This window comes from Myotis myotis, unplaced genomic scaffold (genome assembly GCF_014108235.1).
Source record: "Myotis myotis isolate mMyoMyo1 unplaced genomic scaffold, mMyoMyo1.p scaffold_m19_p_13, whole genome shotgun sequence".
In the NCBI taxonomy this organism is placed as follows: Eukaryota; Metazoa; Chordata; class Mammalia; order Chiroptera; family Vespertilionidae; genus Myotis; species Myotis myotis.
The window spans coordinates 48,003,270-48,147,448 of NW_023416317.1; the positions used below are offsets into that span (position 1 = coordinate 48,003,270).

Consider the following 144,179-nt stretch of genomic DNA (forward strand, 5'->3'; position numbering starts at 1 on the left):
TTGAAAAATTCCTTGTTGTAAGGCCATGTTGTAAGCCATCAAGCCTGGAATTGCCCATACACCATGGGGATTTCACTCCCTCGCATTAGATCAGGCTTCACATCTGTACACATTCATTCAAGTCCTATACTTTTCCTTATCACAGTTCATGGGAAATGCGTGAGTGTGTGTGTGTGTGTGTGTGTGTGTGTGTGTGTGCGCGCGCGCGCGCACACACATTAATTAATTCCTGTCTCTCTCACTGGGCTCTAAGTTCCAGGAGAACAGACTTAATCTATGTTTTCTCTCTGTTGTTCGTTTCTAGCACAATGCCTGGTACAGAAGAGATGCTTGAGAAAGTTGTGTTGACACTGCTGCTCTGTCATTGTGTGCTCTGTTTGCTGCTGTTGTGACGTTAGCTGTCAGAAATTGTCTCTATGGAACAATCAGGAATTGTGTTTTGAGGAGAATAAAGCCATGGTTATTGGGTTAGCCATCCTGGCCTGATCAAATGAGAGGCGATGGGATACTGTGATATCTAGAGCTCTCTGAGTGCCAAATGTCCAGTGAGAGGCTGTCACTCAGAACAGGTGTTTTCAATGGATGGAAAAAGCAATAAGTTCTTTCCAAAGGGCATGAGCTAAAGCGAACACACAGAACCAGATACATAATTCACAGGGTCCAAGGCAAAATATAAATGCAGCGCCCCTTGTTCAAAACTTATTAAAAATTTCAGGAAGCAACAGAAGAGCACTGAACCAAGTGCAGGAGTCTGGGTCACGTCACAGGCTGCAAGCATGAGGCTGGCCTTGCACACATTCACAGCTAGTAGAGCAAATCTAAACTTAAGTTTACTATTTTCTATTAGGAAATTAAGGATGGACTTTTGCATATTTTTAAGTGTTTTAAAAATCTAGATGTATTTCCTTTCCCTATGTAGAGACTGTATCTTCAAAAAATACTGGATCCACCCTAACTGGTTTGGCTCAGTGGATAGAGCATCGGCCTGCAGACTGAAGGGTCCCACGTTCAATTCCAGACACAGGGCATGTACCTTGGCTGTGGGCTACATCCCCAGTAGGGGTCCTGCAGGAGGCAGTTGATGGATGTTTTAACTCTGTCTCTCTCCCTTCCTCTCTGTAAAATCAATAAAAATATATATTTAAAAAAAAAAATCCTGGATCCTTCTGCCACTTTATCCAATGGGGCCAAGTCTATGTTTCCGTAATGTCTGTTCAGGCAGAATGGGCTGCCTATCTGTGAACGGCCCTGAACTCATTTCTATAGGGCAACACCCAGTTGCTCTACAGCGATGAAGGTCTGGCCGAGATTGGAAGCTCCACAGTCCAAAGAGCATGGATTTTGAAGCCAAAATGGGTTCTAATTCTAGCCCCACTACTTATCGTCCAGTCACTTAAAGCAAAGACCTGAGCCTCCCTAAAACCTCAGTCGTGTCATTTATAAAATGGAAGTAGTAGTACCCACCTAGCCCAAGAGTGTGGCTCTGGGCATCCAGGGAGACGAAAAGCCTAACGGGCTTTAGCTCCGGAAAGCACAACCAAGTGAGGACACAGGCGCATTTCATTCTCTCTCTGCTTTAGTCCCACGCTGAATGGCGGGAAGCCTGGTGCTCTCAAGCCAGGGAACCCCAGCTTTGGTCCCTGATCTCCGTCACCGAACCCTATAAATAACTTGGCTAAGTCACTGCCTCCCTTTGAGTGGCTGCTTCTCAGTGTGAGGAAGGAGGGAGTTGTTGCAGGTGGTTCCTCCTGGCTGAGTCACTCTCGGGTTTTCTATTCATTCCTGGGTTTGGTCGGAATTTCCCCGACCCCCACCCCCACCCCCACTCCCCGCCCCGCGAAACAATCACCCCGATCCTGCGGGTGCGCGCCCAGCCCCCAGCATTGGCTCTCACCCGCACGCCCCTGCCTGCCCTCGCTCCCGGCCCTGGCCCCGCAGCCCCGCCCGGAGCCGTCTCCCGCCTCCCGCTTCTCCGGGGTGATCATCCTGAATCGGAGCCCGCTCGCCCCGCTGCCTGGGGCTGTCACCACCCTTGGGTCGCCAGCGAGGTGGCTGCGGGGCGGGGCGGGGCGGGGCGCGCTCTCCTCTCCCCACGGGAGCGCGGGGGACGTGGGCAGGGCGGGGGTGAGGCCGGTGGAGGGCGCATCGGAGCCTCGGCGAGGATGGGAGTCCCTGGAACCCCGAGCTGAGCCGCCCAGCGCGCGGCGGGGAGGGCGCACCGGAGGAAGGCGAGCCCCGCTGTTCCTCCGGGAGCCCCGCACCGTGCCCGCGCCGCCGCGATGATCCCCCCGAGCGGCGCCCGCCAGGACGGCGTGGACAGGCTGCCCGAGGAGGCAGCGAGCGCCGAGCAGCCGCCCTCTCCGGCATCCACCGGCAGCCAGGAATCCAAGGTACCGCGCGCATTGCCCCAAGAGAAGCAAACTCTCCATTTGTGCCCCTCTCTGGCCACCTTGGTTTCCTCTGAACTGGCGCTGGCGCGGGGGGTGGGCTGAGACGGCCCCCTAAGTCCACCAGGTTTCAAGGACTGGTCCTCCCTTGAGACCTGAGTGTCCGGCTTGCCTCGCTGCTCCGGGTGCTGGACCACGTTCCTGTGGACCCAGCCTCCTCGCCCTCACACCCCGCGGGCTCCGCTGGGCTTCTGCCCCTGGAGCTCACGCAGTTCACCTGGACTCCGGGGTCAGCGATAGATCGCGCTCGTGGGTGCTCATGGCTTAATTGTTCTTTGCCTGTTTGTGCTCAAACGCCTGTGGGTATTAGGCGGCTTCTGGGGGCGGACAGCCCAGGGCTATTCCTCCAGAAAAGCCAGGAGGGCGTTTGCGGGCCAGCAAAGGCTTGTCTGAATCCCGAGGGTCTCCCAGACCCTCCGCTTACCAGAGCTCAGCCCGCACTTCGGATGCCGCGGGTTTCAGGAAAACTGGGCGGTGGGAAAGCTGTGGTGGCGGGAACGGGGATGCTCCTCTGGTGGAAGTTAACACTCGCGGAACTTTCATTTGCTTCTCTGAGTTACGCGAACACATACACAGAACCGACCCGCGGCACCTCTCCTGTCGCTGCTGCTCCGAAACTCTCGTGGGTGCCAGGCACCTGTTTGGCAACCTTGGAAGAGGATCCAGGGAAATGCCGCCGCTGGCAGGGAGATGCCGTTTGGAGTGAAAACTGTAAGATGGACTTGGTAGTTGGATGGGTTTTTCAGAAGTGCAAGGTTCCTGGCTCTTTATACAGGTCTCCCAGTGAGTTCCCCCAGCATATTGGGGGGTGGGGGGAGTCGTTGTGTAAGAGTGAAGGAAAGAGGGGTGCCAGTTTGGAGGGCAGGTCTGAGGGGGCAAAGGAACCCCCCCTTCTCTGCCTTCCCACACACCCCTGGAAGCCACTGACACATGGAAGGAGCAAAATCACAGCTAAGTGGCTTTCAGTTTAAGCGTCACTGGGCGCAGTACCTATCCCAGTCCCCGAAGTTAGGAGGTAATTAATCCAAGACCGAGAGCTCTGCATGCTTCTTATTTTTATGTAAATTTTTCTGCTAGATGTCTGACCAGGGGCATGTGTGTCAACTTTTCTAAAACACTTGGAAATAAGGGCAAAGCCTCACTTTGCAGAGTCATCGGGAGGAACAGGTGAGATGAGCTGAAGGCCACCCTGGTATACTCCCACCTGAGAAAAGGAGATGGCATCCATCTGGCCCCAGACGATCCCCTCCAGGGCAGCCTCACAACCCACACATATGTACCGCTCTTCTCCACCCAGAAGTGTCTGGGTGTCTCATTGTCCGTCCTTGACCATGAGTCACCTAAGTGATAGGGTTAGTGGCCATTTCAAAGGTGATCTAGAATACTGAAAATGAATGTGGCTATACTCAAGAGCGAAGCTGGCATTTATTGAATTTTAGGGACAGGAAAGGAGAGAAACATCAATGGGAGAGAGAAACATCAATCCGTTGCTTCCTGTAGGCACCCCAACTGGGGATCGAACCCACACCCTAGGTAGGTATGTGCCCTGACTGGGAATCGAGTCCGCAACCTTTTGGTGCACGGGATCACGCTCCAACCCACTGAGCCACCCGGCCAGGATGGCATTAAACTCTTTGAATTGGGCCTGTTGCTCTGCAGTAGGTGAGTTCTGGAAAGTGCTTAGCATTTAGATACACAGCAGCCGGGTTCAAGCACACCACATGGGTTTGCTATTTATAGATATCCTAATGTAAATTCTTTGGCAACACAAAAACTACCTATGTAATAGCCATAATTAACCACCAATTTATCTGGCTTATGGTTTCAGATTTGTACACGTCCGTGTTTCTCAAACACGCCTGAAGCCTGTTTACACATTCCTAAATTTGCTGTCATGGCTTAGGTGCTCTTAATCAGTGGAGATGGGCTATGCATTAGGGGGTGGGTGGGGGAGGGACATGAACCCCAGGAAATGGAACACAAAACAATGCAACCCGAATGAATTCTCCTTGGCACAGCCTTTGTGATATTCTCTGAGGGTCCCATGGTGTGGAGGAATGTGTGGTGAGGAGACAGGATGGCGAGAAACGGGGGCAGAGGCAGCCTCCGTTCATTCTACACCAGGAACGCCACAGCTGAAGGCTCACTGGCATTTGCAAGAATCTTCCTACAGATGAGAGCCTGGGGAGGAAAATGTGAGCACGACAGTAGCAATCATTCCATCTTACTCCTCTGAAGTGCTTTGTTTGTCTGAGCACCGAGTGGGACAAGCCTGGGCATTAAGCTTTCTCAAGAAACATTTTTAAAATAACTTTTTAAGGAAACCTTTCTCTCTGATGATAACAGTAACAAACACTTCTTGTAGAAATTTGCAACGTCCAAGCAAAAATAAAGAAAAGAATAAGATCACCTACTGGCCAAAACCCACCGGCAGCTACTGATAATGTTTGACCTATATCGTATGTCCTTTTTCATCTCTTTTATATTTGCACAATTGAGAGGACAAGGGTGCGCATCTATTCAATGCTTGCTACGTGTCCGGCACAACCTGACTGTTCAGGATTACCCTCTGAGGGCACTTGCACTGGTATTTCCATTTTATGGATAGGCAAGTGGAGGCTCAGAAAGATGACTTACCCTCAAGGACTCGTAGTTGAGTGACACAGCAAGGACAGGGACTCAGGTGGCATTGGTCGGGAGTGTGAGTTCTCGGCCACAGCACAACATCTCCCATTTCATCTAACATCCTAACCCAGTATTTTACATGCCACTAAAAGTCATTTACAGCAGTTATTTTGGCCTTCTTGTCTCAAGGAATATTTGAAAATAAATTGAGCCACAGTATCACATGAGATGATTACAAACCAATTCTTGTCCAGGTTCTAGATTTTGGTTTTGCTGCCCTTTCCCTGAAAGTATATTTGTGGAAGTAATTAAATGGAATATCACAGAATCATCTGGAAAATGAGGCCCACGACAAACCCCTTAGTCCAGAGGGTTCAATAGAAGAGGAATGATGATGATTCAATGCCCTGAGCACATAAAAATGTTTCCAGAAGCGCATTTCTTGGCAGATGCTTTGCGATGCTAAATCATGGGATTTCAGAATTGGAAACACTAAAGATCATCTATTCCAGGTAATTTTTAAATGATGGATAATTTTATTATGTAAATTTATTTTATGGTGGAGAATTTCAACATACACAAAAGTAGAGAGAACAGTATGAAGAAACATCATGTACCTAATCACCTGGCTTCATCAATTATCAATTTATCATCTTGTTTCATCTATTAACCCTTCCCACACACACACACTGGATAATTCTAAGCAAATTCCAGACATCAACTTATTTCATCTATAACTATTTCAGGTCACATCTCTAAAAGGCAATGCCTCCTTTTGTAAACCCATTATCACATGTTCCAGGTGTTCAAGGGTCAATATATTCTTTGGAGGTTCACGAATGATCTTTTGAAGATCCATAAACAACCAGAACATTCAAAATTGTGCAAGTACATGGACATGTGCATCATCCGGGGAACGGACTATTTAGCTTATACCAGATCAGTAACGTGTCTATACCTTCAACATTTATTTAAATATCCCCCTTTATTTTGTCTCTTGAGTCAATCCAGGCCCAGAGGGAGGTGGTGGTTTACCTAAGATCACACAGCTAGTTACTGGCAATACCCGTGTCTAAAAACCCTGTCTTGAACTTTGGATATCCCAATGCAGTTTCTTCAGAGCGAATTCCTGTAAGCACAAGTGGCAATGTAGTTCATATGGTTTTCTTTTTCATCAAAGTAGTTGAGTTGAAAAAGTTTGAAAGCCATGAACCTCTCCCATCTATCTTCCCACTAACTATTCCAGAAAAACCACAACCTAATTTATTTTCTAAGTGCTCGACAGAGAACATGGAACACTAAGGAAAAATTCACATTTCAGCGTCCCTTATTTCCATGAATGTCTTTTCTCCTACCAAGTTATTGACAGAATTCTAACAACATAGCTCTCTAATCCATTTAGAATTGGTTTCTTGGCATGGTGTTAGGTAGGGGTCAAGATTCATTATTGCACTGCACCACCAACTTTGCCATAAATCAAGTGACCGCATATCCAGTTTATGTGGAGGTTTCTGTAATGCCCCATTGGTCTGTTTGTCTATCCTTGTACCAAGGCAGCCCTGTCTTGATGTAAAGGCTTTATGGAAAAGTTTTGTTATCTGGCAGATTAAGTCTTCCAACTTTGCTTTGCTTTTTCAAAAATGGTTTTGGTTTCTTTGGGCCTTTGGCATTTCTATGTGCATTTTAGAATCAGCTAATCAATTTCCACAAAAACACCTGCTAGGATTTTGATTGGTATTGTAATAAATCTAGAAATCCATTTGGAGTGAAAGGACATGTTTATACTAGAAGTTCTTCCAATAATATATTCCACACTAGTATGTTTTCTTCTGCCATTAGCTGAGAACAGAATTTCATTATTTTTGCATTTGGGGTCTCATTAACTGAGAACATAATTGCATTACTTTTGCACATGGGGGCTTCCCAGGTCAAAATTTGAGCCTCAGGTCTGTGATTATGAATTCCCAGGGAAATTATTCATTCATTCATTCATTCATTTTCTAGCTATGCTTAAATTTCTTTATCATCTACCTGAGTCAGTGAGAAGTTTGATTTTAGTTCATTCCTTTCTCTTTTTCAGATCTCCAATTCATGTAGGCATCCAATTCCAACCCCCTACATTTATTTCTATTTAAGGTGAAATATGCATCAAATAAAGCATAGTGTCTTAACCATTTCTTCAGTGGACAGTTCTGTGGCATGAAATACATTCACATTGTGTGCAATCGTCACCACCGTCTGTCTCCAGAACTTCTTGCCAAACTGAAACTCTGTACCCATTAAATATTAATTCTCCATCCTCTCAATCAAGCCCCTGGGCCACCACTGTTCTATTGTCTGGCTCTATGAATTTGACCACTCTACATTCTTCATGTGAGAGAAGTCATGTAATATTTGTTCCTTTGTGACTGGCTTATTTCACTTAACATACATCTTCAAGGTCCATCTATGTTGTGTTATGTGTCAGAATTTCCTTCTTTCTTAAGGCTGAATAATATTCAATTGTGTGTCTATACCACAATTGTTTACCCATTTTTGTTTATCCACTCGTCTGTCACTAGACACTTGGGTTGCTTTCCATTTTTGGCTATTGAATAATGCTGCTATGAACTTGGGTGCACAGATATCTGTTCAAGTCCTGCTTGAATATATAGCAGGAAATGGGATGGCTGGATTACATGGTAATTCTGTTTTTAAATTTTTGAGGAATCATTATACTGTTTGTCACAATGGCAGCCCCATTTTAGATTCCTACCAGCATTGCAAAGGGTTCCAATTTCTCCACATCCTCACCAATACTTATTTTTTTTCTATTTTTTAGATCTTAATGGGTGTGAAATGATATCTCATTTTGATTTTGACTTGAATTTCCCTAATATTAGGGAAGCTGAGCATCCTTGCATGTGCTTATTGGCCATTTTGTGTATCTTCTTTGGAGAAATATCCATTCAAGGCCTTCGCCCATTTTTAAATTGGGTTGTTTGTTTTCTTGCGGAGTCAGTAAATTTGAAGGACAAAGATGCATTTAATTTTCTTATTGTTTGAATTGCATTTATTCACTAGAGAAGATTGTTTTACATATTTTTCAAATTATTTGTCTTTTTTCTTTTGTGAATTCTTTATTCATGTCCTTGTACATTTTAATAAAGTATTCATCCGTTTCCTATTGATTTTTTAGAATTCTTTATAAATATTAAAACCATGCTCTTCCATATATGTTGCTAACATTTTTCCAACTTATAATTTGTTTTCAATTTTATTACATTTTCAACATAGAAGATTTCTTTTTTTATGTCGTTAAATGTCACAAATTCATCTACGGTTCCTTCTTTCCATTTATATTTAGAAAAGTCTTCCCCACCCTGGGAGCAGATTAAATATTAACCCATATGTTTTTCAAGATCCTTAACATATACATTTTTTTTACTTTTATCACTTTACTCCATCTGGAATTTATGTTGATATGGGGTACAGAAGAAACACAATTTTTCCCCAAATGATTAATAAGTATTTCTATAACCATTTGTTGAATAATGTATTCTTTTTTTGAAATGTTACATTTACTATATAATAAATGACAATATGTATTGGGTTCTCTTTTAGAGTCATCTGTTATATTCTAATGATTTTGCATTTATTACTATACTGTACTTTTGCATTACTATTTAAATGTTTTAATTATTATAGCTTTTTGTTGTTGCTGTTAATGCTCACCTAAGGATATTTTTTCTATTAATTTTCAGAGAGAGTAGAAGGGAGGGGGAGAGAGAGAGAGAGAGAGAGAGAGAAACATGGGTGTGAGAGAGACACACTGATTTGTTGGCACCTGTACACACCAGCCCACACAGGCCGGGGATCGAGCCTACAACCAAAGTACGTACCTTTGACCAGAATCGAACCTGTGACCCTTCAGTCTATGAGCCAATGGTCTACCCATTGAGCCAAACCGGCCAGGGCTAATTATTGTAGCTTTATAATAGACTGACAATTGATAATATAAGTACCCTCCTGGGAGTTTTATTATTTATTTATTTAGCTGCACTCGCCTTTTTGTTTTTCCTTCAAGTTATAAAAATTAGATTTTGAAAGTAATTGCATTATACTTTTAAGATCATTTTAGTGAAATCTTCACAAATAATGAGATTTCTCATCCAAGAGCATAGTATATATCTTTAGTGACTAAAATGTCTTTTATGCCATTCACATATGCTTGGTAATGTTCTTCAAATAATTCCTGCCTACTTCTCTGTTAGCTCTGGCCTGGGTATGTATACGCTGGGTTACCCTTAAGAACCATCTCTTATATTTTCTTAGCTGGTTATAGCTGACATAGGAAATTTGCTTTATATTAACCTTATAATCTAAGATACTTTAGATTATATTTCTTATTCATTAGTAAAGACATACAGTGTTGCTTACTGGCTCAGAGCATGGGCTCTGGTATCAGACACAGCCATCTTGAAGTCCCATTGCGCCACTTTGGGCTGCCATTTAACACGCTTCTCTGTCCTTGACTCTCCTGGGCATCACTGTTCTTTCTGCAAAGTGAGCATCAGAATGCCCTCTGAAGCGCTGTCACTTGGGTTAAGTTAATTAGTGTGTGCTAAGTGCTTACCATGGCACCTGGTACAGAGTAAGTAAATGCTAGCTATTATAGGAGATTGTCATAATATCTCCAATAATAATTTTGCTTTTCTCATTCTCTCCCTTTTTTGGGGGGAGTAGGTAGGACCAATGTTTTGCTGTAAGTATACATTGTCTATAAGTGTACATTGTGCATTTTTAGTGCTAAGGAGTGGTCTCAGCTCCATTATATTTCAAGCCACTCTGGAAACCACTGCAAATGTAGACATACAGCCTGAGAAATATAAGGTGGGTTTTTGCAAATTTAACTTCAAGACAAACTCATTTCCAACTAAATCATTCCTTAAGCCCCCCCTTCTACACCAAGTCCCAATTTCCCATTCATGTGGCAATTAAATTAAGACTGTCTTTCTTGTGTGCAAGAAGGGTAATGTTCCTTAGCTTACTAAGAATTTCCATCAGGAATGGAAGTGGAATTGTTTCAAATGACTTCTTGGCAAGTATCAAGGTAATCATGTGATTTGGGGAGCCTTTGGCCTCTTTATGTGATGGATTATATTAATAGATAGCCTAATATTAAACTCTTCTTACATTCCTGGAAAAGGTCCTACTTGGCCATGGGGATTTTCTTTTAATAAACTGCTGGGTTTTGATGGCCAATGCTTTATTATTTCTACATCTATGTACATAAGGGAGATTGTTCTCTGACTGTAACTTTGTGTCCTTGGTCAGATTTTATTTTTAAGAATATGCCAAGTTTTAAAAATGATTTGTGAAGATTCCATGGATGTTTTTGTTTTTTTCTGTGGAACAGTTTATAGAACCCATCTCCTCTTTGAATGTTTGTGGTGGGGAAAAACTGTCAATAATACATAAACCTAGCACCCATTTTTTTAAAAAGATTGGAAAACTTTTCACTTTTTTATTCTATTTTTTTTTTGTTTGCTCAAGTCAGGTTGGTTAGCTTCTATTTTGCTATAAAATTATCCATTTCATTTAAATCTTTCTAACCTCTCTGGATGAGTTATTGTAGGACAGCCAGAGATCTTCCTTCAACCTTGCCTCCTCATCACTCTCTTTGGCAGGATTGCTAGGTGCTCCTATCCTGCGAACACCCTTGTTTGTAGTTCTCTGTTTATATAACATGAGTTCCTTAAATCTGGATTGGGAGTCAGGAGAGTTAAACAGCAGTGCTCACATTTGCACTTTGAAGGGTGAGGATAAGAGGAACCATTAATGTTGTAATATTGAAGCAAAGGATGGATTGTCATAGAGAGAACCGAGAGCCAGGGAGGTGAGCAATTCAGTCTTAAGAAAATGACAGAGAGAAAATGGGAAGGAAGAGAAAAGAGCCCACAGGAAAGAACCTTCAAAGGCAAGTGAAATTGCCCCGTTCCTCCTCAGAGAGTCACTTCACAGAGATTGATTGGGGGTGGACGCTGGGTTCAACCAAGAGGGCCCTTATCTGGCTGGAGACTACAGATAAAGTCAGTGAGCAGAATAATTGACTAGCAAGATGAGAAAACCATGGAGACAGGAAAATCTCAAAGGGTGAGGTAAGGAAGTCAAGAGAGCATTTAAGAGAAAATAAGGAGCAGGATGGAATGAGGTAGAAACAAAGTCATCAAGAATTCAGGCTGTGAACACCGTGTTTTACTGAAGCTCTTCTCTGCAATGTTGTTTGGTCCATGTAGGTTGTCAGACAACCCTCAGTTGGAAGGATTGGGTGTGAGTCCCAGTAATCTACACAGTAATCATCTTATGTGGCAAGAAGATGGCAACAAAGACCAGACTTGTTCAACAAGAAAAGACTTTGATTTGGGGGTTCCATTGGCATAAGTCATCTCTCTACAAAATGTAAAACCAGGTGTGGTTCAACAAGTAAGACCTTGGATTGGAATAATTTCCTTCAGTCAGGGGGTCTTGCTGGTAAATAATAGTTAACCTATATAATAAAAGCCTAATACGCTAAGTGTCTGGTCGTCTAGTGGGCCATTCAGCCAATCAAAGCGTAATATGCTAATGATATGCTAAGACTGCTTAACCACTTGCTGTGATGTACACTGACCACCAGAAGGCAGACACTCCGACTGGTAGGTTAGCATGCTGCTGAGGTCCAGCTGATCAGGACTGAGCAAGACTGGCCGGACATGCCCTGGAGCCCTCCCGTGACCCTTCCCCAGCTGGCCAACCTCCCATGTCCCTTCCCAGCCTCAATTGTGCACCAGTGGGGTCCCTCGGCCTGGCCTGCGCCCTGTCACAATCCGGGCTGAGGGACACACACACACACACACACACACACACCATGAGTGCATGAATTTCATGCACTGGGCCTCTTGTTATTTCTATAATAGAAAAACCTCGCTGATCATCGTTTTGGCAGAGGTCTGTTTCCTTTTCCCCGGGTTAATCTTTTTTCTAAAAGTACAATGGAAGTGCTCACCCTGAAGTTTAATAAGCTTAATGAGATTTTTAAAACTGGTTTCTTTAACTATATCTTTTCAGCAGATATTGAACCAAAGTTTCATTAAGTGGGGTATATGTGACTTGGGTGTACATATGAAAAGTCAATTGCAAATTGGATCTCTGTTCGTGGAACAATATTTTCCTACCGAGTTTCATTAAGAAATTTGAGAAGTTCCTTGAAAAAATGACAAAAATCACATGGCACAAATGCAATGAGTCTTTTAAATGAGATTCATGGTTGGAAATTGCTAAAATAATTTTCTGATAACACATTATTACTACTTTGCAAAGTTAGCTGCTACTTTTCCTCCTGAAACATTTTCTTGGAGTTCCATATTTTGGGGGAAATGAGTTCTTTCCATCGCAAAGAAGTCCAGGGAAACCTCATCAGGCAAGGGTGCTCAAGAGAGGAGGCATCCTGGAGAGGCAAGCCTTCCTGATAAGAGAGAACATGTCATTTTATGTTCCAAGCATTTCCCTGTTGGGAATTCTGCTTGCAAATTGTTCTATAATCTGGTTTCTATTTCCCTACTGTGAAAGGCAGAATATGTCGCATGGAATTTCATTCCTATACAACAGAACTGCAAATGCTTTGTAAATTTCAAAGCCATTATATTGTTTCTGTAATTTCCTTTTCCCGATTACTCAGAATCGCCCTTTTAAACACCAGTTATTGAACTTTCGCATGTTGTAGTTTTTTCCCTTGTACTAATGACTCCATACTGCAGTGTGATTCCAACATTTTTCTAACTCTCCCTGCACAAAGGCCATCTCTCTCTGCAGGATTCTTTGAGGCTTCTAATTTGCCCCTTGTGATTTGCTTTTGTATTGGAAAATAAATCACCAACTAGTTGGAATTTCATGGTCCTTAAAGCAAAATAGAAATTGAACCTAATATCAGGCAATTAAATAGAGGATTTGGGGGATGGGGGGTATTATGTTATTGTTTTTTAACTTTTACTTAATGATTCATCTGGTAGTGATTTCTCAGAATTTTTGCTTCCATTTCCTAGTTCTTGGCTGCATTTTCTAGAAGTCAGTTGCTGAGTTGCCCTGATAGGTTTGATATTCTTCCATTCTTATTCAAAAGGCAATGTGATTAAGCTGAAGTTGCTGGTTTCATTTGTTTCATTAATACATTTTTACCGATGCTTAATATGTTGATCAGTTTGCTAGTGATCATCCCCAGTAAACACGGCCTTCCAAATAACATTGTAAAAGATAAATTCCTAGGTGTGAGGTTTCATTATTAGCAGTTTCTATGGAGTGAATTTTTCTCTAACTGCTATATTGGACTTTATCTCTTCTACTCAGTAGAAAGCCTGTAAGTGAAATGATCAAAATAAGTATCTCATGAATAAGTTGCACAAAGCAAAAAAAAAAGGGGGGGTGGCAAAAGGGAAAAAATCCACCTTACAAAATTAAAGTGTGCAGTTGCCCTCGCTAGGTGGTTCAGTTGGTGGGAGCATCATCCCATATACAATAAGTTGTGGGTTCGATCCCTGGTAGGGGTGCATATGGGAGGCAACCGATTGATGTTTCTCACATCAATATTCCTCTCTCTCTAAAAATCACTAAAAACATACTCCTCGGTGAGGATTGAACATGCAATTTATGGTTCTTCTGATGAATAGAAGAAAGAACATGAGTAAAAGCCAAGAGGCTTCATGTCGAACCACACCTCAGGCCACTGCAGCCCCTCAAACAAGCTGCTTCTTAATCATGGTGAGTGGTCTTTCTTCCAGAAGGAATAGCATCCATCTGGTTCTGATGATCCCAGTGCTCTAGAATGTTAAGGGCTTTATGAATTTGTCTCAGAAAGCAATTTACATTGTTTCATCTGTGATCTGTTTGTTTGTTCTTGTGATTAGAATTATTTTGGCAATGTTCCTATCATAGACTACCCATAAGGTGACCTTTGCAGATAGCAGCAAGTCAAAAAAACTGATCCTCTGATTTGTAATAAATCATGGGGTTGAAGATGGGAGGTATTTTAAACTTGTCTGTCAGGATCCAAGAGCAAAATGCCAAGCCATCTAGCTTCATGGCAGGACCCATTCTGGTTCTTCATTGAAACTTCATTCAGAAGTTTGTCTACAGCCTGGTCAGGCAGCTGCGCAGAGAGCCTGAAGCTAGCCCCCACGGCACCTGTACCTGGTTCCTGGGCTCTGGACAGCAGCCGAGAGACAGACAGAGGCCCATGGAGAGAGCATAAGCTTTGACCTCATTTCCAATAGTGGGATTAAAATGCCACCTGTCAGTTTAAGCTTCATAATATTCTAGTACCATCTATGAAAATATATTAGGAAAGAGGGAGAGAGGGAGGAAGGGTCACTTTAGGTCACTAAACTTGTACATAGCCCCTTTTTCATTCATACTTTCTTCTCAGGGTATAGTAAGCATTAAATGAGAAAGTATATATGGATTACCATCACAGTATCTGGTATTAACTACATGTTCACTTTCATGAGAGCCAGGGAATCTATTCTAAAAGTTATATGACATTTTAAGGCTGAAAAAAGCTGAAATCCTATTTCCCTATTTGAGTAGAATAGATGTCAGTATGCTTGCTTTATTTAAAAAAGAAAACACACACACACACTAAAAAAATAAAAATAAAAACCCCTTAGATCCTGCCAGAAATACAATGCCTTTTCTAATGCATAAATGTGACAGACAGTCCTGATGGTTCTCAGAGGTATCATGCTTTATGTATCTGGCCCAGATTCTAATTAATTGGAGCAAGCCAGATCCCATAAATGAAAAGTGCTGTAATTTGGAGGTGACAACTAATATGTCATTGCTATTCGGAATTCCATTTCATTATCAGGTACAGCAGTGCTGTGGGCCAGCCTCAGAAGACCATCTCTAGGACAAGATTTCCAAAGGAGACAGTCCCTGCACAATTGATGGGGCATTTACTGCCTTTCTATGAGCATCCTTATTAATGCCACTGTATTTAGTTAAGGTAACACTAGCTGCATGAACCGCCAAAGCTTAATGGTTTGACACAGAGAATACGTATATTTCTCACTCATCCAATAGTCTACAGTCGGTGTATTAGTTTCTATTGCTGCATAACAAAATGCCGCAAATTTACCACCTTAGAACTACACATACTTATTATCTCACAGTTTCTGTGGGTCGGAAATCTAGGAACAAGCCAGAGGGCCCATTTGGCTAGACAATTACCAGAATGAAATTGAGGTGTCAGCCAGCCCTGCTATCTCATCTGAGGCTTGGGGTCCTCTTCCAAGGTCACAGGCTGTTGGAAAAATTCAGTTCTTTGCAGTTATATAGCTGAGGTCTCCATTTTCTTGCTAACTGCAGGCCAGGAATGCTCTCAGTAACTAGAGGCCACCTCAGGTCCTTGCCACGTGGCCACCCTCCTCTCATGACACGAGAACATATTTCTTAAAGGCCAACAGGATGGTCTCACTCCACTCTGCTAGGATGGTGTTTAATATAACATAGTAATCACCAGAGTGATCTTCCCACACCTTTCTCAAGTCAAGGGAGTGACTATCCCATCATATTCATAGGCCCTGCCCACACTCCAGGGGCCCGAATTACATACTCTTGCTCCCTAAGTCCTTCTTATCTTTTTCTTTCACTTTGCCTCCCTTTCTACCTCCTCCAATTCCTCCTCCTACGCCTACCACTATTCCAGTCATTCTCCACCAGGGTCTCTGTATATTTAGGAGACTCTGTTGGTTGCCAATCTCAGAGCCATGTACTCCTTTCTTCTGTCTTATAAAATGCCAACACTGCTCTGGGGTTCCCACCTTTCTCTATATAGCCAAGTTCTTTAGGAAACATTGTTCTCAACGTCAGTAACAAAGAGGTAAAATCCTCGTGGTGGTTTCATTTACCTCACCAGTGATTGGTTGAGGAAGAACATGTGTTACAATTTTGGCCAATGAGAGAAGGAAATTCTGATGAGAAGTCTGGGAAAGGGTCTCCACGCTGATGAGAACAAACTAAGGGAAGGTGCCATCACTGAATATTTGCAAACAGGTAGCCTTTTCGGAGCATGAAGGAAGCCAGCTTCAAGGCTGGAATGAGGAAGGCAAAGTAAATTGATGAAAAGAACTTGAGTTCTTCATGATGTCATTCTGCTACTGACTTATCCATCTCCAGTGTCTGCCTACATTACACCTCGTGTTATCTGAGGTAATATCCTGATTGCTTAAGCCAGGTTGACTCTGAGTGTTTTAATACTTGCCATTGTAGGTACTAAATGATTGTGTGTGTGTGTGTGTGTGTGTGTGTGTGTGTGTGTGTGTGTCAGTGCAAAATATTATAGTTTCCTTTCTTCCTTTCTTCACATACTACGGTTGGAAATAATAAAAATGATAATGATGATGACTACTACAAAGATAAAAACAGCAGTAATGTAGAGAGGAGCTACCTCTGTCCAGGGAATGATATCAAAGTCACCAGCATGAAATTTGCAAAATCCATTGCCCCTGATTTTACTGAGTGATGTCTAGGATATAAATATAGATTTGACATATTTCCAGTAGCCTTCCAGATTTTGGGTTCCCCAGTGGAAGATCCAGAGTAAGTGTGCCAGGACAGCTTTAGAGGAGCTGTTAATGATTTGGTATTAAGATCTCTTTTTTTATTACTTTGTTTGAGCCAAACTGGCAACAGAGGCTTTAGAGCAAGATCTCAGAGGCTCCTCTTAAAATCTTGATTGATTGCCTCTTTCCAATCCCAATCAGGGGAGCAGGGTGGCTCAACTCCAAATTTAATTGGTTTATGGATATTAAGGTTGTAAAGAGATAAATAGAATTCATGCTTAGGCTCCATTAGCATTGTGCCAACAGTGTTCATTTTTCCAATATACAGTGTTCAAGTGTTGTTGTATTTTTTTATTTACAGTGGGGCCTTGACTTACGAGTTTAATTCGTTCCAAGACCGAGCTCGTTAAGGAGCTCATTATCTCAAATTACTCTGTCAACTCAAAGCAAAAAATCGGCTGAGAGACAGCTGGTATCTCAAAAAACTCGTTAGTCGGGACACTCGTAAGTCAAGGCCCCACTGTATTGCCAAAAACATGCATTGCAGCAGTATAGATGATGTGAACTGAGTAGGCCTTGCCCCAGAAAGCCAAGTGAACTCTTGCGGGGTGTGTCCACCAAAAGTTTAGTTGGCTTACTAGTATAGTGCTAAGAGTAATCTAGCTCCTCTACACAGTGACTTTGACTTTGAAGGTATCCTGTACCCACTCAATTCATTCATGTGCATCTGGAGGAAGACAGAGCAGGCAAGTCACGCATTAAATTATCCAGGTAGAGTACTCCAGGTTAAAGGCTCCCCAAAGCCAAACAGATGAATATTCAACTGATAGAAGAAATCTGCCACATTTCTACTTTACATAAATCCAATAAACAGATGAGGCAAAACTAGGGCTTTTTGCAAAATGGGAGAGGAGATTTGTTCATTTTCACCAAGTCACATTGCTTGGGATAGATTAGCAGTAAATCTCTAAGAAGAATGGAATTTTTCTTCCCAAGGTGTGTGGAACTGAGAATTAAAGCTAAAGATCATCGTGGTGGTCTATTTTTAGAGAAGAATTATTTACTGAGAGTATTTGTCATTCATTCAGGAGGACAGCCAGCCGTGAGCCATGGCAGGCATCCGTAGGAACAGCCAGCTCTTGGAAGAAAAAGAAAAATAATCTTTCCATTCTTGAAAAGCATGACAAGAACATGTCATCAAGTCAAAGGCAGACAAGACAGGCAGTGAGGGAATGAGAAAATTTAAGGCATGTTTCTAGAGCATATGTGTGCATGTACCGCAGATGTGGATTTACTACTGTGTGTTTATCAGTGCCTGGCTGTAAAGATATGGGGTCAGTGGGTCGTGTGTCTATAGTGTAGGCTTCTGAGAATTTAAGAAATAACAGCTAATGTATATTGGGTTGCAACTATGTCCCAGACTCTGTGTTAAGTGCTTTATGGAGATTGTTTGAATGATCTCTGCAGCCTGTGTTTTCCATTCATGAAGAGGTTAATACAGCTACTAGGAATCCAAACCAGGATTCAAACCCAGGCAGCGTGACCATGTGGGCCATCAGTTCCCCAGAGCCCTCTGTCACTGGTTACATTACCATGCTGTAAAACAACCATGTTTATATATTTTTGTTTGTTTTGGAGAAAATCTTCAAGGGGAGCAGTTCTATTATCTGCATTAAAATAGAACTGGTACGTATCTAAGGCTGAGATAATTAGCCAACCAAATAAACATACCCATCTTCTTGGTAACATCGTGATGGGTTCAGCAGCAAACTGAGATTGAAAAGCTAGACACTCGGGCTGTTTGTAATTCCTGATTGGCCTTTGTCTTCATCTTCAAACGTATCTCATAACTCATACGGTTCACTCTGGTGCCTTGCCATCTGGCCTCTGGCTTATAAAAACCGGTTGGTGTGGTGTTTAGGACGGTAAATTTAGAGGATTTAAAGTGTCTTTACACCACATCGTCACATGGATACCTAAAGTCATCACAAGATTAACCCATCGAAAACAATTGACTGATATTTGTCCCCTCTTTCCATCAAACACGCTTCTTCCCACAGTCCATCGTCTCAGTGAGTGGCCGCTTCTCCAGTGGCAACTGCTCAGACCAAAAGCCTTGGACGCATCCTTGGTTACTCACTTCTCACACCCTACATCCAACCCACTACGAAATCTTGTTGACTGTACTTCAAAATATGTCCAAAACACACTATTTTTTACCATTTGCATTGCCATGGCCCTGCTCAAGCCGCCATCTACCTATAGAATGGTGGTCCTTTCTCCACACATAAGCCAGTGCAATCCTTTATTAATATACAGCTCACTCAAAGTCTGACAATGACTTCACATCACACGGAGAATGAATCCAAAATCCTTACCAAGGCCTCTGAGGTCCTACAGGATCTAGCCTCTGCATCGTAACTATCTTTATCCTTTGCTTCCTCCTCTCTCAGTCTATTCAAGTCATCGAACAGCCAAGCTCCTTATCATTCCTCAAACACACAAAATACAGTCCCATCTCTGGTTGAGAGAATGACCAAGATCGAAGTGTGCTGGTAGGGAATGCTATAAAGTGGCTCTTATAGAAGTAGCCACGTAAGATAGGCAATATTTTTACAACAAAGTTGAACCCCATCATAGGAAGTGAGGCCATGGGAGTTAAGCCTAGGAAAGAGTGTTCCTCTAGGGTGTGATCTCTGAGGGGCAGTAGTGAGAGGTCCCTGAATCTCCAGTAGGCCAAGGGATGTGACAGCAAGCAGCACGCACATCCTGCGATGAGGCAACACGGGTGGGGCACAATCATAAATTTTGGAGACCTGGATTTTGATTCCTGACTTCACCACTTACTGTCAGCATGACAGTGGGCAAACACTTAACCTCTCTGAGTGTCAGTCTCTTCATATTTCACAATTTTGCAGTGATTTACTTTCCTGCAATAATATTTTGACACTTAAAAATCTGCATATAACCACTGGCATGCTGTACCAGTTAAAGATAATCAGCTGTATGAGTTAAAGATAATTTTGGCTAAAAGTAACCAAAAAACCTATCTAATAAAGACAGGATATGCAAATTAGCTGTCACTTCACAACAAAGATGGTGGCACCCACAGCCAATAAGAAGGGAATATGCAAATTGAGGCAACAAAGATGGCCGCAGATGGGCCAGGACACTTGCGTCATTGCCATGGTGACAACGCAGGCATTCCACCCCACCCCAGCCACTCCGGGCCTCTGAGTAGCACGTGAAGGCAGAAAGGCAGTTCCAGGCCAGAGCGGAGGCAGAAAGGCAGCTCTGGGCCAGAGCAAAGCGGTGCTGGCAGCCAGGGGAAGGAAGGTCTATTCTTGCACAAATTTTAGTGCATCAGGCCTCTAGTTTAACAATAATTTAAACAAGTATGGGTTTGTTAAACAAGCAAAGCCACATGAATCTTCCTTTTCCCTCCTTGGCCACCTTCCCCAGTTGGCTTATGTCCTCTTGTTTACTGTCTTGAGTTAGCAGGAGGGCTGCTGTAGCTTTAGACACCATGTCTAATGTCCAAGAAAAAAAGGAAAAGAGAAAGGCAGGCCACCTAAGTCTTCTCTCTTTAAGAAATCAAGTCTCTGGAGAAATCTACATTGCATGTCCATTTCACTGGCCAGAACTGTGTCATAGGGTCATTTCCAGCTGTAAGGAAAGCTAGACACAGTGCTATTCCAAACATAGTGGAGGTTTTGTAAGAAAAAGAGAAGTAAAGAAAAAGGAAGTTGGGGATACGGCTAACAGAGTCTGCCATGGGGAAAGAAAAACAGAACAATGTAAATAGTAATGTTTGTTCCTAGAAAAAAACCTTTGGCCATAGGATGTCATTATTTCAATATATAGATTTATTTGATTTCCTAGTATTATATTTAGAATGTTTTTCTCCATGTTCAAAAATGGAATAGGTTTGTAGAATGTGGATGTTTCTATACTTTGGGGCACCTTCTCATCATTGACTTTTAGCATTGGTGTTTATCTTAGATTGAACAACAGCATGCATTTGGAACACAGAATTTGGAAGTTCTATGCATAGTTACATCCATTTGTATCTATGCATAGAATTTATGTGTCCTTTACATTTTGGGGGAACTTGCCCATTGAACATTGGGTCCAGCCACCTTTTTGCAGATAATTATTTTAAAGGAATTTCTCATTTTTATAGTAATTGAGATAATCAGCTATTTTGACATTTCTAAATTAATCTTAGCAAAGTATATTTTCTTAGAAAGTCATCCTTTTAATACAAATTTTCAAGTATATGAGTAAAGGATCTCAAATCACTTGCATTTGTGATTATACCTCCTTTATCGTTCAAAATTTTGCATATTTTAGTGGAGATGTTTTTCATTTTTCTTGGTTAGACTTTTTTTCTATTTTTAATTTTTTTTTTCAAAAAACTAGTTCTTGGATTTATCTATGATTCTCTTTAATTTTTGTGTTTATTTATTCAGCACTGTCCCCTGGTTTACTTGTACTTGCTTTGTTCTATAATTTTTAGTTGTATTCATAGTTCATCAAATTTCATTCTGTCATTTATGATGAAAGCTTTTATGGCTTTGCAATCATTCCTGAATACAACCATGATTATATCTCTTCAATTTTTATGATTATTATTCCCATCCTTATTTTCTGAGCACTGTAAAACAGGAGTAGGTGTGCGTGTGCACTTGCAAGCTAATGAGAAGGGGGGGGGTTAATTTCCAATTAGTTAGGTGTTTTTATGTTATTTGCCTTTTGATTATTAAATTCTTATTTTACAGCTCTGTGCTCATTTTATGTAGCCTGTCTAATCATCTATTCTATGGAACTCATTGAGGATTCCTTTGTGGTTGCTTATCAGATAATTTTTGGTGGGTGTCTTACAGGCCCTTGAAAAGAATATGTATTTACTGAAGTGTAAAGAGCTTGGTACTCATGATTAGAAATACGTTATAAATTCAACTGTTCAGATATTTTATACTTTCTTTTACGATGTTAGATTTGTCATGGATTGAAGGAAACCAGTTAAAGTATTTCATTACTGATTCATTTCTTTCTTTTTCATTTTTACAGTTTAAAAGTTTCCTCTTACATATTCTTAATGTTCTGTTCTCTGGTGCATAACAGTTTAAACTTCATTATGATTGCACCATTCACCATTGACTAACTTCCCACTCCGCCCCACAAACTTCTTTTAACTTAAATTCTATGCTGTGCAATATTATCTCCTTTGCCAGCATTTGTCACTCTTTGCTCATTCTCTTATTTAATCTCCAGGAGTTATTTGGGTTTTAGTAGGGATCTTCTAATCTACATTTTCAATTTATTTAATGAGGAATATAACTGTTAATATTTACTGTCATATGTTTGATTTTTATCTCTGTCATTTTATTTTCTGCTTCTGGAGGCTTTCATGCTCTTATTCTTTTATTTTCTTTTTTAAAAAACTACTCTGGCCATAACCGGTTTGGCTCAGTGGATAGAGCATCGGCCTGCGGACTGAAAGGTCCCAGGTTCGATTCCGGTCAAGGGCATGTACCTTGGTTGCGGGCATATCTCCAGTGGGGAGTGTGCAGGAGGCAGCTGATCGATGTTTCTCTCTCATCGATGTTTCTAACTCTCTATCTCTATCTCTTCCTCTCTGTAAAAAATCAATAAAATATATTTTTAAAAAAAAACTACTCTGCTATATGAACTTTTCCCCCCAATAAATTGAAGACAATCCAATTTTTTAAATATGCTAATGTCTACTTTTAAAATTTGACTAACACATTGCAACTATGTGCTCCTAATTATTAATATTGGAAATGGAATAGCACATCCATCTCCTCCTATATCCTAAATGAGGGTAATAAAAATAGGGTCTATCTGATAGGGTGGATTGCAGCCTGAAAGAGATGATACATCTAAGGTTCTAAATTATATGTAACACATAGTAAGGACTCCAATGTCAGTTATAACTAATCCAGGTGCCATTGTTGTTGTTGTCCTTGTTACTTGTCCTCCATACGAAATGAGGAAACAAGCACAGCCTGACTTTCTCCTCCATCTCCCCCCACCCCACCCCCATCCTCACTCCCCCCTCCCCACCTGCCTCCACAGCTTGCGTTTCGTTACTACAAGTCATGGTATTTTTATTACTGTTAAGACGCTTCTAAATTATGTGTCATCTGTTTCATTAAGTATGTATAACAGGTGAATTTTCTTTGTGAACTGTTTATAGCAGTCATTTTTAATTCAACCATGTTTAAATTATTCCAAGCACAAGTCCTTTTAAGCTTCATGTTTTCCATAGTTTCCAATCTTTTGTTTTCTTTGCTCATGAATGGTAATTTGTCTGGGTTAAGAACACTTGGGTCATAGCTTCATCTTACATTGTTTCATATGCTAGAAGAGGAGTTTGAAGTGAGGCTCGGGTTTCTTTCTCCGTGGATGGCCCATCTTCCTGCCTGTGTGCTTGGATGCCCTGCTCCACGCTGACACGTGAGGGTTCTGACAGGACACTCTAACCCACTGGCAGGAAAAGAGATGCTTCTTTTCAGTGGGCTGACCGACACAACATGGTGCCCTCCTGTCAGATCTGATCTTCGTTCCTCATTTAACCCAGGAACTCTCTTATCTGAGTGTTTCTGCTCTAGTCAGTCATTCTGAAGTCTTCAGGACCCAATTTTTTCTTCATATCTTCTCTAATAGTATCTTCTCTAATGATTTTCATCTTATTTGGTATTCCATGAGAGCTTCTCAAACATGCCTCCGTATCATTGAATAACTTTTTCTACTTTTACATTTCCCTATTTTTTTAATTTACCTTTATTGTTAAAAGTGTTACAGATATCTCCTAATAACATAGTCAGTGAATAAAGTCAGTTGAATGACAAACTGAGAAAAATACCACACAAATGACAGAGTTTTTATAAATCTACACAACATTTACATATCAATAAAAAGATCTATAACTTACTAGAAAAAGTGATTAAGTTTTAAGCATTTAGTTTCTGCCCATGTCAGAAAACATAAGTACCAAGCTTCTGGATATTGGTCTCAGAGATGTTTTTGTGGATGTGACTTCAATGGCAAGATAAACAAAAATAAATAAACATAGGACTAATGGAAATAGATCATCACCATTGAGCAAACACCAGGTAATAAGTTTTTTAGGCAAGAATCATCAATGGATGTTGAAATTAGAAGGCAAATGTTTGATGACAAACAGGATATTTGCATAGTCTCAAAGTATTTCCCCTCCATGAAATTTGTTCATTACAAAGAGAATACTAGTCATTTTACAGTGGAACAACCTGGCAAATATTACCTCAACTCAGAGACCAAATGCAATATCACATGTAATGGGACATATTGACATTATTTTGCTGCACTGAGAAGAAGGCATCACTTTTGTCCTATTCTTACCAGAAATACATAACTTCAATCTAACAGTGAGGAAACGTCAGAAAAACCCAAATCAAAGGACATTCTACAAAACACTGGCTAGTAGATCTTCTGGTCAAGATGGCAGCATTGGTAAAGACGGTACTCAGAACCTCCCACAACCACATCAAAATTACAGCTAAGCTATAGAACAAGCATGTCAAACTCGCGGCCCACAGCGAATATTTTTTGTGGCCCAGCTAATATAACTGTATGTAAGAAATGTTTTAATAAAAATTTCGTAACTTAATTTTTACAATATCCTGTTATACATAATTATTAACAACGAACTACAACATTCGCTAATGACTGATTACTATAATCATGTTGCATTCATTTCTCTTACGCGCAGGCGCACCATTTCTCTCCACTAATACTAGCAGCCAATATTTTAGCAGCTGATGGCCACGTCATTAGTCTTGTACTGACTTGTTTGGTGTGCACAACAGGAAATATTTTGCTTCCAGAGAACAAGAAAAATAGGTTTATTTGTGTTACACTTATTAATTTGTGCAGTTATTCAGTGTCTGGTAAGTTAATATTCAAGAAAAAATAATGTTCTATTATTTTATGGTAATGATTACTCCTTTATTTTATCCCTTTGTGTTCAGCATGTCTCTATTAAAATAAACCTACGTTTCTATGAACATTGAAGCTTTTGTTTTTTTGCGGCCCACATAAACTTAAACCTTGTTTATTTGGCCCATGTTAGCCTTTGAGTTTGACATGCTTGCTATAGAACAACCATCATTTAGAACCACCTCGTTGAAAAGAAATCCTCCAACTAAGGATCTAAAGAAGCCACATAGAGACTGGAAGGAGGGGAAAGAGGCAGATGGAATAAATAGAAGAAAACGTAAGTTCCAAGCTTCTTGATAGTGGTCTCAGAGATGTTTTCCTGGATTTGACTTCAATTGCAAGATAAATAAATACAAAAGGACTAATGGAAATAGAACATCACCATTGGGCAATACAGGCTGGTCCCACACCCAGGTGTGGCAGATAAAAATCAGGAGAGATATCTCAGCTGTGGACGTTCCCCCCTGAAGGCAAGGGGTTCCACCTCCACACCAGGCCCCCAAGCCCAGGGTCCTAGGGCTGGGAAGAAAAAGTCCCCATAATTTATGACTGTGAAAAGCAGCGGGGGTTGAGGGTGGGAGGTGGGGGGGCGCGGCTGCTGGAGTCCCAGGCATTCCTCTTAATGGGCCTGTGCTCACTCCCAAACTTACCCAAACTCACTCCAAGCTCCAGCGATGGGGCAGCAGCTCACAAGGCACCAGGGACATCTGGGAAGGAGCTGAGGTGCCTAGCATCAGGCTGGAGGGGCAGCTTTCCCCCACAGTAGTGCTGGCAGTGGCTACAGTTCCTTTGCAGAGCTCTCCCCCAGCAAAGCCGGTGGGAGCCATATACTGAGACTCCAACTACATGGACAACACTGTTAGCCCCGCCCTAGTGTCTGAGACCCCGCCCCATTCAACTGGCCAGCCAAACCCAAGCAGTTTTCAGTGGCTTTTCCATAGAAACAGCCAATCTTGGCTCATGCTTTTGACTTTCCTAAAATCACTCAAAGGTTCACAAATCCCAAATAAGCTGCACCTGGCCTCAGCATGCCCCGTGCATCTTGCTAAGTGGCCCCAGCCAGGATTAAATGCTCCAATCAAAAGACATACGGTTGCTGAATAAATAACAAAACAAGACTTTTACATATGCTACTAGAGACTCACTTCAGATAGAAAGACACACAGAGAATGAAAATAAAGGGATGAAAAAAAGGTGTTTCATTAAAATGAAAACAAACAAACAAACAAACAAAAAAAAAAACCCACTTGATAGCAATACTTATACCAAACAAAATAAACTTTAAAACAAAGGCTAAACAACAACAGACAAAAAGAACCCAGCGATTCCATTTCTAGGCACTTATCTCAATGAACCCAAAACACTAAATCAAAGAGACATCCATATGTTCATTGCAGAATTATTTACAATAGTCAAGATATGGAAGCTACCTAAGTGCCCATCAGTAGATGAGAGGATAAAGTGGTGCATGTATACCATGGAATATGAGTCAGCCATGGAAAAGAATGAAATCCTGCCATCTGCAACACCATGGATAGACCTAGAGGGTATTGTGCTGAGTGAAATAAGTCAGACAGAGAATGACAAATGTCAGATGATTTCACTTACAAATGTGGAATCTAAAAAGCAAAATAAATGAACAAGCAGAACAGAAATAGACCCACAGATACAGAGAACATTTTGACAGTTGCCAGATGGGAGCGGGTTGGGGAGATGGGTAAAAAGGTGGAGGGATGGAGAGGTACAAACGAAGTTGCAGAATATTCATGGGGATGTAAAGAACAGCATAGGGAATACAGTCAATAATATTTTAATAACTGTGTATGGTGTCAGATGGACACTAGATTTATCAGGGGGATCAACTTTTTAAATTATATAAATGTCTAATCACTGGGTTGTACACTTGAAATATATAATATTGTACATCAACTGTAATTTTAAAAATTTTAAATATATTTTTAAAATAAAATAGCACTGGCTGGTGTGGTTCAGTCATTGAGCATCGTCCCACACACTGAGAGGTTACAGGTTCTATTCCCAGGCAGGGCACATGCCCGGGTGGCAGGCTCCAGCCCTAGCAGGGGGAGTGCAGGAGGCAGCCAATCGATGTTTCTCTCATTGATGTTTTTCTCTCTCCCCCTCCCTTCCTCTCTCTCTAATATCAATAAACAAAATATTTCTAAGTAAAAGAAAAATCTATGCAATAAAAAAGACTTGCTAGTAGTCTCCCAAAGGGTCCAAAAGGTTATGAAAGACAAAGAAAGACTGATATAGATTGAAGAGACTTAGAAAACATAACCAAATGCAATGTGGAATCCTGGACTGGATCCTGGACCAGAAAAAAAAAGGACATTATGAGACAACTGGCAAAATTCTTATAAGAACTGTACATTAGTTAATCATTTTATATCAATGTTTATTTCCCGGTTGCTACTGATTTACTATGGTTATGTAAGACTTAGCATTAGGGAAAAGCAGGTGAAAGGTATTTTACAAATTTTCTGAGTAAACTTATTTTAAAGTAAAAAGTTGGAAAAAAGAAATAAATTCTGCAATTCATCACTGGGTTGCTCTTTCATAGGAAAGCAATCCAGAGCCTATTAAACTGAAAGTTCAGAATAATTCTCCAGCACCTAAGAGCTAATGTTTAAAATCTGTAGTCTTTCATTTGGTATATTCTGACTCTGGGTTTGTTTTCTTATCTAGAAGAAGCAGAGTTTTGTTGTTCATTTGGCAAAGGAAACGGCCCTTATCTTACCTTAATGAGATAGATTGTTAAAACCAGAGCAAGGCCTGATGAGTCCCTAAACAGAGTCGGGGTACTACTTGCTGCTCTGATTCTCCAAGCAGCCTTTAAAGCTGCAAGCTGTCTAATGGAAACCCATTCACTAGATTCCTGTAAATGTAAGCATTCTGCAGGGCTTTAAAAATGAACAGTCAAGGATCATGCACAGTGTAGGAGACACACAAAGGATTCGGCATACAAGTTGACTTTATTAGCCACATTTTTTCAAGACATAAATATTATGAATTACTATCATACAAAATACCAGAATCAGGCTATGGGAAAGGACTGCAGATGTGAACTCAGAAGCTGGGGTTCAAGTTCTGCTCCTGCCCCTAATTATCATTCTTACATAGAGATAAGGAAACCAGTTTATTAAGGGCCTGAACTGGGTGTTGTGCCCTCAGCGATCAGCCTTATTTTTCTCCTCTCACACTCCTCTAACAGGGTTGGTTAGAATTTTGTTCATTGCCTCTTAGCATTTAGGCATATATCATAGCTGTTGATCATAAGAATCTCATTGTCACGTATTGAAAGTTTAGTCCAGCTTGGCTGGCCTGGCTCAGTGGTTGAGGGTCAACCTATGAACCAGGATATCATGGTTCGATTCCCAGTCAGGGACATGTCCGGGTTGTAGGCTTGATCCCCTGTGTGGGGAGTGCAAGAGGCAGCCGATCAATGATTCTCTCTCATCATTGATGTTTCTATCTCTCTCTCCCTCTCCCTTCTTCTCTGAAATCAATAAAAAGTTTAGTCCATCTGAAGCAAAATGTTAGTCTGACAATTGTTTTTTGTTGGTTTGTTTGTTTGGGGTTTCTTTTTTTTTTTTTTGCTGCTGTTCCCCTCATTCCCACCATCAAACCTCCTCCTTGCTTCGATCCACAAACACCCCAGCTCGGGCCAACCCTTGGGTTGAGAACCTGCAATGGGAAAGTGAGCAGTGGTCTGTGCTTACACTCTGCCTCCACCTTGCTTTTCCTCTCCACCAATCACACACGTCCCCCACTTCTGAATGAATAGGTAATTTGACAAACAAGAGCTCTAGGACTCAATCACGTCCCACCTTGGATAGGTGATGAGTAGAGCAGAAGCTTCCCAGTGCCCCCAGGGCTCACGTGACTGTGCTGAGAAGTGTGTGAGCCTGTGAAACACCTCAGCCCTCATGGAGCCTGCATTCTAGCTTGGGAGGCAGATAATCAACAAACAAGCAAATGAGTACAGATATAAAATACAAAGTCAGGAATAAATATCATATGCCTTCTGATATGACATACCGAGGTCAAAGCATCACTTTTGTGATATTTCTACCAAAAACATGTAACCTGAATCTAATTATGAAGAAACATCAGATGAACCCAGATTGGGGGACATGGTACAAGACAATTGTTCTGTACTCTTTAAAATAAAAAAATGTCACAAAAGAGGAAAAATAGCTGAGACACTAAATGAGACTTAAAAATACATGAAAATTAAAAGCAATGCATATTGTATATTAGAAGCAGACCTTTTAATGCTGCGAAGAATATTTTTTCAAAATATGTGTAATTTTCAAAATTTGAATGAGTTGCATATTAGATAGTAGTGTTGCAACACTAATTTGTTATATTGTATTTACATAACAAAATACTTTTGTTTTGGGGAGATACCCAGTGAAGTATTTAGAAATAAAGGGTCATAATGACTGCTACTTATGCCCAAATAGTTCAGCAATGATAACAATAGCAATGACAAGAACAATTGCAATAATACCTATATTTTAGAGAGAACAATAAAAAGCAAATTTTGAAAAATGTTAATAATTGGTAAATCTAGGTGAAAGGTATTATCAGCATTCCTGGAAATATTCTTGTCAATTTTCTGTGGGTTAAAAAGTTTTCAAAATAAAAAGTTTTTTTAAAAAAAATAGTAATTAGTGCTCTGAAGATGGTAGGGGAGATGGAGCATTGAGGTTAGGGCAAGTCCCTTGTGAAATGACCTTAGAGTAGAGGCTGATGGAAGTGAGAAGTTAGTAAACTTTGAAAAGAAAAGAGCATTTCAGGAAGACAGAACAACAGAAGCCAAGGCTCTGACACAGCAGTGTTTCTGCCGTGTTTGTGAAACAGCAAGGAGACTAGAGGGGCGGAAACAGAGTAAGTGATGTAGGGTGGTGGTAAGAACGGTCAGATCATGTAGGGCCTTATAGGCCATTGACAGGATGTTAGAGGTTATTCTAAGTGTAAAGAAAAACTATTGTAAGGTGTTTAGCAGAGCTGCAAACAGTCTGCTTCCATCTTAGATAATCACTTTTGTCTACTTTGCATGGAGTAGTCAACTCTGGGTTCACACAGAAGAGAAGGTCTCAAATCACCAGCAAGGAAGTTTAAGCAGGATGCCAAAAAGAGTTAAGTACTTAAGGAGAATCAGCATTTTCCCACATAGATTGCATCCAGCATCTTCTAGGCAGAAAAAGGTACTGAAAGCCTTTGAAAATCATTGAAAATCTGGGGACTGGTCTTAGTGTATCTGTGTGCCTGGGGTCAAGGAGGGGTGACTAGACATAATGATGGGCAGGTGGGTGCCCCCATCCATCAGGAAGGGTCTTATATCCCACAGAAGGAACCTGGTATTAACCTAGAAGTGAGAGGGCCATCAAAGCACTTAAACAAGTTGAATTACATGTTTCAAAGTTGGCTCATCCTTCAAGGTTTGAAAGAATGTCCAGCCCCCATTTATCGTTCCTTTTTCTGACAAAGTAGAGCAGACAGCAATCACAACACTCTACTCATCGCTTGATAATACAAACATAGGGTCTCATGTCACCCTCAGATAGTTTTAAGCATGGCTACTTGTCCCCAGATTAGATCTTCAACTTCCTATAAATAGAGACTGTTGAAAGTCTTTTGTATTCCCTCCTTGTGCTGAATTGCCAGAGCTGGAGGGAACCTAGCAGCCACTGAACTCATCCTCTCCATTAACTGATGGAACCCAAGTCAAGGAGCTTCAGGGACCTGCTCAAACCACACAATGCATTGGTGGCAGAGCTGTTGCTTTACTGATATATTCATTTGTTACAGAAGAGCAAAGAAATACCAAGCACGCTTCCTAGAGAAAGGGAGGAACCCATTTATTAACACTAGTGACTAGTGGACTCTGGGAATAATTTCCATATCAGGGTGAAGTTAACATACAAAGGCTTCGCTTTTTATAATCTTTTGGGGTCTTTGTCTTGCAGATATGGTTCCGCCCCCTTGTGGGTTTACAGGAAGGCCCCCAGGTGTTGGGGGTTCCCAGGTCATATCAGATGATCTGTCCTGGGGCCAGTGATAACCTTCCCTGCCCCCCCCCCAACCCTCAGGGCAGTGCATTGTTCAGTTTTTGTGGCCTGACACGCCTTGCAAGACCAGTTTCCTCCTCACATTGACCACTGGTTTTTGCAGCTGTGACAGAGCCAGGTAGATGCAAGAAGATGATTTCCGATTTGACATCTCTATCCAAACTAAATCAAATCAGGAGCTGGAATATACTGTGCTTGCCTCAAAGGAAATGAGGCTATTGGTGGGTAAAAATGTTGGCAAGAAAGTTAGTCCTCATCACAGGCATTACATGTTTAAAGACCCCAATATTCACTCCCTCCCTGCAGAGCCCTGGGTGAAATATTTAGGGTGAGTGTGGGAAGAGCCCTAACAAACCACAGCCTAACTAGGAATAGAAGAAGCGAATCTGCGTGGCTGATGGAGTGTGAAGGGAGCTGGGTTTCAGAGGCAATTCGCACGGACTGTTCAGCTTGCTGCAGCATGACAAATAACCTATTTCCTTGTCATCAATTGATTTAATAATAACTTTTCAGGAAAACAAAAAAAAGAGTGAGCATTTCGACCAAAGGCACAGCCCTATTTAAAAGAAAACATCTAAAATGTGAACAGGAAAGGCACGTTCCTCTTAAAATCAAAGATGTAGGTCACATATGAGCATCCAGGATGAGACATTTGGACATTTGCTTATGGAATGTTCTCTGATGACCTCATTTCAATTCTGAAGCAAAAGCCAGTGTATTGTTGGTATGATCTTCAATAGCAAAGGAAATGTTCATAGAAGCGACTTCATGGTTAAATGTCAACAGACAGGAAACTGAACTGACATGGGGACTATGTCTCCTGGTTTATGCCTGTGTGGGCAGAGACTTGTTTGCTCTCAAACCTCTCCCTTCCCCACAGAGTGCAGACCTCAGATCTGACTGTAATGATCAAGCGCATGCTGGTTAATTAACTTTATGGGCCACTGCAGAACCGACTGGTAAATCAATAGGCATGCCACTACAGTCACCTTCAGGCTGTGAGTCTGTGTTCCATTGCTCTAATGACGCCTGATTTCTGCTCTCCCCCAATTAATTGCCATTGAAGTGCCTCTCAACATGGCAACCACATGGATTATTGCTGAAATTCCAGCTGGCTCTAAAGCACACGAAGCAGAGGAATTGTACCAAAAAGAGGTCAGGGTGGAAAACCTTCTCCTGAAAGTCTGTTTGGGCTTAAGGGGCTTTGGTGTTAGAGAGACCTGTATGTGGATCTTCATTCTGCAACTTACTAGCCATTTGACTCTGTAAAATGAGGTGATAACCTGAAATGGGCCCTCTGTGCCACCCTCCCATCCTTCTACTGGGCATGGCTCTAGGCTGTGCTCTCTACTCTCTGAAGTACCTCTCCCAACTTCCAACATCTCCTCCTCCGTCTACTTCCCCTTTCTGCTCACTCAGGAGATAGACTTGTACCGGGGTTCTTGTTCAAGCATGAAGAAGGGTTCAGGAAATCCGGAGAAGGCTGTGTGTAGATTAAATAGGAGTCCAGAGATGAAATATAATTTTGAAAGGCATTTGGGGGTCAGAGGAGCCTAGTTTAAAGGAAACTGTTGTGCCCAGATTTCAAGGTTCCCAAAAAGCCCATCAGGGAGCCAGCGAGTCCGATGCAAAAGCAAAGAGTCCTTCATTTCAAACCTAGGTTTGGCTCCCCTGCCTCCCCTTACTGGCACAGCAGCAAGTGGCAGAGAGAGAAAACTCTGTGTGGAGAGAGGTTTTATAGGGGGTTGGGGTAAGGGGAGGAGAAAGGACTGTGGGCCCCGCCGATTGGCCAGGCGCGAGTCGGTGTCTCATTACACAGGATGTGGTCATAGTGATGGCGTGCACTTCCCTTGACTATCATTGGCCAGTCCAGAGAAATCCCGGGTGTGGCCAGCAGCGGCCTGGCCTCCGGGAAGAAGCCTTGCTGAGCACATGGCCAAGGTAAGATGGAGGGCATAGCCCTTACCCTGGGGCAAGGTGGAGGGCGTAGTCCTTGCCCTTTCAAAACTAAGATCTCCTCATCTCAGGACCCCATGCTTTTTATTAACATAGTTTGTCCTGAGGTGAGACAGACATATACACTTCAAAGGGTCAGGGTTTCTATAGAGTCCATTGTCAGATTTGGGGGAATTAGCCTATGGCTGTTCAGGTGTTTGGCCAGTAGGAGGCAATAACATGTAGATTAAGATGCCCTGAGCTGTCTGGTAGCAAACAATCAATTTAATGTATCCTATTCAGGTTTGGGGAAATGCCATCAGCCATTCCCAGATTCAGCCCTGCTGTCATGCTGGAATTGGCTTCTGGCAGACTTGTTTCCATTTTCATTGATAAAAACAGAGACAATCAAAAGAGAAGATCCACCCAGCTCCAACTGTCTCCTTATGCATCTCTCTCCTGATGGACAAACTGCCTCATTCCAATTGAAAGTCAACCTTTCCTCCCAGGCGCTACACTTCATCACCTCTCATCTACTCAAGGTCATCACTTCTCTCCTGAGTTCTTAAAAACAGGCTAAAATAATCTTCCCATGTTTAAACAGTGCAAAACAGAAAATCTCTCCATGACTGCCTCTTTGTACTCATGCCCTTTATAGCAAAACTGCCCATGCTTTCCCCCCACACACTTCCCCTCCAACCATTCTTTCTTAAAATCGGGCCAGTTAGGTTTTCATCCCACCACTTCACCGAATATGTTAAGTTCCTGTTTAGGGTACTTATCAAGATCTCCCAAAGACATTCCTTTTGCCAAATGCGACGGCCAACCCCTCCACCTCCAATGACTTGAGATCTAAGCTCCATTGGAAGCTGCCGGTCATTCTCTCTTTCTTGAATCATTTTCTTCTCATAGATTCTAAAACATCCCTCTCTTTTGTCCTCCTTCCTCACTAGCCCCTTCTCAGATTTCTCCGTTTGTCGTTAATCTTCTTGACATCTAACTGTTTGTTCTTAATCTTCTTGACGTCCAGGGCTCTGTCCTCAGATCACTTCTCTTCAGTGTCCGCACTCACTCTGCAGTGATGTCATCTAGTCTCATGTCTTCAAATGCCATCTATTTGCTCGCGACTCACAAGTGTGTTACTGCAGCTTGGACCTGTCCTCTGAATCCTAGAATCGTGTATTTAACTGCCTACTTGGCAGCAACACTTGGATTCGAAGCAAACATCTCAAACTTACCCAAAACTCTGATCCCCACCCCACTCCCTACACCACTGGCTTCTTCTCCAGTGTCCCCTCTTTCAAGAAGTGGCCCCCATTTATCTAGTTGCTCAAGCCCAAATTCTTGAAATCATTATTGACTCCTCTTTTCCTCATCCTTTCATCCAGTCCCTCAATAAATCCAATTGGTTCTACCTTCAAATTGTGCCCCAAATTCAACCACATCTTACTATATTAGGCCAAGCCAAAATTACTTCTTACCAGGATAACTGCAAGAGTCTGGTCTCCCTACTTCCACCATGCCCTCCTATAGTCTATTTTCCACACAGTAGCCAGAGTAACCCTTTTGAAATAAGGATCAGGCCCTGTCACTTTCCTACTCAAAGCCATCACCCTTAGGATAAATTCCAAAGCCATTGGCATGACCTGCAAATTCCAGCATGAAGCCCGCCCTTGACCTCTCTGTGCTTTCTCTCCCTCATTACTCTGTTCCAGACACACTGCCCTCTTAGAGTTCCTCAAGCACCCCACCTTGCTCTCTTGTAGGGGCTTTTGCCCTGGGTTTTCCCACTACCCAGAATGCTCTTCTCCGAAGTAGCTCATACCTTCACTTCCTTCATGTCTCTGCTCCAATGTCACCTGTCCCAAAAGCCCTGCTTGTTACTTTCTAAAGCCTGGCTCCGGCTGTTACCCCTACCCATATTATTATATATCTTCGATTATTTATTTTCTATTTCTACCCACTAGACATTAAAACCTTAAGGAGAAGGAATTTGTTTATTTTACTGCTATATCCCCAAAGCCAAGGACTATGTCTAACTCATAGTAGTAGCCCATTCATTAAATGAACTATTTTAATAAAGGAATGAATGATTCTCTAGTCATAGGTTTCCTGGGGTGATTGCAGGGAGTAAGGTATTTAGAGCAATTTCTAGCACATGGTAAAGGTCTCCAGACTATCTGTTCCTTTTACCATTATTGTTATAAACAGAATAGATGGGAGGTGGCAGTGGTGTATGGAAGCTAATCATTTTGTGACATCTGCTATTATCAGAGTTTGCTTCTATTTCTGCGTTTTGTATCTTCCCATCTGGCCTCTGCTCTTGTAGGGGTAATTGAAGAAAGCATGTGCCTTTGAGCTCGCTGCTCAGACTTTGTTTAACTTGGAGGCATTTCTCTTAAGCTGTCCACTTGAATAAGAAATGTCACATTGGCTTCCAAGGCCAATTCTCCCGCTTTTGAAGCAGGCAGGCTCTGAAGGTCTGACAATTTCCAGCTACATCTCTCAGAGCAAGGATAACGCTACAGGTTTCTTGGCATCGTACTAAACTTCGGGGAACAAAGAGCAGCAGGTGATGGATGGGTTTGAAGGGAGAAAAGCAGCACGTGAGCATAGAAGGGAGGCCAGACTGCACACTTGCAGGTGTCACCCATCGCCTTCCCTGTATTGGCAGCAGAAACCAGACAGTGATGCCTGATGCTTCACTTTGATCAACAAGGAGTGCCCCTTTATTCTTTTTAAGAAATCTGAAATATATAAAATAAAGGAGATTTTCTTTCCCACTCTGCATCCCTTCCCACCCTCCCTGACCACCAGTACTTCCATCCCCCTGGGAGAGAGGGGTAGCTCTCTCCATCCCTACATCTATCTCTGTCAACTCACCAGCATGGGGGTTAGAGGAAGGCAGATTTAATTTTGAACCTTGGTGTTTACTCACCTACGCTGTGTGACCTTGGACAAGTTTTTTCATATGCATAAAATTTTTTATTGATTTCAGAGAGGAAGGGAGAAAGAGATAGAAACATCATTGATAAGAGAGAATCATTGATAGGCTGCCTTCTGCATGCCCCACACTGGGAATCGAGCCCACAACCAGGCATATGCCCTAAGTGGGAATTGAACCAGTCATGGGTCCTGATTCATAGGTCGACATTCAACCACTGAGCCACACCAGCCTGGTTTGGACAAGTTTTTTAACCTCTCTCGGCCTCCATTTCTCCAGGGGGAACATAACAAATTCTTCATTGAATGGTTGGGAAGATGAAGAGGGATCACCTGGTGGAACACATAGGCTGGCTCCACACTCCCAGCTCCCTCCTCCCCTGTTCTGCCCCATCACCCTCCTTCCACTTGTATCATGTAGAAATCTCAGCTCTCCCAAAGACAAATATGATATGATTTCACTTATGTGTGGAATCTAAAGAGCAAAATAAACAAACAAACAAAATAGAAACAGACTCATAAATATAGAGAACAGACTGATGGTTGCCAGCGGGGAGAGGGATGGGGGCTGGGTGAAAAGGTGAAGTGATTGACAGCTTAGCAGTTAGAAAATAGTCTCGGGGAAGTGAAGTACAGCATAGTATGGTACCAGGTGTAGACTGGAAATATCGGGGAAAATACTTTGTAAAGTATATGACTGTCTGACCACTATGCTGTATGCCTGAAACTAATACAAAGTAATACAGAATGTAAACTGTAATTGAAAAATAAAATTAAAATAAGCATTAAAAAAAAGAATTTTCAGCTCTTCCATATGTTTGTTGTCTTCTGCTACCTTCATAATTGTGCCCTGATATAATCAGAGAAGGTGTTATTGTTCTATTTTTGTTATAAGGGTAGCCAATTTATTGAACCATCTGAACAGCTTAGGGCGGGGGGGACAGAAAATGACTTTATTTTGCGATGTGATAGCATTGGCTTTGACAAACCTCCCTCCCCCTCGTTTGCACAGCCCATGACAAAATCTCAGCAGATTCCTTAACTTCCTGGTCACTTTATTAAAATCTGTTCAAAGTAAACTCCAATGGTACCTCCTATTTGTCTCCCTTTCTCCACACTAGGCCAGCATCTAGCTCTAGCCAGAAGCACTTGAAGTGTAGAAAGTCTGTTCTGCTCCTTTGCTGCCCCAGATCCTCACCCCAGTGTGGCTCGGTCTCAGAGTGATTGTCTCATACCTCCCTCTCACTTACCTTTGCTGGAGATGGAGGGTCCGCTGCCAGACAAGTGCGGTGTCCCAGGGGCACATGACTCCATTCCCCTATATCTATCAGGAGTTGCTAGGTGAGGATATAGCAACAAACTCCAAAATAACTCAGGAGCACGTCCTTCTTCCTGCTTCTTCAACAGCCCCAATTCCTCTGGTGGGTTTGGACTGTAGGGCAGAGGTAATAAGACAAAAGAAAAGTCTTGTCTGGCCCACTGTTTCTGCCTTTCTATGAATGATGTTGCTGCTTCTCTGGCTAGCCCTTTCTGGCTGGAGATGCCCAGTGGGGCTTCTCTAGAGGACCCTGCAGGGCCTCCCCTCTGAACTTCAAGGGCAAAGTTGGTCTCACATGGCCACAGTCAACTTCAAATGAGCAACAAGGTACATTCCCACCACATACTAGGAAAGCGAGGAGAACAGCGTGGTGTCGTGTACACACAATAGACACCCAACTTAATGGTTTAAAAGACTAGCCCTCTCTGTAGTTGATGGTTCTGTGGGTTGACCATTTGAGCGGGACTCTGCTGGACAGTTCTTCTGGTCTCATTTAGACTTCTTTAGTCCTTGCAGGGAAGCAGGTGGCTCTGCCCCTGGGGTCTCACTTGCATGACGGAAGTGACTGGACCATGTGTCTCATATCGTCCTTCAGGCTGAATTGGGTTTGTTCATATGGCAGTTTGGCACAGTTCCAAGAGAGATGGCAGAAGCATACAAGGCACCTCGAGGTCTGGGCCTAGAACTGGTTTAAAGTCGCTTCTGCCACTTTCCATTGATCAAATTCCCCAAACCAACAAGATTCAAGAAGTGGGGAAACATGCTCCCCCTTTGCTGGGAGGAGCTATACAGTCACATTGCAAAGGGGAATGGGTAAGGGAAAGGGAGAGAATTGTGGTGTTTTTGAAGTCAACTGCCCGGCACTAAAGTCATCACATCTTTCTGATCTTCTTAGAGAGAAGTTGGGGGTTTGATGCAGAGCCAGATCAATCACCTTATGTGAACTATCCTAAAGGCAAAGTGACCTGTTGCATATAGGCCAGGTAGCCACTAAGTGGTTCATTTCTTTTATCTGGGCAGAGGGAAAGCTGCATGTGATAAAAATGCATAGTAAATACCAGAGACTTTTAAAAGGCCGCTGTGGCTGGGCTGGACAGAGCAAGGTGGACCGTGGTGCACACTGTCCTTGGGATCCAGAATGTGCCGGTCACTGGAGCCCATGACAATGAGCTTTTCTTTATATTTAAGAAGAAATGAAACTTTGTAAAGAATTTTAAACACATGCTCACATCTCTGTTTCCAAAAGATCCTTCTAGCTCCGATGTGAGGACTGGATTGGAGGTTCGGACTGGACCAACCCCAGACTTTTGGAAGTCAGAACTTTTCCAAGCTTTTTTATGAGTCCCAGAGGCAAAGAAGAAATAGTCTAGTTTGCCAAATGGTCAAAAATGAGCAGAAGGGCAAGGGAAAGAGCAGAGAATGTAAAATAGATAATTCCACAGTGTGTCCTACACACACACACACACACACACACACACACACACACGTTACTTATCCATATGCTCCAGACCCAAGCAGGCCTGAGAGTTACTGGCTTGTGTTCTCTGGATGGTTAAGCCAGATTGATTCTGGGTTTGGCAGTGGCCTCGCCTGCTTTGCTGTGTAAAGAGACAAACAGAAGCTAAGTGACCCTGAGAAAGGCCAGCAGAGGCCCCGGCATTACAGACCCAGCCTTTGAGCCCAAGAGTTTGTACTGTAATTCAAATTCTAAAGGCAAGTGGTATCAAAATCCAATGTCATGGGATATTTTGACAGCACGTTGGAGGGACCTCAAGGAGGCAGGGAGGAGGAGCAGTGGCAGAAGCTAAGGCAACAAGGAACCTCCTTCTGCAGTCTGGCTGCCGAGTTCCCTCTGGCACTGACATCAGCCCGCCCACACAGAGACCTCTATGAGCCTCCAGGGGCTGAGGGTGTCGGTGGGAACAGTGCAGTGCATGGAGCAGCCGCCTCACCCCAGCATGAGTCTGCACGATCGATCATAAGAGCGTCTGTTCTGTCATTGCATTGCAGCTCCAGAAACTAAAACGATCACTTTCTTTCAAGACCAAGAGTCTACGGAGCAAAAGTGCTGACAACTTCTTCCAGCGAACCAACAGCGACGTGAAGCTGCAAGGGGACATGCTGGCTGAGGTCAGCCCCAGCTCCAGCCCTCTTCCCGCCCCAGGAAGCCTGACATCCACGCCCACCAGGGCTGGCCTGCACCCAGGCAGCAGCAAGGCCCATGCCTTTCAGGAGCACATCTTCAAGAAGCCCACTTTCTGTGACGTCTGCAACCACATGATCGTGGGTAAGTCTTTCCCCTGCCACTTCCTCCAGGTATGTCAACATAAAATTGTGGGGAAACCCTGGGGGTTTGATGTGGAAAAGATGTACAGCTGTGTTTTAAAATACGGCATTGGAAAAGTCAAGAGGCCCATTTTATGTGGCTTTAGAGGAAAGGGTTGGGAACAAGGGGTAAAGTTAAAAGGTAAATTTCAGTGAGAATCTAACCTTTTTCTAAAGATATTTTTAATGATTTCAGAGGGGAAGGGAGAGGGAGAGAGAGACAGAAACATCAATGAGGAGAGAGAATCATTGATGAGAGCTGCCTCCCACAACCTGCGCATATGCACCGACAGGAAAGCGAACTGTGACCTCCTGGTTCATAGGTTGACGCTCAACCACTGAGCCACACTGGCTGAGCGAGACTCTAACCTTTTAACTGATGCACTTGACCTGTCATTGAATGGCTTGCCTTGTAAGTAGCATATGATTTAACTTCTGTCAGGCATAGATCATCTCAAAGGTCTTTTTTTACTTAAATATCGGATATTCTTTCAAATGAAACATGGCATGTTTGTTGCTTCCCAAAGAAGCCAATAGTTGTCATCATTGAACTCGAACTTGTGGTTTCCAATATGGTCAGGAAGGCAGGATTCTGCAACTCCCTTCACCCTTGACCAAGACCCAATTAAGGAGTATAATATTCAGAATGAGAGCAATGTCAGCCCCTCTTGTGACTGTACACAAAGGGCTTTCCTCGTTGAAAACCATTATCTACTCACATTCTCATTTTCTCATCACTATTATTCACGTGCTTCCTTCAAACAGGCCACATTCAGGATCAGTGCTGTGTCAGTCAAGGATTTCCACAGTAATGCTGGTTAAAAAATACTCTTGCAATTAATGTAGCTTACTTTTACTCTCAGTCAGACATCTTCAGATCATTTGGGGTTTAGCTGATCCAGACTCAGCTCAGTTTCTTTGTCTTCTCTCTTTCCCTTATTTCTCATTCTTTCCTTGGACCAGTGGGGTAACCATATCATGTTCTTCTCACGGCAAGGACAAGTGGAAGAATACAAAGCTCTTCTTAAGGCTTTGGACTGGAGGTGACATGTCCCTTCTACTGGCATTCCTCCCGGAGAATGGGGGCCAAGTTCATGTCAAGGGATAGAGAAGTGCACTCACTCTGCCTTGATATCAGGGACTTTAAAGCCACCTGCCAAAGGGCACAGGTAGAGGGACATGTGAAGAATGGTGTCAATCATTCAACCTACCACAGTGCTGAGGAAGGCCTCTGGATTATTAAACCATTTTGTTTGGTAGATTCTGCTAATTCTTAGATCCATACCACCCAGCCATTTCACTTTTCCACCTGGAAGTGAGGCCTGGCGTCTGACTGTGAGCATGGCGGGGAAGTGTCTCACCATGTTCCAAGCTCAGAATACTTAGGCAATTTGGCCTCCAACTTAGTTTTTGTGTCTGCCTCCTTAGCTTCTGTGTCTGACGCATCACTTTCAATTTCCACACAAATTTCCACCAGGCCTTTTCAAGGCAGTGCTATTCATCACCCGTAAGTAGGTGATGATGAGTCTCTATTTTAAATCTCATTGTGACCAGTGTGAAAAGACAAACAGAGCACGTGTTTTCAAAATGAGTAAGGGAAATGAATTCACCTCTGAGGAATGCCACCATCATTACCCTAAAGAGGATTCTAGGTACACAGCAACAATTCTGAGACTTTATTTTGAGAAAAAAAATCACACACAAAAAGACTCTGTGCTGCGGAGAATTGCACTATGCTTTTCTCTTATCAGAATTAAATGTACATTGCAGCTGCCTTTTTTCCTTAAGAAAGAAAGAGAAAAAAATACAGTCCGCAAGGCATGCTGTTCTTTTCAAAGATGAGAAAGTAAACCAAATAGTAGGCTCCTTCTAGGAAAGAAGAAAAGGGATTATAGAGGCAGGAGGGAACAGGGAGAGAGAAAAGGCAAGAGGAAGGAGGTGAGGAGAGGAAGAGAAGTGAGGCGAAGGAGAGGCTGCTGAGTGTTTTAACTTCTTGAAACCATGCCTGCCTTTGTCATCTGTGATAACAGAGCAGGGTTGCTCTGCCTCTTTTCTTTTTGCTCAAATCTAGTCTCCGTTCTCTACATATGTCACTGGAAGGTTTGCTTTTTCAAGCCACAGGTCATCTTTATATTCTAAATTCGAGGGAAAGACCACCTGCTGTTACGCTCTTAGAATGACATTTCAGAAAATATATTAAAGCAAATACTTTTTCCTTTCAAGGAGAACCAAGGGTTATATAATGATGGCCAAGAACAATCAAACCTCATCTTAGCAGTTTCCAGCTGATGGATATTTGTTTAAAAATAAAAGGAATCTGGCATTCTCGCTGTCTAGGATTTCTAAGTTGGAATGGACACGCAGAGTTGGGTTTACAAAGCCTCACATCGGGCTTCGCCTGCCTGCCTGTGCCTGAGAGCTGGCAAGGCTACATATTTGCCACAAGAACGTGACCAATAAAAGTACACCTGGACCCCAGCCTCAGTCCCCGCCTATGGGATTATAATTTCCTTAGCTCCTGCACTCTGTAACTCATTCCCTATTTTCAGCTTTGCCCTTGCCCTTGGACTTGACACCTGAGGCTGTTCCTCCCCAACTGATCTGGCTCCCATGCCACTTGGGTTAAGCAGCCTCTAGGAGATTGCTACTCTTTCTGACCTTCCTTAGATTATGCCTTTCCGGAAATTCTTGTCTCCTATACAAGCCAAAGGTGACCAACCCAAGCTTTCTTGGAGACGCCAGAGAAATAGACAGTCAGGTGTGTCTGTCTACCCCAATGCTGGATGTCCCAGTCTTTGAGTCAACAGGATTCAATACTCAGTCTTAGACTAGGAGAATCCTCTTGTACTTGGTTAGATAAATATACTCCCTCCACCAAGCACATCCTCTCTTGCCATCCTTAGCCCTTGGCAAGGGGAGTTGAGGGCGGGGTCCCATCTTTATTGTGCATCAACTTAACGTATTCCATCTATGACACTCTGTCTTTACATTGAATTAACTATCTACAAAGACTCATTTCAAGAGAGTTTTGGATTTCCGTGTGGTAATCTGAATCTTTTTGAAGTTTCAAGACTTGAATAAGTCCACATGCACTACTCTATAAATTAGGGAAGTTTTTCCAAGGAACTCCATTCTTCCATTTACAAATAGATTAAAAAAATGTTTTTAAATTAACTAAATGTTTTTAGTTGGCATTCAATTACAAGACACAGCATATTAAATGAATTCATGTTTTCTATACAAATATTTTGCAAAATGGCTGGATTTCATTGCCTAAAACTTCAAGTTTCCTTATACATTCAATGCAGAGTCTATGAATCATTCACTGTCAATCTGTTCGGTAGCAACCATGGGGGAGGGGGAGTAATAATAATGTCTTTGTCTTCGGTAAAAGTCCCTAAAGCAGGGCCTGAGATAGAGGTTCTTGTCAACATGGTTGTGGAGAGTGCCCTCAGGAGGAGTCAGAGAAGCAGGAGGGTCAAGGGAAGGAGTGAGGATGTGGTCTCAGCTGGAATTGGCTTCAGATTGGTCCCACCCATGGGGAGCTCTGGAACACAGATCCTATCACCTGGTGATACCACCTTGAGACAAAGGGCTGGCCTTTGTATATTTCTGTTACTCAGTCATTGACCATGGCTGCCCCCAAGAGGCAGTGGGGATATGACATCCCAGGCAAGGAGGACCCATTTGGCTGAGAACAATTCTCTGAAAAAAGGGCACCCTTGAGCCATTAGCAGCCATCATTCACAGCATCAGCATGATAAATAAGATGTGGACAAGGTACCAATAGCATCACAACCTCTGAAAACATATTAATTCTACAAGATGCAATATAAAAGCATCCTCCTCTAGGAATGAATTTAAAATGCAGATGGAGACTTGGCATTATTGTACTATAACACTATGTTACAATCGTCTATATATATAAAAGGCTAATATGCAAAGCATCCCCTCAGGAGTTCCACCAGGAGACTGGGAATTCAATCGCTCACTATGATGTGCACTGACCATCAGGGGGCAGTGTGGAACGAAGAAAGGCCCCAGCCAGCAGCTGGAAGGCCCCGATCAGCCCTGAATTTCGTGCACCGGGCCTCTAGTTATAAATAATATAACATTAGGAAATATTACATCATGCTGAGTCCAAGATGTAATATTTCTGCTCTGTTCTGCTCTGCTCTTCTTTGACCATTAGTTTAGTTGTTTCCTGACCTATTCTGACCTCATCCAATTGCTCAGAAAAAGCCAGATCAACCAAACTTGACTGAACACACACACACACACACACACACACACACACATCTCAAAAGACAAAGCTGGGTTCACTATCAATTAAGTTGTCTCTTGGCAGGAAAGGCCAAACAGAAATCAAGGGGAATATTAAAAAGCAAATGTCACCCGGCTGGTGTGGTTCAGTGGTTGAGCGTCAACCTATGAACCAGGAGGTCGAAGTTCAATTCCAGGTCATGGCACATGCCCCGGTTTGGGGCTCCATCCCCAGTATGGGCATGCAGGAGGCAACCAATCGATATGTTTCTCTCACATCAATGTTTCTCTCTGTCTTTCCCTCTCTCTTCCACTCTCTCTAAAAGTCAATGGAAAAATATCCTCCTGTGAGGATTAAAAATGAAATAGGCACTGTAGATTTGGGGAGAGAAGATTTTGCATGGTAAAATATATGTTTAGAAAACGCTGTACACTATACTCCCCTTGGCTATTCATAGCACACTAGCATTTCAAAGTCCTCCTGTCCTGAAAACTACCAAGTGTTCTCAGTGGTGGAGCAAGTGGGTTATAACTGAAGAGTTCTTTCTCCTAACATCTACTCTTCCCTAATTCATCTTGACTGCTACTGAACACTATTTGGCATGTATCTCTGCACTGTGACCAATGCAGAGAGCCTTTCTGATGCCTACAAAAGCAAATTCATTAAAGAGTTATTAAGACTTCAGTTCAGGCCCAATGTTCTCAAGAAACGTTGTACCCAGCACCGTTCAGCTAAAGGGACACAAAATGCTTTTTAAGCTAGCATCTTCTATTAGTTTCCTGAAATTGTATGTCTGCTGCCAAGTACTGTTTATTTTAAGAAACCTCTCACTGAAAATTACCTAGATGAGGAAGTAAACCACAGTCCATCCAGCAAAGATGGAGCAGAAATGGATATGGGCTGGCCTTAAGGAAGGAGGTCTCTTAGAGTCTCACACAGAAATGGAAGTGACTCCTGTTGGGCGCCAGCGTTATGCTCTCTCTGGGGCATCCATGGGACCTGCAGGTCATCACTTTGAAGATGTAAAAACCTGTAACCTGCCACCAAAAGAGAAGACAGGACAAGGGAGGTGGAGAGGACTACCCTTGATACCGTGTTGCTCATCACTCTCCCTCAGATGTCTTCCCTGTGGAAGGTCCTAATACTGTTTCCTGAGCCCATTTTCTGTGCCCTGGCATTTTGCTTCTGGAACATCTGGAATGCCTTTCCTTCCTTCTCTGTCTCTTCATCTATTCCAGTCTCAAATCGATCAAGACCCGATTAAAATTCTCCCACCAGGTCTTGCCTGACCACTTATTTTCTCTGAATTTGCTTGTCGTTTTCCAAACAGACTAGATTTGAGTAAGCTCCTTGAAGACATGACCAGGTTTGATTCATGTGCCTATTCCCACAGCAGCTAGTAGAGCACACACCTGGCAACTAGTGGGCACTTAAAAATAGTAATTAGTGCCCAGCCAGTGTGGCTCAGTGGTTGAGCATCAACTTGTGAACCAGGAAGTCCTAGTTCAATTCCAGGTCAGGGCACATGCCAGGTTGCAAAGACTTAATCCCCATTGGGGGGCGTGTAGGAGGCAGCTGATCAATGATTCTTATCATTGATGTTTCTATCTCGAGCTCCCTCTCCCTTCCTCTTTGAAATCAATAAAAATATTTTTTTAAAAAAGAAAAACAATTAGAAAGGGACCAAGTGGTGAAAAGAGAATCTTTATATGTGTGCAACTTTCCAGAAAATAAAAATTTCCCAAGTTGCCAGATGCTACTGCTATCTTATCAATGCAAGAAAGAAAATGCGGAACTCCATTCCTGCGAACTGTTTATTTTACCAGTAATTGAGTCAAGGCTTAAATGGTCAAACTTGGGAAAAATAATTTTTAAAATGCCAGCCAATGAAAAGAGAGTGTCTCTCTTAAATTATAGATCATAATGTTTACAAGTGCTGAATCATGACATAGAGGCGATCTTTCAGAAAAAATAGTGTATTTTTATTTTAGGAGCCTTTTTTAAAAAATATATTTTATTGATTTTTTTACAGAGAGGAAGGGAGAGGGATAAAGAGTTAGAAACATCGATGAGAGAGAAACATCGATCAGCTGCCTTCTGCACACACCCTATTGGGGATGTGCCTGCAACCAAGGTACATGCCCTTGACCGGAATCGAGCCCAGGACCCCATAGTCTGCAGGCCGACACTCTATCCACTGAGCCAAACTGGTTAGGGCTTTAGGAGCCCTTTAAGACCATACTGTATCAGAAAGAAATGACAATACAGGAACTATTTTCACTGTGTATATAACTGACCAGAGTGGAGATGACAATTTAAGGTGGTCTTTTGTTAAATTTTAGTCATTTCCTATAGGTCACCAGCTACATGCTATTTAGTAACATCACAGCAAATATATACTGCATATATGTATACATATACACATACAAATATACATATACACATACAAATGTATACATATACATATGTATATATATGTGTATATATATATATATATATATATACATTTCCATGTTCTTCCAACCTACTGTGCTACATTTATTTTCTCCTTGTTCCATCCACCAAGAAATAAAAATGGTGCCCAGTAGAAAGAAGGGAGGAGCAATCACTCAAGATGGAGCTTGGAGACAGAACGTAGACACTAACACTGCTGTGAATCCTGGATACACTTGGAGAGTTTCCTGAACTTGAAGCTGCAAACCTTTTCATGACTGTGCTATTGCTGATTCATGCCTTCCTGCTTGAGGTTCAGACAAGCATGACAGACAAGTGTACATTGGCCACCTGCCTCTAGACCCAGGAGCAGTACCATGGTGGAAGCAAGGGATCTGTAGGAAAAGGCCACCTCCCGTTATAAACACAGGGAGATAAAGAGCTGTTGGAAAATGTGTACCCTGCACTTCCATTCAGCTGCCATAACAGGGAATGCTCCACTGACCTACTTTAGAATGGTCACTTCGGTTGTGCAGCCACAGCGGATACCACATCATAAAATGACAGAACTGGGCCAGTGGTAAAAAATGGGGCATCCCCTGTGTGTGTCTATGGGAGACACCTGTACATTGTGACCCGGCCATTAAAGAAAAAGGATGAGGCAATAGAAATACATGGTTAAATCCAATAACTAAGGCACTTCTTTGTAGCTTATCAACACTGCCTGGTTGCACAAGCAGAAAAACAAAACATAGATTATTTTTCCACATGCTAAGCTTATCTGGAAAGAAAACCCAAAGCCTATAGCTCTGCTGCACTCCCCACCCCAACAACATGGCAACAAACAAGTTCATGTGTACACATACTTATACATGTGTGTAGATGTACACACCATACACACACTCTCTTCACCTTCATCACACAGGAAATGTGTTTCCCTTGACATAGCAGGATCATGTTTTAAAGAATTCACAACCACTTCAGCCTAAAACCCAAGCACCATCTTCACTCTGTTCCTAATGCCATAAAGAGAAGTAACAAGGGTCACATATCATTAAAAGTGAGGAGGGACCATGAACCAGCCTGACTCTCACCCAAAAGGGCTATATCACTTTGCATGAGATCTGCCTGGTATCCCTGTTTGAAAAAGAGATTTCAAGGAACATTTTCTGAGCATCTGTTTTTTTATTTTAAAAAGAGAAATAAAAAAATATCTGCTAGAGGTGATATAAAGATTGAGACGGTACCCAAAGCAGTAGTGCTCAGTTAGTAACAAGACAGCCTTCTCCCTGTCTTCCTGCCCTGCTGCTGACCTGCCCACTCTCCCAAGGTAGCCTCTCACTTCAATGGCCAGAACTTTGCTGCCCACATTCCTTGTCGATGCCGAAATACTTAAATGTGTCCACAGTGGAACAATGCATCTTCTTCCCCCATACAATCTGCCACTTCATTGAGGCCCTCTTCTGCTGGGGCAGATGGTACCTGCGTGCTCTCAGCTACCTGGCCAGAACCTCAAGGCCATCTTGGGCTCCCCCCTTCTCCCTCTCTCCAGAAAGCCCATCCATGAACAAACTGTCTCTTCTACTTCTGTGCTTTCTCTATGGTCAGGCCCCTCCTCCCTTCCTCTCCGCTCCGGCCCCAGTCCAGTCTTCAACACATCTCACATGAGCTGTTTCAAGAACTTCCTAAATGATGTTCTTTCTATCCATCTCTACAAATGCTGCCAAACCCCTTCTGAAAGCAAACAGACATCGAATTGCTGATTTTGTCAGGAATGCTTGTACTGCCTCCTTGCCTAAAGAATTGCTTGGTGCTTATTCTATAACCTCTGAGAGCTGACAAAGGTGAAGAAGTAAGGACTTTGTCCCATCTGATTTGCACAAGGCGAAACTTTGTTCGCTACTCTTGGCAGTCATCATCAATAGCACTGGTGAGCATCTCTAAGTAAGTGGATTGTTACAAATAAACTCTCAATGCCGACCTGCAAGAGGGAGCCGGGAGAGGGGCAGCTGGTGCAGGGGTCACCGGTGGGTATTTGCATTCTGGCTCTGCACTTAGTAGCTCAGCTGACCTTGGACAACTAATGTACCTTCTCTCAACCCAGTGTCTTTCCAATGGCATTGAAAATACCTAATTCATGGAATCCCTGACAAATTAAGTGGCATAAATGAGTGTTCTTTGTGAACTACAAAACTTAAAACTGTTCACTATTGTTAAAGCTATCTTTATGCGTGAAAGGTTGATACTAGTATTATGCCAAATCCCTAGAAAAGCACTTTGGCAGGGGGAGGAGGGAAGGGTGGCGCAAGAGGGAGCAGGGGCGCACATCGATTGGCCAATCCATTCTTGGGAGACCTGAGGATAAATATAAATTCTCGAGCCTTCGGCTGGAAGAAGAGTTGTGAAGAAAGCAAATGAGACCGTGAAAATCGCAGACTTCAGAGAAGAGGAGGCAGACAGCAGACATTATTTTTTTTTAAATATATTTTATTGATTTTTTACAGAGAGGAAGGGAGAGAGATAGAGAGTTAGAAACATCAATGAGAGAGAAACATCGATCAGCTGCCTCCTGCACATCTCCCACTGGGGATATGCCCGCAACCCAGGTACATGCCCTTGACCGGAATCGAACCTGGGACCTTTCAGTCCGCAGGCCGACGCTCTATCCACTGAGCCAAACCGGCTTTGGCGACAGCAGACATTATTAATACCGGGGTCAGGGGTGTCCAGTCCAGCTGTTTCACAGATGGTCATGAGAAAGTGATCATCCTAGAGGACGTCTCCTCTCAGAATTTTAAGCCAAACACACAAGACAAAAGGAAAGCTTGGGGGCCATGATATTACAGTGTGAACTGATGGCCCAGGGGGGAAAGGCTATGGACTCCAAACTCAAAGCTCTGAGCCAACCCAACTCCTGTTACTATTTTTAAAGTTCAGTGCGGGTGAGGGGCGGGGGAAGTAGGGAGAGTTTTTCCACTAGTAGTCAAGAACCGAAATAGGAAAGATCAACAGAGGCATTTATAAACAATGAATGCCATTAATTTTTTATAGCTAAGAAGGGGTTGGAAAAGTTGTAGTGTAGCAAGGAGTGGGGAATATAGGCAGGGAAAGATGGCCCAGGGGTCTTCACCATTTTTAAAGGTCCTTTCTGCTTGCTTGATAGCATTTCAAGTCACTGGCGAATGACTATATTACTGAATTTCCCGGAAAACTTGGAAACCATCTTGTTCAATTGAACTCATAGCAGGGGAGAGATAGGATGGGTTATTTTTAATCAAGGTCTCATGACTAGAGTTCAAGTGTGATGGAAAATATGTTTCCCCTTTTTCCCCTTTTGCAGAAAACTTTCTAACTATTGAGTGATATCTGAAGCTTAGGAGCAGTTTAAGCTGTATTGCTTTAACTCCAGAGCTCCAGCTCTTTGCAGTAGGAGGTCACCTAGGGTCCTTTCAGGGTGGTGAGGAACAGGTCATTGTAAACCCTGATGTGAGCTTTGCTTACCTTCCCAGCAGGCTGCAATGGGAAGACCATTAGCCCAAGAGGCCCGACACTAGTATTTTCATTCCTGCTCTGCCACGGAGGAGCAGTGTAATGTTTGTCAAAGCACCTTGCTTCCTTGAGCCGCAGTTTCTTTATCTGCAAAATGAGAAGCTGTATCTGGGAGGGCCAGTTGGTTTCCACACTAATTGGCTGACACTGATTGCCCGGAGAAGCTTCTAAAGTGGCACCATAGCCCAGTGAGAAAATGATCGTGATTGATTAGTGATGTCTGCCATGTACACAAAATGAAAGGCTTCTTCAACACCTGTACTATGTATTTGCCATTCCTAGGCTACTGATTTCTAAGGTAGGACTTCTCAGAAATTGAATACGCATGCAAATCACCTGCAAAGTTTGGTGAAATGCATACCCTGACTTAGTGGGTCCAGCTCGGGTCCTAAGATTCCGCATTCCTTATAAGGTCTCAGGTGATGTCAATGATGCTGGACTATGGGCCCCACTTCAAGTTGCAAGGCACTAAGGTATCTTCCTAATCAATTCTGTTCCACTTTTAAGACAGAAAGCCCCTAAGAACTGTGTAGAAGGCCTTAGGTACCTGAGAAAGAGAAAATGAAGTACAGAATGAACAGAGAAAATTGCTAATTCTCAATTTTTATAAGATTTCTAATCTTGTCTCTTGTGTAGATATTCATTTCATTCTTCCTTTTTTTCAGAAAATAAATATGGGATACTTAACAAATATATGGGGTCATACATGTCAATATCTGAACCAAGGCATATACAAAGTGCTTGGGAAGCTTCAACGAGGGAGCAGTCGTTCTATCTGAGGACGAAGATAGGAAAGTTCCATAGGGACTGTGGCATTTCAGTGGGGCATTAGAGGACAAATAGGAGTTCACCGCTCTCTACCAAACTCATTATAATTCTTAGGAGTACTTTCCCATTGAGGACAAAGAATGGAAACATGCCATATATTCTTTGAAAGAAAAATGTAACAGAGTCAGCTCTAGATTTCTCAAAAGCTGGTGATAGAGCCTACAAATCCATCCCGGTTAACCACCGCGTTCCTCCCTGTTCTTTTGGTAGACTCCTCACATGGAAGGCACCACATCCAAAAGGCAAGTCAGATGGTTACACTACTTGGCTTTGTTCTGAAATAGCATTTAAAAGGAGTTCTGGACCAATTCATTCTTTTATCCCTAATGTTCAAATGTGATGGATCAAAGATGCTATCAGAAAAGGTTTCAGTCAAACCTAGTTGATTAAGGAGGTGGGGGGTGCAATCAGGCAAGAATGCCAAACAGATACAATGTCAGGTGTGGATTAAGTCAGATCTGCTTTAGAATTCTAGCTCTACCCATGTACTAGCTAAATGATTTAAACTCTCTGATGCTCATTTTCCATCTGTTAAATGTGGAATAACACTAACTTGAAGGAATCATTATGTTAGGACTTGTGGAAGGTTCTTCATTCTTGGTGATCCTAAGCACAGTCCCCATATCAAGTGGCCCTAATCGTGACAGTCTCTCAGTTTTCATCTTTTCAGGAATAAAAACAGGCAGTTCTTTCCTGTACAAGAAGGAAGAGGGAATTTGTAATCAGGGTTCCTGGGCTCAGATCTCATCTCTGCACCCTTTCTCCAGTGGCCTTAGACCACGGACTGCCCTCCCTAAGCCTCAGTTCCCTCAGCATGAAAGAGAGCCAAAAATAATTGTTGCTCTACATCCGTTTCTCAACCGGGGGCAATTTTGCCTCGCAGATAGGGGTTCAAGACTTGGCAAATAAAAAGATAGGACACCCAATAATTAAGTTTGGATTTCAGAAAAACAACCTGTAACATTTTAGTATAAGTGTGTCACAGGCAGTATTTGGGATACAACTGGTTCATGCAATGTTTGAGATATTCTTAGAATAAAAAATAATTTGTTATCTTAAAATTTAACTGGACTTTTCTTCTGTTTTAAATATAGTTTGATTTCAGAGAGAAAGGGAGAGGGGGAGAGAGAGAAGCTTCAATGATGAGAGATAATCATTGATCAGCTGCCTCCTGCACACCCCACACTGGGGATCGAGCCTGAAATCCAGGCATGTGCCTTGACCGGGAATGGAACTGTGACTTCCTGGTTCATAGGTCAACGCTCAACCACTGAGCCATGCTGGCTGGACTAACTAGACTTTTCTATATTTAATCTAGAACCCTGTCCCTGGGGACATCTGACAATATCTGGAGATGTTTGGGGTTGTCACAGTTCAGGAGGAGGTACTTCTGCATCAGGTGTGAGGCCAGAACGGCTGCCAACCATCGTGCAAGGCACAGGACAGCCTGCCCCTCCACATACACACACACACATGCATACACACACACACACACACACACACACACACACACACACACGGCAAAAAATTCCCAGGCCCCAAATGTCCAGAGTGTAGGGACTGAAAAAAATCTGCTCAGAAAACTTGGATTTAAAAAATAAAAGTTCTCTGAAATCTATAAAGCATTGAAAGCTGTCCATTACATTTTGAAGCAAAAATAAAGAGAAATGGGCACCTTCGCCTTGTCAATCAGAGGCAATGGAGGTGGCCTCGTCTGTGAAGTCCACAGCTTGCCAGTCTGCTACAGAACGTGCCCTGGGTCACTCAGAGGAAGGCCCAGCCTTGAAGGCCACAGTTCCAGGAAAGGAAAACAAAGCCTGCTAAGCATGTCAGCGCGCACAGGGCACAGGCCGCGCAGGGGGTGAGGGAGGGGGGGCCGGGCACGCTGAATGATGGCAGGACATGGCGCCCAGGACAGCACTCCCCCCCCAAGTCCTAGGTCACGGCAAGCGGAGATGAGGAGTTGCTGCTACCTTTTGTTTTCCTAAGCTGTTGGGCTCCTGACCCAACCACACATTCCCAACAACGGAAGCTCCAAAATCAAAACCACCAAAGTGACTCCTCTCAACGTGACTTGATAATTCTTCAAAAGTGAAAACACTTCCTTTCAAAACTATGTAGTCTCTTATTTCTTATTACGAAGGGAAAACATGTTGTTTCTAGGAAATGAGAAAATGCAAATAAACAAAAACAAGAACTAAAAAGCTTTTATAATCCCACCAACCCAGAGAGAAATATTATTAATGTGCCCTGCCAGACCTTTTTACGTGCATGTATATGCTCATTTTAAATGAGAGTTTCCTAAATGTTTTGTTTTTACCCTGATTTTGACACTTTAATATTTTATTATAAATATCATATTATGTCAGTTATTATTAAAATAAAAAATTATCTCCGTAGCCAAAAAGTATTTTGTTTATGGGTGCACCAAACTTTCATTAATTAATACCTTCCTTACTCTGTGATATTTTAGTCATTTCCCATTTCCTAATATTAGTTACAAAGCTACAGTATCTTTGTAGTTAAGCCTTTGCAAACATATTTAATTATTTTCCTAAGACCCAATTCTGAAATTGCTGTATCAAAGAATTATTCATATGTTTAAAGCTTTTGATGCATGTCCCTAAAGTGACCTGAAAACAATGGTACCATTTTCCAATCCAAGCAGCAGTGTCTGGGAGCGCCCGTACCCCACATCCAACTACTTATAGTTATTTTTTCATTACTTTTCATCTTTGTACATTTGATGGGGAAAAAATGGATATCTTGCTATTTTCATTTCTAGTTCTTTGATTACTAATTAAATTTGCCATTCATTAAATCAGCGATTTTCAACCGGTGTGCCGCAAGAATTTTTAAAATATGCAATACCTGACTGTTTAGTGAGGGGCACTGACCTCTTTTCCCTCAGATTCTCAAATAAAAAAAAAATGGCAACAGCCAACATAACAATCGCCATTTCAGGTGAATGAATCAAAATTATACCTGTTGTTTTTGTCGGGTCAGCAAAAATATATATTTTGGGTGTGCCACAGAATCTTAGTAATTAGTTTATGTGTGCCATGAGATGAAAAAGATTGAAAATTGCTGCACTGCATGCTTAACTTTCAATTCAGTTTCTTTTATAAGCCCTCAATTTATGTCTTGGACAATATATTTTTGGCTTATTTATCTTTTCCTTTTAAATTGAAAGAAATGCTCATAAATCTCATATATTACAGTATAATACCGTTAATTTTATAAGGCAAATATTTTCTCCAATTTATCTGTACTAGTGAATATATTTTCATATAATCAAATTTACCAACCTTTTGGTATATTGTTTTCTCTCATAAAAATCTTACTTTGAAAGATCTTCTCTACTTAAGAATAAATAAGCTGGTGTTATATTTTCTTCAATTAATATAATAGTTTTAACTTTTATGTAAATCTCTTAAGACATCCACACTTTTGTTCAGAATATGCTATGAATTAGTGTTTTCCCAAAATAATTTACCAGGTGACTCATCAATATCTGTTAAATAATTCTGCTTTTCACTGCTGATTTGAAAGTCACTTTTATCAAACATTAAATTCTTAAAGATACTTAAGTATGTTTTTTAGATTTTCAATTTACTTTACTGGTTATTTTGTTAGTTCAGCACCAATAGCTTTCTGGTTTAATTATTATTGTGGTTTATAATAGATTATTTTTCAAAAATATTTTGCTATTCTCAAGTATTTACTCTTCAAAATTAATTTTAGAATCATTTTGTGAAGTCTCCCACCCAAATCCCATTGAGATGTCAGCTAGAATTCTGGTATATTTACAGAACTACTTGGAGAAAATTGGCATCCCTTCAATGGATATTTTTTTCTTTTCTTATTTAATAATAGCGTGTTGAGTACTAGCAACATCAGGCATCTTGGTCTTCTTTCCAACTGAAATAGGAATTCATTCAACAAATATTTATGGGGTATCTCCTCTGGGCCAGGTTTTGCTCTAAGCACTTAAGCTGCATCAGTGAACAAACCAGGGAAAAATCTTTGCCCTTTTAGAGTTGACATTTTAGTTGGGGAGACAATGGATGGATGGATGGATGGATGGATGGATGGATGGATGGATGGACGGACGGATGGACGGACGGAGTTTTCTACGGTGATGGGTAATGTGGAAAGAAGAACAATGTGAGGCGAACGTGATAACCACTACACTACGGAAACGCAGCGGAAAGAAGAACAATGTTAAGCAGGGTGGGAAAGATCAGAAATCCCTAGACCAGGGGCAGGTTGCTGTATCACATGAGATGGTCAGGGTAAAACCAGGTCTGAGCAAGACCTGAAGATGAGACGACTCTGAGGAAAGAGCATCCAAGTGAAGGAAACAAGTAGAGCAAAGCCTAAGGCAGGAGCATGCTGTGTGTAAGAACCAGCCAGGTAGCCAGCATGGGGTGCAGCAGAATTGATGAAGAGCAGAGAGGGAAGGAGGGCAGAGATCCTGCGCCATTATAAGGACTTTGGCTTTTACACAGTAAAGTAACTACAAGACTTTAATCTAATTATCTTTACAAAGGGTTGCTCTGGCTACTATGTAAAGAACAGACTTTGCTGGAATGGGGACAAGGATTGAAAGCAAAGACCATTAGGAGGCTATTATTACAGTAATGCAGGTATGAGATGACGGTACAGCAGGAAGAACTGACAATGGTCCAGATTCATGATATATTTTGAAGGAAGTACCCAGCAAGATTTTCTGCACGTGGGCTGCCTGGGGAAAACAGGGATGCTGCTGAGGTTTCTGGCCCAAGTTACTGGAAGAGTCATATTGCCATCAACTGAGATGGGAAACTGTAGGTTGAATAGGTTGATTTCTATGAAACCTTCTGTAAGCCAAAAGGGCACACAGGGAAGGGTAGCCCACTTCACTCTTAAGAAAGACCCACATTAGTTATGGTAACGGGCTTTTTTGCAAAAAAAAAGTTTATGTCTCTTTTCATGCTACAACAGCATAGAAACCATGTGGCCTCCAAAACCTAAAATATTTGCTCTCTTGCCCTTTACAGAAAAACTTTTCTGACTTAGTCTAACTCCTCAGAAGGAAGACAAAACAAAAACAAAATATCTGCCTAAATTAACGTCCAAGATCAGCCTTGTTGAAGGGTTTTCTTCTGTAGAGATCCTTCATTCTGTTGCCAAAATCTTCACATTCCTGGAATATAGGTGTTTTTCAAAGAAGGAATTGGAGGTCTCTCTCTCTCTCTCTCTCTCTCTCTCTCTCTCTCTCTCTCTCTCTCTCTCTCCTCTCTTTCTTCCCTTTCTAAAATCAATAAACTTATTTTGGTCTACCTCAGGTTGTTAGAGGCCAGTTAACTTATCATATTAATACATACTTTTACAAAACAAGGATCAACTTACTTGTTTGTAAATTGAGTGATAAGGAAGGGATTGGGATTTGGTACACACAGGAGAGTAGGATGTAGACCGTGCTCTACGTGGGTCATGCCTGATCCAGTCATGAGTTTAAAACATCCAGTTAAGCCTTAAGGAACTGGGAATCATGTTCTCAGGGAAAGTCACTATTCAGATAATACACCTTCCAGCCAAATCACCGCTTACTTTTGCATAGTGAGTTATGCCCATTGGGTTTCCCATTTTGTGCTCATGACACCCTTTCTCAGATGGGGAGACTCGGGCTCAGATAATTAAGTGTCTTGTCCAATGTCTCAGAGCTAAGGACTAATACCTAAACATTTTGATGACTTCTTCCAGCCCGCCATGATCTCTTTATATATCATGTATGCAAGTACAAACACACATATCCAGATATGAACACACACATGTAATACAATTTATGCATGGAAGTTGTAATAAGTTATAGAACAATTGCCCTGCCTTTGTACTTTCGTATGCTTCCATTTGTACTTCTCCCCTCCAACTCCACTCTTCCTTTTAAAAGATTCAATCAAGATGAGAAAACTATTTTTATTAAAGGCACTTATGACATCAATGTCATTTTCAAAACAAAAAAATAACTCCATGAATAAGAGCATATCAAAATTAGGAACAGCGGTGTGCACTTATATCGGCTAATGCATTTGCGGCCTTGACTCCTAATGCATTATTGATTGTGTGAGTAATCCCCAGCTTAGAGGGCGTGGCAATAGAGTCAGCTGTGGGAAGAACTCTCTGTTTCCTGCACTTTCTTTCTGCATGTTTTCAAGGGTCTGTACTGGGCTCTAGAGCAGTGGAGCCTGTAATCCGACCTTCATATACCAAGGGCCACATTATTGCAAGGGATTGACTTGACCCAATTTCCAGCAACTTTACTTATATTCTTTTTGTCACAGTAGTTCATGAGGCTAGTTTAAATGAGGTAGTAATGGTACTGAAAATTCTACAATAGAAACTATCTTATCCTATAACCCAGACTAACTTCCAATGAGCAAGCACTTTCAACTTCATTGGTTTTTTTCTAACATTTATTTCAATATTTCTAAATGCTGTGCTTCTACTACTATTTTTAAAATATATTTTCATTGATTTCAGAGAGGAAGGGAAGAGAGATAAAAACATCAATGATAAGAGAGAATCATTTATTGGCTGCCTCCTGCATATCCCCTACTGGGGATCGAGCCCACAACCCAAGCATGTGTTCTTTACTGGAATCAAACTAGGGACCCTTTGGTTCAAAGGCTGACACTGTCTATACCAGTGATGGCGAACCTATGACACGCGTGTCAGAGGTGACAAGCGAACTCATTTTTTTGGTTGATTTTTCTTTGTTAAATGGCATTTAAATATGTAAAATTAATATCAAGCCCTGGCTGGTTTGGCTCAGTGGATAGAGTGTTGTCCTGCAGACTGAAGGGTCCCAGGTTCGATTCCGGTCAAGGGCATGTACCTTGGTTGCGGGCACATCCCCAGTGGGGGGTGTGCAGGAGGCAGCTGATCAATGTTTCTCTCTCATCGATGTTTCTATCTCTCTATCCCTCTCCCTTCCTCTCTGTAAAAAATCAATAAAATATAAAGTTCGTTGAACTAAATGAGCTATGCACAATTATCACATTCCTTAAAAAATAAATAAATAAATAAATATCAAAAATATAAGTCTTTGTTTTACTATGGTTGCAAATATCAAAAAATTTCTATATGTGACACGGCACCAGAGTTAAGTTAGGGTTTTTCAAAATGCTGACACGCCGAGCTCAAAAGGTTCGCCATCATTGGTCTATAGCCAAACCGGCTAGGGCTCTACTACTATTTATTGATTAACCAAATATTTATTGGTTAATGAGAATTCAGCTCTCACCCCTCTAACACCCTCTCACTTGTTCCCTCTTCCTCACTCTCACCTTCCCAAAACAGTTGTATCACAGTCTTAGCTCCCTTGCTCTCATCTTCCCAAGTAGTTTTATCACAATTTTGTGTTCACTAGATAGTCAGTTTATACACTATTGTGACTATTGCAATCTTCTGATTCAAGCATTATACTGTGATTATATTTCTTTCCTTACATGGATTTTATATTTCCTCAAATTTAAAATCACCCTTTTCACTTGTATGCATGCATATAAGCCTAGCCAATGGACACAGACACCAGGGGTTGAGGGCATGAGCGGGGGGTAGGGGAATAAGGATACATATGTAATACCTTAATCAATAAAAAAAAAAAAATCACCCTTTCCATTTTCTTGACTTTCATGCACCTATAGTTGTTTTTTTCAAATGTTCCCATATAGCTGTCAAATGCCATATCTATTACAATATTGAAACCTCAAAAGCATCAATAAACTTCAAAGTTTGTTCCATGTTTTCCCACAAGTCTACTGTCTTATCTCATCTTGCAGCACCTGTCTAGAGCTAGTTCAGAGTTTTCAGGTGGACATATTATTTACTTCTCTGTGTCAGTTACTCTGTTGTGCACGGGATGTGCAATTTCCTCTTCCTTAGCTCATTCCCTCATCTTTCTAAGGCACGTCCTCCATTAGTTTTCTAAGAAAGGGTAAATAGAAAGTTAATATTTTGAATCCCTGAAGATCTGATAGGTGTTTATTCTGCTTTCATACTTGTTGGTAATTGGACTGGATATAAAATTCTAGGTTGAAAATTATCTTCTCTCCGAATTTTTAAATTCCACAGATTTTGAAGGTCCATGGTCTTCTATTTTTCAAGATGCTGTTGGAAAATCCAATCTTCCTCTTTTCTGCTAAAATTTATTGCTATTCCTCCAATCTCTGTCTTCCAAATATATGTTGAACTCTCTTCTGTTTTTGCTACTCTTCCCAGTAACCTTGTTATTTGGGATTTATACCGTTTTTAATTGTGGGCTGTAATTTTAATGGATTTTTGTATGAATAAGTGTTGAAAACCTTGTGGTCATTCTATCATGTTTACTCAGTGTCCAGTGGTATCTTTATGTTTCCAAGTATTTCAACCCCTACAATCCCCTTTGCATATATTTTGACACTATAACTATTAGAAACCCTGAGATTAGCTAATACTATTACCATTTTATGAAGAGACAGCTGAGGTTCTAGGAATGTTAATAGTTTTCTTAAGTTTAAAGAGCCAGCATAAGACAGATTTGAATTTAATTCGTGTCTTTCTCACTCTATTGAGGCATAGGGTTACGTTCAGCGATGTCTTTGTGATGGTGGTAACTATTAATAGCACATGTCAGACCACAGATTTCCCATATCTTGCTTCAAATGTGAGTTATTCTTTTGAACTATTCTCCGAGCCACAGCATACAAGCTTTCCTCTTCAATCATTCTTGTTATTCCAGAGTAGAAATTGGAACACCTAAAACCAAAGAATTGCTGATGGTCTGACTCGTACAAAACAGATTGTGTTAGAACAGACAAGGAAAACTGAAATTATGGTGTTCAGGTCTGAAGGAAAACATTCTTTAATATATAATGGTGCTATTTCAGAGTCCAGCACACAATGAAATAACTCTCTTCTTTGAAGCTTTTACTTGCATTTTTACAAAGGGCACAAATAGCTTTCCCTAATTCAAAAACAAAAAATAAGTGATTTCTTTGGAAGTCCAGTCTTTTGAAGGCATTGCAGTCTTTCAGCTAAGTTGTTTTCCTCGAAAATGAAAAAAGATTTTCCAACTACTATTTATGAACAAGCACACATAGCCAGTAATTTATGATGTGTTTATACATCACTTAGACTTTCTGTGGTTCTAACAGCAGACATACTTTGTGTTAAATGAGTTGTTCCTGAAAGGGTTTTTCAGGTATTACCTCGTGAAGGGTTTCCAGGTACTTTCCCAATCAAACATTTGCCCATTGGTTTTTTCCACTGAATGTCAGATTTTATCACCTTATTATCACCAAGCACATCTTCATGTAGGTGAAGCAACCCAAATAAAAGGAGAGAATATTTGGGTCAAGCAGTGAAAGAGTGAAACCAGGCAGAAACTTCTCTGACCTGAGGCAAACCATTCCACTGCTTAGACCCCCAGGCTGCATATCTGCAAAATAATCTCAAACAGCCCAGCCAGTGTTGAGCGTTCAACTATGAACCAGAAGGTCATGGTTCAATTCCAGGTCAGGACACATGCCCAGGTTATTGGCTCAATCCCCAGTGTGGGGCATGTAGGAGGCAGCCAATCAATGGCTCTCTCTCATCATTAGTGTTTCTATCTCTCTCCTTTCCTCTCTGAAATCAAGAAAAATATATTTTAAAATAAATAAAAAATAATCTCATACATATAAATGATCTTCAAGTCCTCTTTCAGCTCTTGACTGTCATCTCTAAGCCATCCATGAATCAGCCTCAATTTACTATCTAAATCAGGCACCACTGTTTTAATACATATGTGACTATGGAAGGATTTGTTTGTTAATTTATGTAATACCTTGACCATCATACTCAGAGCTGGTTATACAGTGACAAACTTAGCCTCATTGCATTCATAGTCCAGAGGAAAAGGCAGACAGAAACAAACTCTCAAAATAAATAAATGTGATTTTAGAAATACTGTGACAGAATGCTGTGAAAAAGAATAATAGGAAAAAGATCATTTAGACAATGGAAGGGGAATATTTCCAAGAAAGCCTCATTGAAGAAATGACAAGTGATTTGAAGGATGAGGAGTAGCAAGACAAGTGAAGAGTGATAGAATCAGCATTCCAGGCTTACAGAGCAACATGTGCAAAGACCCTAAAGCATTAAAGAGCTTGTGCTTTCAAGGAACCTGAAGAAGAGCATGTGGTTAGAGCAAAGTGAACAAGAGGGGGTTGGCCTGAGATAAAGTTAGAAGTGGGTTCCCACCAAATCATTAAGGACTCACGCTACTCAATAGCATACGCAGAAGAGCAGAAACAGGTGACCTATATAAAGAGCAAAGAAAGTGGAATTTTCTGCCTTGAATTGAGAAAACAATGAAAGTGGAGGCAGCTAAGATATTCTAGAGTAATGAATAGAAAAGGAGGGGGGCAGACCAAAGCTAACACCTTAGGTAGAAATTGGGGGGAAGGTAAAAGATTCTACCATAATAGTTTGCCCTTTTTGAAAGATTCATGCAAAGGTCATAGAAAAGAATTCCCTGGGTTATGGAAGTAATCACTTTCCCAGGGATTTCATACTAGTCACCAGCAAAGGGCAGGGTGTATCCTAACCAAAGCTCACTGTATGTCTGACAGGAACAAATGCTAAGCATGGACTACGCTGCAAAGCCTGTAAGATGAGCATCCACCACAAGTGCATGGATGGCCTAGCACCCCAGCGGTGCATGGGCAAGCTGGTAAGGGCCTGCCCCTGAGATCACTCCATTCAAACTCCTTCTCTGCAGCACCCGTGAGAACTGGACACCAGGAAGGCAGCCCTAGAACCCCTGGTCTGCCAGCTTGGCTTCCTGGTTGGCAAAGTGACAGAGCAGAGAAGGAGCATTGTCAGCCCAAGAGATGAATGCTCCACATGGTGACCAACTTGTCCTAGCTTTAGCACGGGAAGTCCCACATCCTAGAACTCTCCAGGTTTTAAAAGTGAAAGTTAAGCACCCTAGGAACCATATCCCAGCTCCAGGCAAACTAGGGTGGCTGGTCATTCTAGTACTTAATTGGCTGACAGCTCAGTGGGAGTCATAAGTAGGATAGAGATTAACCACCCTCCCAAAAGTGGAGAGAGTAATAAAAGTCTACAGCACTTTAATAGACTCATGGTGGCCCAACCAAGGGAGGTTGGGTGACCCTGGCCCATTCTGGACTGATCATACCATCTCAAGAGTGTGGGCTTCTTTCAGTACTGGTGCCACACATCACTCAAAAGCAACCCAGAGATTTCAAAACTAGGATGGCCAACGAATTGTAGAAGGAACCAAGAATTTCTACCCTGGAGATACTTAGGACATGACAGCTAACTTCAAAAAATAATAATATGTGTCACACAGAAGAGGGATTCTGTTGTCCTCTGTGGCTCCAGGAAGAAAGACCTAGAATCAGTATGTACCAAGTTTTAAGTCAGAGATGAAGTCACCAAAGACCTACCTCCAGGGTTAGTGAGAGCTCCCCCATCCATCCTCTGTCACTGGCAATGTCCAAACAAAGTAGATACCACTGCCAGGGACTTTGGAAAGGACTGTGGAATTCTAGCAAAGGCTGGGCCACTACGTTTTCTTTCAATACTGGAATACAGTAGTCAAGTTCTTAGAGAGTTCATCAACTTACTCTGATTAACAATGTCCTCTTCTTTAAAACCCTACCTCCTCCTCCAAAGGTTATTTCCACAAGTCAAGGCAAAGACCATGGATGAGAAGTCAGAAAACAGAATAGAATCTAGAACACAAAGCAAATCGTTCTTGGTAGAGCTCAATGAAACATAGAAAGGCTGCTTTCCCATTCAGAGGCTGATTTTAACCAACCACAATAATGAGCTGTAGTGAAATAAGGCATAATGGTCCATGGTATCCTGGGAGATAATGAGGATCCCAGACACAAGGGAGGCTGCAGTGGGCCACAGAGAGGGAAGCAGCAGGACAGGGAAGGGCAAGGCTGAGGCTCGCTTTCTGGATAGAGCGTGGCTTGCTTATTGCCACCCTCCAAGGGTATTCGATAGCACAAGTCAACATCTTGAAGGGAGACAAGGAGGTGCCCCTCGAAAAATCAACTGGTTTGATTTTTTAGAGTTCTTATGTGGTTCTCTTCTTCTCATCAGTGACAATAAGCCCTTCTCTTTCTCATTCTCTCCCCAGCCAAAAGGGTTTCGGCGTTACTACAGCTCCCCCTTGCTCATTCATGAACAATTTGGATGCATTAAAGAAGTTATGCCCATTGGTGAGTTGGGACATTGATGGGCTGAGTTGGGTTTTGAGCAGCAATGTCAGCATTCCTGGCTGCTGTTCTCCCAGGACTGCAGAACCCATGGGGTGTGTGTGTGCATTTGTTTGGTGGCTGATGGGGTCATGATTGTGTATTTTGCTGGAAGGGAAAGATAATGTGGACCCAATTCTGCAGGAATATGCATCCTCTCCCTAATGAAGCTCAAACAACACCCAAATCCCAAAGGCTGCTGATATGCTACCCCACCCATCAGCAGCATAATGGAGTGGAAAGAGCATGGGGTACGGCATTCCACAGACCTGGTTCAAGTCCCAGCTTCCCCGCTGACCAATGTGTGTCTGCACAAGCTACCCACCCTGTCAAACCCTATAAAATTAGAACAGTAATGGCTGTTTTTTATAATTGTTGTAAAATATAAATTATAGACCAATGCCTGAAAGGAACTCAGTGAATATCAGCTATTCTTCAATTGAGACCAAAAAAATGCCTTATATTTATAGACACTGAATTTATTCTTTAACAATATCATTCAGTGTACTTCTATTTTTCTCTCCCTAACAAAATCTCTACATCGATGTTTGTCTTTCAGGGAGCAGAGTGGCAAGTTTTAAACTAAAAATTTATACACTAAAGTGTTGGCATTACAATTCATGAAGCCTGGGAATGTCCAAATCTTTCAAAAACACTTGCTTCCTCCTGCAAACTTCAGATCTCAAAGGCTTCATACCTGGGAAAGCCTCACTTCGCACTCGATTAAGTAAAGATGATCTTTGGAAAGAACCTTGAAATTGGAGTCTGGGGGATGGATTATAAATGTAAAAAAAAAAGGAAAATCAATCCATCAGGAAGCATTTGGGAGCAGAGGGTGCCAGGTGTTGTCGGGGTCCCTAGCAAATGGGCACATGTCATGGGGGACACACTTGTGAGGAAAACTTGACCTCAAAAACCAAGTTTCCCAGGGGGGCAGTGGGTCTGAGCAGCACCTGCTTCTCAGGTGCATGGGATAGGCGATGCATGAGGCAGCCCAGGATATGTGAAAGGTGATTGGCTGCATTCCTGACAGTGAACTGAAACCTTTCTCTCAGATGAGCTTTCTCTTCTGTTGCAGCCTGTGGCAATAAGGTGGACCCTGTCTACGAGGCCCTCCGCTTCGGCACCTCCCTGGCTCAGAGGACAAAGAAGAGCAGCTCCGGCAGTGGCTCGGACTCCCCGCACAGAACCTCTGTAATTGTCCTCTTGGTGCCCTTGGGCAGGGTGGGGCTCAGGCACTGCGGTCAGTGGCTTCCGCCTAAATGCATCATGAGGGCGGCGCTGTTGCGAGTCAGGCAGCCTCCAAATGGAAACCCAAAAGCCTTTGGGCCATTGAAGGTTAATTTTCTGTTGCCAACACCCAGGAATCATTTAACTTTCCCCCTCAAAGACCTCACTCTTGGCTTCATGTTCCTTGACTTTCTCTTTTATATACTCATTCACTCCCCCGCCCCCCACCACCACCACCAATGTTAGATAACATGTGAATAGCACAGAAAGGTTTGACTCAAATAATGGGCAGAAGCAGGGAGTCCCAGCTGGCCCAGTTCTCCCTCCAGCTCCATCCCAGTTCAACAATACAGCCATTTCTCACGTTTCCTCAATCCTTTCTCTCTAAGGCAAGGTATACCCTTGGATTCACACACAAAAAAAAACCCTCCCCAGAGGTGCTTGACCTGTGATTTAGGGGGGCTTCTCTCCATGGGACAGTCACCCCTCCCACGCCCCTCTCCTATGTTTTACCTCGCTGGAAATGAGTGCTCTGTGCATGTCAAGACTTTGTGTGGACACTTCCCAGCAATCCAAAAGAAAAGCACAGACAGTGCTGGCTAGAGCAGGGAGACCTCTGCCCACTCACCTTGCCCTGCATCCTGAGCAGGCCTTTCTCACATCTCTGGGGTGAGCCACCACATCCTCAGTCCCTCTCAGCTCATGCATCCCCCGTGCCCGCCCGAGGCTGGCTTGTGTGGAAGGCAGATGCAAAGCCAGCCCGGAAGGAAGAGCAGAAAGGTTTCCCCAGACATGGCCTGACCTCATCAACCCCATGGCGCTGCCCTTGTGGGAGGAAACGCCTCAGATGCACTCCCAACAGGCAATGGCCATTTCGGCCTCCACATTCTGGGCTCAAGCCAAGAAGCAGCAAGACCATCAGAGAGCCCATTTGTCCAGTTCCCTTTCATGTCTAAAATAGCTTTGTTGCTAGCAATGTCTGGACCCTACAGGCTGGTTTTAGGAGCAAAGAGCATCGTTTTCTGAATGTCAATAAGGTGTCCATTTATCACAGTCCACTTACGCTTCCTGGCACTGGTTCCATCAGGGAAGATTTCTTGGAATTTTGCTCTGTGACAGCATTGTTCTAAAACCTGCAGGGAGACCAAGATAAATCCAACTGTGCTTAAGTATCTGTCACTTCACTCCTTCCCCGGAGTCCAACTGGACTCGATGGAAGAAAAAAGAAACGATTGATTGGTACTTTAAAATGCTTTTGCTTCCTTTCTGCAGGGGCAAATCATAATGCATTTTAGCCTCTTGCCGGTTTTGCGGTGTTATGGCCGCAAGCTAACATATTCCCACATCGCAAAGCTCGGGCCCACAGGTTGCTTTTCTCCCAGGGCTAGAGAGGCATTTGCTTTACATTGTTGGGAAGTCACTGCCTGGCTTGTTTCTAAATTGTTATGTCTCCTTTAATGGCTTTCAAGTGCTCTAGAATATAAAAGGTTTGATGGCTTGGGGAAGGCCTGCTGAAACCGAATTTAAAACACTTCCTGGGAGTTGGCTGACTGATTCATGAACAGTCTTCAGTTTCATAAAATTAAATGAACACAATAGCAACTTTTGTTCAGAAATAGTGAGCTTCAAAGGAGCAGGATGCAGAGGACTTGGAGACCCTGTGACATTTCTTATTTCTGAGGTGTCATGAGAGTAAGAAAGGCTGAGAAAAACCCTAGACAAGTTTTTTATAATAAAAGTTAGTCTCTGGAGACTGGCGCTAAAGTGCTCTAGAGCGGACTGGGAGAGGTAGGAAGAGAGCCTTGCCCTCCTCTGATAAGATACACATAAAATGTTTACAAAGTGTGACTCTTCATCGAGGCCCCTTAAATTCCTCTTTTATGGAGCCAGGCAGAGAGAAGTGGGGGCATCTGGCCTTAGGAGAGAGGCAATCTGAAAAAAGGGACGGTGCCCAAGAGGGAACGCACACCCTCTGAAGTTAGCCAGGCAGACAAGACAGCCGTGATTGGATTCTTAGGACAGTGTCCTGCAAATCCTACCTTCGATGTTCAGACATGGAAATCTCTGTTCAGTTGGCCCAGTGATGTGACATGCTCATCCAATGCTGTTCCCTCTTTTCTCCAAGACTTCGGACCTGGTGGAGGTTCCTGAAGAAGCCGACGGGCCAGGAGATGGGTACGACCTACGGAAACGCAGCAACAGCGGTGAGTGAGGGAATGAATGGGAAATCAGGTCCCGGCACAAAGGTGAATCGCATTAGCCTGAGTCAGGGGGCAGGGAAAGTCGATGTCCAGTCCCCTGGTTTCTCTGCTCGCCCTAGAATTCAACCGGGGCAAGTGCTCAGCATTCTGCAGAGAAACAGGGCATCGTTGCTGGTGGGTGTCAGTGATTTGACTACACTGTTCCTTGCGTTCTGTCTCCTGCATTCTCATGCCTTATGGCTTAACAAAATGGGGTTTAGGAGTCACTTCCAGACCTTTTGTTAATGCATCATTTCCCCCACTGACCTTTGCAAGATCAGCAAAGCCACGGAGAAGCTACTCCAGGCTACACCTCAAGTACTCGAACCAGGCGGGTGGTGGTGCCAGGGAGCGGAGTAGGGGCCTCACACTTGGCTCCTCCCCAGCAGAGAAAACTAAGTCCCTGGTATGTGCAATCTAGCCAAACATTCTTTTTTCAAAATTTATCTTTATTGTTGACAGTATCACAGGTGGTCCCTTTTCCCCCCATGACCCCCGTCCATCCGCACCTGTCCCCACCCCCAGCCTTCACCACACTATTATTCTTTCATTACTTATGCCCTGTTACAATGATTTCTAAAATAATTATTAGATGCTAACTACATATATTGCTTGCTAACATTAAGAAAAAGCTGCCTCTTAAACTAGAGTTTAAGGAAACATAATGAGCTTCTTATGAATTCATCTTGCCAATGCTCTCTAATGTGAATACTGGAAATTACTCAATCTCCACTCCATTATTCAAAAAAATATTTCTGGAGCATTTACCATCACCTGCAAAGGTACCTAGGTCACCAATGCTGTCCTCAGGTGGCTCATAATCTAGTGCGGCTGCATGTACCGACTTGAGTCATGGGCTGAGTGCATCCTCAAGGTGACCCCGCCCGACTCTGCATGGAAAGCGTGGGGATGTGCCCCTTGGATCAGTTTCCCACCTGACTGTTTGCCCTGCCTCTTCCAGACCGGAAACGGTATCCCACAGCTGCGTTGTCAGTGGCTGTCTGACAAGGTATCACTTTCCCTCCCTCAGTTCTAGGAACTCCGGTGTGCCCCTTGTCTCGCTGGGACTGTGCCTCTGTGAGTCCCTGAAGGCAGCACATGCTTAGCTTTCCCCATGACCCTTCCTCCTAAATAGCACGGGCCCCCTTCCAAGCCTGCTCACATCTGCGAAAGCACACAGCGAGGGTAAGGCTTCTTTTGCACCACGCGGGGAAAACTGCCCTTCAGGTCAGTGCACACATGCACTGAGCACTTAGCAGAGCCATTGGAGAGCCAAATTAAAGAGTGCGATGGCCAGGGGACCCTCACAACAAGCAGAGACACGGCAGGGCCATCCAGCCCAAGTCTGTCCAGCAACTGAATTTGGACAGCAACCCTAAGTCCTTCAGCATCTGGAGAACAAACTCACGAGAGACCGGGATATAAACCAGACGCGCCTGCATTTTCATGCTTCAGGTCTGGTCGGCTGCTCTGTCCCTGAGTCTGCCTTCCGCCTGCTCCCCTTACCTGACACTTCTCAACAATGTGATGGTCTCCTCATCACTAACCACGCCGGGTGTATTTGGTCCTTGATCCCTCCTTGCTCTGGAGACAGCCTGCTGGGCTTCGCTTGGTGATCACGTGGCTGTGAAGCAGTGACCCAGCCTCTCTCTGCCTCTATCGATTCATCTGTAAAGTGAGGATAATCCTATCACAAAATCCATTGGATATTTTCATCTTTAAATGAGATGATAAATGAAAATACCATGTATGGCCCAGCCGGTGTGGCTCAGTGGTTGAGCACTGACCTATGAACCAGGAGGTCATGGTTCAATTCCCAGTCAGGGCTCATGCCTGGGTTGCAGGCTCCATCCCCAGTAGGGAGCATGCAGTAGGCAGCCAATCAATGATTCTCATCATTGATGTTTCTATCTTCCTCTCCCTTCCTCGCTGAAATCAATTTTTAAAAAAATTTTTTTGAAGAAAATACCATGTATGCATTGATGACTCTGGAACCTCGTTTCCAGCACTAGGCTTCCTTGCTGCCTCCAGACCCCTGCAGCCTACTGGCCATGGCCATCTGAATGCAGAATAGGCATTTTAAGTTAACACTGGACTCTTGATTGCTACACACACACACACACACACACACACACACACACACACACACACCGGCTCTTCCCAGGTTGCCTCTGCTCAGTAAATAGGAACTCTATTCTACTAGTTGATCAGGCCAAACCTTTGGGCATCAGCCTTGACTCCCCATTCTTCTAACACCTCCTATCTGATCTGTCAGCAGGTCTTATCTGCTGCTCTTCAAACTCTTGCCCAGTATGTGCCCCTCACCTTGCCTCTCTGTCTCCGTCATCCTGGTCCAGCTCTACTGAAGCTGTCGTTCGCCCATTCCCTTAATAGTTACGGTCTTTATTTGTCCAGGGGTTTCTTTACTCCAAAAGCGGTCTTCATAGGATTTTATAATGTGAAGGAATCATCATTCATATAGGAATCATCAATATGAAGTAGGATTGCTATTATTTTTTAAATATATTTTATTGATTTTTTACAGAGAGGAAGGGAGAGAGACAGAGAATTAGAAACATCGATGAGAGAGAAACATCAATCAGCTGCCTCCTGCACATCTCCTACTGGGGATGTGCCCGCAACCCAAGCACATGCCCTTGACGGGAATCCAACCTGGGACCTTCCAGTCCACAGGCCGACGCTCTATCCACTGAGCCAAACTGGTTTCGGCAGTAGGATTGCTATTAACTAAGTCATCACAAGGTCATAAAGTGTCAGGGATGCAGCCTAGAGCCTCACTACTCCACGTGTGGCCCCTGGACCAGCAACCCAGGCAGCACTTGAGAGCCCGTTAGAAATGCAGAATCTCAGGCTGTTCCAGATCATCTGCAGAATCAGATTTTTTTTTTTTTAATCCTCACTCAAGGATATTTTTCCATTGATTTTTTTAGAGAGAGTGGAAGAGAGAGGGAAAGACAGAGAGAAATATCAATGTGAGAGAAACACACTGATTGGTTGCCTCCTGCACGTGTCCTGACCAGGGCCTGGGCCTGGGAGAAGCCTGCAACTGAGGCATGTGCCCTTGACTGGAATCAAACCCAGGAACCTTTGATCCACAGGCCGACGCTCTATCCACTGAGCCAAACCGGCTAGGACCAGAATCAGAATTTATATGTGAATCTCTGATATGAATCTTATTAAAGTTTAAGAAGCAGGATTAGAAATCATGGAACAAACCCCCCTCTCCCCCTACACACAACACATCCTGTTACATAAACTAAGGCGCTGAGTAACACACTCAAAGACTCAACGTTGATTATTCACCATCTCTTTTATGTGAAGGGGCATTTTTACTGACTTATTCAAAGAAATCTGTTAAAGAACTTAGCAAACAATAAACCTCTAAAAAGCTTTGGAGATCTATTGGCCATTCCTTTGATCAGCAGTAGCTTTCTTTACAATGCACCCTTGGAAGCAGGAGAGATTAATTATGCAGCAGTTTGCTTCAGAACATTTGCTTTGATTTGATTTAATCCTCTGTCCATGCAGTTTGAGAAACAACAGAGAAAACACCCTGCTTACGGGGTCCCAGGTCTCACTAGTCCTCTCACCGTCATGGCAAGGATGGTGCTGGCTTTGCAGAAGCAGCGCCTGAGCTTCCAGTCACAAGCAGTTCTGCATTACATGTTTCCTTTATGTTCTAAAACATGCACAGTGCACACAGATATTACTTCTGCCAAGCCAGGCAGCATGTCAAATCCTGGAGAACTATTTTTTAAAATATAGTTTTAATGATTTCAGAGAGGAAGGGAGAGGGAGAGGGAGATACAAACATTAATCATGGGAGAGAATCATTGATTGATTGCCTCCTGCATGCCCCCTACTGGGGATCGAGCCCCCAACCAGGGCATGTGCCCTGTCTGGGAATCGAACTGTGACCTCCTGGTTCATAGGTCGCCACTCAACCACTAAGCCACACCAGTCCGACCTGGAGGAGTATTTCCAAAGCCACCTTAGAAGAGGGTACAATTCATGTTCATTTCTTTACTGGTAAGAATGCAGTCTGCGTTTTCTTTAGAGAAGATCTTGGGCAGGTCTGAGCGTTTCTGGTTGTTGTTTTCAACACTACTGCTGGATGCATTAGAAATGTAGACGGGGAGAATTGTTGGTCTTCACCTTTGCTTTAACTGCCAGCGACTCCACGGGAAGCAAGGTAATGAGCAAAGGGAGAAGAAAAATCTAGGTTGCCTATTTCAGCATGAAATGCCAAATAATGATGTTACTGGCTGCCTTCAATAATTGCATTTCAGTCTAACTAGATGTGATCATAACTTTCCCGGAAAAGAAGCGGGGGGGTGCGGGGAGAACATAAGCAAGACAGATTCCTAGAACTATTCTTTGAAAAGGGTTGGGTGATCACATTCACTTGAGGATATTACAAAGCTGAATAGTACCTTGCGTTGCACTAAAGCAAAGAAATTCTGCCCAGGAAGAAAAATAGCAAGCTCATGTTTGTAAAATTGATGCTTGCCTTTAGTATGCACTGGTTCTATATCTCAAATTTTGAGTTGTCACCAGAAAAGAAAAGAAAAAAGGAAGCAAATCTTTTAATGGCTCTGTTGGCAGATGCCCCTGGTTCTGGTCCCCCTCCAGTGGACAATTCCCAAATTACAAATGCAAATATTATGGTTTTTTTTTGCAACACATAATTAGTGTCCAGATCATTTGCAATAACATGAATGGACCTAGAGAGTATTATGCTGAGTGAAATAAATCAGACACAGAAAGACAAAGGCCATCGGATTTTGCTTATATGTGGAATCTATAAAACACACAAAACAAAACAGAAACAAGCTCATAGATACAGAGAACAAACTGATGGTTGCCAAGGTGAAGGGATTAACAAAAGCGCGGTTATAAAAACAGTCACAAGGATATAAAGTACAGCCGAGGGAATATAGTCAATAATATTGTAATAACTAAGTATGGTGTCAGATGGGTGCTAGACTTATCAGGGTGATCACTTCAAAAGTTATATAAATGTCTAATCATTGTGCTATACACCTGAAGTTACATAATATTATATGTCAACTGTAATTGAAAAAAAAAATTTTTAAATTTTAAGTTACTGTAGACAAATATTAAGCAACAGAAAGATTATATAGCTATATTAACTGGGGGTGGACTTTAAGAACCCCCAAAAAAGAAACATCACTAGAGAATAGTATCATTACATGATCAACTTCACCAGAAGGTATAAATTCTAAACTTCCATCCACCTAATGTGTAGCCTTTAAATTACAGAAACTCAAAGAGGAATTGATAGAACCATTAGGAAAATTGACATTCCCCTTCATAGTGAGGGATTTTAACACACCTTTCAATCATTGGCAAGTTGGATAGACAAAAAAATTTAGTATAGACATAGAGGAAATGAGGACATGTTTGACAATTCTAATTGACTCAAAAAAGGACACTCCATCTAACAAATGGACAATTCAAATTCTTTTTAAGAACACTTGGAACAATTATAAAAATTGATCACCTGGTAGGCCACAAGCAAGCTTCATAAATTAATATTATATAGAACACATCTTTCTGACAACCAAAAAATCAATAGTCAAAAGATAAGTAGGAGAACCTATAATTTGAGAAATTAAAATAAACTTTTAAAAAGCTCGTGTATTAAAAAAGAAATGAAGTATATTCCAATGAAAATTGGAATATATTTAAAACTAAATAAGGGAAAACACTACATATCAAAACTGTGGAATGCAGCTAAAGTTGTAACTATAGACCTTTGAAACTATTCCATTAAAAAATAAGAAATGCTAAAAAGTAATCACCTAAGCATTATATTTAAGAAGTCAAAAGAAATAGAATAGAGCCCACCAAAGAAAGGCAAATAAAGATTAGAGCGAAATGATTAAATGGCAAAGATAGATAATAAGTCCTACAAGTGGTTCTTTAAAAATTAAATGCATAACACTTAACAATTTTAAGAATAAAACAGAGAGATAAACCAAAAGGCAATAATGAAAAGAATGACTATAACAGATCAAAAGTAAAATAAAGAATCTCATGGCCAACTGCACGCCGATACATTTAAAACTATTTTTAAGTAGGCAAATGCCAAGAGAAATGCCGTTGAGCAAAGTCTGACTCAAGAAGCGATAGAAGTAGAGACCTTGGATTTGCTCCTAATTCTGACGGAAATGGGATCAATGTTTCAAGGGTTTGCACCATGAAAATACCAGGCCCAGGCAACTGCGTAAGTAAACGCTACCGAACACTGAAGGAAAAGAGAGTTTCCATATTACAGAAGCTCATTCTGGACAACGAGAAGTGGCCAGGGGGAAGGATAGCAGCATTGTCTAATTTCGTTTATGAGGCTAATATGATTCTGACCTTAAAACCAACAAAGACAGTAGGAGAAAGGAGAATCACGGGCTAGTCTCCCTCTTGAATATGGAAGCAGAAATCTGAAACAAAATCCTAGTAAGCTGAATCCAATCATGTATTTTGAAAAGACAATGCATAATTACCAAGTTGGACTTATTCCAGGGACGCAAATTTGGGTCAATGTTAGATAAGCCAATAAGGTCACTGGCTGCATTATCAGGTTAAAGATAAGAATAATCATATCATTAGAAAGCACAGTAGTGAACATGGGCCTCACAGGACTGAAAAGCAAAAAAAGAAAGACAGAATATGGAAAAGGAACAGAAGACAGTCCTTTGGGGATGTGACGAAACTAAAGATTCATTTTGCATCTATAACACCAGAAAATATTGCTAGGTGAAATAAGTCATATCGAAAAGGATAAGAACCATATGACTGTACTCATACGTAGGCTATAAAACAGAAAGCAACCAACTCAGAGACACAGATAACAGTATGGTGGTGACCTGAGGGGAAGTGGGTAGGGGAGGATGAAGAAGGTAAAGAAGGTCAAATATATGGTGACTGAAGGAGATAGACTTTGGATGGTGAGCACACAGTGCAATATGCAGGTGATGTAGTATAGAAATGTATAATTGAAACTTATATAATGTTATTAACCAGTGTTACCCCAATAAATTTAATTTTAAAAATATGCCTGCACTAGGGATATATTCTTTGAATACTTGTTCTGAATGAAATTAGAAATCAAATTATTTTTAATAAAATAAATTTAAAGCAGCAAACATAAAAGTTGTATGATATATTTTTGGTAAATAGACTTGATTCTGAAAGGAATGGGTTTTATTTATTTTTTATCCTCACCCGAGGATATTTTTCCCATTGATTTTTTAGAGAGCAGAAGAGAGGCAGGAGGGGGAAGAGAGAAAAACATAGATGTGAAAGAGACACGTTGATTGGTTGCCTCCCACACGTGCCCTGACAGCACCCCTCCTGGGGTCAGAGCCTACAACCGAGGTACATGCCCTTGACTGGAAATCGAACCCGAGACCCTCATTCCACAGGCTAACGCTCTAACCATTGAACAAAACTGGCCAGGGCAAGGATTGGGTTTTAAAAATCATTTTGGCACTGTTCAGTTGTGCTTGCAACAATATAGTTAAAAACACATTTGGGGTCACTTCAAGTGATTTTTAACGTAGTTCACAAAAGTAATACACATTTCAAACCAGATACTTAAGGGATATTCAATAAAAAGCTAAAATAACGTGGAATTACCAACTTGTAAATGCCATCCAAGCTGTTCATTGCCTATGCACCTTATGTACTTCCCCTTTTTAGCTCCAATCAAATCTAGAAGATTCTCTTTGTGTGTTTTCATTCAATAATTTAATATTCTTTTAGAAGTTTCCGGTTTTCTACTTAGGGAATCAAATATTTACACCAAGATTTTAGGTCATCACATTATATCACCTGGCCTCTACTCATTTTCAACTGTCGAGTGGCCAAATATGGAGGCAGACAAGGCCCATCGGTTTGGGCCTTCCTTCTCCACTTACCTACCGACCAGAGCTCCTCCGACGAGTGCATCTTGGCCTCCTAGGGATGATGGGGTTGTGTCCGCAGGCTCTGGAGAAGAGACGTTTGCTAAGCATCGGCACATTTACAGGGGCTCTTGTTCTGAAGCGTGTTCTCTACACCAGTTACTGAGTCCCTCTTAGGGACATGGAGGTGCACTGACTGAAGTAGGGGGTAGAGCTTTGGGTGGGCTGTGTCTCTTCCTCTCCTGAGATTGCCTCGATAATCTACAGGGAGAACAAAGGGAAGAATAAAGCAGCGTTACGTTTAAATGTGGAGTCCTCTCAATGGCGGGTTAATTTGGACACCGTGACTGTACTCTATAAACTTGGAAACATTCGCCACATTTGTGTTTCAGGAGGAGACACGCAGTGAGAATAAGGCATGCCGTTGTCACCAGGGTACACCCGGCTCCTGGAACGGGCCATGGCAGAGCCCTCACCGCCACCAGGGGCCTGCCGCAGCTGTGCAATGGGCAGCGGAAACGCCTGCCCATGGTCAGAGCCTTGTTCTTACCAAAGGCCACCAACTGGCTGCTTAAACCCAAAAGGAAGAGAATTCCACAGCCCAAGAACAAACCAAATGAGAAACCACACTTTTACTCTTTAATCCGAATAATTGCCTCGGTGCACTGACAATAAGAGATCAAGGAACTATTTTGAAATTTAAAACTAACACTTTAATCTGAAAAATAGAATATAGATAACATTAACAAACTAGAAACAAGATATTGACAATAGATGAGGAAAAACCCGGTATTTAGAAAAGGTAATTCGGATACAATTAAATCGGGCCCTCCATCACCCTCCTTCCCATAACGAGTGATTGGATACATGTAACAGGGACGCAGGGCGCGGTTTCTGTTCATGAGAAGAGCACTTCCCAGGGAGACCCAGTTGTAAACACGCAACTGCCAGGCAAGCGAGAGGATGTGCCAGTGGAGGCGTGTGCAAGGGTGTGAGTGCGCAGAGCAGGCGGTGTAGAACCCGCACAGGGAGCCCGGGAGGCGTCCCACAGACAACAGGCAAGCTGGGCCACCGAGAACAAGGCAAAGGCAGAAGTGAAATAGACTCTGTGACAGGGAGTAAGAAACCAAGTTTTCAATCATGTTTCCAAAACACAGTGACTGGATCCATAAAACCCCTGCTTCCCCTTGTCTCCTCAGTGTTTACGTATCCAGAAAATGGCACTGACGACCTCAGAGACCAAGCGAAGAACTTAAACCACCAGGTATTTATGGGAGTCCCAAAGGCAGTGTTTGTTCCCACATATGTGTTACACACAAGTAGATAGAGACTCTCTCATGTGTACATTATACAGTTACATAATATAGCGGCTGTATTTTATAGTACATAATATATAGTTATTATATTTTTATGTTCATTTGTATATAATTAGCATAGAATCCATAGAATAGAATAAATCGATAGAATCAATAGAATAAAATAAAAGATACTTGAGCTTTGGATAGCAGAGTGAATCAAATAAAAAGGATATAGTTGTGCACAACTTTTGTTTGTTTTATAGATAATATGTATTTATTACATAATGTATTTCAATATAGTATAGAATTATATATTATGTAATACATAATATGTCTGTACATATTATATATATACATGTGTATATATTATACAGTTATGTTATATATTATATAATTTTTAATTTATCATATGTATTATAAGGTGTAAGCATTGATATAGCATTCATATTTAATTGGTTAATAATGGTAGCTAATATTTATATAACACAATACTCTTTATAGTCTACAAATCGGGGACAACAATAAAATCCACCTCACAGGGCTGTTGTGAGGATCCAGTATGCTCATGCATGTACCGCACTGCCTGGCACATGGTACGTTATCAAAACAGTAGTTCTTGTCATCATTACTGCAAGGCTTCACAGCCAGAAGATGGTGATCCCATGACATAACCAAAATCTGCCTGATGGCAAAATCTGTGCTTTCTTCACAGGATGAATGGACTAATTGCCCTGTATATACACCTGGTCCCCTTGGATACTTGAGACACCAAATTTTAGGCTTACTGAAAAGAAGTCAATTTTATGGATCACTTTGAAAATTATATAAATGTCTAACTACTATGCTGTACACCTGAAACTAATATAATATTGAATGTTAACTGTAATTGAAAAATAATTTTTTTTAAAAAAACTGAATTTTAGGAAATGAAAGTTGTGTTACTCCTATTCACATGTCCATCTTTCTATAGAGAGGATATTCTCACTCCTGGGGCCAATCCTGTATCACTTTTCATGAACAACCATATAAAAAATATTATTTGAAGAAAATTATAGTATTTCTCTTTTTTAAATGTTTTTATTAATTTGTAGAGAGAAACGGAGGAAGAGGGAGAGAGAGAGAGAGACATCGATGTGAGAAACACATCATGGATCAGCTGCCACCTGCACACCCCCTACTGGGGATCGAGCCCGCAACCCAGGCATGTGCCCAGACTGGGAATTGAACCAGTGACCTCTGGATTCAACCACTTAGCCACACCAGCCGGGCAAAAATTACAGTATTTCTGACAAAGACCTCCACATAATTGTTTTCAAATGGTTTGCAATAAAATCAATCTCAGCTAAGAAATTTAAAAAAATAAACCAGTGGTTGAAACGGTCTTTAATAACATTTAGCTCTTTTAACCCTTAAGAGCCATACACTGAATTACTTTGCATTCACTTCACCATTGCCTTTTTTTCCCCTTGCTTCTCTCCATTTCTTCCCCCTTCCTTCCCTAATTTGTCTTCATTTCCTCTTTCAGGGACCTCTTTCCAAAGACCCATTACAGATGAACACCTATGTTGCCTTGTACAAATTTGTACCACAGGAGAATGAAGATTTGGAAATGAGGTAAAAGCATTTTTTTACAGAAAAGAAAAAAGCAAGAATGAAAGAAAGAATAATTCAATTTGTGTTACCTCCGGGATATTTAGGGCGATTCTCACACTTTAGTGTGCATGCAGCCTGCAGGGCTGGTTCGCTGGGATTGCTGGGCCAGTCCCTGCAGCTTCTGAGTCAGCTGGTCGGGGGCGGGGCTTGAGAATTTGTATTTCTAACTGGTCTGCCGGTGACTACGCTGCTACTGACCCAGGGCCACACCTCAAAAAGCATGGTTTTAGCACACCACCAACAGAACTGCTCATGGGAGTTTTCATGAAAGTTGCGCTTAAGATGCACTTGTCATCCTGTGGAGTCCAGGCAATCAAAAAACTGTATTTCATCCCCAAATTAGCATTGATTGAAGAATCAAACTAAAGCCATTTCTTTCTCCTGCTGGAGACGGGCACCTCTGCCTGGCTCACAAGGATCCATCCCACTTATGGTAACTGACACCTGGGGACGGTAAGGTGAGCTTTGGGAATCTTTCTCTTGACCACAGTTTTTGTTCCTTGTGTTTCAGTGTAGAGTCAGCCCTCTGCTCACATCCTGTTTATTGTGTGACCTGAAGCACTTTATAAACATCTTAGGTATCTATCATAATAAAAGCATAATATGCTAATTAGACCGGACATCCTTCCGGACGACCTTCCAGACAAAGCTGGGGCTGTGAGGGCCAAGCCCCTTGCACGAATTTCATGCATCAGGCCTCTAGTAAAAGAATAAGAATGACCTCTTCCCCCTACAGTACTTGTGAGGGTGAAATGAGTAGTGCATAAGGCATACAGCACGGTGCCCCGTCATTGCGAGCACTCAGTAACTGGTAGTTATTCCAATTTGTATAATACGGTGTGTTCACTGGCCTGTCTCCAAGGAAAGGCTTGGCTCCCCTCCTCCACTCATGGCCCTAAAACGTAAGTAGCCTGGGGAGAAGGCTTTGGTGTTTCCCAATCCCAGAGCAGGGGAGAAAGGGCTGCTTTGCTCGTCCAATGGGCCCTTAGACATTGGTTCTTTCCAAGTCCAAAGAGAATGGAGAGATGTTAACACTAAAAACTACTGAAATGTCAGTCTTAGTGAAATCGCCTCCATTTGGGGTGGATTCCCCTTGCCTGAATGCCCCGCAGACCAAGTCCCAGTCATGTCATTCCCCTTAAATGGCATCCAGAGGGACCTGTCCCTCTGCCCTGAGCTATGTGGGTTCTCTCCATCCTCAGGCTTGTGCCACGTCCCAGGAATAGTCCATGTGTACTTGCCTGAATGTGGTTTCCCACTTCAGTGGAATCAGCCGCTCCCCTTCCTCCTCCCCAGAGCCCCTCAAAAGGACAGAGCTGCCAAAAAGGCTCCAGTTAGACCCTGTATCCCTGGTTCCACAGGCTATTGGGTCAAGTCCAGCAGCCCTCAGGGCGCAGCATTCAGCGAGACTCCACAGCAGATGCAGGTATCCTGCCGGAGTCTGGTACCTCCTGGCTCACACGGAGGTCAGCTGTGTTCAGTGTCCGCCCTGGTCTGCTCCCAGTCATTCTTGGGTCTTTGCAGAGCACAGTTCAGAGCCCGGAACTCAGCTCCTTAGATTCCTGCAGACGTTTAGGCTCTGAGTTTTCCCCACCATTGGGTAAGAATTGCCACACTGAAATCACCAGCTGGAGTTGTGAACACTGCTGAACTGTCCGGCATCGGTGCAGGAGGAGAGGTGGCATTTGTCAAGTGCAGGCCTATTCTAGTGGGGATATAACAAGCCCCGAAGGTTAGAGCCCCCCTAGGATTCATCACTGGGGTGGTATCTGCCCTTCAGCGAACGGTCCCCAATGGACTACCTGCTGATGAAGACAAGGATGACATATATTTACTTTGCAATAAATACAGTATATTTTGTTCTTCTTGAGATTGTCATTTGGGGTATCTAAAATTTTAAATTTAACAATTTCTTATTGGGCAGGTCCCACCGTTTTATATTAGAAAATTGTCTGAAGCCATCAGATGAGGAAAAAAAAAACCCACAATTTCTGATAAATATAGAATGTTACTGAGGAATGTCGTCTAGCTGCCTGTTGGTGGTCAGGCAGTTGCTGATGTGACATGTCATAACTTTTCATGCTTATTTTAGTGGGTTGCAGGCCTTTCACAGCCAGAGTGTCTGGTCACGAATCAAACATTTACAGTCCTCTTCGAGGCACACAGGACTATTCATCCCCAGGAGGGAATGTCTGCATTACACCGACTACAAGAATAGAGGGATAAGTCAGACTTACATTTTTTTTTTCTTCTGCCAAGAGATTCTAGGTCCCCATTTTAAAAGCCAGGCACTTGATTTAGAATGGGCAAGGCTATGCTTTGCGGATTTCATATAATTCTGTGAATGAACTGGAGCTTTGTGAATTATTGTTTTCTCCTTAAACCATAAAGGAGAAAAACAAATTCTGCTTAACAAAATAACCATTCTCATCCACCTGCATTGTGATCCAGGGAGCACGCTGGGTACTGTCCTCAGGAAAGAGAACGAAAGAAGCGAGAGTCCAGGGAACGTTAGGAGTGTGAGCTTGATGGCAAAGAAGGCCTAACAATCATAGATCCCTTCCGCAAGCATTTGTCATATGCCTGCTCAGTAGTAAGGAAAGCCTTTTCTGCCAACGGCTAGCAGTCCGGATCTCCCTATCGACTTCCAGTCGCACATCCTTACCTGCCTACCCTAGGAGTGGATGGCAATAGCAGTGCCTCCTTCCCTCCCTCCCACAAACCTGCCCCTTAGGGTGAATGACATCACCATCTGCCCAGGCTTCCAGCCACCAGAGACCTCTCTTTACCTGCATTCAGTTGAGTATACTGTTTCTTCTCTGTTCTCTCCTTCCTAGGGCGACTGAGTATTTAATGAGATCATTTAAAATAAAAGCTAGGATTTCACTCCCAGTACAAAGCAAGGTGCACACTATATTGTAGATACCTTCTGTTCATAATTTGCATCTTTTCACAATAGGTTTCATTTCCTAGTTTTCTGAACAACCTCATTAACACAACCCTAACACCGTCAAAGACTCTGTCTGGCCATTGAGCACATCCCGTGAGACTTTATCTCACTGGCCCCGTGATAAGGAGGCTGTGATACCCTGTCCCTCATCTTCTGAGCAGGTTTTGCAGTTGCTGGTATGACATGTCACGGGTATGGAATTTTACCACTGACATGAAAGACATGATGCCATCCTGTGTGAGACCTCCAGTTCATTGCTGAGGATTTGTGGTCTCCTAACATTAAAGGGCCACCCAGGTTCCTCTGAGTGGAAGAGCTTGTATAGTAAGTAGATAACCTTCTGTAATTAAGGGTCTTAGACAATGTCTACCAATAACCCTTATTATCAAGCTTTATAAAGAGCTGGGGAAATGGCACTTTATGGACTGCCAGCCTAATTTATGAGCAAAATTCTTTAAAATGCTACTTGAAATACAAACTGGAGAACCTTATTCTCATCAGTATTAACATCATTATCATCCCATATTGCCTCGTGCTGAATCATCCTCTTGGCCAAGTGGGTGGGGTATGTGTGTGATGTACTTACCTATGGACATCCATTCCCACACACTCACAGTCAGATCTGCATGAACACACACACATTCATGTGCACACATTCATACACACACATCTTGAGTGCATGCTTAGCTTTTTAAAGGAATTAAATCCTGCCCAGCCAGTGTGGCTCAGTGGTTGAGCATCAGCCTATGAACCAGGAGGTCATGGTTTGATTCCTGGTCAAGGGCACATGCCTGGGTTGCAGGCTCAATCCCCAGTGTGGGGCGTGCAGGAGGCAGCCAATCAATGATTCTCTCTCATCATTTATGTTTCTATCTCTCTCTCTCCATCTCCCTTCCTCTCTGAGATCAATAAAAATATATTTTTTTAAAAAATAAGAAAGTTTTGCCCTCCATATGTACAAAGTAACCAGTCCCATTATCCTCACTGCTTTGGGGGTCAGAAGTCTGCAGAGTCTTAGAGCCATTGCTTGTTATTCACACCAACGCACCTTTAAAAAACCAATAAGAATTACTTTTATGGCTTTGCTGAGTTGATATATCACATAAGCAATCAGCAGATGTAAATAACTCCAAGTCAACACAAACCCCTAAACATCGTAAGAACTCTGAAATAAAGGATCAAGAGTAAATAAAAGACTTAAAGATTCAAATGCATATTTCAGTGGCCATATAATGCCTGTTCCAAAGAAACCATTTTGGTTTCCCACATCTAAGTCATTTTCATTTTTATTAGTTCTCCCCAAACAGATTTATATGATAATGACCATGTTTCATAAGGGAATGAGATGGAAAGAGAAAAAAAGCTTAGGAGCCAAGAAAGGGAAAGCAGGAACTACTTTTCCAAGTTTATTAAATTCTAAGAAAGACACAAATTAATTGCCACTTCAGTGTGTTGGAACACCTACATTGGGGGGGGGGGGGGGCGGGGAGGGAGCTTCAAAGAGAAACCTGTCGGCTGCTGTAACCCCAAATAAGGATTTAGATTCTTGAGTCACCAGACTCTTTCCTGGCAGCCTGGACCTCGGATTTTTCCATGGGCGCGTCTGAATGAAGCCAGGCAGCTATTTGTCTCATTAGCTAATATTCATCAGAAGCTCTGGAGACGGGATGGCCTGAATTCATCTCATTCCGATTTTTTCAAAGCACCTTAGAACTGACTTTAACCCGTGCATGGCTGTTTCCTCCACTCATCGTGAGTGAGCACCTACCCTCTGCTGGGGGAACAATGCACAGGCCCTGTGCTCAGAAAGCTCAAGTGGGCAAGGGCTGGGGTGGGTGGCAGAGGAGTAGAGAAGACGGTGCCCTTCAGCGTGGGGTCTTGTGGGTGGGGAGGCACCCAAGCAGCCTTGGGAAACCAAGGAAGACTTGGCAGGCAGGTGGCATCACAGCCATGCTCGGGCTTCCGCTTGTTAATGCGCATTCTCTCTTCACCGCAAGGAAAGGATAGGGAAGAACAGCTCACATAACAGTCCAACAGGATGACTTCCAAAGTCACCAAACGGGGAGCGGGTGCGGATGCAAACTCCATTAGAAAAAGGGGTGGAGCGCAATCATTGCCGGTTCAGGGGCGTATTTATTTAGGTAATTGCATCCATTCCAGTCTTCATTCTGAAAAGACTGTCTTAAAATTCAGTGAAGCTTAGTGAATGGACACTTAGCTGTTTGGTTCATATTTAAATGAGACGATTTATAGGTCTTTACATATGGGGGGGAGGGTAAGGTGGGAGAACTAGAACCCAGAACTCACAGGTAGAAAGTAGAGTCAGGGCTGAAACCCAGGGAGGCGGACTTGGGGTCCAACTCATCTTTCTTAACCCTAGCGTTCTATCCTGCATTGTTGTGGTAGGATTCCTCTGTGATGAGGTTGCCGATGATATTTCAATCAGCAGGTTCGGACAGTGTATTCATGTATCCTGTGTTAGCCACTCACATTACTTCTTACAAGTCTATTGTTCCGCTGGTTTATAAGACCAGGAAGTTTGTTTCTATAGATTGTGTTCATGAAAAGTCACTCCTGTTCAAGGATAATTTTTTTTTAATTAAGATGAAATCATGACTCTTATACAAATACTAGAGGCCCGGTGCACAAAAATTTGTGCACTCGGTGGGGAGGGGGGTCCCTCAGCCCGGCCTGTGCCCTCTCACAGTCTGGGACCCCTGGGGAGATAACGACCTGCTGGCTTAGGCCTGCTCCCGGGTGGCAGAGGGCAGGCCCAATCCCTAGGTGCAGCCCCTGGTCGGGCTCAGAGCAGGGCCGATTGGGGAGTTGGGGCGCCGCCCCCTGTCATGCACAGAGCAGGGCGATCGGGAGGTTGTGATGCCACCCTCAGTCACACTCAGGGTAGGGCCAATTGGGGGGTTGGGGCACCGTCCCCTGTCACACTCAAGGCAGGGTCGATGGGGAGGTTGCGGCGCCACCCCCTGTCACGCACAGAGCAGGGCCAATCAGGGGGTTGGGGCACTGCCCCCTGTCACTCACAGAGCAGGGCCCATCAGGAGGGTTGGGGCTCTGTACCCTGTCACGCACAGAGCAGGGCCCATCAGGGGGTTGGGGCACCACCCTCTATCACCCGCAGAGCAGGGCCGATCAGGGGATTGGGGCGCCGCCACTCTCACACTCAGGGCAGGGCTGATGGGGAGGTTATGGCTCTACCCCATCACACACAGAGCAGGGCCCGTGGGGGGTGGGGGGGGCGGTTGGGGTGCCGCACCCTGTCACACACAGAGCCGCAGGGCGATCAGGGGGTTGGGGAGCTCCCCCTATCAGGCACAGAGCAGGGCTGGTCAGAGGGTTGGGGCGCCTTCCCCTGTCAGGAACAGATCAAGGCCGATAGGGAGGTTGTGGCCCCACGGCCTGTCACACACAGAGCCGCAGGGCGATCAGGGGGTTTGGGCGCTGCCTCCTGTCACGCTGATCCCGGTGCCGGGAGGCCTCGCGGCTCCGCTGATCCCGGTGCTGGGAGGATATTACCCTTTTACTATATAGAGTAGAGGCCTGGTGCACGGATGGGTGCCGGCTGGTTTGCCCTGAAGGGTGTCCTGGATCAGGGTGGGGGTCCCCACTGGGGTGCCTGGCCAGCCTGGGTGAGGGGATGATGGCTGTTTGCAGCTGGTCACACACCCTTCAGGGTGGGGGTCCCCACTGGGGTGCCTGGCCAGTCTGGGTGAGGCTGAGGGCTGTTTTCAGGCTGGGGGTGACTGAAGCTCCCAACCGCTCCTTTTTTTCTTTTTCTTTTTTATTCTGGGCCAGCTTTAACTTTGAGGCTTGGCTCCAGCTCTTAGGCCTCCGCTGCTGAAAGTAGGTTTCTGGCCTTTGCTTACAATGTTGTGATCCTGCTGGCTGAAGCCCGGCAGACTAAAGCAGGTTTCTGGGGTTTTGTTTAGCTTCTATATTTGTTACATAGTTGCTTAGAGTTGCAGCTCAGAGGCCTGCAGCGGCAGGTGGGGAACGTTGGAGTCCTCCGTCACTGAAGCAAGCAAGCCTCATGTTAGTTTCAAGCTGCCTGGCTGCTGGCCGCCATCTTGGCTGGCAGTTAATTTGCATATTGCCCTGATTAGCCAATGGGAAGGGTAGCGGTCGTACGCCAATTACCATGTTTCTCTTTTATTAGATAGGATAAAATGAACACATGTCAAAGTTGCTTTTAGACTCATTCATTAATGAGAGAACCACTAATATGTCACATCTGGTTCAAAGGAGAATTCAAGCATCACACATATGTGTGCGATCCAGGGTGCTGATGTGAATTTGCAAATACATGCAACACTGGTCAGTATTCACAGGGTAATCATTGATTACATTCCACCAGACACAATTCACATGCATGTCTATGGACAGACAAGAGTCATTGGCATCATCATCAGTTTCGTACAACTTGCAGAAATGAAAAATAATAGCTCAAAGACATTGAAGGGGGGAGGATGACTTGGGAGGGTGAGCTAGACACCCAGATCAGCAATCATTTTGGCCCATTTTGAAGTCTTTCACAATTTTTCTGACCGGCCCTTGTGTTCTTTTAGCAAATCTGTTGGGTTACACAAGCAAGTAGTACTTTACAGAGGAGAAAACTATGGTTGGGATGGCTCACACTTGTTAACAAGCCATCGAACCTGCTGGAGAATATCATTAAAATAGAGATTCCTGGGCTCCATCCAAGCCTACAGAGTCAAATCCCATTTGGAAATATGTATGTTAAGTGTTTCCTAGATTCTCATTATCCTCCAGATTTGAGAACAACTGATCCAAAAATAGACAGTGGGCTAGTGGCAGACCCAAAACCAGAATGCAGGTTTCCTGAGTCTCAGGCCTGAGGTTCAGTACACTCGTTGGATTTTTGTCTCGTAACTCATGTGATGATGTCCTTTACTGTGTAAGGCCTTATACACCTGCCATAAAAGAAGAAGAGGAGAGCCCTTAAGACAGAGTAAGACAGAATAAGACTCCCTTGGTGTCTCATTTCCATTCTCTAAGTACATTACTGCTTGGCAAATGCATCAACATAATTAAAACTGAATGTAATTCTAATGCACCAATTTGATTTAAAAATAATCTTCACAGTCACCAGGACATCAAAATGCAATTAGGGCTATTTGAGGAAAGTCTCTGATGCATTTTAGGTTCTGATGCTGCAGTGTGTCAAGAAGCCCAGATCTTCCCGAATGTCACTAATGTGTTTAGCTACCTCCCTCTCACTCAAATGCCTCTTCCGATTAGGTTCTGGGGAGCGTGATCCATGACAGTTCAGGAACATTCGCCAAATCCCATCCAAACGGCCCTTTCGCTGAATGCTTTTCTTCTGAGCTGGTCTCTGAACTTGGGAAAGTGCAGGCAGTCTTATGGATACCAGGCTTCAGACAAAATCAAATTGCCTCGTTCCGGAGTTCCTTGCTACCTACCGTGTTCTCAGACTGTAAAAGGCTCTGGACCAGGACTATGGAGAATGAGAAATGGGTCTAGCAAAAAAACTAAGCAGGAGATCTAAAATTAATGGAGCCCTTTGGCAGGCTCCCTTTTCTGTTTCCCTTAGCCTGGTTTTTCCAGGACATCTGTTTTGGCTGAGTGACTATGGCTGCCGTAAGCTTCATTTGGGGTTCTTTTTGCCTAATGAATGGGAAAGGGTGAGAAATATTAAAGATCTCTCCAAGTGCCTGCAGAGAAAATAGGGCAGTTCTGATGAGTTCTCACAGGGTTGGAGTAGAACAAGAGGCAGCCTGACCTAGTGGTGCTAGAAATGGACTCAAACCCTGCCTGCTAGTGTGAGGTCTCCCTAAACCTTCTCTCTCTCGTGTGACAACGCAATATGTCATGCCCACTTCACTCAGTGAACGTCGCTGTCCCCCTCCAGGCTCTTGAGCTGTCCTCCTCAATCTGTTCAGACTCTTTACTGTACTCAGCCCCTGGGTGGTGGGCCCCCAGGCCTTCCCACACCTCTGTGGTCACTACCTAAAGCAGAGGGGCAAGAGGTAAGAGGGATGTAAAGAGAGGAAGAAGCTTTTCTGAAACTCTGAATCACCCCAAAGATTAGTGTCTAAAGTCACTTAAGACAAGGGAGTTCAAAGGCTATTTCATTAGTCAACTATTCCTGCCAAAATCTAAGAGGACACTCAATTAAAAAGTAGTAATCACTAGATCTTCTAATTTCCAAGTGAAAAATTACATTTTAGGAAGAAATTAGAATTTGTAAATCCTTATTGTATATCAGTCACAGTGCTAAAGACTTCCACATATGCACCCTCATTTAATCCACACAATGACTTTGCAAAGTAAATATAGCTCATTATCTATTTGTTGTGCATAGTATGTAATTATATAAACATAAGTGAGGTAGCTGAGTCTTTTAAAGGCATATTTTGTTTTGTTTAGAGGGTAAATTTCACATTTGTTTGTGCCCCCAGCATAGTTCTCTTTCAGCAATCACACTTACATACTAGAGGGCCGGTGCACGGATTTGAGCACATGTGGGGGTCCCTCGGCCTGGCCTGCACCCTCTTACAATCTGGGACTTCTTGGGGGATGTTGGATAGCAAGTTTTGGCCTGATCCTCAAAGGCCCAATCCAGGCAGGAGAGAGCCCAATCCTGTGCGTTGAACATCTGTCCCCTGTGGCCAGTGTGCGTCATAGGGACCAGTCAACCAGTCATTCGGTCATTCAGTTGTTCAGTCGTTCGGTCATTCAGTCGCTTAGTATATATTACCAGTTTACATTTCATTCCCCTTTAAGATTACCAACATCTTAAGGGCAGTAACTATGTCTTATCAACAATAATAGCCACCATCTATTGGAGGCTTATCTAAATGTGCTTTACAAATATTACCTCACTTAATTATCAAAAGTATTGAGGAGATAGGTACTATTATTATCTTCATTTTACAGATAAGAAAACTGATTCTTAGACAAATCTTTTCATCTCTGTACACTCAGTGCACACCCAAAGCCTAACCTGTCATGAGCATTCAATAAATACTTGTCATATCATTTCCTTCAGCCCAATAGGCAGAGATAGCAGGATAAAGGAAGATAATATCCTTTGTATTCCAAAATATGCAGTCTATCCAAAACATTAGAAAAGCACAGAAGGCCCAGAGCAGCCTGCCTTGTACTTGTGCTTCCAAAGGAGAGCCGGTGAGAGGGTTCGGGTTGTCCCAGACCGTGGGGAAGGTGTTTCTCAGAAGCAGTGACCTCAACAAGGGGGTGTCAGTATCTCCACTCCTAGGAACCTATGCTCTCCCGGGGAATGGAGAGAGCTGAGCAGGGGAGGGGAGCCCAGGACAACTCACACTCCACCCTCCAGGAGCTCCCACCCTTAGAAGACCAAACCCTCTTCATAACACGTTGCAGAAGAGTTCCCTCTAGCTGGCTGGGCTCAGCGGGCATCATTCTTATAGTCAGTGCACGCTGTGCCCTCTGCCTCCCTGAAACCAGTTTACCTGGGGATGGAAGAGATGGGTTCCTATGTCCGAGTGGAAAGCTGAGAAGTGAGGGTGGCAAAGGACTACTGAGAATGAACCCAGATAGCAACCATCAAGCTCACATGCAAATACACATGAGCACACAGACACACTCACAAAGAAACTCTGTCCTTTGCCCCACTGACCCATAATTCTATAGTTAGCTTTTGTCATCTTGTTCCTTCTCTTGTTGATGACAGTTCCCTCATCATTTCAAGACGTTCCATAAATCATGATATAACCAACCTGAGACTCTTCCTCTGAGCTTAAGACAATTTTGACTGAGCAAACCAAAAGGGAAGGCCAGCTATGGTGCCCTGACCTGTCTGCACCAAATAGGAAGCGGATGCTTTCATGGTATATGAATTGTGCTAGACTTTGTATCATGCTATGTATATAATTCTGGCTTAGAGTACAGGCAGAATTGGTACCTCAGCTGAGGATGCTCTGATTAAATTAAGCTAAGGTAAATTTTTTTACGTATTTGGGGCCTGATAGATTCATCCCCAAGAATTTGGAAATAAAGATAGATTTAAATTATAAAATCTACACATAATAGACCAGGAACATCAGGTCACCTGAAAGAAAGAGAATGGCTGTTAGATCACAGCTGGACTTACTTCAGACATGTTTGAAATGTGATAACCTGAAATGAGAAAGAATTGTTCCCTAGGATGGGGCTTGGTCAGCCATCGAAGCATGAAACAATTGGAGGCAGAGAGTCATGCACTGGCAGTGTCCATCCTAGGACCAATCAGCACAAGGAGAATTTTAGGCATTAGGTTTCCATTGTTTTGGGGAAAATGGCAAGGCTCCCCCCGTGTAGAGCAGGTGGGCAGAATGCTTGGATTTAGTTCTCTTTTTTTATTGGTTGAGAGAGAGAGAGAGAGAGAGAGAGAGAGAGAGAGAGAGAGAGAGAGACATCAATGTGAGAGCAAAACATCAATCAGCTGCCTCCTGCACACCCCCTTCTGGGGATCAAGCCCTCAACCCAGGCATGTGCCCTGACTGGGAATCAAACCTGCAACTTTTTGGTGCATGGGACGACAACCAACCAACTGACCACACTTGCCAGGGCTGGATTTAGTTCTTTGATGGCAATGCATAGCACCCAACACCACGGGAAGGAGAAGAGAACTGGTTTGAGAAGGGCTGCCAAAAGGGCCACATGGGCTAGCACCTTGGAGTCAGGTAACAGCAGGCTGGAGCTGTAGGGCCAGTACCTGGGGTGAGCTAGGTTTCCCAGGCTACCTGTGAATTAGCTCATTTGAATAAGTTCACAGGTTCCAAGGCACAAAAGCAGTAACTAGTTGTCTGGTATGTGGCCCTGGAGCAATTCGGGCTGGGGCTGGTGCCTAGTGGCTGGAGTTTGTGAGCTTGAAGGGAATTGGTTGGGATGTTGACTTAATCGGCTCTTAAGGGAAACTCTCTAGTCTCTACCCAGAGTTTCAAAACTGGGTCAAGACACATTTAAAAAATAAATGTAAAACATTATATGACACAAAGTGGTTTTATTTTGCATGCCTACTCAGACCCATCGCCTGGAGCCCAGTGGAAAAGGATTCTGAGTGCAGGCTCAGCAGGGAGCATCCTGAGATGGATGGGTGAGGCAAGGTAGGAGTATGGGCAGCACAACTCCCACAGCTGACCGAGATGCAGAGAGCTGCCGTCTTGGATTCCAGGGCTGCCCTAGAGCAAGAGCCTCCCTACAGTGAAAAAGAGGCATTAGCTGTCTTCACCAGATGACTAGAGCAGGGACTGATCGCAGGCGTCTACTCATTCTTTATGACTGCATCTCGTTCATTTTCTTCATTGCCCTTAAGACCATTTGCAATTATGTATGCACATTCTATACTTATTATTTATATATTTATTGTTTCACTATATATTTGTGTGTTTATTATTCATCTTCTCACTAGAATATTAGCTCCAGTGGGGACTTACTTGATTCACCAGAGTATAGCCCGTGCCTAGTAAAACGGCTCTTTCGGAGTTGGCATTCTAGAATATTTGTTGAACGAGTCGATGAATAAATAAATGAAACAGCCCTACCTGGTTTGGCTCAGTGGATAGAGCATCGTCGGCCTGCTAACTGAAAGGTCCCAAGTTCAATTCTGGTCAAGGGCACATGCCCAGGTTGTGGGTTCGATCCCCAGTGGGGGACTTGCAGGAGGCAGCCAATCTATGATTCTCTCTGATCATGGATGTTTCTATCTCTCTCTCCCTCTTCCTTCCTCTCTGAAATCAATAAAAATATATTTTAAAAAATAAAATAAATGAAACAATAAATGGATGAATGTAACTCTCCTTACTCACCAAGCAATTTATTTTTATTCTGGTGGAGTTCTTTTTAAGGAAAAAAACAATCCCCATTACAGTGTCAGGAGTATGTCTGGTATTTCTCATAAAATTATAGCTTGTATCCAGGGAGTGCCTTATTCGTGTTTAGTTAACATGGCTCGTGCACACAGGGCCAGTCCACCTCTGGGCACAGAGAGGCTCTAGCTAGACTAGAAAAATAGAGGTTGGATTTAGCAGGATCCTCTTCCACCCTTAGGAAAAGGTGCCCCCTCCCACCTCCAGTTTTATTTTCTACTTACAATTTCTACCAAACCATCAGCAATGTCTTTGAAGTTGATACTAACACATGGTTTCTCAGGTTATTAGGTTAAATAAAATCTGCTGGAGCTAGAAAGATTTTTCTGCATCGACTTTCATCCTTGCTGCTTAATTAAATCCCTCACCTGGGAAAAGAGTAATTTTCAGCCATCTTGCGTTCTGTGGCATCAGCATGAAACTGTGACTTTTGAAATACCAAAATGCCAGTTGTGTTTAATGTTTCAGGGGCAATAGCCTGTTCTATTTGGAATCCCCTACAGAGATAGATATTAACTGATGATTGAAAATGACAGCAGAGGAGATTGAATCAGAAGAGCAAAATGAGCACACAAATCTACTTCCCCTCTTTCTACAATTCCTAAAAATGTCAGAAAATATATTTTTTTTAAAGAGTACATCCATACCGGTACTAGGAAACAAGAAATAATGCTATCGGAGGCCCAAAAATGGGAGTTTCCTGGCAGCCTAGGATATAGAATTGAGCTGAAAACAATGAATATGCCAGAGACCAAGGAATGCTCAGGGGGAAAAAAAACAACTTTAAATGTAAGAGCACAAAGAGACACTGAACTCAGCAAGTTTACTGAAGAGCATGAGTTGTCTCTGGTGGCTTGTATCTCCACCCCAACCTGCGTTCATGCCCTTTGTCGTGAGACTTTGCAATTCCTCTTACCACCGAGGTGGTACCTATTACCCTATCCCTTGAGTCTGGAATGGCCTCATGACTTGCTTTGCCCAATAGAAATGACAATGCATAGAGGGAAGTAAAACATACATCCACACGCTCAAACACACATGCAGATGTGAAAATCAAACAAGAAGTGGCAAATCACGACCACATCAACAAAAACATGTAAGTCTTCAGTTAAACTCAAGTAATTCTTGATGAATGACATAGTGTGTATGCGCACGCACACGTCTAGAACAAAATTCCAAATTATGCCAGCATAAAAGGTGGCAGGCCAGGAAAGTAGAGCAAAAGTATAATAGGTTTTAAGAAGGTACTGAGAAAATATAATGACTAATTTTAGATGTCACTACTAAACAAAAGAAAACTCAAAATAGATACACTAGTACCTACTCACATATAAAGGTAAGTGTATGGGAAGGATCTAGGAGGAAACACAGGAAACCATTGACAGTGGTCACCTCTGGCCAATGCAAGGAGATTATAAGGCAGAATATGAAGGTCAACTTGCACCTTGAAACTTATCAACATCCAAATTTTGGAGTTTTTAACGATGCAAATATGATTATTTTTGTATAAAAATAAAGCTAAGAATTATTTTTTAATACAGCTATAAAATTTTACTTGCTTTCAATATGTAACAAAGCTATTTTCATGAGTGGGAAGAACTGGTAAAAGTCATGTTTACTTTGTTCCTGTGTATTTTAGGATCATTTGTATCAATGAAAATGTTGCTTCCAACTTCTAAGTAGCATTTTTTTTTGTTTTATCTGCTTTCTCACCCAACTCATTCACTTTGCATTCTAGACCAGGAGACATGATCACTCTTCTAGAAGACTCCAATGAAGACTGGTGGAAAGTACGTATTTCTCTTTCATTAAAAAAAAAAAAGAATCATTTGGTTACTGTCACTGCAATGAATGCTATAATTACAATGAATTGTGGATACATGTCTCCTTTTCAGGGGAAAATTCAAGACAGGATTGGCTTCTTTCCAGCCAACTTTGTTCAGAGAGTACAACAGAATGAGAAGATTTTCAGATGTGTTAGGACCTTCATTGGGTGTAAGGAACAGGGGCAGATCACACTGAAAGAGAATCAGGTGAGTAATATTGAGTCTGACCAAAATAGAGTAACAGCCATCTACAAATCTGAATGAGCAGGTCATATTCCAAGTCTTCACCTTGAGAAAAGATATACTCACTCCAACCATATGAGTGCAGTAGGATCTCAACATGCAAAACCAAAATGTTAGGAAGCTGACTGGGTGGTGTCTGTCCACAAGAGGAAATGTACGTAACATCATGGCAGCAGGATGAGGACGTCTGGTCCCCATGCTTTTCTCTGAGGATCACTAGTCTCTGATGTGGGCAGCTACTCCAGTTTGGGCTCTGTGCTGGTCTCCATTAATGTGTGGTTCACTTTTCATGGTCTCCTGGGGATATTTGGCTGTTACTTGGGGCTGTGTTGCATAGTTCACTGCATTTGCTTTCAGTCATAAAGACCCCCTCGTAAGTCTCCTTGTGCAGATTCCAAGCCTCTGCCTGCTCCCTGGAAACCATGACACTCCCTAACCAGGGACTGTCTCAGGCCCAGGCCCTGGATATCGCCCTACATCGAATGTAGAGATGAATGTGGGGTTCACTGTGATGACGTCGATTTCCTGAGAAGTGAGGCAGGAAGCAGGAACCCCCTGTACCTGTATGACTTCAGCCTCCTTGCTTCATGCTCCCCCATTTCCTCCTGGAATGTCGACAGAGACAAAGAGACAAGACAGGCACAGCTGAGCCCTCCGTCCAGCAGAGAGAGGCTTTCCTCCTGCCCCCTCTCCTCTGACTGCAACTCCCCTCCTGTCATGTCCTCACTATAGAGCAAAATAGTATGTGCAGGCCTTCATGTTTGCTCTTGATGTATTTGGGGATACTTTCAGAAATTAGACATGAGAAATTTATTTTCTCTCTTAATAAAGTCTCATTGGAATCCAGACCCAGATCCCGCTCATCACTCTCCCAAGGTAAACCCAAAGGGAGAAGTGAAAATGGGGCCTGATGCCATGTTTTGATTATTGGAAAAATAGTGAATCTGAAGGGACTTCGGGGCCTGAAAGTCCTCTCCACCACAGCCCCAGCACTGCCACCACTGCCACCCAGGCCCGTCCGAATCTCAGGACCCCACAGCACCAGGTGGCCCATAGAGGACGATGGGCCAGGAAGGAGTGTGGGAAAACTGGCATAGGAAACAAGGTAGCCTGATGCCTCCCAGAGGGGCCAGAAAGGAGAAGCCTTAAGAGACAATGATAGACCCCCTGGGACATTTCCAATCAGACCGTCTCCCTTTGCAGAACTGAGGGCAGACCTAAGAGAGGGGATCGAAACCTTCAAATACTGTGTCACCATTTTAAATGGTGGTTTTATAAACAGCCAAGGAGTAAGTGAAGTATTAATGATACAAGGGTGGTGAAAAAGTAAGACAAACAAAAGGGAAAAGAGAAAACATTGGAAGGTTTGTTGAAGGGTTTTTCCTTTGCATTTAAATTACTTTCATGGAGTAAAGTTTTAAAAACTAACTTTTAAAAGAAGCAAAGTTAAAAATACTCCATCTTATCTTCTGAATCCAATGATGTAAAAGTACACAGGGTTGCTGTGATTTTTCTGGCCCTCAGTTTTGCACGTGCTCAGGCCACACTGACACACACACACACACACACACACACATACACACACACACTCACACAGCACACCACCACATCCCACCATTACTGCATCTAATTGCAGTAGTTGTTGCTGACAGAAATGCAACATTCCATGGTTGAATGGCAATCTGTGGGGTTGGGTAGGGCATACTTAGACACTAGAGGCCCGATGCACGAAATTCATGCAAGAGTAGGCCTTCCTTCCCCCGGCTGCCAGCCAGCTTCCCTCCTGCACCCGGGACCCAGGCTTTTCTCGCAGCCCCAGCTTGTCCGGAAGGACGTCTGATCTAATTAGCATATTACACTTTTATTATTATAGATGTTTAAGACACAACACAGCTTTCAGCCTGAACCTAGAACCACATAGATCTGCCTGTAATTCTGTAGGAAAGTAACATAACCCCTGATAGGTGCCCAGCCTGGTGTTTCTTAAGGTGTGGTCTTTGGACCACCTGACTCAGAATCACCTGGGAGCTTGCTGAATATGCAGATTCCTGACTCCACCCTAGACCTATTGAAGGAGAACCTTTCAGGGTAAAAAGCAGAGAATCAGTCTCTTTTACAGACTCCCCAAGTGTTCTGATCAAAGTTAATGGTTGAGAATGACCTTTATTTTCATTGCCTCACTTTAAGTCCTATTATAGCTCTGTGAGAACTGAAGGCATTTTTATTTCCAATTACATACTCATCAACAAAAGCCACTGAGGTCTCTTTATCGCTACATAAATTCTCTATTTTCAAAGTTTGTCAGTGTGTCAACCAATTTCAGGGTCAGCCACTTGAAAGAAAATTTACATTTTTAAAAAATATGTTTTTATTGATTTTTAGAGAGAGAGGAAGAGAGAGGAATAAAGAGATAGAAACATCCATGAGAGAGAAACATCATCTTGCACGTCCCCTACTGGGGATGGATCCAGCAGCCCGGATGTGTGCCCTGACTGGCAATGGAACTGCAACCGCTTGGTTCCTGGGTTGACACTCAACCACTGAGCCACACTGGCCGGGCCAAAATTTACATTTTACAAATCTGTTATTGAGAAAAAAACTTAAATTTGTCTGCACTTTAGTATCCTAAATTATTTTAGCTATAAAATTTCAAAGCCTGCTTGTTAATGGAGGTGAGTACAATGTAGTAACAAGAACATGGAATCCAGTGTCACACCAAAATGGATCCATATTCTATGTGGTTTTGGCAGAGTCACCTGTGAATATCAACATTCCCATCTGTACAATGGGTATAGTAGCATCTCCCTCCTGACTTGCAGTGAGGGTTAAATGTTATCACCTGTATAAAGTCCCAGCACAGTGCCTGACCAGGGTGGAAGCTTAGTAAAGTTATTTCCTTTCCTGCCATCATCACTCAGAGTTAAGCCTAAATAGGGAATTCATCTGCAGTGGAAATGTCGCCTAAAATTACCTATTAAGCATCCAAAAATAGCCAGTATGATATTTATAGCCCTAAAAATATAAAGAGACAAAAACTCCTTAGCAGAGATATAGAAGAAATTTGATTCTGAAAATAAATGCATCTCTGATTAAATCATGTTTCTGCCTCTGGGGTAAATTTGTCTCAAAGTCATTATATTATTTTTTCAAAAAGCCTCTGTTTCCAAATCGAATTAAGTTACCCTTTTGTTGTGAACACAACTAGAGTCTGCCATGACATGAGTATGTTTTCTTCATTTTTGAAATTTTAAGAGTATCCTTATTAAACCAACTTTAAGCACCATAAACGTATTTTTAGTTCATTCCACAGCCTGTCATCCCTATAAAACTGTTTTCATTGATTCTTTGTGTTCTATAAAGCTTTATATAAATAAAAATATTTTAGATTATAAAACTAGACTGCATTTATTGTGGAGAAAAACTGGAAAAGTATAAAGAAGAAAATCAAGATCACAAGTAAATCACCCGATCTACTATTATTAACATAAGCACTTTGGTATATTTCCTACCAAACTTTTCTTCTAATTTATATTTTGATATTATATTCTGTTTAGTTCCCAACTAATTTTTTAAACTTAGTCACTAACTGTTTATGCAAACACAGTTGTTGTTTTTTTACAAATTGTATAACAAACATGTCAAATCAGAAGTTGATAAATCCATTGATCAAATCTGGCCTGGCTTTTAAATAAAGTTTATTATGACCAAGTTTATTAAAACATAGCCTCATGCATATATATAATCTGATACTGCTTTCACACTACAATGGTTGAGTTGGGTCATTACAACAGAGACCATATGGCCTGAAAAGCCTAAAATATTTACTATTTGGTCCTTTACAGAAAAAGTTAGTGGACCCCTAATCTAGGTGTACAAGTATCTAAGTATTCTATTGTTGGATGTTTAGAGTTTTTATTTGTTTAACTGCTATTGATAACTACAATAAACATCTTTACACCTAAATCTTTCTCCATACCTCTGACTACTTCCTAAGGATATACTTTAGAGCTTATAGGAAAACGTATAAAAGATTTTTACAATTCTTGATACATTCTACAAAATCGCCTCTAAAAAGGTTGGGCTGATTTATACCCACATCAACTGTTTATGAGAATATTCAGGTCACCACATCCTTGCCAGAATTGAACATTAGTACTTTTTATATCACTTGGTAGATGAATAATATTTCATGTTGATCTGCATTTCCAGGATAGTTAGAGAGGTTGAAATGTTATCACTATGTATTAGGCATTATATTTCTTTTACAGAATAATCGATTTGAGTACTTTACCTATTTTCTTGCACTATTGAAAAAATTTCCTCTCTTTCAAGAATATTTACAACTGGTTTACCACATGTGGCCAGCATTTTCTTATTTATCATTTGGCCTTTAATCTTAACGCTTCTCCCTTCAGAAACTTAGTAATTCTTTGATTGAACCATCTCCATTTTATCATATTTCCCTTCAAGTGTTAATCTCTGTATCGCTTTCTACTTTATCACTCTCCAATTCTTCCTAAGAGAACATTTCAAGAGACCTGCTTCACTTTAATTTTCTGAAGTTTCAATTCAGTCCTTCATTGCTTCTCACACAGATTTTAATTTAGTGATCATTTCCTTATAGTGTTTTCTTCTCAATTAGCCCCCTTTCTTCTGCAACATGTTCTCTTTACATCTCATTACATCATTCTTAACATCAAGAGATTCTTTCCTTAAAACAACGAGGCTAAGTCTTCCTTCAACCTACTCTACCCACTTATTCTTTCAGACATATGCACATATTTTCTGCAATATTTTCTTATGTTTCATAGTAACAGCCTTGATCCATTTATCTTGTGGTAAGCGGAACAACAGCCTCTTGTCCTAATCCTGAAAACTTTGAGCATGTTGCCTTAGCATGGCAAGAAGGACTTGCAGATGTGGTTAACTTTAGGATCTTGAGCTGGGAAATTATCCTGTATTATCTAGATAAGCTCACTGTAACCACAGGAGTCCTTATGAGAGGAGGACAGGAGGGTCAGAGTCAGATAAGTAGGCATGGCGACGGAAGCAGAGGTCAGAGAGAGAAATTGGAAAAAGTTATGCTGCTAGCCTTGAAGATGGAAGAAGGGGCCAGGAGCCAAGGCATATGGGTGGCCTCGAATAGCCGAGGGCAAGGAAACAGATTCTTTCTTACAGCCTCCCAAAGAAATGCAGCCCTATTGACACCTTGATTTTAGGACTTCTGATCTCCAGAACTGCAAGAAAATAAATGTGTTCTATCAAGTCACCAAATTTATTACAGCAGCCATAGGAAACTAATGCAAAGGGGACTTTGCAGGTAGATTAAGGTTATGGACCTGTGATGGGCAATATCTTAGATTGTTTTGGTTGGCCAAATCTAATCATTTGCACCCTTAACAGCAGTGACATGTATCTGACTAGAGTCAGAGATGCCGAAAAAGAGGGCCAAAGAGAGATGAGATCAGAGATTAATTGTAAAGAGGACTCAACCCACCCATACTGGATTCGAAGATGTAGGACTAAGCCACAAGGTAGGGAATACAGGTGGCATTTGAAGTTGACAGTCAGCAAGAAAGCAGGCACCTCAGTCCTGCAACCCCACGGAACTGAATTTGGCAACAACCTAAGTGAGCCTGAAATTGGATTCTCTCCTAGGGAAACAGAAAGGAAAGAGAAGAATAGGGCCCCGTTGACTTCTGGATTTTGGCCTTGTGAAACCCAGAGCAGAGAAAACTAGCCACGCCCACCAGACAGCAGACCTACAGAACTGTGAGATAATAAAGTATGCCGTTTAAAGCCACTAAGTGTGTAGTCATTTGTTACAACCATAGCAAACTAATACACATCTCGGGTTACAAAACCCAAATTGAGTCAAGCTCAGAAGGTATATTTTACTCGTATAATAAGAGATCTGGATTCAGGGAACTTCTTGGATTCCATGGTCAAGCTTCAGATTTTTCTACGTTTATGCTCTGCCACTGTTGCGATATTAGCCACCTCCCCTCGTGGCCATAGATGGCTGCAGCCACTCCCAGCATCCCTTCCAGATGAGGAGAGAGATTTTCTTCCTAATCCATCTCTTTTAAGAGGAAAACACACTTTCCCATCCTGGTTCATTGGCCGGAGCCACTAAGAGAAACACTAGCCAGGAGAGTAGAAGCAGACTTGCACCAATTAGGATTTACCTGAATCATGTTGCAGAGATAAAGACAACAGAACAAAAGTCGGAACTCGGCTGTGTGGGAAAAGAGCAGAAAGTACTGTAGATGTCAACCAACAGCCTCAAGCCATTTACTTCTCCTAGAACAAGGAGTGATCAGTGCAGAGCTGAGCTTTCCCAGTGGAAAAGATGAGTGGATCAGTGTGGGTCCAGCTCAGGGTCCACTCAGGTGTACTCAGGTCGACTCAGTTGGAGGAGCAGGTAATTATGCATGACTCATACTGACTTCCGGCACCTGAGAAGCACTTATCTAATGTTGGTCTGCTAGGTTGAGTTAGGATTTGCTTCTTTCGCCATTGCTTTTTCCCCCCAACATTCTGAACTCCTGGCGTACATAAAAACCACTTTCAGCTTTGTCTGTTACCCCCATAGTCTTTCTGTCTCCATTCCCACCCACTGTGTTTTATTTGTTGGGACCTTAACTCCCAGGAGACACTTGTGCCACCTCTATCTAATTTGCCCTACTTCCTGTCATTTCCTTTTCTAAGAGGTCCATAGCTTCTGATAATGTAGAAAGAAAAGCATTGATTGGGAGGAGTAGAGTTCCTAATAATAGAGAAATGGCTGCCCAGTTTTCAGCTCTGGGCAGCTGCTGAATCTGTGACCCTGAGACTGACCTTGGAGGAGGAGGTCTCTTTTAGGCTGGTAGATTTATCCTTGACACAGCAGCACAACTTGCTTCAGTCATCAACTGAGTTCAGCACCAAAGGTCTTAAAGAAATTCCAATCAGCTTCTGAATGGCCATCAGTCTTGGCATTTAGTGTTATGACCCTTCTTCTCTACCTCCAACCCTGTATCTTTTCATAGGTGTTTTGAGAGGAGGACTCAATCCAAGAGGCCAGGCAAAAAAAAATATTTTTAAATAAAATGATTGCTCATCTATGAGTGGCAATCATTTTAATGTTAATGAGTTTGGAGACATGCAGGGGACAACCTTAAATGGTATTAAGTACATGTGATCCCAGAAGACTTCGGGATTTTAACCAGATAGGGCCAAATGGGGCTGAGCCAATAGAGGCACTTGACCATTATGCAACAGAATTTGAGGCAACAGAGGAGAAGAAGCAGAGGGCCAGGGAGTGAGTCAGCAAGCAGATATCAAGTTGAGATAAGAGTGTGAAAAATCCAGCCCACCCCATTGTCTTTAAGAACTAGGGGGAGTGAGAACAGGTGAGTGGTAGAGCTACAAATGCACCAACTGGAGCAGAAGCATGGTGTTAACGTAGTAATACTATAGACTAAGAGGCCAAAGAGTGAATGCTAAGTGTTGAAGATTAACTATGAAGCTGAATTTGTACCCCAGCAAAGAGTCTAGGCTCTGGGGCATGAGATCAGGGAAGAAATGAGGTAAATCTTTAAGATAGAAAATGATAACTTGTATTTGTTTTATATTAGAAAGGAAAAGTCTCCGAGGGATGCTGCGGGGCTGGCTATAGCTGGGCTTGGTAGTTAGCTAACTGCTGGGCTGGCTGAAGATGGAATACTGAGTATGTGAGGTGCCTCTGCTCTGTATATGCTGTGCCCACCTTGGTGTTGAGATGCCCAGCTTACCACAGCTACACATGATGCAGCAAAGTCAAGTCCACACCATTGTCAACGAGCCAAGTGGACAGGTCAGGATAGGTCAGCAGTGGGAAGGAAACTGGTTCAGTCTTTGGAAGTCTTTGGCTGTAAAGAGGGAGGGGATATGGAGAGAGGAAGGAAGGAAGAGAATGAAAAAGGAGACACAGAAGGATGACAACAGGTAGCAAAAGAAATAGAGGGGAGAGGGAAGGAATGGAAAAAGAACTGCTTTAAATAAATCTGATCCTCTCCTTTCTCCACTTAAAATCCTTTAACACCCAACTGTTGATTGATGCCAACGTTCATTTTTGCCTTTTTCCCATGCTGCAGAGTCCTGATTTTTTGTTTTCTTGTCCATCTGTATCTTCTATGACTCAGGTAAATCCTAACTGAACTGATTGAATGGGTCCTATTCTCCTTCCTGGTGATTATGTTGGTGGTTGTCTTGTGACCCAGGTCCAGTCAGTGAGATTGGTCAGAAGGTCAGCTAAGGGACTTAGCAGGCTTAGCATGGCTGCATGTCCCCACATGCCTGGCCCCGGCAGCCTCTCTGGCTTTATCTCACACCATTCGCCACCTCCATCTCTGGCTGCATTGTTCTAGCTAGTCATTCCAAGGTGCCACAAAGTTACCCGCTAGGTTAGATCAGATTGCCATGTATTTTCACATCAGCACCTTTTTCTTTACTCATTAATCATTCAAAAATATTAGTTACTTAAGCTGTCAGTCAAGTTTTACGAAGTGTTGTTCACTGGATGATCAGTGACTAACACAGGCATGGTCCTTGCACTCAACATGCACAGAATTACTCAATGAAATGTCTTTCTTCCCAGTTCTGCTCAATAAACAATATGAGAGCAGGAGTCTGTCTTCACTAATTTCCAAGCTTCTGGAATGGTATCTAGCACATAGTAGGTTCCCAATAAAAATTTGTTGATTGAATGCAGAAAGCAGGGAATAAGACAGGTTCCTTAGACAATTGAGGGATCTCTGACGTGGCCTAATGAGTTAAATATTTGCTAGGATAATAAGCCATCCAGCTTGTCTGGGACCGAGGCATTTTCCAGGATATGGGACGTCCAGTGCTAAAATTGAGAAAGTCCCGGGCAAACCAAAACAAGTTTGTCACCCTATTTGTGACCCTTCAACCCAAAGGAGCTCCTCTGGTTCTCCCTCAGCTCCCACCCCTTTCTACTCACAATGAATCTTCTGAGCTGGTCTTTCCATTCCACCTCTAAATGAAAGGAAAGTTCCCAGCTCTGCCACTGCTTCCTAAAATGGTAGATTCTCAAGCTTTTCTTGATCCTCATTCATCAAGCTGAATCTCAGAAAGTATTCAATCCCTGGACTAGTTCCAAACCCAGGGTTCTGCCTAATTTTAAAAAAAAAAATTATTGTTTTGAGAGAGAGAGAGAGAGAGAGAGAGAGAGAGGCAGAACAAGAGAGAGGAAAAAAAAATTAGAGAAAAACATCTATTGTTGTTCCACCTATTTATGCATTCATTGGTTGATTCTTAGATATGCCCTGACCAGGGATCCGAACCTGCAACCTTGGCGTATCAGAACAATACTCTACCAAACTGAGCTGCCTGGCCAGGGCTGCCTAATGATTAATCAAACCTTTTCTCACAGAGCCACAACTTCCCACCCTCACACTGCTCTCTCTTTTCCAATTCAATGCCCCGCTGACCTCCGTCAGCAGTGATTCCGGTGTAGGTTCTAGCTTCTTTCTTGTTGACACTTGTTTTCTCTTTCCTTGGCACTCAGATCTGCCTGACTTCTGAAGAAGAACAGGACGGCTTCATCAGAGTCCTCAGTGGAAAGAAGAGAGGCCTTGTCCCCCTGGATGTCCTAGAAAATGTCTGATTGCGGGCCCCTCCTCCTTTTGCGGTAGGCAAGCCCTGCTGCGATGCCTCATCTCACACTGTGTCAACCCAGAGGAGCTGTCGCAATGGCCCGGCCACCCAGGAAACAGGGAGACCAGACTCAAGGATCTGAGACTGTGGAGTATCAGCCACAAGACAGAGTGTCCATTGCGCAGCATATCCTGGCTGCCCAAGGTGGGGATGAGGCCGAGAGAGCCACTGGCAAAGCTGAGGTCCCTACCTGGTGGCAGTAGCAGGACAGCAACCACAGCTGTTCCCCAGGACCCAACTCCCTCCCTGCCCATGTGGTGTAAGTTAACCCACTGAAGTGTACTCCAGTTTGCAGTGTGGCCCCAGTGTGAGGTTCAGGTCCATGTAGTCAAGTGTGATTTGGATTCCAGACCTTTGTCCTCAATACCAACCAATGAGCACCATCACATTTGAGACCCCAAGCAGTCCCTCTGCAGAGCACCAGGAAGTCCCACTTCCTAGCTCCCAACATTCCAGGGTTCCCCAGGACCCCTCACTTTGTGGTTGTGCTGTCTCTTCTGGGTCCTAGAGGTGTGCATTACATGTGAGAGCCAAGTTGATGTGTCACCAACTACAAAGACCTGACCTGCTCAAAGATGGCTGACAGGCAGTCTCCCCTGCTGCTCTAGGGACCGACAGGTGACAGCAGGACAGGAGGCCTGAACTCAAAGGGCAAAGTAGGGATAGAGTAGGGAAAGGGGCCCTTATTTATTGAAGATTATACAGCCCTTTCCATAATGAAGTCCTTTCCCCAAGGAGATGGAGCTGGGGAAGAGAATGTGGCAGAAAGCTTTCTCCATGCAGAGCTTCACTTTCATTGTATGTCTTCTGTGTTAGGGGAACATTTCCCATCATGCCATTTTGTGGGACTCCCGCTTGGAGGGCTGAGTCCACCTTGCAAAGGACCAGAAACATGGAAGGGATCCAATAGCATCTTAGGAGAAAATTAGACAAGTTGGAATCCATTCTTCTTTAGGGCAGTATATTCTACCCTAGCAGAGGGCAAATGGAAAAGAATCCTGAGTCCTTCAGCCTCTGAACGCAGAGGAAGGTGGGGCCTATTTAGCATCAACTAGGGGAGTCTCTGTTACTCTGTACTTGTACTAATGTTTACAAGAATGCAATATACTGTGATGCCTTCCTCCTCATTCCAACGTGCATCCCATTCCTCTTTAATATGGTTAAGCTTCACAATGACCTTGGAATCAATGTCAGTTTGATGTATTTTGGTGCAGAGCAATAAAGCATTAGAACAATTGGTTTTAAAAAGACTTAAGTGGCTGCATCCTGTGCATGTAAGCATCATTGGGAAACCAAAGCTTCATCCGTCTCCATGTACTTCTTTCGTTACTGCTCAGCATGAAGTTGGGAGAGGAAATTGGGTGGCTGCTGGTTTCACAGTACTTTGGATGCCTTACTCTTGTTTTCAAGCCAGCCCCCCTCTCTGATACAACATGTAAAACCGAGTGTATAGAGTTGGGCGGGTTCTTTGAGAGCCAGGGTGGATAATATGACTGCCGTTCTGTAACATAGAATGCCAGGTACCAACGCTCTTTGCCTCTAATTCAATATTCCATTTAATAAAAACAAACACGTTGGCTGGAAGGAGCATAGAAAACATGTGTCCTGATCTCTTCTTTCTGGTAGAATATCCACTGAAGCCCTTTGGTAAGGGGGTGTCACATCCTATGCAAATTTGCATTTAAAAGTCAGTTTGGCCCGGCCAGCATGGCTCAGTGGTTGAGCATTGACCTATAATCCAGGAGGTCACGATTCGATTTCCAGTCGGGGCATATGCCTGGATTTCAGGCTCCATCCGCAGTGTGGAGCATGCAGGAGGCAGTCAAGCAATGATTCTCTCTCATCATTGATGTTTCTCTCTCCCTCTCCCTCTTCCTTCCTCTTTGAAGTCAATAAAAAATATATTTAAAATAAAATAAAATGAAAAGTCAGTTTGTCCTTTGAAGAGGAGGCTGTGATAGGCAGCCTCTAAAGTGGTCCCCCGATGAACAATCCCTGCTTCCCAACAGTGTTGCCTCTGTGTAGCCCACGGCCACACTGAGTCAGGGCTGGTCTTACGAGACCAACAGAACACAGCGGAGGTGATATTGCAGGGCATGTGGGGCTGGGTCCAAGAGTCCTTGCAGCTTCTGCCTCGACCTTGTGGAAAATTCACCTGGGGGATCCTGAGCCACCATGTATGTTTGTCTACTCTGAGGCCACCATGCAGGTGGGGCCAGTGGAGAGACCACACGCTTCTGCAGTAGGTCACTCAATCCATTTTTGAGTGACTTTTTTAAATACAAAAATACATAACTGGAACAGGGACTTTGTAATTTGAGCCAATGCTAGAAAGAAGACATACTTTCAGCAAAATGAGGCCCAAAAGTTTTTGCAAACATCAAGATATCTCCAAATGCAAGATATCTACGTAGTGTGCCTTAGAGGTCTGGTCACCCAGATATTAGAGAAAAAGGCAGTGTTCCTCACAGCACAGACTGCCACAGATGCTTACAGAGAGAGAGAGAGAGAGAGAGAGAGAGAGAGAGAGAGAGAGAGAGAGAGAGAGAGAGAGAGAGATTGACTTTAGGAGCCACAGCATTTTTTCTCCTGCCTGTCTGCAGAAATAGCTAGAACAAGGATAGCTGTGACCCAGCAAAGTCTTGAAGATTTCCAAACCCCAAGAAGAGACTGGAAGAAGGGCCACAGTCGCAGAAGGAGATGAAATGAGGGCCTCAGGACTCCGACTCTAGGGAGGGGTCAGGGAAGGAGAGGAAATGCTAAAATGAAGAAGAACAAAGGTCCTGGGGAGTATTCTTCAGAGTGTGAGGGAACAGGCTGGTACCTCCTCACCTCCTGGCCTTTCCTCCAGCTGAGGGGTGGTGCATATGTACCTCACCCAGCGGAGCCGTGCCCCACACTTCCCCACCAATGCTGGAGGATGTGCATTCAATCATGCTGGGTTTGAAATAAGGAACTGGTCAAACCTTCCTCAGGCTTCCAGAAGGTGAAGAATTGAACTTCTTTTACCCCCATCACTAGCAGCCTGAGGCTTCCTTAGTGTGGGCAGTGGGGCTGCAAAGAGAACCCATGGATAGGTGACTGGCTAGCTACCAGTAGGGCTGATTGCACAGAGCACTGTAACTGCCTAACTCTCCACACCAAATTCATTCTTGCTCTCTCTCTCTCTCTCTCTCTCTCTCTCTCTCTCTCTCTCCCCCCCCCACCCTTCCCTCTCTCCCATCAAGAGAAAGAATCCAGTATCTGGGCTACACATTTAAATCAGCTAGTGGGGTGGTACATAGTAGGAGCTTATTAGAGTTAATGCACTTGGCTATTAAAGAGAAATAAAATCCATGAAAAGATCACAACACATGTAAATAGCCTTGTGCCAAATCCTGCTAAAAGTAAAATTAAAAATAAAAATAAAAGAAACACCATGAAAGTCCAAAAATGGGTCTAGGTCATGGCTGCTTCACGGAGAAGAGAGCCAGGAAGGAAACCTATTGGTCAGCCCTGGCCTAGAGCGAGGCCCCGGCAGCTGTGACAAAGTACCGTATGCTCACATAGAAGCTTCAGTTTACATCAAGTGAACCAGACTTCTTCACTCAGGACTTCCCAGAGCCTTCAATTTGCTAATTTTCATGGAGAGTCAATAAAGGGGGATTTAGAACCATGGAACACCTAATGACACCAGTCATAACATTCCAAGGAATATAGTTTGGCAACTGCTGCAGTAGAGAATTGTCACATAATATTGTATCCGCCTAATAGCGCCAATGCTTTCTGATACTCCCTCTCTTCCTACATCTCACTAAGATACCTGCAAAATGTTGAAAAGGACAGAAGTGTACCATCGTAGTACAAATGAAGGCTAACGGACAATCCACCCTGGAATCTGAGTGTGTAAGGAGCAGGAGAAAGTGGGATCTTTTTTCTCAAGGGGTGGAAAACACAGGAGGACCAGTAGCTGTATCTGACTTTGATCATTTTAGCAAGTACTGACCCACAGGACACAGGCTGATATAAATCTAGGAATAAAAGAAAAGTCCGCATTGCTCAAAATAGAATCCTCAGGAAACGGAGTGAGCAGGTGTAGTCCACGGATTTATCCTAAAACAAGACCCTTACAAACAAAGCAGACGATAAAAAATAAAACTAGCTCAATGACAGCCTGTAAAGGTCACTTGGATTCTGCTCAGTCGCCATTCGGTTGTGTGTTTTGTACAACACCTGGTGTTTGTGACCCTTAGAACATGTTTTGTTTTTCTCAGCTTTCTTACTAAGAGCTGTAAATAGTCCTCAATCTTTCTGTGGGTAGTAGAAGCTTTTAACTATACCTTGAAATTTTACAAGATAACAGCAATTTACTTGATAGTTTCTTTCTATAAATTTAAAAGAGAAATTTTTTTATCACCACATCGTCAATTTTTTTTAAACTATTGAGCATCTTCCATGCCCTCATGGAAGTGAGGATGCGCTGAAGACCTGAAAGACACCTGGAAAAGTAGAATGCTTATGTCCAAGGAAAACGGGAGATCGTCTTTAGAATTCCTCCTCCGGCCCCCTTTACTCGGATGCTCAGCTTGCTTGCCTGACCCCATCTTGTTCTACGCCCGGCAATATTTTTCTTTGTCCATCTTCTCCTTGCAAACCAGCTGTTGAAGATTAGGCGCTGAGTTCATTTACCATTTACTTTCACTCTTCGTTAAGGTAAAGATGTCATCCAAGGTTATGACTTTTCCTCTGAGTTCAGCTTTGGCCATATTAAAGTGTTCACATTTTCATTTATTTATAATTACTCTGTAATTACAGTTTTGATTTTTCTCTTAGGCATTTTATTTCGTGTGTGGGTGTGTGTGGGTGTGTGTGATTACAATCATTATGTGCTGTGGTCAGAAATTATGTTTCATATTGGTTTCTGCTTTGAGGAATTAATTACCATTTTTTATTTTGTGTTCTAATATATGAGTAATCTTTATAAATGTTCAATGGATGCTGCTAGAAAAGTCACGTCTGCAGTGTATACAGTTCAATATGTATTTACTAAATAAATGCTTAAAGTATGCAGGTCACCTATGTTCTCACTTATTTTTGCTCATGTTCTCGCTCTAAAATAAGGAAGTCAAGACCAGACAACAGTGGAGCTGAAATGAAAGACACTTTTCGAGGACCTCCAATCGCTTCTTTAATTTAGTTCCAGCTCTTAGAGCACAGTTCTCAACCTGTGGGTCGCGACCCCTTTGGGGGTCGAACGACCCTTTCACAGGGGTCGCCTAAGACCATCGGAAAACACATATATAATTACATATTGTTTTTGTGATTAATCACTATGCTTTAATTATGTTCAATTTGTAACAATGAAATTGGGGGTCACCACAACATGAGGAACTGTATTGAAGGGTTGCGGCATTAGGAAGGTTGAGAACCACTGTCTTAGAGGAAGGAAATGCCAGCTAGTGCTCTACACCACAGCGTCCCCTTCCACATTTAGGACTAATCACTAAGGACATTTCCTAAATAAACATTAAACATTATCTTTAGTTCCCTGGAGAAAACTCTAAAGAAACCACTTCTTAAGACAAGAGAATCCAAAAGTATTATCGGGAAACTTCCATACTGGATCAAGGAGCTTTGATAGAGAAGCTACAGGTTGAAATCAGGGATCACTGTTACAAGAGGACTACATTACAGCTCCAGTGTCTACTATCAAAGTAGTAAGAGAGAAAAATCACACAATGAATTGATAAAATGTATTCACACCTAAGAGTCTAAATCTGGACATGATGAATCACAAGCTGCTGGTTCCCACTTTCCTTTGGTCATCATGATGGTTATTATGTTTGCAGTGAAATTAACGAGTATGTGTGCTACTCACTGGGACAGATGAACCAAACCAGTAATACTGAAAATGTATGATTAGTGCTACAATATAGAAAGAACGGTGAACCACAAGAATTAGAACTAGATTGGTCTCATTAGGAACAAGGTCTACAAAAGGTCTTAAATCTCTCATGCCAAAAGTATTCTCACTTTCCAAAAAGGCAATATTAGGCTGGAAATGATAAGGAAGCTTTTCAGCTCTCGTAATTTCCCTAACACTCTTAGCACTTTAGTTTCACTAGAATTTTTGGGTGATGAGGGAGGATGTTTTGTGGAGATGATGTGGAGTTAGATTTTGTGGAGGTAAGGCAATTCTTTTTATTTCTTTAGTATAGATGTTTCCAACAGTATGCTCCCTTCGTGCTGTATTGCTGAATATTTGAGCAACGTTAGTAGTTATTACTATAAGATTGGGTGGGGAATAGAGGAGATGAGGAGAAGGGAGTGGGGTTGGCTGAGATCACAGGGGTAGAAGGAAGATGTTGCTTACTTCTTTAGGCTATATTTCATTCCAAACAAGGTCTAGCTTCATGCCTCCGGTCCAGAGAAACAGCCCAAGGAGAGTGAGTTATCTAGGTAAGACCTCCCTCATCCCACACCAATCCTGACATTTTAAACCCCAGAAAAAAAAATTAACTCATTGACTAATAAAAGTTAAAACATCATCAAAATGGAAAAAAACATACAGACTTCTTCACAACAGGGAGAACAAGGGTTTGGTTTGGTTTTGTTAACCACCGGCATCCTGTGATTGCGTCAGATTCCTGTCATACTCATGATGAACTTCACAAGAGTCTGTCTGCAAGAGAGAGGCCAGAGGCATGAAATTGCTTACCCTGACTGCTGCAAAAGTTGCTTTCCCCCCTTTCCATCATAGAGAAAAAGTTAAAATCTTAAATATTCAGGAATCAGTTTTATTAATATATATGTTATTGACTTCAGAGAGGAAGGGAGAGGGAGAGATAGAAACATCAATGATGAGAGAGAATCATTGATCGGCTGCCTCCTGCACACCCCACACTGGGTATTGAGCCCGCAGCACAGGCATGAGCCCTGACAGGGGATCGAACCTGACCTCCAGGTTCACAGGTCGGCACTCAACCACTGAGCCACACCGGCTGGATAGAAATCAGTTTTATAGATCCATAACTCATGCAGACATGTGATACTAAAACTGTAAAATTCAATGCAATGCAGCCGACCAAAGCAAATCTTGAGCTAGTGCTGGAAATAAAAAAAAAAACTCTGTGAACTTTAAGGCCCAAGAAATGTTACTGTGCTCACAAGAAAATAAAGCCATCTGAGGAATTCCAGGTAATCTTGTTGGAAAGAGGGCAGTGAGCGTGCAAGGACTCAGCCAGGAGGGCAGTCGCAGGACACAGAGCTGGACTCAGATGAGATTCCTGGCAATCTTGGGGTGGGGATGGAGCAGCACCTGCCACTAAAGAATCACTAGCACAATAGCAAGACTGAGCAGGCGTACTTCTCCAAACTCTTTGGGAGGTGGCTGCTGAAAAACAAAATACTTTTAAGATCCCTTGGTTTGGAATGTGAGACCCCCACGGGGCCAGCTGAAGTAACAACAGATGGATGCTAACCTGACTTGTAGGGAAGATGAGTCCTGTTACCTGCAGTATTACAGTTTTGCTGACGGAGCCTGCAAGCTGGACCCCACCTGAGGCTCCTAGAACCCTACAAGAGAACTCTTGAGCCCTAACCCAATGAAATTCACTTAGGACTTCTGACTTCCATCACTGTAAGATAATAAATTTGTATTGCTTGAGGCTCTGAGTCTGTGGTCATCTGTAACAGCACCAATAGAAAACCATTTGAGAAGGTAGAGAGATGATGGGGGAAATCTAACTGAACCTCATGGTGTGCCTTAAGAATATTGCCAAGGAGGACAAAAGCCTGAAAATACAGGTTAGGACCAAAGAAACAGGTCCCCAAACTCAGAAAAAGCCAAGCAAAGAGAATAAGAAAAAGCCCAATAGCATGGCAGTAATGTGTAACCAGTGTAGAGAGCTATAATTTCTTCTCTGGGAAATAATAGACTGAGCTAGCCTCTGGGGATGAGAAGAGTGAGGAGAAATCACTGAGGTTGGCCAGAAGAACCACATCTAAGCGAAGCATGCGTGAGTTCATACACACACACACACGCACGCACGCACACACACACACACACACACACTTTCTTATATGGAATTTATACTGGAATTTATAAAGATTTAAGCAGTGTCCTAGCCGGTTTGGCTCAGTGGATAGAGCACCAGCCTTCGAACTGAAGGGTCCCAGGTTCGATTCCAGTCAAGGGCACATGCCCAAGGGCACTTCCTCAGTAGGGGGTGTGCAGGAGGCAGCCAATCAATGATTCTCTCTCACCACTGATGTTTCTATCTCTCTCTCCCTCTCTCTTCCTTTCTGAAATCAATAAAAATGTATTTTTTAAAAAGAGATTTAAGCAGGGGGCGTTTTTTGGTCTTGAATTTCAAAACTATGCCTGTCTTGTTTTTTACACAAGAAGCAAGTCTGGTTGCCTAGGCCTGTGGAAGGGTCTCCACAGACCTCTCTCTTCTTGCATCTCTTTAACGCTTTCCTCCCCCACTGACCCCATCACCACCACCACCAGCCAAGACTACCACTCAGTTCCTACAGAAACAACCCGGCCTCCTTAAGGAAATGACACTTATATCTTGTCAATTTCAGATGCATGTACATGATTTTTTTTTTTCCTCCTCCCAATTTCTGTGTCTCCTGGAGGGGAAGGGTGAATTTTGGTCCCAGTGACCTCTGTTTTTGCATGATACGGGAGCAGGGTCAAAGATGAGCGCTGGTGCGAAATGATAAGGAGATGGTTGGGTGATGAGCATTTCTACCCCAGGTGCAATTTATCTTTGATTTATATTTCAAGACAGAGCCATGGTTACACAGCATAAGCAAATTACAAAACATGGAGGAAAGAGATGTCTAACCAAGAGAGGATTGGGGGAAATAAAGAGAATATAACAAGCTTGATGTGATTCAGGATGAGGGGAAAAAACAAGAAGAGGCTATGGGATGTCGTGAAATCAATATTCTGTAGAGGGTCGGAGGGACAAAGAGTCTTTACTGGGAGAGCCAACACTAAGGGGAAGATACTCTTATAAACAAGAGAGTGAGGCTAGAAATGAGGGAGGCCCATGCCTGAGTGGCAGAGACTAGAGTCATATTGGGCAACAACCAGAGACCCAGGCAGCACAGCAAGGCCAGCCAGTCTGCTTGGCAGCAGCATCCTGGCACCGTGTGCTCACAGCTCTCCCACCATTGCAAAGCCTTTTCTGGTGGTGGCTCTTTGGAGCACCTCAAAGCCAGAATCGGATTTCTAAAGCATCACTTGGCTCCTGTTGGTTCTCTGCTCAGAACCCACAGTGACTCCCAGATACAAGAAGCCAGCCCAGCCTTGGGGTCTTCTCCGGTGGCACAGATGAAGTTCAGCAGCTCAAAAACTGCTCAGCCCCGAACAGAACCATTCCATTGATATCTACTACTTCACGTTGGACCGGAGGGAATTTTTAAATTTTATTTCCGTGAATAGCCTCTACACACCTTGAGGCCACAGTGCTACATTGCCTTGGAGAAAAAAATCACCATCTTTTGTGAGAAGTTCAAGTACCACAAAATATTAGCATCATCAGAAAAGTTCCGAGTCCTGTCTGTCAGGTCCAACAGCTCCCACCAGATGATCATGACCTCTGCCTATAGCAGGTGAAATCAGTCAGCAAAGCCCATCAAGATAGTGATCAAGGTTAAGGCCTGGACTAGAGATTGGTTTTTGTCATGATCTTGGCAGGGAATGCAGGTCCAGCCCCAGTCACAAGGTGAGGGTTTGATGTTACAGATCCTTCACCACCTCCAGAAAAACAACCTAAAGGGCATTTGATGGCAGGGCTGCCTCCACAAAGCCCCTTTGTGCATCTACCCCTCTCCACCTCTATTGCTGTTAGAGACCGCTCAGGTCAGATGAGGGTTGGGGCAGGGAGGAGGGGAGAATAAGAACTGTTTGCAGTTTATGATTTTAAGTCTCAAGCCATGAATGATGTTAAAAGTAAAGTGTATTGAGTGAGTCTGTGTCTTAGATTCACTGTAAGTCTTGCCTTAGCATCCACAAGGAGGGACTGTGAGCCTTTTGCTCAGCTGTTCCAACCAATTGTCCCAGTCCCCATGCAGTGGAGTGACCGGTATGAGCTCTGCACTCAGACTGGCTGGGTTCCAGTCTGGCTCACCACTCACCCACGGTGTGAACTTACAGCCCATTTCCTCAGCCATAAACTAAATGCCAATATCAGCTTGTTCTCTTTATCTGAGTCCACCTCTGTTTTGTTTGTTCATTCATTTTGTTTTTAAAATTCCACATAAAAGTGGAGTTATATGACAAATCGTATGGTATTTGTCTTTCTCTGTCTGACTTACTTCACTTTGCATAATACCCTCTAGGTCCGTCTACTAGTATGTTGTTGCACATGGTAAGATTTCATTCTTTATATGATAATATTCCATTGTATATATATGTACCACATATGCTTTATCCAACCATCTATCAATAGATGCCTCGGTTGCTTCCATATCTTGGCTATTGTAAATAATGCTGCCAGATGGGAGGGGGGTTGGAGGCTAGATGAAAAAAGCAATTAAAAAGTACACATTGGCAGTTACAAAATAGTCATGGGATGAAATATAGTCAATAATATTGTACTAACTATGTATGGGGTCATGTCAGTACTAGACCTATAGGGAAACTATCTCATAAGTTATATAAATGCCTAACCATTATGTTGCACACTTGAAAGTAATATAATATTAAATGTCTACTGTAATTGAAAATTTAAAAATAGTTGTTTAAAAAATAAAATAAAACAAATAATGCCCATCTCATAGGGTTGTTTAAAGAATTAAATAGAAAAATCTTAGCATAGTTATGGTACATAGTAAGTACCCAGTGAAACATATATATATAAATGTACATCATGCATGTGGCAAGAATAACTTCTCTGACCCTACTTCTCATTCTAACTGACTGCCCAGTCAGGACTCATTCTGCTTTATAAGCTTTTCTCTCCTCTCTCTCTCTCTCTCTCTCTCTCTCTCTTCCTCTCGATTTTGAGCAACTTAAGGGAGGGACTGATTTTTTTATACACATTGGTGGAATGTTTAGCTGAATCTGTTTTCCTTATACCCAACACAGTTCTCCAGTAATAGTGAATGTTCAATTACTGGTTTGGGAATTAAACTGAAATTTTCTCCAAAACAGAGGTAATATCTGGGGTCTTTTCAACCCTTGAAATCTAGAGAGGGTCACTTGAGAGTCTGTATCTAGGTCATGGCCTGACAAAGTCTAAAGCCTCCATGTAAGTTGGTGCAGCCCCTGTGGAAAACAGTATGGAGGCTCCGCAAAAAATAATAAATACAACTAATGTGACCCAGGAGATACAGATACAGATATAGAAATAGATATAGATATAGATATAGATATAGATATAGATATAGATATAGATATAGATATAGATATAGATAGATATATCTTCAAAGGAAATGAAAACAGGATATCAAAGAGATATCTGCACTCCCATGTTCATTGAAGCAACTATTAGTTTGTTTTAATATAGTGAGAAAGGCATGGATTTTTTAAAAACACAAACAACCTAGATTGGAAACCCTGATTTAGTCTCTTACTAGCTTGTGGCCTCCAACAAATTACCTAACTTTTATGAGCCTCAGAGCTATTAATACCTACCAGAAGAATTTTCAAGAGAATTAAAGGAGATATTTATATGAAAGGATATAGAGTAGTCACTGACTATAAAGTTTTTGTTGTTGCCCCCAAAAGTGACATTATCGTATCGAGAGGCTATTGCCCTATTGTAACCTGTTGACTAAAAGTTTATTCTATTATATGGTAAATATTTTCAGAATATCTTTGTTCAACATGTGAATAGTTAATAGTTAATAAGCCAAAGTATTATATATCAGTCTCCTCTGTTTCTCCACTTCAACTTGTCCGGATACAACTGTACACAGAACACAACAGGCCCCCACCCCTGTTGACTGGTTGCAGTCTCCTACAAGAGCTATGGGCAAAATTCTTTATGCTTATATGGTCCTTATGTCTGAAACACTCAAAGCATTTTTCCGGAGATTAAATCAGGGCTTTCAGATTATCCTGGTTAATAAATGTCAAGTCTCCAATGTGAAACCTCAGAATATCCTTTTGAGGAAGGTGGCTGACAACGTTATCTTTCATAAAAATAAACTGAGGCGTGAAGGGGATAAATCAGAAGGCTTGCTACAGATTCTTAACTTCTTATGTGCACTTCTATTTTATATATGACCACCAGTGTTTCGTGGGAACGCACGGAGTGTCAGCAGGGGTCCCCCACAGAGCATGGTTGTGGTCTCATGAGAAAACAAGCCTACCATTCTCTTAACACGGCTAGGAGGGTTGTGGGACATGGGGGAGGGGTGCCAAGGACGGGGTTGCCTTGATTGGGTGAAGAGTCCGAGTCAGTGATGTCGGCACAAGCAGATGAGCTAGAACTCCAAGGGTGCGTGGTTGTGGCACCTGTCATGAAAAGCACAAAGTTCCTATTTTAAGCTAAGTTCCTGTGGCTATAGTAAGCCTCTTCTCAGGAAGAAAAATAATGCCCAAGAGGGACTAAGAAGGGGAGCCTGCATGCATAGGGTGCGCTGTGAGCGCCAGCTTGAGACAGAGTGGACAAGGATGAGAGGAAGAAGCAGAAAGATTGTCACGTTGCAGAGTAATTACCTGCGTCTCAAAGATGCACCGCCAGTGGATCCTTAACTCAATCATGCCATTATTTAACATCTACTATCATTTACTCTACACCCAGTCTTTCACGTGGTTTGCTGACTTTGTAGGGTTTGCACTGTGACAGCATAGCTAAGCTGGAACTACATCTCCCAGAATTCCCTTCCTCAAATGGATCCACTCAGTGCAGATCACAAGAGAAATTTTGTATGAGCCTTGAAATATGGAAGTAAAGCAACCATCACTTAGATGGTGATGCTTGGACTCAAACAGAGACCGTCTGATTCCAGAGCCTGAGTTTCAATTTTTTACTTATTTCACCTTTAATTCCACATAGTTTGGCTTCTGTCCTCACCACTTTTTTTTTTTTTAAGAAAAGAGAGTATTTTCAACACTTCTAAAACATCTTCAGAAAACTTTCCTCCATCCTTCTTCTGGACCTCTATATTTTTATTTATATCTGTCCTTTAACTATTCAATTTTTTTTCCTGTTTCCTTAAGTAGCTCTCTGCTATCTGTTTGTCTACCACACACACATGCACACACATGCACACACCCGTGTGCACACACACAGATGTGACCATACACTCTAGTTCAGTGATGGCGAACCTTTTGAGCTCGGCGTGTCAGCATTTTGAAAAACCCTAACTTAACTCTGGTGCTGTGTCACATATAGAAATTTTTTGATATTTGCAACCATAGTAAAACAAAGACTTATATTTTTGATATTTATTTTATATATTTAAATGCCATTTAACAAAGAAAAATCAACCAAAAAAATGAGTTCGCGTGTCACCTTTGACACGTGTGTCATAGGTTCGCCATCACTGCTCTAGTTCCAAATTGCATCCTCAGCTCTTCAAACTGCCTAACCAACATTGGTCCATCAGCCCCTTTTGATAACCCAGACCTTGGTATTTCCCTCTGGAGGCTGCCTGAACCCTACACCTGCTACCCTCTAGTAGTAAAATAGAAGCAATCAAACATAAAGCACACAGGAGGCCGGAGACCAGATGAGAGAGAGACAGACAGAGAAGGGAAGAGGGGAAACTGAGAAAATCAGCCAAAGGAAACTTACCAGGGGAGCAGGGCAGAACCCAGTAAATTTTCTAAGACAGAAATAAACTCCCACAGGGAGGGGAAAAAAAGTCCAGGATGCTTTTATAAAAAAAGGGATAGGTCATGAACGATGGAGACAAAGGAGAATGAATAGAGATTTCCCAGAGAAGAGGAGTCAGAAGGTCCACAGCAGGATTGTCGGTGGACTGCACTGAGCAGCAAGAAGTTTAATATGAAGCCAATGACAGATACAGGACTAAGAAAGGAGATGATGATGCTCATCCTGAAACCAGCATCTGGAGCTGGGCAGAGCCAAAAGCTCAAGGGACAGATGTAGCATCTGGACCTGTGAATGCGAGAGAAGTGGTCACCCAGGAAGGACTTGCTAAGTTCTTTGACGCTTTGCTACATCAAGAAGCATGAACTGCATGTGTGAATGACCTCAACAACTGCTGAGAATAGAATCCGGGGTGACTGATCGGGGATCTGCCTTTTACTGAAAGCTCTCCCCCTCCACCCCACGTTCTCCTGGGAATGGGAACCTGCAATTTTCCAAGAATGAGACAAGCTCTAGTGCCTATTTTTCCACATACGTGCCAATATGACAGTCATAAACACCGAGAAGTAAACAACAAAAACTCAAACCAGATACAGAAGTAAAACTCGACTTTTTGGCCTCAGTATATTTGGTAATCTTTGCAGAGGAAAACTTAACTGACAAACTTATGGAGGTATCCAAAACAGAGGCAAGAGTAAAAACAATAGTTTTTCTTTCAATGGCGTCCCATCTATCAATTTTTCCTTTTCTGGATCATGCTTTTGATGTATCAAATCTAAGAACTCTTTGTCCAGCCTTAGATCCCCCAAATTTTCTTCTATTATTTTTTTAATAATTTTATCATTTTCATTTTCAGTTACCATTTATAGAAGATGTAAGACAAGTTGAGGTTGGTTTTTTGTTTGTTTGTTTGTCTGTTTGTTGCCTATACATATATGAATGCTTCAGCCTTATTTTGGGGGAAGGTTACCTTACCTCCATTGAATTGTTCTTATACCTTTGTCAAAAAAGTCAGGCATATTTCTGTGTTCTAGTTCTGACTTCTTTATTCTGCTCTATTGATTTATGTGTCTGACCCTCAGCTAATATTGCACTGTCTTAAATACTGTAGCTATTCAGTAAACATAGAATTAGATAGACTGATCCTTCTTACTTTATTCTGCCTTTTCAAAATTGTTTAACTGTTCTAGTTTTTATCTATATAAATTTTAAGAATACTCTTGTTTATATTTACAAAAAAATATTTCTAGGATTTTTATAAGAATTTCATTAAACCTACATATCAGTTTCAAGAAAACTAACATTTTTGCTATGTTGACTTTTTTTTTTCCAATCCAGGAACTTGATATGTCTCTCCATTTTTTAGATCATCTTTGATTTCTTTCACCAGTATTGTGTAGTTTTCAAGCTTCTGTCTTATATATCTTTTTTATTTCACTGGCCTAGTATCACTAAGTACTTCATAGAGGATGGGAAATGTTATTATTTCCTTTTGGACATGCAACAATATCTTAATTTTTTCCCTCACAGTTAATTCACATTAGTTTTTGATTATAGTGTTTTGAATTCAAACTACTTTTATTCGTAATTTAATTTTTTAACTTTGACAACATTTTAAACTTCCAAAAGTTTGCAATAATGATACAAATATATGTGCTTTATGCATATTTACTAATTCATATTTTTCTGTATTCGTTTATTTATTTTATCTCTACTTTTTATTCATTTGAGAATAAATTATAGACAAGATGTTTCTAAATAATAGACAAAATATTCATCCTAAATATTTCCATGTGGACTTCCTGAAAACAAGGCCACTTGTTTACATAAGCACTGTACTGTTATCAAGACTGAGAAATTTAACATTGACATAATCCCATTATCTAACCATCAGATATTATTTAAATTTCCCTCCTTGTCCCAATAATGACTTTTATGGCAATTTGCCTTTAGCACTTAATACAAAGCCTGATGTCAGTCTAATTCTTTTAATTCCTTTTGAAGTATTTTTTTTCTCTCCCGAAGGTTTTAGAATTTTCTCTTTCCCCTTAAATGTTTAAAACATTACCAGACTCTGACTACATTAAATTTATCTTCCTTAGCACCAGGTAGGAAATTATAGTCCGAAACTTGTGCCTTTCTTGAGCCAGATAAATGCTTTACCTTCATTTCTGATATTATTTCCTCTCCAACCACTTTCTCTGAAACTTCTGGTTCCTTTATTCTTTCAAGTAGTATTTACTGGGTACCCTCTGTGTGCCAAATACTGCTCAGTGAAAAGAAAAGTGATTTAGCCTCAGACAAAGCAACCGGCTGAGCTGATTATTCACCATCAAGGGCACAATACTTAGAAAGAGCAAGGCAGGACAGGATGCCCAGGATGCAGGGCACCCCAGACGGGGGAGCGGCCATTCAAATTCCCATGCAGCTAAACAGGGCATTTTGGAGCCTGAAGGCTGACAATTCCGAACCTTTGACCAGTGCTCTATTGGCTCAAAATAAACCACTCATATTTATACATATTAAATACAGAGACATCAGGAACGCCTTGACATCACACACACACACACACACACACACACACACACACACACACACATATATTCTTTGTGATGCAGGTTGCCAAATCTCTAAAAGTAAATAGTTTCCCTATGAACTTGGAGCTTTTGTGGATTTGAGGACAAATAACATTTTTTTCCTCACAAAACTTCCCTTAAACCACTTACTTACTCCAGGGGAACGACAAACAGCCTTCCATGGTGATTCTCTTCCTTGCCTGCCACCCCTCCTCTGTATAGGATTTCAATTCTCAGCTCTGCCCCTAACAAAAGCGTGATCCTGGGCAGTGATTTAACTCCTCTGAACCTTAATGTCCTCATCTGCGAAACAGGGGCAGTAAAAATACTTACCAGAGAACTTATATACTGACCTGGAGTGGGGGGTAAGGGCTGGGAAGAGGAGGGGGGGGGGGGGAAATGGGAGATATCTGTAATACTACTAACAATAAAAAATATATTTTTTATTGTAAGGCTAAAGTGCGATAAATTAGGATAGTGCATATTAAGTGCTTGACATAAAAGTGGCACAATGGCAGCATTCTGTAAATTAATACTCACATTCACAGGCAGACATGCTTTCCCACACAGGCAAGTTCACATGGTGACAGAAATCATAACCTTAAGGCTGCATGAAGCACATGCGGCAGGTCCCAATGCCTGATGCTCCTCTCCCCCAAGAGCACCTGGCCGCCAAGAGGACCAGCCCACTGGTGCTTATGACCCCCTTTCCAGACCTTGCAGACACTCTTCTGCACCCTGTGGTCCCTTTAAATCTGTTAACAGTGGTAGATAAGCCAGCGTTTAAGCTGACTCCTGTGGATGGCTCACTACAAGCACACCCTGTTGGTTTTACTTCGAGCCCTCAGAGGATCACAGCCTTCTAGGGTTGTATAGACTCTTCATTGACCACCTCTGTCAACTACTGAATCACCACAACTAAGGGATTATTTTTTAATTTCTAAATTATTTTTAATTAATATTAGAGAGAGGAAGGGAGAGAAAAACATTGATGTGAGAAATACATCGATAGGTTGCCTTCTGCATGTGCCCCGACTGGGGATGGAACTCAAAACCTGGGTATGTGCCCTGTCCAGGAATCGAACCCATCACTTTTTTGTTGCAAAGATGCTGCTCCAATCAACTAAGCCACACTGGCCAGGGTCCAAGGCATTATTTTTGTCCTCTGCCCAAATTCTATTTCTCAATCTGATTGGACCATAATTTCATTAAGAATTAATCAATCGTTATGAAAAATAATAGGTAATGGAAAAAATAAGTGTCTCACAACTCACTGCCTGGTGTAAAGGCACAGTTCCATCAGTAGGCACCTACACCACGAATAACTTCATCGTCATGGACGTATGCAGGGGAGTTTGACCACCAATGAAGATGAAAATTCAAAAATTTTAGGGGGTTTTCCTTCTTTCCTTCTTACATTTCTAAAATATCCTTAAATCCTCTTGAAAATTATCAAGTACCTGCTCCTTTGGATAAATTACAACATATGCCAGATGCTCAGAAAAACAGGCTGATTTCCTCTATTTCATAACTAATGTCGCTAATGAAGGAAAAGTATGAATTCCTAACATGAGAACACATAATAACACTTAACTCTTTTGATTCATTTGGATCCTCCCACAAATACTCTAAAATATATAAGACAGAGTGTGAGATCAATGCATATAATACGTTATAATTATTAATCATTAAAAATAGTCTCCTATAAGCATTTTGTCAGGGATTAATATGGAACACTATATGTATTCAGAAAAGGTTAAATGGGTATTTCTAAAATACTAGTAAAGCTTTATGCCAATTTTCAGCAATTCAGGTAAAACTCGCCCACATTTGTAATATAGTCTGTTTATTCCAAAAGATATAATCATATAACAACCTAGGTAGTAATGCCGAGAAATGTCTTTCCTGCTATTAGCTTTGGAAGTTTATTTTTCCAAAGCAGTTTAAAGCTATACAGAAATTGAGATCCAGTAAACAGATCACATTTCTGTTTTCTTTCCTGAAAGTTGTAATGTACCCTTTAAGGACATTTTCTGTGCCATAACCAACAATTTCCCTTTTCCTGCCTTTAAAATGGCTGTATCCATCGGTGTAAACTCATTCTGCTGTTCCTATTTGTATGTATTTGCTTTCAGATGGACTTCTAAAGTAGAAGTTACTTCCTTTTTCATATTACTGTAAACAGAACTATAACATCATTTTTAAATTTGCTTCAACTTGGAGCTAAGATTATGGAATATTCAAGCTAGACGTGAGAACAGTCTGGGTTGTGGGGGAAGAAGGAGATGACTAGGAGGAAAGGACAGAAAGATCAAGTTCTCTTTTCAATTCTACCATTGACAAACTATCCATAAATAAGGTTCTAGTGAGGTTGCATATAGGTATGTGTATATGTATGTATGTGTGTATGTATGTATGTATATGCTGGCATATGGATGTGAGGCAGATAGATGATAGGTAGGTAGATAGATAGATAGATAGATAGATAGATAGATAGATAGATAGATAGACAGACAGACATACAGGTCTCCCATTGGTTTGTTTTCCCTGAAGATTCCTGACTAATATCAAGAAGAACATCCATACCATAACTTACAGTGCATTAGCTTCCCACAGTGAACAGCCCCCATCCAAGGCTTATTCAGGCAGCTTCTCTTTCTCCCTCAATTACCTTTAGATCTACGTCATCTCATCTCACCCAGTTCACACAACAGCACTTGAATCAGCATCCTTAGATGATGAAGCTGAAGCTCAGGAAAGGTTAGCAACCTCCGCAGGCTCCTAAAATTAGTCCATTACAGTGACAGCTGTGCATCCATAATTATGTAAGTGTGAAATACATGCCTTTGCTAATTACTTTGCATTGATTCATCTTTGTAAGGTATGAGATGACTGACAACATTAGATACCTAATATGTGTGCCTTTTAGCCTGTATCATACTCTAGTGTTAGTTCCTTCACTGGAGGGTGTCATTCTAAAAACTTAAACTTATAATTTCTTTTTTTTTTCTTAAATAAACATTTTTATTGATTTTAGAGAGGGAGAGAGAGATAGAAACATCAATGATGAGAGAGAACCATTGATCAGCTGCCCCCTGCACACCCCACACTGGGGATGGAGCCCACAACCTGGGCAGGTGCCCTGACCGGGAATCGAACCGCAACCTCCTGGTTCATAGGTTGACGCTCAACCTCTGAGCCATACCATCCAAGCATGATTCCTTGAGCTTCTTGACTGATGATTTTGAAAATGATCCTGATAATTTCTATACTTTCCACTAGATGATCAAACCAAGCTTTAATGTTCAAGTCTTGGTGGTGATGATCTACTCTACTTATTCACTCCCTCAAAAAACACCCCCCATATGCTATATCATAAACTTCAGGAATTAAAATATCAAATAAGAAAACTGTTCATTCAGTTATTGACCCTGGTCCTATATTATTTAATAAGTTTGGATTTTGAACATTTTGTCTTTCCAGTGAAGCAATGATGCAAACTCTCCTAGGATTTACATATTAAATTTCCCCACTAAGCGGGAAATATGTTCCTCATCTGGTAAGTGTTTTTGGACATGTATTTAATAAAGATGTAATTCATAATTGATTTTCCATTAAAGAATCCCAGTTTGAATTTAAAGTTCATTTCAAAAAAAATCATCATTTGCAATGGAAAATTTTTTTCACATCTCCACTGGCAAATGAGTATGTGTCTAATGTTTCTGGTCAATTGAAATCTCACCTTCCCTCTCTCAACTTTGGAAAACCATGTTTCATGCCTGTAACTCTTGAATTGAGACTTCCTGCTTGATGTGGCTTAAACACCCAAGAGAAGTTCTATGAGTAGAGAACAATGGAACCTTAGGAGTCTAGATATTACTTATCTGGCACAGATCATTAATGGCTCATTATAATGAAAACCTTCTATGTGCCAGAAGCCAAACTCTGTGGCTGCAGACAAGTACACGGTCATCTTCTTGTGATTATAAGAGCTGGAGGAAAGATAATGTTCCTAAAAGGTAACTAAAAAACAAAGTAGGGAGTATAAAATTGTCCTATTCCTGGTATAGAACAAGTGTGGCACACATAGGGCCATTCCCATCACTGATCTCCTTGGCTGACATCATTGATATACTCCTACCCCCAATGCGCCTGGGTGAAGCCTCATCTCAGCATCTTCTCAATCCAGTGACCTGGAAGCCATGCCAATCAGTCAGAATAGGTGTATGTAATGACATCTGTTCGATATTTTTATATAGGTAATAGTCAAGGAATTTAAAAGAGGGTGGGATGATGTAAGAATGGAACACTTAGAGAAGACTTCTTGAGGAGAGTGAGACGTGAGCTTGAAAAATGGATGACAGGCAGCTTAGTGGAAAGAAGAGCTTAAAACATTCAGGCAGAGGGATTGGTGGGAACGAAGGCACATCAGTGGGAATTGGTTCAGTGGGTTTGGGATGATGAAAATCCCTTGCATATTAGAAGACAAACTTTACCGCCCAGCTGGGTGGCTCAGTGGTTGAGCATCGATCTATGAACCAGGAGGTCATAGTTGGGTTCCCGGTCAGGGCACATGCCCAGGTTATGGGCTCGATCCCCTGTGTGGGGCATGCAGGAAGTAGCCGATCAATGATTCTTTCTCATCACTAATGTTTCTTTCTCTCTCCCCCTTCTCCCTTCCTCTCTGAAATCAATAAAACTATATTTAAGAAGAAAAACTTTACCAACCCATGGCCAACTTCAGTGATTGCTTTCCTAGATCACAAACGTTAGATAGAAAACAGAGATATTCGTTTCCTATCTTCCTTTCTTTCCCTCCTTCAAGGATTTTAGGAATCCAAAAGAAGCATCCAGAAGGAAAAAAAATTACTTAAAACATAAAAGGACAATAGTCTCAGAAACCTGCAAACTTCAAAAAAATATACACCAGATGAAACAATTTATGTATATCAGACATGAGGTAGGTCAAGAGTTGGACCCTCTAATCTGCAACAAGAATGATGTTTAGTGATGTTACACAGGAATGTTCCTGGTGCCCTGATTCAACCCCAAAGGGGATTGGTTTTCAGCTCAGACTCCAATCAGGATCATTTTAGGAAAAAATACTTGTGTAATGCAGGACAAACTGGCAAAGCCACAGCACATGGCTGCGGGCTCTAGACAGAGAGCAAAGGCCCAAAGCAGAGAAAGAAACGTTTCCCCGACAATAAGGATGTAGCACTAACGCATGTTCCCAGTCATTTGACAATATTTAAAATAAACTCCAAGCAAGTATATACGAAGAAACTGCTCCCCCTACATACCTGCAAAAGGCAAAAATGGTGTGGGCTGAGCCCTAACCAGTTTGGCTCAGTGGATAGAGCGTCGGCCTGCGGACTGAAGGGTCCCAGATTCAATTCCAGTCAAGGTCATGTACCTTGGTTGTGGGCACATCCCCAGTGGGGGGTGTGCAGGAAGCAGCTGATCGATGTTTCTCTCTCATCGATGTTTCTAACTCTCTCTCTCCCTCTCCCTTCCTCTCTGTAAAAAATCAATAAAGTATATTTTTCTTAAAAAAAAAAAATGGAGTGGGCTGAGAGGAGCAATTAACACTCGGCAGAACATGGACAAAGAAAGAAAAGGAAGTCCAGACTGGATGACAAGAGAGAATATTCCCTTTTGTTTTTTTAGATTCCACAAATGAGGTCATATGGTATTTGTCTTTGAGAAAATCTATCTAGTTAAGGATTCTAACCAAACTTTAAGTGAAAACAGAGTAAGAAATTAGTATATGAGCCCCTTTACAAAATATCCCGTGTTGTTGTATGGACTTAGGTATAAATTAATTTCTTTGAAAAGTGTATATGGTTGTTATTCCATAAGTGGTTTCAATTGTGTTCAAATAGTCTTTATAATATTTTCTAAAATTCATTAAATGACCCCTTCAGATACAATTATGGATGGCTAGTTGACTAAGATAGACCTTGCTGGGATATGGCATTCAGAATTCTGTGCTCAGAGTGGACCAAACAAGTAAACAACCTATTTAGGTCAATGTCCCTTGAAGTAGAGCCAAGGGTATAGAGCTAAGTCCACACCCTGGAGGACTTAGGAGCTTATATTCCTATATTAGTCACTTGCATAGCTCTTCAGGCCAAGTAGCTTCCCTCAGCCCAGGGCAGTTTTCCAGCTGTGACACAGTAGCAGCTAACATTCACAGAAGCTGTGCAGATGGGTGCGCCAGCCTAGTACAGGGGGTCTGGGCGGAGTGCTACAGTCCCTTTGCAGAGTATTGTCCCACTTGGCCTTGTTTTTGTCTAGAAAGACTCTGTAAGTGGCAATGCAGGCAAACCTTACTCCAGTACCTTCAGACTTCTGTAGGACCCTTTGGAAACAGCTCCTCTGGAACTAGCCTCCAAAACCCCATTTTGAAAAGACATATGTTCATTGCAGCACTATTGTAAATAATTACAATAGCCACGATATGGAAGCAACCTAAGTGTCCATCAATAGATGAATGGATAAAGAAGAAGTGGTGTGTATATACAATGGAATATGACTCAGCCATAAAAGAGAATGAAATTTTTCCATCTGCAAAAATATGGGTGGACCTAGAGGGTATCGTGCCAAGTGAAATAAGTCAGACAGAGAAAGACAAAGGTCATATGCCTTCTGTGTGGAATCTAAAAACAAAAATAAATAAGTAAACAAACAAGCAGAATAGAAACAGACTGATACATACAAAGAATATTTTGATGGTTGCCAGATGGGAGGAGGGTGGGGGGATGGGTGGAAAAGGTGAAGAGAGTAAGGAGTACAAATTGTTAGTTACAGCATCGTCACAGGAATGCAAAGTGCCGCACATGGAATATAGTCAATAATATTGTAATAACTATGTATTGTGTCAGATGGGTACTAGACTTATCGGGGTGACTACTCTGTACATTAAATAAATATCTAATTACTGCGTTGAACACCTGAAATGAATGTAAACTGTAATTTAAAATTTTAAAATATTAAAATAAAAGACACCAAGCACTGGCGAAAGCAGTGAAGGGGCCAATCCTGATGGAATAGAGAAGGTGAAATGGAGAATCAGCCTTGTAATACCAGCATTGAATGAAGAGTTTGAGTAAACCAAGAAGGTACTAAGTTGTCCTCATTATCTTCTGATAAGGACCACAACCCACCTCCTTGCCATCTAATGCAGACTGACACTGGTCTGATCCTGGAGATTCTCTCCAGCTTCCCTCCAAATAATCCCATGTGGACAATCACCATCTGATGACTGGGTTCCTCATAAGTCTTCTCCACCCTCATCCCCAGCATAGATGAATATTGGGGAGCCTGGGGGCATGAATGGAAAGTATAAAATACGCTTCCCCCACACATTATTCTGTCTTGCCTATGGTTGGCCCTTCTAAACTTTACATTTACCCAACAAGACTCTAAGAAGCACCAGATGTTGTTTATGGCTATCCACCACCCAGAGGGAACTTGGCTAAGGTGCCAATGCTATTCTGCCTACAGAGTGTTTTTGGAGAAAAGCAGTGGGATGTAACAATTTACACTTCGATTTTTCTTTTATTTGTTCAGAATTTGGTGTCCCCTTCCATTTCTCCTCCCTCTCCTTTCACCCCAGCTCCAATTAGAAATTTTCACTGTACAAAATTCCACTCCACGGGAACCTATATCAAATTTAGAAAGCCACTGATATATAAAGAAACATCATTGCAAGAGGGTAGAACAGAGTGTGCCATGTAATCAAAGGCAATTAAAGACATTCACACAATTGTGAATATACACCCTTTGCATACACAATTCTGGAAAATTGTTTAGAAAGCTTACATACTGGGGCACTGGATGGTTTCCAACAGGCACTTAAGGCATAAGAAGCACTTACTTGAGCTTGTGAACATGAATTTTGTTTGTGTTCTTATGCATGTTTGGCAAACACAATGCAGGCTCTGCTTTCCTAGCATGTGGCCCTAAATAAAAAGAAATGTGTTAGCAAGTCCACCAAGAAGGACACTAAACCGAAAATGTCTTCTGTTGGATCCAGAGGGAGGCTGAGGTACACTGTTTTCCAGCTACAGGCAACATCTGGATACAGTCGCCAAGAGCTCTGTCTGCTTTGGCCACATGTAGCAGAGAGACCGAAAGCCTTCCCAAGACCAGTGTTTTCACTGCAAAGCTGCCCACCTGGAGTCAGTTAGAAGGGTGACATGTTCATATAAGCAGGACAATCTCACTCTGCACCTCTCAATGACCTCAAACATTTGCCATCTGCTCCAAGACATGAAAAGAACCATCTACATGCATATTGGATTTCTTGGATGGTGCCAGGGGGGAGGGGAGGGTGGGGGGTGAAGTTAGTGTTTCTTTCATCTCCTTTTATTAAATAAGAAACAGCCAGCACTTTGTAGTCCATCTACCTGGCTGAAGTAGCAACTCCGCTTGTTCTGTGACTAAGCAAGTTATATAACATCAGCCTCACTGCCTCATTGGTTAAAAAAAAAAAAAAAAGTCATTAGTAGTACCTGACTCATTAATTGTTGAAGACTGATAAGATGATAAATGTAAAGTGGCCACACAGAATAATCTCTCAAAGAATGCAGGCTTAAAGTATTAAATCATTTCATCATATTCTCCCTGTATTTTCCTTTGGCTTCAATGCAGAAAAGTCTACTCCACTAAAGGAGGGCGGGGGGAGAAAAACTTGATCTACCACTCATCCTTACAATTTACCACACCTCCATTTCCCTAAATGCCAAGCTCCTTGAAAGAGAAATCTGCATGTGGTCCTGCCCTCACTCCCATTCGCTCTCACTTCCCTGCTCCCTCCCCCACCTTAAGTGATGAGAGTCACTCATCAACAGTCTTTGCCGTGAGACTTTGAGTGTTTCCCAGGCTACCCCACTGACACGCTGACCAGATGACTGAAATGAATCAGTAGAGTGTGGACACACCTATCAGTAGAATGTTCACTCCCTTCATTGTGGCCTCTTGCATTCTTGCTTTCTTCCATGAGAACAGTATGGAAAATAGAGACTTTTCCTTCAGCCTGAGTCCTGGAAGGAGAAGATGCCTTGAGCCCAGGAAATCCCTCCAGAATCACAGCCAGTCTCAGCCTTCCTTTAATGTCAGAAGGAAATAAGTGTTCGGTTTTATTCTGTTGAGAATTGGGTTATTACTGCTGCTAAAGCTGACTAATACCTAGCTAGCATTTGTTCTTTTACCTACCAAAGTATCCCTACTGTAATACCAATAAGGGATGACAAACCAAGGACCACCCCTTCTTCATAAACTCCCGTTCCCTCACCACCCACCACCCACCACTCTGTATCCATCATTCCACTGGGTATTGCCATGTTTGTAACTGTTGGCTCCCCTGGCCACCAATTATTGACTCACAGGTGGGATCTGACCCCATCTTCAGTGGGAGAGCAGCATGATAACACAGAGAAGAATGAGAGGTTGCTTGTTTCTATCGCTAAATGTTCATACACAGGAAAGAATTCCTGACAAGGAGGGGTGAGGCCAGGATGACCACACACAGAGAGACAAGAAGGACAGAGGGTCCTCTGTTCAGATAGGAAGGATTTACCATGAGCCGTTTGGTGGCTGGTGGACAGCAGTTTGAAGAGATAGGTCCAGACAGAACAGGTTGGACCTAAAGTAGTTTGGAGCCAAGTCTTTCACGTCAAATATAGTCTTGACCAATGACTTGAGAAGGCATCCACATTCGTCCATGTGCTGAAGCTAAATCTAAAGGCAGAATCCAGAGACCTGGGTGAAGCTGATTGGTCCTCAGGGTTGGGAGGAGGACCATCAGGCAGACCTGGGATGCCAGGTTTCTGACAAGTCATCCCAGGAGTGTGAATAAGAGACTTTTTCGCCCTCGCTGGTTTTGCTCATTGGATAGAGCATCAGCCTGTGGACTGAAGGGTCCAGGTTTGATTCCAGTCAAGGGCACATGCCCGGGTTGTGGGCTCAATCCCTAGTGGGGAGTGTGCAGGAGGCAGCCAATCAATGATTCTCTCTCCCTCTTCCTTCCCCTCTGAAATAAATAAAAATCTGTTTTTTAAAAAGAATAGACTTTTTCACCTCCGATAGCAGCTTCTTAGAGCCAGCCTGGGCTCCACATTCAATTTGTTTTCAATATAATGAGTCTAATCACAGGGAGAAGTACCATGACCTCCAAGACACTACTCCAGTGGTTCACAGGGAGAGATTCCAGACTAAACACCAGGGTGTTCTGGGCTTTAAGGATAAAACAGTCCTTCACTTCACACCCCAACTGTGTTTTTAGTTGTGATGAGAAAGAGCCTTTTACTATCACATAACCATGATATCTCACATCTAAAGAAAGGACATATCAATAGAAAATCATGCCCAGCATAAGCATCATAGAAGGAGACTGTCATGATTGACACAAGCTGTGGAATTAAGCAGGGGTGGGTTTTAAACCCTGTTTGTCAATGGCATGAACTTGGGCACTAGTAGGAACCTATCTCAGGTTCACCTGTTTAGCTCTCTTGTAAAATGAGGAGTATATGTACCTCAGACTGTTGTCAAGATTAAGAGAGACATTATCCTGGTTTTCAATGAAGCGTTTGTTTCCCCTTTGGTATGGAAAATTGGAATGATCATACCTACTCCTCAGTGATTATCCATACTTCCTGCAGAGTCTCTCCTTTATTACTTTACTTGTTGTCCCTTTGATTTCCCATTTCCAATCCTTATTCCTCTTCTCAACACACACCCACTGGAGAGGAAAATTAGAGGGGTCTGCCTCGTGGTGTTCAAATCCTTTGACCCACTGCCCATGAGCTGGGGTCTGAGCTTCAGCTCCCAGAGCTGGCTTTTATATTTAGTTCAATCTCCAGAATCCACAGAATGCCCGGGTTATATTCTTCAGTGGTGGCAGAATGAGGTCGGGACCTTGTTTGTTTCTCCAGGTCATATGCATTCCACTTCTTCTCTGTATCTTAAATCCCCTTCATTCTAACAGCAGACTGCATAGATGTGCCATGGGGAGCTGACAGGGGCTTCTTGGTTGAGACTTTCTTGGTGGAATCTATGTAAATATCCAGAAAAATGTAAGGAATGTTCGCATCCTTCAAAAAAGAATATCTAGGTAATGCAAGTGACTGGGCTTTGCCTTGGTATAGAAAATGCTGCAGAAATCAGGTTTTTTCAAAAATCTTTACTATGTCTTCTTACAACTCACCGTGGTTCTTCCAAGAAAAAGGCATTTGAAAAGTCTTTTGGGGTAAATTACAACAAACAAGCCCCACTCCCCCTCATAAATCATGCTATTGCTCAATGATGCACTATCAAGGCAGACTCTATTTATCTCCCCAGAGCAAGCTTGGCAAGGATATGTTCAGAAAATATTGGTCACGTTATCATTCCAAAAGGTTATGAGAAGGATTTGCTTATCTATAATGATTTATGGAACTGACAAGCAGGTGCACAAACGTGGCCAGGAAATGCATATGGATAGACAGAACAGCTTAGAACAAAATTATGGTGTCAGGGCACAAAGCCAATCGCTTCATTGTATAATGGGACAAAAGAGCCGGGATTCATAAATCACATTTGTCAAGAATAAATACAAAGAGAACCAGACAGACCAGTGCCCCAGGTTTTTTCTATCTCTATCATAATTCCTTGGCCTGCCCTGCCCTGCCTCTGCCAGAGATAAGGGCGCCTATTGCTTTCTTGCTATCTCCAGATTAGGTCTAAACACCAATAAAGAAGTCACACTGGCTCCTGTCACTAGCTGACTTGCCCAGTGACTATTAAATGATTTTCTGTGATTTTATGATTTAAGCGCTAAGCAAGTGTATTTTGAGCAAGACCCCGCATCTATCCTATCCAGTGAATAAGCCCTCAGTGGCTACAAGAATGCCTGAATCCAGTTCTAGCTCTGCCAATGCCTACCTAAGCGTCTTTTGGCAAGTTGATGGTTCTCACATCTTTCCTTTTCAATGCTCTTAAAACATACAGCATCCGTTAGTTCAAAAAAGCTGAGATGATAATCCAGATGAATCAAAAGAAACTCTAGGGTGTCCCCAAAAATGTATACACACACTTTGAATAATTATAAAGGCAGTGTTTATTAAAATACATTTTATTTTCAAAATTGAGCTGTCAGCTGTTACAGTGTGTATACATTTTGGGGACACTGGTATATGAAGTCACACCAGGGCCCTAGACCCCATGGCTATTTCATTGCCAGGCTTCTGGGGGCGGGGGGGCAGTAGGGAAATGTTCATAAAATTAACTTTAAAGACATGTCTCATATATTTAAATGAAGAAATAGAATGAATGTATATAGGATATGTCAGTCTTTTTAATTCTGAAATTATATCATTTAACTTGTTAAAAAGAATAGCTAACCATCTGCTGATTTAATTGACATTTTAGCACAACCGAATTGCTCTGAAATAAAAAGACTTTATGACTTCCTGGTTTTTGCAAAACATTCTCTCCTCGTGTTTTATTGTGGCCCTAACAGTAATTCAAAGAAAAATAAATGTCAATACAACACTCCCTCCTGCCTCCTATAGTGCCTAGTACTATTTTAAGCTCTAACTACACCATGGGTAGCAATTGGTAGAAGCAACCTTGCCAGAAAAAGCTTTATTTTCACTCCTTAAAGAAGACAGCTAACCTCCAGGTGTTCCATTCAATGGGTACCGTGCAAGCTGCAATGCTTGTGCACTTGTTTTTATCCATTTAGAAGCCTGAGCTTGGAACACATACTGTTAAGACCATTTGCAGAATTAAAATGTGGAAGACATCACTGGATCAGGCCCTTGTCCCCTGCTCCCAGCCCCAGCTCTTCTCCATTAGTGGAGCCATACACCTACAAGGAGGTAGCACTCCCTCCCTCATGCATCACCTCCGTCCTTGCCCAGCTCCATCCGTGCTCTGCCTGGCTCCTGACTTGCTGGCTTATCTCCCATTTCCAGATTAGTGCTCACCTCCTAGACCTTCAGCTATTCCCATTTGGACTTTGTTGCTCTTCCTGGGACAAAGGCTTGTACTTGCTCTGTAGGTCCATTCAATTTTCAATGGGTCACCGATCACAACCTGATCCTCTCTGCCTGGATTACCTGGTCCTCCCAGAACTCCCAGAAGGAGATACGTGGCAGTTTATTTTATATGTGACCGTGGCATCCATTCGCAACTACCTTGGAGTATGGACAGAGAACCCTCCACTTCCTCAGTTCCTTAAGCAAGAAAACACAAAAGGATAAGAGACAGAAGAATTGACAAAGAAGTCAGATTCTCCCAGGTCAGGAAAACCCCAACAGATATGACCTCCAATTATTTTTTTAAATAATATTTTCAATCGAACTATAGCAGATGTATACAGTTCAAAATATGCATGTACAGGTTGATGGCTCATCAAAGGAATACACCCCTCAACCACCCAGATTCAGAAACAGAACAGTACCAGCATGCCAGAAGCCACTCTCACGTACCCTAATCAGAAACCCCTCTTTCCTCTCAAAGCAGCCAATATCATGATTTCTGTCCCCAGACATGAGTTTGCCTATGTTTGAATTTTATATAAATGAAATTACACTGAACCTCTTCTTTTGGGTTTGGCTTCTTTAGCGCAACAGAGTTTGTGAGATTTATCCATATCATTGTATGTAGATAATTCACTTTCATTTCTGTATAGTATTCCATTGAATGAATGAATACCCCCACAATTTATGTATCCATTCTAATGCTGAGTTGTTTATAGCTTGGAGTTACTACGAACAATCACGTTAGAAATATTTTGTACTCATTTTTGGTATATGTATGTGCACATTTCTATTGGGTAAATACCTAGAGTAGAATTTCCATCACAGACTTTAGCAAATGCTGCCAAACAATTCCCCAAAATATTTATATTAATTTACACACAATTAACTACCAGCAGTGTTTAAGAGAAGCAGAAGCCCTATTGCTCACCTATACTTGGGATTGTCAGTCTTTTTACCACTAACTCTTCTGATATATGTCTAACAATAGGGTATCCTAGACCCAGGCAAGAGTGGAACCTAATCTAGGCCACAGCTATGAAAGACCCTGCTCATGTCCTTCTGTAGTCATATCACCCACCAGAAGCCTGCTGGACCAAAGGCAAATAGAGCAATAGAAGGCCTTCCTGATATATACTGAACTTATACCCTCAAGATAGAAAATAAAACTTTTTTAAATTATTTTTTAAAACCTTTTTTTAAAAAACTTCATTATAAAAATATTTTTACAAAAATACATATATGAAGAAGGGTAAATAAATTTTTAAAAAGAGAAATTTTGCCCAGCCAATATTGCTCAGTGGTTAAGCATCAACCTATCAATCAGGAGGTCATGGTTCGATTCCCAGTCAGGCCACATGCCCAGGTTACAGACTCGATCCCCAGAAGAGGGTGTGCAGGAGGCAGCCGATCAATGATTCTCTCTCATCATTGATGATCTATCTCTCTCCCCCTCTACCTCTTCTCTGAAATTAACAAAAATATTTTTTTTCAAAAATATAAAATTTAAAGATTAACACTAAACTACATTACTCAAGACTATGCAAACTGGATGAAATGTATATTTTCCTAGTAGAGTATAATTTACCAAAAGTGACTGCTACTAAGATAGTTATGGGATATGAAGCCACTCTTGGGTTAAAGTATTTTGAGGTTTACTCCTAAAATAAAATTCTGAAAACTACTGAAATCAGAGGCTGCTATAGGGATCCAAGGATGCCATCATGGCTTTTCAGTATAAAAATGAGAAAATTGAGAAGATGACCCAGTTTGGGGTGGGAAGGGAATATGATTATATTCAGTTTCAAACATTCATCCTTATTTCTCAACAGTTAACTGTCAAAAAAAGGCACAAGAGGGCCACAGTGTTGATTTGACTCAGTTCTTGAGATTGTCAAGAAAATAATCAAATACATAACATCATCATGTGCATTCTCATCTATTACTTGTCAATCAACCTGACAACAGGCCGTTGTGATGGGCACCTAGAATTGCCCACAGTCACAGAAATAAACTGAATGATTATGGTTTGGGACAATGGATTCTGTTCTTGTCTAGAGTTTGAGGGGTGGATGTAGTACTTCATGAGATATTTCCACTTTGCTTTCTATACAGACCTTCCAAGAATCCTAAAATACAGAAGTACCTAGTGCAGCACTTATCACATAGTAAATGCTGGTGTTATAGTTGGGTCTTTCTCAAATTTAAGTAAGAGCATACCCTGGGAAGCTTGTTTAAATGCTGATTTTCCAGCTTGTCCCCAGAGATTCAGCATAAATCCCCCTAAAGTTATTCGGATATGTGTTTCCATAGACTTCATTTTGAGAAATACTACTATACAATTGCTTCTCTACATACGTGTGGTGAAGAACCACTTTTTCTTTATGTTCCAATCCATCACAGGCTTTAGTTTTATGAAACATAACAAAAACGAATTACCATAAAAATAAAACAAAAATCTATATACAAATATAAGTCTAAGTTTTTATTATTCGATTCAGCAGGTGTAAAATTACATATTGATAAATACATCAATTCATCACTAAATATAATCTGAAAACATATGATACAAGAAAAGAACAAAATCTCTGCATATTATTCATTGAAAGTGTTCACAGACACAATGAACATAATCATTATGATAGTCATAACTTTTTGTCATTGCACACTCATAACTAAACCAAAAATTATAGAGTTAGCAAGTCCCCACATTGAGCACCTATATGTACATTTTGCGCAAACACCAGGAGTTTGCTCAAACGCTGATATAGGTGAGGACATGTATATCCGCATTTAAAGGCTTTCATGAAACAAGTGCATGTGATATGCTAAATTGGATTAACAATGCTACTCACAAGGAACAACCAGACAGAATAGCTAAATGACTTCAGTGTTTTGTTTTACTAACACTCGTAGACTCAGGGTAGATAAACCATTCCCACAGAGGTATGTGGGCAGAAATGGAAGGAGAGAGCTTAAAGCCATTTCAGCAAGCTGATAGCCTTTCCTAATGCTTAACATGGCCCTACCTGGCATGCCTGCTTTGCAGCTCATGACACCCGGGGCTCACCATGAAGTTTATCACCAGAACTGCTCTATCTTTCATTCAGAGACAGAGGACTTGGTCATCGCTTGGAAGTGGCAGCAATGCCAAATTGCTATCAACATTCTAAACACATCCTCTCATTTGCACACCCATCTCCTCATGGGCCATTATCAGGTGGCCAACTAGCACAGCCCTCAGAACACACTTGGAATAACCCTGACCTAGAGGACCTGAAAAATGGGCATGTCCGTACTTCATTCTGCAAACACTCAAGGCAAACAGCCGCAGCCTCTTTGAAACATCGGAGATCCACTCAAAGGCCTGTGGAAAATTAGCATCTTTGGAGTAATGCATTTAACCGCTTAATGCCTCCAAAACCGTGCAGATTGCAAACGAGCCGACAGACATTTGTGTCTTCAGCTTTAAAATTATGCCATCGTCATACAACATCAACTTGACATTCATTTGTAAGGAGTATGTTTTTGTTTGAAATGCTTGTAAATAATAATTGTCATTTTACATTCATAATGACAGCAGAAAACAGTTTCAGCCAGACAAATCCTATTAACATGAACACATTGGGCTTTCACCAGCGAACAAAAGAGAGAGAAATCACGGGGATAAACTCTGGTACCCCAGAGGGAAAACAGAAGTGAATTCTAAAGGCGCATTTTCATTCCTGCCCTCACTGCTGAAACCAGACCCATTGGCAGAAAACCCCAGCATACAACCCAGCTAACCAATGGGTGTATGGAGTCAGCCCATACATGGGACGTATTCTCCTGCCCCAAAAGGCATATGGGAAACAAGTGTAGGCCTTAACTTGGCTTGGAAATTGTTTACAACCATTGACTCCTATGAAAAAGGGCTTTCATGGAAATATTTTGCTCTCTCACAGCACTGAATGGCACCCCATCTGTCTCTGTCCACTTCAACTCTGACTTTGGGGCTTTGAATGTCTCTCTCCCGCACCGCTCTCCGCCAATGGCTCTCAATCCCTGTGCCCCCGAAAACCGTAGCCACACAAGTATGCCTCCAACTGTTGATCACTGTGGGACACCCGCTCTTCCTGCAGTGGGGGATGCATTTAGGTCCATCGGCTGACACTGTGCTATGCAGGACAACTTAGAGGGGGACACAACTTGCTGGGAGTAAGAGGGGGGAGACACAGCAAAAAGTCAGAGTCAAAGGAGGAATGGGAGCAGCTTTCCCCTGGGTACATGCAAGAGTGTGGCCAGGGTAGGAACAGGTGAGCTCAAACAGAAGCAGGGTTCTGAGGGCAAACCAGAGACTAGTGGGGTGACGGATGCTTTATGGCAGCATGAGGCCTTGTCATGCAGCGGTTGGGGATTTTGTTTTGAGTGGTGGCTGGCTTGCTCGTGCCTGATTGATTTCTATGAGCCCTCCGAGGGCAGCGCCAAATAGCCAAACACAAAAAGGTGAGAACCCTGCTCCCGTCATCTCTCTTCCTATCTCCCAGGACAGTGGGAGGAAACCAGAGGTGGAAGGAGAACCTGGGGGAGGATCAAGTAATGCTTTAAAAAGAAGGTTCTCAACTTTCACCACATTCCAAACAATCAGAGTCTCTGAGAGCGACTCTCCCCAAACAATGGATCTCTCCTGCCCAGAACAGGGAGGGCCATTGCACAATGCCACCGTTAGATATCCAAGGTAAACTCCCCCGGACCCTGGTTTTTTACCCCCTGCCCTCCCGGCCCCCCCCCCCGCCTTTTACAGCTTCTGAAGTCTTAGAAAACCTGATAGAGAAACTATACATTTCTGGGGTCTTGAAACCTCAACCAAGCTTTTCTTAATAACAGGGCAGTGTCTCTCAAAGTGCAGCTCGTGTACCACCTCCATCGGAATCACCTGCATGCTCTAAAAATGAACATTCCCCAGGTGCCCCCGAGACCTCCCAAACCGGGCTGCCCAGGTGGTTATTCTCCTTAAGATGCCCTGTACATACTTCCTAAATTCCATTAGCATCCTCATTATGGAAACAGCTTGCCTCTATTGTCTTCATGTCTGAAATGGGCATACATGTGCTTTCCTGACATAATTTATAACAATACTCATACAGTGGGGCCTTGACTTACGAGTGTCCCGACTAACGAGTTTTTTGAGTTACCAGCTGTCTCTCGGCTGATTTTTTGCATTGAGTTGATAGAGTAATTTGAGTTAACGAGCTCCTTAACGAGCTCGGTCTCCGAACGAATTAAACTCGTACTTCAAGGCCCCACTGTATGTCTTCATCTCTGAAATGGGCATAGATGTGCTTTCCTGACATAATTTATAACAATGCTCATATGAACTTCTCCAGTACCATCATCTTAAAAGCAAAGGAAAGAAAATGGAAGTTATCACCCCAGAGCTGCTATGGGGGACCAGGCACTTTGTAATCCTCCCAACAACCCTGTAATGGTGGCTGCACTGCCACTGAAAGACACTGAGACTCTACAAGGTTAAGTGACTTGTCCAAGGTCATGCAGGAAGACCAAGATAAGTACAGATACAAACCCAAGTCTATCTGAACCCAGTCCCGGAGCAAGTCCCTCTGCATGACTCCAGGCTTCCCCCAATCTCACCCACAGCATGTTCTACACACTGCTAATTGCTTTGACTCATTTCAACACTTAGTTACTCCATTGGTTGATTCACCATAATATAAAATTACTCATACCTTTTGTACACAAGAAGTTGTCTATCATTATTTAGTATATAAATGAATGAATTCTGTGTAGGCTTTTAAATCTACAACACAATCATCTATTTCAAACTGCCAAGCCATAAACCTGCAAAAAAAAAAATTACTTGAACACCGAAATTTAAGCTTTTTCTATTGTTATTAATCAGAGAGTTGGCAAACTATGGCATGTGAGTCAAATCTGGCCCACAGCCTGTTTTCGTACAAAGCCAGCAAGCTAGGAATAATTTTTATATCTTTAAAGAGTCATTTTTTAAATAAAGAAAAGAATAGGTGACAGAGACCAGAGACCATATGTGGCCTGCAAAGCCTAGAATATTTACTGTCTAACCCTTTACAGAAAAGAAGTGCCAAGCCCCATTATAGATTTAAAAAATTATCATGCTAAGACCATGCATTCTCACCAGAGTGATTTCACCATTAAAAAAATGATTTTTAGGGGACTGGAAAAATTATACTCATTTTATGTATAAACAAAGAGAAACAGATAGTACATAAAGAGATACACAGCATATCTGTGGTTTGGGACATTTCATGGGGGAGGAGCAAGTAGGAAAACAACATCTACACAGGCTCCTTAAGGGACAATAAGGAATGAGCTTGAGAAACATGGTGCTAAACAACAGCTAATAGGTGGTGGGGGTTGGGGGGGTGGCTTCATGTGTGAGACGTCCAGTGTTCTCAGGTTCATCTTCATGGCCAAACTCAAAGGCCTTCCACCAGAATCAGACATGCCCACAGCACAGAGCTAAGTCACTGCCCCACCCTTGCCAGCCTGGCTCCAGGCAGCCATTTTATTATTAAAAATAAAGTCAAGGGCTTCATTTCTTGAACTGAGAAGCTCACATGTTGTCCCCATGTTTAGCGTTGGAGACATCTCACAGCCAAAGAGAAGAAGCACCCCCAGTTCTGTTGTATCAAGTCCAAGGACATTGAGTACGAAGCCAGAGAAGTAACTGACAGCCAGAGAGGTAAATCCTCCGTGTCCTTTGTAGCAAACATTCACTAAGGAGTAGTTTTCATTTTCTTTCAACCCACTCCAATCCACACCCCCTCCCGTGAAGCTGCTGCTGCCATGGCCATCAGAAAGCTCTATGCTAAACAACCCAGTGGGCACTGTTCCCTTCTCATGCTACTTGACTTCTCATAATCCTTTAAAATATCCCCTCCTTATTATACGCCCCTCTTCTTCTCCGCACTCCACACTTTGCTAATATTCCTCTTTCCTCCCTGGATAATCCCTTCCTATTTCCTTGTGCAGATCCCTCTTCTTCCACCTGAGAGGAATTTTAAGTGCCGAATATAGTCCTTTTCACGTAGTATTCTACATAACTCTTGAATAGTTACTTAGCATCCAAATAGAGTTCTTCTGTGTAGTCAGTTTTATCATTTAAAATTAACACAGGCAATAATGTGACGTCAAAGAAATTTCAAAACGTCATAAATTCCTCAGCCTCTACCTACCTATCTCATGCAACCCATTTTTTTCTGACCGTTCGTTCATTGTCTAACTATGTTCCACAAGAAATACAAGGGAAGGGAACCAGGCCCCCTGTACAAAAACAAACACGTATTGCTCTCCTTGTGAAAAATTAGGAATTACCTATCTCCTTGGGAGACCAAGCCAGGCTAATGAATGATGAAGCTCTGAGAAATCCTGAAGCCCTTTTCACCCTCAAGTTGATCATCTGTGTGTGACTCATTCCCAGTAAATTTATGCCTGAACATTTTGAGTCTTAACCAAATGTTGCCTCATTATCCCCAAGCTGAAACTACACTGAAAGCTCAGCCAACCTCTCATTTCCCTTTGACAGCTCACACTGCCAGAAACGCAGTCACTTCTGAGTAATCCTTCATTACTCCTTGGCTAGTGAATCCTCTCCAACGCCTCTGCCTTGGAGATGTAGCTCTTGCTTTAAGTATTTAATCTCCTTTCCTCTATGTCCCCTTTCCGTTGGCCCTCAGCCCCTACTCACAGCATTCGTCTGTGGTTTCAGCCCTAGTGCCATTCTTTCTTTTTTTAAGATGTTTTTATTGATTTTTTTAGAGAGAGAGGAAGCACAGGACACTGCTCAACCACTGAGCCACACTGGCCAGAACCCTAGTGCCATTCTTGATGCCTCCTCCTAAAACCAGACAAGTCCAGGGGCTGCCCAACTTGCTCAAACATCCTAAATACAATAAACTAGAGGCCCGACGCATGAAAATTTGTGCAAGAATAGGCCTTCCTTCCCCCAGCTGCCGGCACCGACTTCCCTCCAGCACCCAGGACCCTCCTGGCTTCCCTCTGGCTGCCCACAGGCACCTGGGACTTGGGCTGGCTTCCCTCCAGCCCCGGCTTGGTCAGGAAGGATGTCCGGAATGACGTCCAGAAAGACGTCCAGAAGACACCCGGTCTAATTAGCATATTACCTTTTTATTATTATAGATTATTATTATAGATAACAAAAGTGGGGAGGAGACAGACAGAGTGAAAACCTGGAACTGGATTCTAGTGCCATGCCCATTACCCCTGTGAGATCCAGCTACTCGCGGAAAGCACTGTCAGTGCACATATCTTACTGTTAACACTAAAATCCCACAGGATTGTACAGATAAACGCTACTGCAGACAGCAAGGCGCTTGAGGCCCAGAAGGGCCGCTGAAATGTGGTTTTAAAGAGTATGGAATAGCAGGAGAAAAGGTACATGTTACCCACCCAACAAAGACACGCAGCCAAGACTTGTCGGCTTCTTTTGAGGTTCTTCCTATAAGCTTACACTTTCGGCTTGATTAGCTCTGGCACCACCCCACACCCATAAAGTCCAAGAGAGCGTACAGTTACACCCCAGCCCCTTTCCCTGCCCTGGGAGAACCTGATGGATACGTATATTCATGGGGGCAGGCACTAAACTGACATTAATTGAGCAACAGTGTGCTGGTGCTTCAGACTTGCTGACCATTTTGTCCTCGTGGCCACCACAAACATTACTATCATTAGAATCACCTTCCAGATAAAGACACGAAAGGTCATGGTAGGCATGGATTTGTTGGATACATCTTAAATGTGACCTGCAGTCCCAAACACAACACAGCTATACGATGGTGGAGGCTGATATATGGGCCCTTTCTGAAATCGCCGTAAAGGGATAAATAGCTGTGAACACAGTTAATGACCCGTTGAAATAGAGATCAGGGCGGCCGGAGTTCAGAGAGGGGTTGCATTCAGCTATGGAAAATGAGGAGAATCCCCAGGGTCCACAGAAATCTCACAGATGCTCTGTCTGCAGCCTCGTGTAGGGCCGAATTATGGCTCTTGATTTATCTGATGGAAGGTAACTCCAGTAATTTTTCAAGGTCAATACAAGAAGCACACTGAAAGGCACAGCTCTGTTGCCCCTGAATGGTAAGAGAAAGTAATTGTAGCTCATCTGGGGCATCTTTGGAAAATAAAAAATTTATAATCAGCAAAACTGAACAGAATGTTATATCCCCTCTGCTTCCCAAATCCCTCAGAAAATGCTAAGGACCAGGAAACACGACATTGCACGGGATAGCAAATTAACTCAACTAAGTGTGGTTTGTATATGCAGGTTGATTCAAGACGTGACCTGCCTAACAAGCTTCAAGAACTGCCCTACATGGATCTGGCTTTCCCCCAGGGCTCATAAGCTACACAGTTCATTGGATCTGTAATTCTCAGAAACATCTCCCAGTGTCAGCCTTGGAAATGCCAATGCCAAGCCACCAGCCCCTTTCCTTCCGTGTTGTGATTATGGATTCAATGATTTCATAAACATATTGGTTGTTTCACATTTGGCATGGGGCTGTCTTACAGCCCCTACAATCTGTCATCACTGTTAATGAGATATCAACCTCCTCGTAACCCAAGCAAAAGAACATTCCCCGTTGAATGTCAGCCAAGAAGAAAACCCTCCGGAACTTGTGCAAACTCTGCGAACTCCTCTCCACACCATGTCCGGAATGGCCTCGGCAAATGGGCCAGCAGCAGGACCACACACTGAGAACCACATCTGCACCATAGGAAATGCGGGCATTGAGGATGCCTGGGGTCCTTTCCCTCCCCACGACAAGGACCACCTTAAACAGGTGACGCCCTGAAAGCAGGTTTCGCAAATGTTTTATTAACCCATTCTACACCATAAGCGTCTATAGGTGCAAGCGGTGGACCTTCCCCACACACCATGCAAGTCTATTTTTTTTAAAAAAAAAGTTTTCCCTAAGTGGCAGCCCTGACCAACTTTAAAATCATTTTTCATGAGAATTTCCAGCTAAAAATATTCGAGAACACCCGCATTGTAATATATTTTTATCATAGTCACTGCAAATTAACTTTTTTTATAAAATTCAAAATATTGTGGCGTGTGGGGATGGTTTCCATTTTGGACGCATGACAGTTAACTGGTTAAAGACCCCCTAATAGCAGGGAATGTTGAATTCAACACCCACAGGTTCTAAAGGCGTGGCTGTTGGATCCAACCATATAATATTTCCTAGAAGTCTTGTGTGACATCTTTAAACTTTTAGTATACATCTTACATCCCACTCCACAATATAGCCAGGCTCACTTTAGTACTTAAGAAGCTCTGGATGAAGGGAAATCGATATCCCAGGAAGTGGAAGCAGAGTTATTCCGGATGCCACGTAGGCTGTGGCCTTCACCCACACAAAAGCCCCCCTTCCACACTTTCAGACCCTCAGTCTTAGGGAGTTTTCTAAATGGAGCTGGTCTCACCTACTTTCAAGAATGGGGACATTGATAAGACTGGACAGAGCGCGCAGTTACAGAATATTCTCGATGTCCCCTTCCTTAGGTAAATTAAGCCATCCCCTAGATTCTTGCCAGATTTCACAAGAATTGTTGGCTTTGTGTTACTGTCAGTAGATTATGGGGCAAAAATATAGATATTTGTAGTTTTATAGTCATAGTCATGTGCTGATTAACAATAATTCTGTCAAAGATGGACGGTATATACCATGGGGGTCCAGTAAGATGACAATGGAGATGAAAATTTTCTAGCACCTAGTGACATCATAGCAGTTGTAAGGACATCATGCAAAGCATTTCTGTTTAGTGCTGGTCTCGGTCTATGAATAGTAATGCTACCAGCTAGAAATGCTGGGGGTGAGGGGGCACTCACCTGGACCCTGGTGAGCTTCCCACAGACATCTCCTTGTAGACCCTTGTAGTTCGTATTTTGATTGCAAGGTGCCCTTCAGCAATAGCCATTAGGAAACTTTGAAGAAAGAATGGGAAAATATAACATGGCTAATTTTAACTCATCTGTGTTAAGGCAATATTTTTTTGGTGGAGGGGGGATGCTTTTAGTTTCTGATTAAACTTGGAGTGGCAAATAAATCATGCTAATTGTTTGCATATAACCTAATGACAATGCCAATCTTAATATCAAAGCAATCACCAAATCAGAGCTCAATTTCTATCCAAAGAATCTAACATTATTTTTCAACTGAAATGCACATGTTAATATAGGACCCTCTGGCTCCCATCTCAATTTGGGATGCAACAGTAGTCTAGAATAGTTTGACCCTATTTCTTCAAAGATCAATTTTAAAAACCATCAGCTGAACATCATGGATGTATTAATATTGACCATTTTAATGGCAGCATCCAATGGTACATGCAAGTTGTGGCTTAACTTTTTGAGAAGCTGAGCTCGTTTGTGAGTAAAATGGCATCTCCAAGTCCAAGGAAGATAAACCACAGGCATGAAGAATAAAACGGGTGCTTGTGCAGGCATGGAAACAGCTTGTGAGCAGAGAAACTTACATAATATCCGCCACATAAACCCAAATCAACTCAGTTACAGGATTGGCCATGTGCCCATCCAGATTAGCAGAAGGGAACCACTCCAATCACACTGAGACCAGAAACAGTGGTTCTGCAAACATACAAGTGGGATGCAGGAATTTTGCTAAGCCTCTATTGTCGGTGGAAACCTCTGATTGCCTTACCAGAAAAGCATTGTCTTTCATCCCTTCCCCAGCCTTCATGGACCTTTCGCCTTCCAGAATTCCATCCAAAAAGAAAAATAAATAAACCAATAAATAAACTAATAAATAAATACATACATACATACATACATACATACATACATACATAAATAAATAAAATGGAATGATTGACAGCTGGTGATGGGGATGAGGAAGAGAGGTTATACAAAGCTGACAGACCTGAAGGGAGTGTGGAGACAGTGGGCCTCTCTCACCTCCCCTAGAGGCTGAGAGCCAGCTCATTTCAAGGTGGCTGAAAGGAGGGAAAGCGGAAGCCCACCTCCTCTCCCCACTCTCCATTCAAGGGGGATTCTGTGTGGAGCACAGAAGGTGACCTTCCAGGGTCACATAGTTAGAAGTGGGAGCAAAGAGACTTTCACCTCAAAGTGACAAGCACAAAGAGTACAAAGTAGATATGCTTCATTTTTGTTACAATCCAAGAGCATAAATTAAGGTAGAAGAATGTGACATTTGGGGGGTTTTGTTTTTTGGGGGGAGGTGATTTTTTACTATTAAATTTATTGGGTGACACTGGTTAATAAAATTATATAGGTTTCCAGTATCCAGTTCTATGATACATCATCTATATATTACATAGTGTATTTACCACCCAAAGTCAACTCTCCTTCCATATATTTGATTCCCTTTACTCTTTACTACCTTCCCACACCCCTCTTTCCTTCACAGTAACCTCCATAGTTTTGAACTTTATCACTCCTTTGGCATTTTATTTCTTTTTTCTTTCTTCCATCTTGCCTTTCTTTTATTCTCTTTTTCTTTTTTCTTATGGAAAGAATATGATTGTGCTATAGCTTTTCTATTTTATAAAAAGTAAACATTTTTATTCCTATTATCTTCTGTATAGCTGAACATGAGATTCAAGACTCAAGAGATTTTTTCAATGCACAGAGAAACTGATCACTATGTTATCATTAAATTATCCCCACTTGTCATTGGCAGAATTCTAAGATGACCCACAAATGGCATTTGCCCCTGTTTAAGTCTAACCCTTTGTGAGTGTGTGGAGCCTGTGAATATGAAAAGAAATTACTCTAATGATTAGGTTATGTTATATGGGACAGTTAACTTTAAGAAAGGGATGATGCAGATGGACCTAACTTAGTCACATGAGTTCTTTAAAAGCCGAGTTTTCTCTGACTGATAGCAGAAGAAGTTAGAGATTCATACATGAGAAGGATTCAACATGTCACTGCTGACTTGAAGATGAGGAAGGCCATCTGAAATGGACCTAAGAGCAACCTCTAATTGCTGAGAATGACCCCCAGCTGACAGCCAGCAAGAAAACAAGACCTCAGTCCTACAACCACAAGGAATTGAAGCTACCAATAGCTTGAATATACTTCCCCCAGAGCATCCAGATAAGAATGTGCTTTTGAGACCCTTAGTAGA

At 42.4% G+C, this 144,179-nt stretch overlaps 1 protein-coding gene across 2 annotated transcripts; it reads left to right on the forward strand.

Annotated features, from left to right (window-relative positions):
* The first annotated feature begins 2,129 nt into the window (after nt 1-2,129).
* STAC (SH3 and cysteine rich domain) lies at nt 2,130-102,872 on the forward strand. Of its 2 annotated transcripts, none has more exons than XM_036332962.1 (11): nt 2,130-2,390; nt 38,960-39,236; nt 60,986-61,086; nt 62,533-62,614; nt 63,729-63,844; nt 66,006-66,084; nt 75,266-75,330; nt 76,890-76,978; nt 91,590-91,641; nt 91,747-91,884; nt 101,474-102,872. In XM_036332962.1, exons 1-11 carry the CDS (start codon nt 2,280-2,282, stop codon nt 101,570-101,572), a joined length of 1,209 nt encoding a protein of 402 aa, XP_036188855.1. In that variant the 5' UTR covers nt 2,130-2,279; the 3' UTR covers nt 101,573-102,872. The 2 variants fall into 2 exon arrangements, with proteins under 2 accessions (XP_036188855.1, XP_036188856.1); XM_036332963.1 differs by having other exon boundaries at nt 38,993-39,236.
* Nucleotides 102,873-144,179: the final 41,307 nt, after the last annotated feature.

Excerpts from the sequence above, each read along its gene's own strand:
- STAC (XM_036332962.1), top strand. The coding sequence starts at position 2,280 with ATGATCCCCCCGAGCGGCGCCCGCCAGGACGGCGTGGACAGGCTGCCC. Across the intron at positions 62,615-63,728 it reads TAAAGAAGTTATGCCCATTG|CCTGTGGCAATAAGGTGGAC; the intron begins GTGAGTTGGGAC and ends CTTCTGTTGCAG. Across the intron at positions 76,979-91,589 it reads AATGAAGATTTGGAAATGAG|ACCAGGAGACATGATCACTC; the intron begins GTAAAAGCATTT and ends TTTGCATTCTAG.